The 116,889-nt window shown below is 50.6% G+C and overlaps 18 protein-coding genes and 1 pseudogene across 41 annotated transcripts; 12 read left to right on the top strand and 7 right to left on the bottom strand.

The window, feature by feature from the left end:
* Positions 1 to 9,186: 9,186 nt before the first annotated feature.
* On the top strand, positions 9,187 to 13,019 carry meiob (meiosis specific with OB-fold). 2 transcript variants are annotated; one of them, XM_037464394.2, is made up of 14 exons: positions 9,187 to 9,299; positions 9,618 to 9,713; positions 9,821 to 9,878; positions 10,048 to 10,179; positions 10,369 to 10,441; positions 10,590 to 10,776; positions 11,004 to 11,104; positions 11,302 to 11,354; positions 11,539 to 11,634; positions 11,774 to 11,866; positions 12,063 to 12,207; positions 12,350 to 12,536; positions 12,640 to 12,726; positions 12,812 to 13,019. In XM_037464394.2, the coding sequence occupies exons 2-14, from the start codon at positions 9,657 to 9,659 to the stop codon at positions 12,923 to 12,925; spliced, it is 1,383 nt and encodes a 460-aa protein (XP_037320291.2). In that variant the 5' UTR covers positions 9,187 to 9,299; positions 9,618 to 9,656; the 3' UTR covers positions 12,926 to 13,019. The 2 variants fall into 2 exon arrangements, with proteins under 2 accessions (XP_037320291.2, XP_037320290.2); XM_037464393.2 differs by having other exon boundaries at positions 10,581 to 10,776; positions 12,812 to 13,018.
* A 419-nt stretch (positions 13,020 to 13,438) lies between these two features.
* Positions 13,439 to 16,024, top strand: mlst8 (MTOR associated protein, LST8 homolog (S. cerevisiae)). 3 transcript variants are annotated; one of them, XM_037464396.2, is made up of 9 exons: positions 13,439 to 13,566; positions 13,816 to 13,949; positions 14,142 to 14,190; positions 14,279 to 14,441; positions 14,518 to 14,593; positions 14,665 to 14,817; positions 14,915 to 15,039; positions 15,143 to 15,306; positions 15,526 to 16,024. In XM_037464396.2, exons 1-9 carry the CDS (start codon positions 13,506 to 13,508, stop codon positions 15,642 to 15,644), a joined length of 1,044 nt encoding a protein of 347 aa, XP_037320293.1. In that variant the 5' UTR covers positions 13,439 to 13,505; the 3' UTR covers positions 15,645 to 16,024. The 3 variants fall into 3 exon arrangements, with proteins under 3 accessions (XP_037320293.1, XP_037320292.1, XP_037320294.1); XM_037464395.2 differs by having other exon boundaries at positions 14,139 to 14,190; positions 15,526 to 16,023; XM_037464397.2 differs by having other exon boundaries at positions 13,538 to 13,669; positions 14,139 to 14,190; positions 15,526 to 16,023.
* A 187-nt stretch (positions 16,025 to 16,211) lies between these two features.
* Positions 16,212 to 18,569, bottom strand: bricd5 (BRICHOS domain containing 5). Its single transcript, XM_037464398.2, has 5 exons — positions 18,065 to 18,569; positions 17,849 to 17,998; positions 17,673 to 17,774; positions 16,882 to 17,032; positions 16,212 to 16,599 (listed from the first exon to the last, which is right to left on the bottom strand). Exons 1-5 carry the CDS (start codon positions 18,308 to 18,310, stop codon positions 16,505 to 16,507), a joined length of 744 nt encoding a protein of 247 aa, XP_037320295.2. The 5' UTR covers positions 18,311 to 18,569; the 3' UTR covers positions 16,212 to 16,504.
* A 207-nt stretch (positions 18,570 to 18,776) lies between these two features.
* Positions 18,777 to 20,694, bottom strand: pgp (phosphoglycolate phosphatase). Its single transcript, XM_037464650.2, has 2 exons — positions 19,778 to 20,694; positions 18,777 to 19,579 (listed from the first exon to the last, which is right to left on the bottom strand). Exons 1-2 carry the CDS (start codon positions 20,370 to 20,372, stop codon positions 19,254 to 19,256), a joined length of 921 nt encoding a protein of 306 aa, XP_037320547.2. The 5' UTR covers positions 20,373 to 20,694; the 3' UTR covers positions 18,777 to 19,253.
* A 590-nt stretch (positions 20,695 to 21,284) lies between these two features.
* On the bottom strand, positions 21,285 to 23,325 carry zdhhc4 (zinc finger DHHC-type palmitoyltransferase 4). The gene is made up of 7 exons (XM_037464648.2): positions 23,162 to 23,325; positions 22,757 to 22,886; positions 22,576 to 22,649; positions 22,285 to 22,463; positions 22,066 to 22,191; positions 21,732 to 21,976; positions 21,285 to 21,643 (listed from the first exon to the last, which is right to left on the bottom strand). The coding sequence occupies exons 2-7, from the start codon at positions 22,877 to 22,879 to the stop codon at positions 21,356 to 21,358; spliced, it is 1,035 nt and encodes a 344-aa protein (XP_037320545.1). The 5' UTR covers positions 22,880 to 22,886; positions 23,162 to 23,325; the 3' UTR covers positions 21,285 to 21,355.
* On the top strand, positions 22,815 to 46,508 carry grid2ipb (glutamate receptor, ionotropic, delta 2 (Grid2) interacting protein, b). 7 transcript variants are annotated; one of them, XM_037464643.2, is made up of 27 exons: positions 22,815 to 22,945; positions 23,531 to 23,624; positions 23,750 to 23,884; positions 25,818 to 26,071; positions 26,145 to 26,474; positions 26,580 to 26,734; positions 30,864 to 31,142; positions 31,408 to 31,493; positions 32,451 to 32,520; positions 33,089 to 33,397; positions 33,950 to 34,101; positions 34,460 to 34,594; positions 35,022 to 35,107; positions 35,275 to 35,425; positions 35,796 to 36,082; positions 36,338 to 36,382; positions 36,805 to 37,512; positions 38,009 to 38,161; positions 38,279 to 38,366; positions 38,734 to 38,823; positions 43,868 to 44,064; positions 44,137 to 44,292; positions 44,379 to 44,465; positions 44,539 to 44,668; positions 44,764 to 44,882; positions 45,023 to 45,187; positions 45,546 to 46,508. In XM_037464643.2, exons 4-27 carry the CDS (start codon positions 25,826 to 25,828, stop codon positions 45,615 to 45,617), a joined length of 4,296 nt encoding a protein of 1,431 aa, XP_037320540.2. In that variant the 5' UTR covers positions 22,815 to 22,945; positions 23,531 to 23,624; positions 23,750 to 23,884; positions 25,818 to 25,825; the 3' UTR covers positions 45,618 to 46,508. The 7 variants fall into 7 exon arrangements, with proteins under 7 accessions (XP_037320540.2, XP_062415988.1, XP_037320537.2 ...); XM_062560004.1 differs by having other exon boundaries at positions 22,835 to 22,913; XM_037464640.2 differs by lacking the exons at positions 22,815 to 22,945; positions 23,531 to 23,624; positions 23,750 to 23,884 and adding an exon at positions 24,810 to 25,222.
* A 509-nt stretch (positions 46,509 to 47,017) lies between these two features.
* arhgap17a (Rho GTPase activating protein 17a) lies at positions 47,018 to 59,530 on the bottom strand. 2 transcript variants are annotated; one of them, XM_037464646.2, is made up of 21 exons: positions 58,944 to 59,530; positions 56,363 to 56,402; positions 54,736 to 54,840; positions 54,537 to 54,569; positions 54,114 to 54,190; positions 53,654 to 53,765; positions 53,353 to 53,429; positions 53,134 to 53,251; positions 52,751 to 52,819; positions 52,596 to 52,677; positions 51,853 to 51,980; positions 51,209 to 51,320; positions 51,011 to 51,092; positions 50,841 to 50,921; positions 50,626 to 50,739; positions 50,422 to 50,513; positions 50,054 to 50,201; positions 49,685 to 49,927; positions 49,477 to 49,616; positions 48,905 to 49,396; positions 47,018 to 47,775 (listed from the first exon to the last, which is right to left on the bottom strand). In XM_037464646.2, exons 1-21 carry the CDS (start codon positions 58,994 to 58,996, stop codon positions 47,654 to 47,656), a joined length of 2,520 nt encoding a protein of 839 aa, XP_037320543.2. In that variant the 5' UTR covers positions 58,997 to 59,530; the 3' UTR covers positions 47,018 to 47,653. The 2 variants fall into 2 exon arrangements, with proteins under 2 accessions (XP_037320543.2, XP_037320544.2); XM_037464647.2 differs by lacking the exon at positions 54,537 to 54,569.
* Positions 59,531 to 60,809: 1,279 nt separating this feature from the next.
* Positions 60,810 to 64,312, top strand: lcmt1 (leucine carboxyl methyltransferase 1). The gene is made up of 11 exons (XM_037463848.2): positions 60,810 to 61,207; positions 61,489 to 61,580; positions 61,704 to 61,825; positions 61,961 to 62,037; positions 62,477 to 62,538; positions 62,629 to 62,731; positions 62,819 to 62,939; positions 63,055 to 63,156; positions 63,251 to 63,342; positions 63,606 to 63,703; positions 63,810 to 64,312. Exons 1-11 carry the CDS (start codon positions 61,122 to 61,124, stop codon positions 63,830 to 63,832), a joined length of 978 nt encoding a protein of 325 aa, XP_037319745.2. The 5' UTR covers positions 60,810 to 61,121; the 3' UTR covers positions 63,833 to 64,312.
* A 384-nt stretch (positions 64,313 to 64,696) lies between these two features.
* Positions 64,697 to 66,806, top strand: LOC119212959 (aquaporin-8-like; annotated as a pseudogene).
* Positions 66,807 to 67,751: 945 nt separating this feature from the next.
* Positions 67,752 to 69,162, top strand: LOC119212957 (aquaporin-8-like). Its single transcript, XM_062560037.1, has 5 exons — positions 67,752 to 68,100; positions 68,186 to 68,312; positions 68,391 to 68,605; positions 68,840 to 68,974; positions 69,052 to 69,162. Exons 1-5 carry the CDS (start codon positions 67,841 to 67,843, stop codon positions 69,092 to 69,094), a joined length of 780 nt encoding a protein of 259 aa, XP_062416021.1. The 5' UTR covers positions 67,752 to 67,840; the 3' UTR covers positions 69,095 to 69,162.
* A 140-nt stretch (positions 69,163 to 69,302) lies between these two features.
* hbae5 (hemoglobin, alpha embryonic 5) lies at positions 69,303 to 70,194 on the bottom strand. Its single transcript, XM_037463851.2, has 3 exons — positions 70,036 to 70,194; positions 69,636 to 69,843; positions 69,303 to 69,523 (listed from the first exon to the last, which is right to left on the bottom strand). Exons 1-3 carry the CDS (start codon positions 70,128 to 70,130, stop codon positions 69,395 to 69,397), a joined length of 432 nt encoding a protein of 143 aa, XP_037319748.2. The 5' UTR covers positions 70,131 to 70,194; the 3' UTR covers positions 69,303 to 69,394.
* A 1,443-nt stretch (positions 70,195 to 71,637) lies between these two features.
* Positions 71,638 to 73,260, bottom strand: hbae4 (hemoglobin alpha embryonic-4). Its single transcript, XM_037464590.2, has 3 exons — positions 72,851 to 73,260; positions 72,214 to 72,418; positions 71,638 to 71,841 (listed from the first exon to the last, which is right to left on the bottom strand). Exons 1-3 carry the CDS (start codon positions 72,940 to 72,942, stop codon positions 71,713 to 71,715), a joined length of 426 nt encoding a protein of 141 aa, XP_037320487.1. The 5' UTR covers positions 72,943 to 73,260; the 3' UTR covers positions 71,638 to 71,712.
* Positions 73,261 to 75,608: 2,348 nt separating this feature from the next.
* hid1b (HID1 domain containing b) lies at positions 75,609 to 83,607 on the top strand. Its single transcript, XM_037464594.2, has 19 exons — positions 75,609 to 76,120; positions 77,034 to 77,183; positions 77,701 to 77,871; positions 78,718 to 78,840; positions 79,911 to 80,020; positions 80,121 to 80,237; positions 80,315 to 80,549; positions 80,630 to 80,686; positions 80,770 to 80,910; positions 81,111 to 81,201; positions 81,381 to 81,532; positions 81,669 to 81,747; positions 81,822 to 81,986; positions 82,064 to 82,285; positions 82,444 to 82,565; positions 82,652 to 82,735; positions 82,827 to 82,918; positions 83,017 to 83,175; positions 83,276 to 83,607. Exons 1-19 carry the CDS (start codon positions 76,055 to 76,057, stop codon positions 83,337 to 83,339), a joined length of 2,400 nt encoding a protein of 799 aa, XP_037320491.2. The 5' UTR covers positions 75,609 to 76,054; the 3' UTR covers positions 83,340 to 83,607.
* A 54-nt stretch (positions 83,608 to 83,661) lies between these two features.
* Positions 83,662 to 87,478, bottom strand: LOC119212436 (proton channel OTOP3-like). Its single transcript, XM_037462813.2, has 7 exons — positions 86,579 to 87,478; positions 86,360 to 86,496; positions 86,060 to 86,118; positions 85,825 to 85,979; positions 84,970 to 85,655; positions 84,738 to 84,902; positions 83,662 to 84,650 (listed from the first exon to the last, which is right to left on the bottom strand). The coding sequence occupies exons 1-7, from the start codon at positions 86,943 to 86,945 to the stop codon at positions 84,480 to 84,482; spliced, it is 1,740 nt and encodes a 579-aa protein (XP_037318710.2). The 5' UTR covers positions 86,946 to 87,478; the 3' UTR covers positions 83,662 to 84,479.
* A 300-nt stretch (positions 87,479 to 87,778) lies between these two features.
* ush1gb (Usher syndrome 1Gb (autosomal recessive)) lies at positions 87,779 to 93,195 on the top strand. The gene is made up of 4 exons (XM_037462812.2): positions 87,779 to 88,074; positions 90,970 to 91,417; positions 91,597 to 92,444; positions 92,665 to 93,195. The coding sequence occupies exons 1-3, from the start codon at positions 87,911 to 87,913 to the stop codon at positions 92,440 to 92,442; spliced, it is 1,458 nt and encodes a 485-aa protein (XP_037318709.2). The 5' UTR covers positions 87,779 to 87,910; the 3' UTR covers positions 92,443 to 92,444; positions 92,665 to 93,195.
* A 525-nt stretch (positions 93,196 to 93,720) lies between these two features.
* Positions 93,721 to 97,145, top strand: fads6 (fatty acid desaturase 6). Of its 2 annotated transcripts, none has more exons than XM_037464478.2 (7): positions 93,721 to 93,863; positions 94,006 to 94,287; positions 95,061 to 95,227; positions 95,658 to 95,838; positions 95,951 to 96,138; positions 96,556 to 96,735; positions 96,819 to 97,145. In XM_037464478.2, the coding sequence occupies exons 2-7, from the start codon at positions 94,064 to 94,066 to the stop codon at positions 97,109 to 97,111; spliced, it is 1,233 nt and encodes a 410-aa protein (XP_037320375.2). In that variant the 5' UTR covers positions 93,721 to 93,863; positions 94,006 to 94,063; the 3' UTR covers positions 97,112 to 97,145. The 2 variants fall into 2 exon arrangements, with proteins under 2 accessions (XP_037320375.2, XP_037320376.2); XM_037464479.2 differs by having other exon boundaries at positions 93,722 to 93,863; positions 94,006 to 94,271; positions 96,819 to 97,034.
* Positions 97,146 to 98,215: 1,070 nt separating this feature from the next.
* Positions 98,216 to 103,358, top strand: trim16 (tripartite motif containing 16). The gene is made up of 6 exons (XM_037464602.2): positions 98,216 to 98,922; positions 100,723 to 100,818; positions 101,327 to 101,560; positions 101,738 to 101,909; positions 102,237 to 102,332; positions 102,454 to 103,358. The coding sequence occupies exons 1-6, from the start codon at positions 98,347 to 98,349 to the stop codon at positions 103,062 to 103,064; spliced, it is 1,785 nt and encodes a 594-aa protein (XP_037320499.2). The 5' UTR covers positions 98,216 to 98,346; the 3' UTR covers positions 103,065 to 103,358.
* A 429-nt stretch (positions 103,359 to 103,787) lies between these two features.
* tvp23b (trans-golgi network vesicle protein 23 homolog B (S. cerevisiae)) lies at positions 103,788 to 106,612 on the top strand. Its single transcript, XM_037464569.2, has 7 exons — positions 103,788 to 103,907; positions 104,637 to 104,710; positions 104,954 to 105,098; positions 105,184 to 105,273; positions 105,414 to 105,539; positions 105,821 to 105,949; positions 106,037 to 106,612. Exons 1-7 carry the CDS (start codon positions 103,824 to 103,826, stop codon positions 106,061 to 106,063), a joined length of 675 nt encoding a protein of 224 aa, XP_037320466.1. The 5' UTR covers positions 103,788 to 103,823; the 3' UTR covers positions 106,064 to 106,612.
* Positions 106,613 to 107,397: 785 nt separating this feature from the next.
* Positions 107,398 to 114,750, top strand: exoc7 (exocyst complex component 7). 13 transcript variants are annotated; one of them, XM_037464044.2, is made up of 22 exons: positions 107,398 to 107,590; positions 107,719 to 107,784; positions 108,268 to 108,452; positions 108,528 to 108,633; positions 108,861 to 109,083; positions 109,208 to 109,375; positions 109,552 to 109,563; positions 110,491 to 110,583; positions 111,503 to 111,571; positions 111,718 to 111,863; positions 112,085 to 112,237; positions 112,317 to 112,415; positions 112,521 to 112,583; positions 112,674 to 112,740; positions 113,254 to 113,292; positions 113,402 to 113,467; positions 113,541 to 113,661; positions 113,762 to 113,857; positions 113,962 to 114,025; positions 114,106 to 114,147; positions 114,237 to 114,370; positions 114,501 to 114,750. In XM_037464044.2, the coding sequence occupies exons 1-22, from the start codon at positions 107,531 to 107,533 to the stop codon at positions 114,601 to 114,603; spliced, it is 2,175 nt and encodes a 724-aa protein (XP_037319941.1). In that variant the 5' UTR covers positions 107,398 to 107,530; the 3' UTR covers positions 114,604 to 114,750. The 13 variants fall into 13 exon arrangements, with proteins under 13 accessions (XP_037319941.1, XP_037319943.1, XP_037319947.1 ...); XM_037464046.2 differs by lacking the exon at positions 109,552 to 109,563; XM_037464050.2 differs by lacking the exon at positions 111,503 to 111,571.
* Positions 114,751 to 116,889: the final 2,139 nt, after the last annotated feature.

Raw genomic sequence — 116,889 nt, 5'->3', positions numbered from 1 at the left:
CCCTCCCCCACCCGACCCATTAATATTGCATTCTCAACCGCAGGGAGATGGTCCCGATCAATAGGTGCCTGTTTAGTTTATGGGGGGGGGGGGTTTATGTGCCGATACGTACGGTGTCCCGCTGTCACTGTGATTTACCTCCGGGTCGAACTCGGGCCGCTGCCACACATCTGTAGGATGGAACCTTCTAAACCTTCTAAACATCTGTAATCAATGCAGGAAACACACACAGCTTCCATCCACAACATCTCTGTGCTTCTTTAGGTTGAGAAGATGAATTCAGACTGTAGACTCCCAACTACCGTGAGCTTAATGGAACATCAGAGGAGGTAAGATGAGCCAGATGTTATCACCTAATAAACAGAGTTAAAGGAGGCTGGAAGCCAACAGGCCGCTCCTTCATGTTCCTCTCATCCACCAGATGACTGACTCAGGTTCAGTCTGCAGAACAGACCTTCATCCAGAGGTCCCGAGGAAAGTAATCAGTGACCCTTCCGGAGGGGGTCACGTGTCCTCGCTGGGGAGTGTGGGAGCCGAATGTCGCGGCTTAAAATAAAAGGTCTCAAGTCCCACAAAGGGAGAAGCGGGTCGCCCTCCTCCTCCTCCTTCCACCACCCACACGGCATCCACTCTCACTCCCCAAGTGACCAAGGCAACTGGTCCCTGCTGCGCTCCACCACTCGAGGAGGTCAGCTTCGGGCCCTCTGGTGTGGCCAGAGGTCAGAGGTCAGAGAGCATTCCCCCCACCGGGGTCCTCTGTGGTCATTTGAGCCCGGTCTGCGGAGGTTTATTCTCAGCCAGGAGCCACCGCGTAAAGGACTCCTTCTACAAACGTGCTTCTGATGCTGCCTCCAACACTTGTTTGAATCAAGTGGTTGAACTTTGTCCTCTGGCCCGTGATTGGTTCAGTGCGAGGCCTTCTGTGCTCCGAGCGGTGAGGATTTCCTCTCTGATTAGCAGATGAAGGAACACTAGGAACACGTCTTGCGTCTGAAAGGCCTCCTGATGGAGGGCGATCGACCCCCACCATGTGCCCAGCAGAGCCACTTCCTCGTTCATCATTCCGGGGGGAGAAGGGGGTGGAGAAAGAGCAGAAGGGCCGATGAGCAGACTCCATGTTGTCTTTTCACATAAACAAAGGAAGCTGAGTTAATAACACAAAGCACAGCTGACAACTGGCCCTCAGGGAGGGTCATTAACACCTAATGAAGGTGACCCCACAGCGGGTGTCTATGGATGACCTTTGACCCTTAAAGTGCACGTCAAACTCCAGAAACAGGCACATTTTTAGATGGGAGATGCTGTTATACGTGTCATTGATGCCATAGATGGGTTCTGCAAATAGTTGTGTCACATAATAAAATAAATATAAATATGTTCTGAGCGATGTCAAAATTTGGGAAAAATAATGTTTATTTTAGATATATTAATTTACTTATTTATACGTATTTTAGGGCTTTAATTAACGTTAAACTGATGGGATTGTAGGAATTTATAAAAAAATGACATATTTGAATAATGATGATTAAATTTAACGTTAAAGAAGTCAGTAAAACTTTCTTGGCGCAGGTGCTTCTGCAAATGTGAAACTCTTTGAAGTATGCAAAGCGACCCCCCCCCGTCCCTCCCCACCAGACGAGGTCTTAGTCAAAACTCAATGTGCAGGCTGAACGAGTCCCCCCCCCCACATGGCCTTTGTTGTTCTGCACCAAAAAGGTAAATTAGAAGCCCTTCCACACAACAGATGTGTGTGTGTGGGGGGGGGGGGGGGGAGGTCTCCTCCTGTACAGTCTGTCTCCGGTCCTTTCTCAAGGACACCATGGTCTTCCATCCGCTCGGTGGGGGGGGGTCCAAACGGAAGACGTGGCGTTGCTTTTCTTCCTCTGTTGAGTCGTGACCTTGAAGCGAATCCCAGCTACTATAAACGGTCTCCCCGTGGTCCCTGAACGCCACTGGTGCATTCAGGGCAAGCGCAACCCGTCGGCATGAGAGGAGATCATCCAGCTTTACGGTGCATCCTGTCCACAGAAGACAGCGTCCTCTTCCTGTCCCCTGCAGCGAGCGTGCAGTTAATCCCCTCTCTGGAGTCAGAGATGGGAACCAGATCACATCTCATCCCTGGGGGGGCCACAGATCATTATTTAATATCAGAGCGCTTTGCTCAGAGGCCACGAGGAGCTCAGAGATTTATGGCCAGTGTTCAATGAGAAGCATGCCCCCCCCCCACGAGCACAACCTCCAGTAACAGTCACAAGCTGGGACAGAAAAGACACACGGAGACAGAGAAGAGAGACACGTTTGGGACAAACGGGGTGATTAGAAGGAGACTGAGGGGGGACTGGTCCTCACACACAGGTTACCTGTCACACCTGGAACCAATGAAAATAAGAGAGATAAGAGAGGACGGTGTCTTCCAGCCGTAACGTCCTCACACTGTCCTCTCCGGAGGAACGAGACAGACAAGGATGGGACAAAGAGAACAGCTGAGGCCAGTTGTATCATCTATGGTCAAAGCAGAGGGCTTCACGTCATGATGTGATTGTGACTCACAATGAACCAAAGCAGTGATCGTTTTAAACTAACAAATAAAACACCAGACCCTGAATTTGACGTTTCAATAAATATGTGGTGTCAACAAATTCCTCACTGAGACAAACGGGGCTCAAGAATTAAGAGTCACAGTGCTCATTAATGTCAAATACAGCATTTAATCCAGTTTGGTCCAAAAGAAGGTTCCAGAATGAAGTCACTTCAGTGCCCAGTGTGCACTTTCTACCCTTTATTTGGGTTATTATATCTACATTTACATATATATCAGGTACCTCATAACTGTGAACATAGGAGTCGTTTTAGTATTTCAGTATTTCAATATACATATACTGTATATTCAATATAATAACCGTTAGAATTGAGCTCCACCTTTGAATAAGAAACCGTGGAAGGAGCCTTTGATGAATCCCTCCCAGCTCAAGTTAATCCATTGGCCCCGTGCAGGCCACCATGACGCCCCCCCCCCCCCCCCCCCCCCCCCCTGACACTAACACACAGGTAACAGAGTACGTCGTAACCCGCTCACGGAGGCGTGATCACTGGGGGGTACAGGTAATACCATATTGATGGAGCAACAATCACCAGGATGCTGGGGGGGGGGGGGGGGGGGGGGGCGTTCCATGCAGTGCGTCCATGTGTGTCTGAGTTAATGCATCTTTTTACAGCACACATGTATCTCTGTGTGTGACACTAAAGGAAATCAATCCATTGTTCTTATCAGCAGGAAGGACTCCCTCTTTACCTTTAAATCAGCTGAACAAGCAGCGCATTGACCTGCAGGAGGAGCCGCTTTTACATCACACATTACATCACACATTACATTACATTACATCACACATTACATTACATTACATCACACATTACATTACATCACACATTACATTACATCACAGATTACATTACATCACACATTACATTACATCACACATTACATTACATCACACATTACATTACATTACATCACACATTACATTACATCACACATTACATTACATTACACATTACATTACATCACACATTACATTACATTACATTACATCACACATTACATTACATTACATTACATCACACATTACATTACATTACATCACACATTACATTACATCACAGATTACATTACATCACAGATTACATTACATCACACATTACATTACATTACATCACACATTACATTACATTACATTACATCACACATTACATTACATTACATCACACATTACATTACATCACAGATTACATTACATCACAGATTACATTACATCACACATTACATTACATTACATCACACATTACATTACATCACACATTACATTACATCACACATTACATTACATCACACATTACATTACATTACATCACACATTACATTACATCACACATTACATTACATTACACATTACATTACATTACATCACACATTACATTACATTACATTACATCACACATTACATTACATTACATTACATCACACATTACATTACATTACATCACACATTACATTACATCACAGATTACATTACATCACAGATTACATTACATCACACATTACATTACATTACATCACACATTACATTACATTACATCACACATTACATTACATCACACATTACATTACATTACATTACATCACACATTACATTACATCACACATTACATTACATTACATCACACATTACATTACATCACACATTACATTACATTACATCACACATTACATTACATTACATCACACATTACATTACATCACACATTACATTACATCACATTACATTACATCACAGATTACATTACATCACACATTACATTACATCACACATTACATTACATTACATCACATTACATTACATCACACATTACATTACATCACACATTACATTACATTACATCACACATTACATTACATTACATCACACATTACATCACACATTACATTACATTACATCACATTACATTACATCACAGATTACATTACATCACACATTACATTACATCACACATTACATTACATTACATCACATTACATTACATCACACATTACATTACATCACACATTACATTACATTACATCACACATTACATTACATGTCATTTAGCTGACGCTTTTATCCAAAGCGACGTACAATAAGTGCATTTCCACATAGAGATACAAACTCAGAAGAACAAGTAACAAGAAAGTACATTTTCTGTAAATAAGCAGTTTCAAAACATGTTAAAGAAAAGTGTCATTATAAGTACAATTTAAGTGCTGCCATTTGTTTGCTAGTGTCGATCTTTCCTTTTATGTGACAACGTGCAGCTGTTGTTGTGTGATGAGCTCCCTCAGTGTGACCCACAAACCCCACTGTGCCCATGCCTTACTGAGCCGGGGGGGGGGGGGGGGTCACGGCCCGGTCTGCCCACCCAGGAAGTACCGCCCCCCCTCCCCCCGACACACCACACTTTCACTGCCAACTGCTCCCCCCTTGTGTTCATCCACCCTGTTGTTCTCTCAATGCGCCTCGACATTCACCCTAACAGACAAGGGGCAGTACGGCCATTAAGGGGGGGGCTCTGAGGGAGAAACTCTAAGGTGGTCTGAGGGGGGGGGGCAGTGTTTCTAAATAAAAGCAGCGTTTGAGTCAGTAACTAAATAGAAGTCTCACATCCCTGCTTCTGCGTTAGTAGGTAGAGTTCCTTCCTATTCATTCACTCATTCATTCACTCATTCATTCACTCATTCAGCTGAGCGTGACATACTGGCTTCATGCTCTCATTCTAATCAACGTCCTCCCCTCCCCACACATCTCCCTGTGTGTTCCTCCTCTCCACCACAGTCCCTGTCTCTCTGGTGTCTTGTCCTCCCTCCCGGTCTGTGCCGGTCTGGACACGCTAATACGCTGCAGCACATGAGGGGGGGTTGTGGGGGGGGGGGCCTGTAATTGGTTCCATTCCTTTTTATTAAACCCACAGCCATGCTGTTATTAGTGCTGCTTTGTAACAGCATGATGTCTTCCATATGTGGCGTTAGGAGCATCCCATGAAGGGGGGAGCGGGGGAGACGGGGGAGACGCAGCGTTTACCTGCTAACGGGGGAGCAGAGGGTTCACTCAGTCATCTGATGGACGGGTGAAGCCCAGTGAAACACTCGATGGGGACATTTGACCCAGAATATCTCCTTTACTACATGTCTATACTGGTCCTTATTGGCTGAGAGCTGCTCACATGACATCTGCTCCCAGGAATACACAGAAATGAAAATCAACCGAGAGTTCAGCGAAAAAATTTGTGGTATCCATTTTAATATTTATTTTCCTCTCTCACTTTTGCAGGAAGCCGCGTCCATCTTGAAAAGGTTTTAACAGGACGGATCATTTGTAGCATCTAAAGGATCTAAAGGCATCAACCAGAGATCCCTGAACCTTTACTCCATGAGAAATAACAACATCAATATTGATCTGGCTGTGCCTGTTGTACATGTTATGCACTTTAAATCATTCCGTAAACAGATTATAACTATGATAAAATGAAAAGACAGGAAGATAACTACTAAATATTCTCTTTCATAGTGTTTCCAATTGAGCAGAAAACCAGTGATCCTTCCAGCCAAGATGCAAATGATGATAAAGTGTCAACAATGTGCCTTCTTTACAACAAGCGCTTTACTCCATTCCACGTGTCTCCTATTCAGAGACAACGTTCCATTGTGAGTAAAAGCTGCATATGACGCTTCACGCACACACCACAACCTCATAAACAGGCTGATTCTGGTCCTGCTTGGTTCCACTTGGGGGCGACGCTGCAGAATAAAGGCTTCCATTGTTCCGTGGGACACACGCACGCACGAAAGCTTCTGTTTCATACATCACTGGGTAATAATTGAAGAAATGTGTCTCCCTCAATCGAGGACGAGAAAACCCCTTGAAAGACGTTTTGTCCAGAGGTCAAACGTTTGTGCGATGGGGCTCCCGAGCGGTGAGGACGTGGGGGGACGGACGGGGACAGCGGGACAGGCTTTGATGTCTCTGAAATACCGCCACAGTTAAGATGACGGATGGGGGGAAAACTTCTCTGGGTAGCATTAAATTGACATTGGCAGTATATCGGGTAGGGGTTTGGTCCAAGAGGATGAAAAAGTGGAATAATGTGAAGCTGCGAGTGGATACTTAAGGCTGCGCGGCACATGAAGACGTACGGCCTGCATGTCAAAGGGCAATCACTCACTTCTACTGAAATACCTCGCTGTTATTCATAAAATGTCTCCAACCGAACATCTTGTAATTCCATATTCAGATTGGAAACAGCTGACACGCCAGTTTCAGCAGAAAACCCTTTTCTTCCTGCTCCGCGGGACTTTGTCACAGGTTGCAGTTAGCATGAGTTAGCTTTACGTTAGCGCTTTAGCTTCAGCGATTAGCTCAAACTTACTTACATTGCATTCTAATGTTAGTGTAGAACAGCAATAAGCATATTTCAACAGCATCATAGTGAACGTCAACCCAAAGGTTGAAATTGAAATTGACATCTTTTTAATGCTAAAACCCGAGTAACGAACTGTTCCTTTGATCCCTTTGAGCAGAGCACCTTGTTTCAAATGAATGTGGGAGGTGCAAAGTTCAATAGTCCAGTATAATACTTTTAATGCTTCCTGTCTCTCGGGTAGGGACGATGTCCCCAGAGTCCTCCGTCCTTGCCCTCCCCTCAACGGGGTGACGTCACGCCACTGACTCTTTGTGAGCTTTTTCAACGCCTTGTTGTTGCAGCAGACGCAGCCGAGCGGCAGCTAACGGGCGGTTTAGTCCCACAGGTGGCAGGGAAATTACAGCGTGAGCTGCACACATTCTTGCAGTTTGGACGTCGTCCACTTCTGGGAGCCAATAAAGACCCAAAAGGCCGCTGCCAGCGAGTGCACAAAGCTAAAGTTGGACGTGGACGTTTGGGCCGAGCCAAGAGCTCGCCGCTCAGAACAATGTGTTTTAATGGTCAATGAAATAACGATTAGTTTCATTAGATCCTCGCAGGGTGTCACAGAACTATGAGGCTCATATATATATATAATATATGTACATACTGTCTATTTGTGTGCACGCATGCTTGCGTGCGAACTAAAAATCTTTTGATTCACCAGCCCAAACGCTAAAAAGTCACCGCCCACTTCCTGTGTTTCTTGGTGCGACGCATGTGGACGGAGTGTAAACACCAGTTGCCCAAATTAGATCAAACAATGAGGCGTCCCATGACGGACTTGTCTTTGTCTTTGTGTCTTCTCGCGTCCTGCACATGGCGTGCAGCTCCACCACACATCTCCTGTCTGAAGGTCAACAGTGGAGGAGGAAGCAGCCCATTCGGATTTTTGGGCTACTTTAAAAACAAGATCCGATATAAAAAAAAGAAACATTTTGAACATGATGAGGAAAGATTAAATAAGTCAGTATAATTTATCATATAATTATGTCTAAAAGAGACAGCTTAAGTATGTTTGAATGCCTAGTTTGATGCCTCTATTTCTAGAATACGTTTTATTATTCTAGTTTTAAAGGCAGCTTTCCTCAGAAGCAGCAATCGTGTTCACCACAAGACGTTGATTGATGCATCGGCAGCACAATATCAGTTGAGATGGCTGTGCAGGAGCTGGGTTTGCAGCCCTGCATGTACAGTTGTGTGAAAAAGGGTTTGCCGCCTTCCCGATTTCATGTTTGTGCGCAGGTACGTCCCCCTGCAGGTATGTCCCCCTGCAGGTACGTCCCCCTGCAGGTACGTCCCCCTGCAGGTACGTCCCCCTGCAGGTACGTCTTGATCAGAGGGGACAGACGAGACCTTATGACGCGGCTTATCACATAGAATTCAAACAGTTTGCTCAAACCACTTCAAAAGAACCACCAGACTATTGAGAGGAAGTATGATTGATGACCTGAGGCCATGAATTCATTATGGGTGAATCATTAAAGCGAGAGAACGTTTAACTTGATTTATCTGATGAAGCTTTACGGCGCTGTCGTGAGTAATGGACTCACAAACTGTAGTCAGGAGAAACTAATGAAATTAGAATTTGAAATTTTCTTTCATTTGAACAGCCAGGCACCGGTGCAAAAAGCAACAGGATTTCCTCTGCGTATGTTTAATCAGCTCACATTATACAACATTATACCAAGTCCATCAATACATTGATGGCACATTGCGCACCAGGCCGTCTGCAGGGGAGTCATTGCCCGTCTTGTTGGGGAGAGAAACGCCTTCATGGCGTCCATCGTATCCGTTAGTGATCAGGGACACATTTTGACCGTGATTTCAGATCAACAGACATGCTGCGGACCACGGGATGGCTTACCATGGGACGCCTTTCACAGCAGGATGAGTCACATAGTGTGAATGTATGATTACAGCCTCCAGTCATTGGGCCCATCGGTGATTCAGCTTGTATGTATTGTATTGTCCAGCGCTGTTTCATGTTTGTTTAGCTGCACGGGTGTTGACTGAACTGAATGTGGGTTGAAATTAGGTAAATATTGGTTGAATGCGGGTCTCATTACATTAAAAAACTGGTGGAGATGCAATGATGTGAAGGTTTAATTACAGCAGAGTCACATTCTAATGTTTAAATACCAAGGGTACATTTCATATACAGTAGATCACTTTTCTTTGGAGTGGTTGTTGTTTCTCCGACTGCATGTGAAGGCACCACGTCATACGTCATACGTCGCGCGCGCGCACTCTGTTCATGGTCGCGTGCTACAGTTTTCCCGCGATAGACGTAACAAACTGAGGGAAAGCAGGTAACTCAATTAGTTTAAATTAATTTAAACAGAAAGTGTATTAATTAGTCATTTTAATTTGATTTATTTAATTTCCCACCAGTTATCAGGTGTGATAACAGTTAGAAAGTCAGCTAACGTTAGCTAAAATGAACATTATCCTGGGTTCACTATCAACCCTAGCGTTAACTAACCATTAACATTAATGCTAACACCTTAGCTTACCTAACATTACAGAACTGTTTACTGTTTCCACTATTATATAACCTGGATATATAATCTGCAAAAACGTTGTATGCGGGTGGAATTAAACTATTAACGTTCTGCCTCTCTGGACAGAGTTTAACTGCTGTGTGTCGGCTTTAAGTTTGAATAAAAATGGCTGCTCAGACCTACATCTCCATCTCTGAGCTCCACCCCAACTTCTCCCACCCGGTGAGTGCAGGTTGTCCTTATTCCCGTAAAACAAAATGAATGTATGGATTGTATGTATTTGCACCGCTTTGAGCTGAACAAACTGCTGCCATTGCCGTCTTTTGCAGAGAGTGGCAGGCATCGTTATTGGGAAAACTGATGTCAAAAGCTTTCCTGACAGAAAAAGTAAGTATCTTTTTACATTTGTCCAGCTATCAAGTTATTGTCAATGACACATCCTCTTTACAGCATTGCGTCTTGTGCACCAGCCCCCTCTCCTGGAGAAGAGATGTATCCACACACAGCCTTCGGGCTGTAATGCAACATTAACCAAATCCATACATCTAAATTTCAGATATTGGCGTCGACAGATTCACGTTTAGCTTCACCGTCAAGGACTCACCTGACTTCTTCATCAATGTGTCGGCCTGGGGAAACGATGGATACATCAATGGGCTCTCCAACAGCTTCAGCACTGGAGACTGTGGTGAGAATATTGAGGGTATAATACTCATCAATATTAATATCAGTAGCACAAAGTAAAGCTTTGGTCGCTTTGTGATGTATTTCTTTACTCGCAGAATGAAAATAAAGCTTCCCTACATGTAGCAATAGAAAAGAAGAAGTTATTTTTAATAATGTTCAAAGACTTTAAGTTCTGTCTCTTATTTTCCAGTTATCATTGAAAACCCTTTAGTCACCAACAAAGACCCAGAAAAAGGGGAAAGATACTGTCCCACAACACCAAGGTAATTAACACTTGATCTGTAGATAAACTATTCACGCTCATCCTGTGGTGCTTTTATACAGCCGAAGGGTGTTATGCTGTGTACGATATGATATATCTGAATGGTCTGATGGTGAAAGTGATGGTGTCTGCTGTGTCAGCCTCTACAGGCTGCTGGTGTCCGAGGCTCATTCCCAGGTGTGTCTGTGTGCCGACATGGGGACCATTGACCGGCTGCTGCCACTGATCCACCTGCCAGTGAAGGACTCGCGTGATTTCTACTCCCTGGCAGACATTGTGGCCAACGGGCAGACGCTGGATGGCACAGTGATAAATATACTGGCTGCAGTGAAGTCGGTACGGTGACAATATGCTCATTTTAGATAAACTGAGCCTCGCTTGGAAAATGGACAAAATCAGTCTACATGACAAGTATAGCGTACAATACAGCTTTAAATATTACAATTGCACAGATAATGAAGACTGAGCAAGTGTGGATGCAAAAAAAGAACAATTTTTCAGGTTTCTACAGGAAGGGAAGAGAGCGGGTGAGAAACTCGAGATGATTCTGTTTACGTTTTCAGATTGGAGAGCCGAAGCAGTTCACCACGTCTGACAGGCGCCAAGGCCAGCGGCTGGAAGTGAAGCTCTTTGATGACTCCGTCTCTTCCTTCCCTCTTGTCTGGTGCGTTATGCTGTTTCATTCCTTTGGAAAATGAATAAAGATGAATTGCTTTTGTGTGATACTTCATCCTTTCGCCCTTTGGCTCCCTGCTGTGTTCTTTATGTCACTTTGAGTCATGAAACTTTAGATTAACCTGCTGAACTCCATGTGTGTTTGATTTTCACTGAGTACCTCCTTGACCTCTACTTCACTCACAGCTGGGATAGAGAAGCCATTCAGCTTGTGCAAACGTTGATACCCAGGGAGACTGGTAGGTAACATCTGCTGCTCGTTTTCAGCCACAAAATAAACCTTGATTTGACTTTTATACCCGGCGGTCACGTCCCGTTACCCCGCCGTACCGGAGAGAATCACCGAGGTGCACATCTGAGACCTGACTGTGTTTACATTCGAGATGGCTTACTGTTGTTTTAACTTTTCCTCCCTACTCAAAGTGCTCTTCATATCAGATGCAAAGATCAGCTTTGACAGCTTTCGCAGCGGCATGACGGCAACCGTTAACTCGAAAACCATAATCACCGTCAATCCTGGTGAGATATCACAGTGTAATATATAGCTCTATGCTCAGTTAATCAAAGAACAAGGCTTTAACCACGCTGTAGAGTGTTAGGTGGGGGGGAGGGAGGGTATCATCTAACTGCTGTGCAAGTCATTCATCCATTCCCTCAGACACCAGGGAGGCCAGTCTGCTGTTCAGCTACGCTAAAGAAGTGTCTGAGTCTGGCGCCCTGGATCAAGATGAGAAGCCAGAAGACGTGCCTGGTAGCTCATAGTGACCAACTCGCCTCGCTGCGTCTTCAATGTGAAACTAAGGCGACAGTTTCCTACATGTTGGACTTTTCTTTCTCTCCTTTCTATTTCCATTATGATGTGACTTGTGCTGTACCTCCTGGTGGTGAATCATCTGACGCCTGTGTGCGATGACGTGCACAATGTGCCGCTGCCTTTGTCTCCGCAGTGGACTCCATCACCGACGTGTACACGGTGAACCAGCTGAAGCAGAAGGCCCAGGAGAACCGCGAGGCTTTCTTCGGCATCACATACAGCTTCGTCTCCAGGCTGGACCTCGACTCTTCTGTTTCCAAAGTGATCAAAGCGCGCTGGTAAGTTCACACCAGCATGTAGAGCTGCAGGATCTCTTAAATCTTTGCTGCTTTCATGGTTTTTCGCCTCGCTGCAATTGGTTGAGCGGTACAACGTAAGTTAGTTTATCTTCTCCTCGCGATGTCTCCCTCGTCGTCTCAGCTCCAGGTGCAAGTTCCTGGTGACTGAGGACGCTCAGAGCTGCAGCAACGCGTCGTGTCCGGGGAGGGATCAGGCTCTTCTCGCCGCCACAGGCTTTGACCTGCTGGTGGACTTCACGGACCACACCGGCACCCTGCAGGCCTGCTGCCTCAGGAGCCCAGTAGCCGAAAAGACTCTGGGCTGTACGGTGAGGATCATCTCAAAGGACGAGCAGGATTCAGCCTCGACTCCTGAAATGATTATAAACATAAGACTAACGCTACGGCCTTTTCCCGTTCCATCTGTTACAGACGGAAGAGTTCACCCGTCTGACCGATGACGAGCGGACTGTGATGAAGTGGAAATTTCTTTTGGAGAGATGCAAAATATACGTGAAGGTATCGAGGCTTTTTAAAGATTCGCCGCATGCGTGTCGCTGTGAAATCAATTCATAAGCTGAGAGATTCTTATGACACGTTGCAGATAGTCCCCTCCCCCAAACAGAGGTCTGGGACCAGAGGGGTGCTTCTGGACTGCTCCCTGGCCGACCCAGGAGAGGTGAAGCAGCACATGTCGGCCCTGCTGCAGCGGCCGTGATCACGGCACAGAGACCGGGCCGCTTCCTGCTGCGTGCTCTGTATTATTTATTTATTTATTTATTTGAACCTGTTTACATATTTATATATATGTTGTCATGACTGCTTTTTATAACCGTTCAATAAACCTAACTTATATGTTTACTTTGTCACGTGTGTAAAGTGTCAAAACACCATTCTTTTCACAATTCATTTTCTAAATAAATGTTGTAATAGAGTTACTGTTGTCACATTCGCACATGTGCATTTTGACTAAATCATTATTTCATTGGAGCACAGTCTTGTTCTGTCGATATAGATTCACTGCATTTGAAAAAGGTTTTTCTCAGATATCCATTTTGCACAAATACACCATGTATAAACATGATTGGTGTTGGTACTGGTATTTATTTAACCAATAAGAGGATCATACTGGGTCATTTCCAATAGAACAACCAACTACTGTATGTTGTAAATAGTTGGATCAATAAGTTGAAATATTAAACCTTTAAGGCTGAGCTGCGTTTTTTCCTTCTGTGATAAAATCAGGGAGGGAGGGGGGTTAATTGCTGGTTATCAAAGCGGAACGTTTGGCTCTTCGTATGTTGCCCCGGGACACTTTAGGGAGACGTACGGATTTTACCGTCAACACAACACCTCCAGGTAAACTAAACTTGTCGGATCTATTCTCTTAGCCCATCGATACTGTCCAACACAACATCCTCCAGGGGCAAATCTCTACAGCTACATCTCGCAGCCTTTGAAGGTGAAACCTAAGCTAAGCTAGCAGCCTGTTTGGACCTTGAATAGCTAGCCCGCTATGCTAACGCTAGCCTTACGTACAGCTTGTGTCACATTTACTAAACAATGGTCCCCGTTGAAGCCGTGTCTCACGTCCCTTCTCTCGGCCAGGAGTCATGAACGTGAACCAGGGGACGGTGGGCAGCGACCCGGTCATTTTGGCCACGGCGGGATACGACCACACGGTCCGGTTCTGGCAGGCCCACAGCGGGATCTGCACCAGGACGGTGCAGCACCAGGACTCTGTATCCCTACTCTCCCTGTGGGAAGGCTGGACAGCAGCTATTCAATGGAGCTGACCAGCTCACAGTCACATTGTGATATTCTACTTTGTCGTATGTGAAATTTAATTTAAATTCAATTTGTTCAAGTCGACTAATTCGAGCTTTAAAAAACCCACCCCAGCAGTCCACTTCCTTAGCTTTGGCGTCCAGCAGGTAAACTCTCTGGAGGTCACACCTGACAGGAGTATGATTGCAGCTGCAGGTTGGTTCCTAGGGTCTCAAGTTCCACCTGGAACCTCACGGCCGACTTCAGCCCTTCGTCTCACGGCCCGTCCCGCTCTGCTCTTCAGGTTACCAGCACATCCGCATGTACGACCTGAACTCCAACAACCCCAACCCGGTGATCAACTACGACGGCGTCAGCAAGAACATCACGTCTGTGGGCTTCCACGAAGACGGCCGCTGGATGTACACGGGGGGGGAGGACTGCATGGCTCGCATATGGGACCTCAGGTACGGCGGCGCAGCTCGCGGGCGCTGACCCGTTTTCGCTCTGCGCTCAGCGGCCCTAACTCCCACCCCCTCGCAGGTCCAGGAACCTGCAGTGTCAGAGGATATTCCAGGTCAACGCTCCCATCAACTGCGTGTGCCTGCATCCCAACCAGGTGAGACGTGCGTCCTCTGCTGCCACTGTCGACCTGTTCGTTGTGGCGCTCATGGTGGCGGGTGTTCCCAGGCGGAGCTGATTGTTGGAGACCAGAGTGGAGTGATCCACATCTGGGACCTGAAGACGGACCACAACGAGCAGCTGATTCCCGAGCCGGAGGTCTCGGTCAACTCCGTTCACATCGATGCAGACGCCAGTTACATGGCGGCGGTCAACAGCTCGGTCAGTTGTCGCGGCGTCTGAAGGAGGAGGGGGGGGGGGGGGGGAGGGGTCCCAAGTCCCCCACAGCCTCATGGTTCTGTCCTTCTGTCCTTCGCAGGGAAACTGCTACGTGTGGAACCTGGCGGGGGGGATCGGCGACGAGGTGACTCAGCTCATCCCCAAGACGAAGATCCCCGCACACAAGCGCTACTCCCTCCGCTGCAAGTTCAGCCCCGACTCCACGTGAGTGCCCCCCCCCTTACACCCCCCCCGCACGCTGCACATCTCTCTCTCTCTCTCTCTCTCTCTCTCTCTCTCGATGACACGCGGCTGTTGCGCTCTGCAGGCTGTTGGCCACCTGCTCGGCGGACCAGACCTGCAAGATCTGGAGGACGTCCAACTTCTCGCTGATGACGGAGCTGAGCATCAAGAGTAACAATCCCGGAGAGACGTCCAGGGGCTGGATGTGGGACTGCGCCTTCTCCGGAGACTCCCAGTACATCGTCACGGGTCAGTGCGTGAGCCCTGGTGAAATGGGCCGTCGTTGCTCCATTGCGATGTCAATGTACCTGCATCATAAGCCATTCTTCACTGATTGGGTTATGATGATGCACTCGATCCCGCACGTGCAGAGCGTTACCTTGAACTGGCTTTTGGTGTTATGTGCAATAACACAACTTGAACGCTTTGAATTTGGGGGTTCCGACTCTCCTCCTCTCGCGTCCGCAGCCTCCTCGGACAACCTGGCCCGCCTGTGGTGTGTGGAGACGGGGGAGATCAAGAGGGAGTACAGCGGCCACCAGAAGGCCGTGGTGTGTCTGGCCTTCAACGACAGCGTGCTGGGCTGAAGGACGAGGACGGAGAAGCAGGGGACGCGCTGGAAGTTGGGCCTGAACGGGGGAATTCTGAGACCCGTTTGAGCGTCCCGATGGATCTCAGTGCTCTCATGCAGCAAGGCCCAAACTCAGCAGTCTGCACCAAATGTTCTTGGTGGTTGGTGAGAACTTCTGGACCAACAGTGTAGGTGTTGGAGAGTGGGATTGTAACATGTTCGCCTTCTTTACTGAACTTAGTTTTTTAACTTCACCCCTCTGTGCACAAAAGGAGGTCCTTTTCCACTCTTCCTACCGTATTTATTGAATCTAAAGGACCAGACGTTTCACTTTAACTCTGCTTCACCTCATGTGGGATGTAATGCTAAAGTTAAGTTGTGCTACTCAGTGATCACATGTTGAAAGGAACTATGTACAGAAAAGGATTCTGTAGTAAATACGTTGTTCAAAAAAGTGAGTTTTGTCTTTTTTCAGTCGAATGAAGAAAAATTAGCCACAAATACACAAGCTGTTTATTTCAGATTAAAATAAATCATATGATGCGACTTGAAACGGTTACATGTGATCATACAGATGCAGTGGGTTACAGGAAATACAATTAGTTAAAAAAAGGGGGGGGGGGGTCTTTGTTGAGTGATCGGCTGAGAGGTGACTACACGTGAATATAACTCTCTCCTCTGGGGGGGGGGGGGCTGCTCCACTCGGCGCCACAAAGGAAACCGCCAAAGCCTTCTCTCTCTCTCGCTCTCTCGCTCTCTCTCTCTCTCTCTCTCTCTCTCTCTCTCTCTCTCTCGCTCTCTCGTGAAGGGAGCTTAAAGGACGACGTTGTTTCCCAGGTGTTGGGCTGAGAGGAGGAGGAGGAGGAGGAGGAGGAGTCACTCGGGCAGGTAGTAGAAGCACACGGACACGCAGATGTCGCTGGGAAAGCAGATGTCGATGCAGAAGTAGACCAGCCTCTGTCTCCCTGCACCTGAACACAACACGCACACACTGTGAAATGCACCAGCAGTACCAAGAGGTTCATTTCAAGGTGTCCAAACCGTAGACTGGTACCGTATAAACACTCCCACCTTGCAGTCAGGTGTTCATGATTAATCGGTAGCATGCGTCACGTTGGTTCTTTGTCCCAGGAGCTGCTTTTTAAAGCTCCGTGTGAAGGACAATGGATCCAGAACCTCTGGAGCGTGACATGACTGCACACTACTCGGATAACGTCTTAATCTCATTGTGTCCACATTGCGATTGTTCTCACCTTCCACCCTCCTCGTCCAGTGGACGGAGCTGTCCCGGCACAGAGCCTGCAGCGCCCCCCCCAGCGTGGACGCGTCCACCCGACCGGCCGCCAGCACCCCGAGGAACTCCGTCTGCCTCCGGGTCTCATTCCCAGACAGCTGGATGGAACTCTGCCGAGGACACGAGAGGGGACACAGAGGGGACACAGAGGGGACACGGCGAGGTGGAACAACGTGAGGAACCATCTGGAGATGCCTGCAGAGGACATTCGGGCCCAGTGGGCCCCTCCTGTGGCTCGCCTTACCAACCAGTCTGTCTCTCCAAGAGGACCATTGTGCTGCAGGATAGAGGGAAGGACCCCTTCTCCACCCGGGGGGGGGGGGGGGGCCCTTCCCTCCCACCGCAGATCAGTGAGGATCTGTATGAAAGAGACTCCGCTAACTGGGGGGGGGGGGCGGTGCTACTGACTGACCGACCAATGCACCAGGCTGTAAGAAGCCCTCACAGAGTTGCCTTTGTGCCCTCGCCATGTAGCCCCCTGTAAGAAGAGCCCAGGCATGCTGGAGGAGGGAGGGAGGGGGGGGCGTTCGGGGGGGGGGATCAGATGTGCTGAGGAATTCAGCCGGGGAGGCGGCGGGGGGGGGGGGGGGGGGGGGACACTGTACACCCTACGAGCTACCAGCTCACACATTAGAGTTGAAACAGGGCAAACGTTGTTATCCGCCCCCCCCCCCCCCCTTCATCCTCACTAAGTCTCGCGTATCCCGGACCCTGCGAGGGGGAACCGCTGCGTGTGCGGGGGCCGGTTACCTTGGGCTCGGCGAGCAGGGCGTGCGCGTTGTGGTAGTCGTCGGGCTCCATCCTGCGCAGGAAGCAGCTCCCCTGCCCCGCGGGCTTGTAGCATATCAGGCCCTGCAACACAAGCGGGACACGGTCAGAGCCCCCCCCCCCAACGGGACCGCCAGTCACACCCGACCCGCACGCACGTGTTTGACGTCGAAGAGCACGGTGGACGTCTGGTTTGCCGGCGAGGTCACAGAAAAGGTCACCAGGTGGTTCCGCGGGTCCACGACGGCCGACTGGTCGATCAGAGCGCCGGACGGGTCGGGGGCCGTGATCCGGACGATCTGCAGGGACTGCACAGGCGGCGCCATGAGAGCAGCTCGGGGGTCACGGCGCGGGGCCGCGAGCCGCCAACGTACCTCAGAGCGAGGCCCGGGAGGTCCCAGGTGACCCGTCCACCACAGCGCGGCGACCACCAGGAGCAGAGCGGCCGCCAGGCCCGCCCAGAAGGCCTTGTGGGGGAAGGGGCACGCAGCGGGGCCCCCGTCCTGAGCAGGGGTTTCCACACGTGAGCAGCGGCAGCAGCAGGCTGAATGGCACACGCGTGTCCTCGCTCCGCTTCCCGCGCTGCGCTCGTCCTCCAAACGCTTCCAGCACGCCGCCATGGCTCCTCACGCGCTCCGCACCCTTCTGGTAGCTAGCGGCATGGAGCTGTGGTCATGACTGAGAGGCGACACACCTGGGCAGCTTCTCTTTGTGCCTGCAGCCCCCCCTGCGCCCCCCCCCCCCCCCTCCTCCTGTGGTCCCGCTCCCAAACCAGTCACAGGTTGCCAAACTCAATTTCCGAGGTCTCGTCTTCCTGCAACTTCCCCCTTTCTTTTTGTCTAATGTGACTTGTTAAGAATGTCAAAGGACACACACACACACACACACACACACACACACACACACACACACACACACACACACACACAGAAGAGAGGAATTGACCCCCCCTCTCCCTCCCAGGACAATGGACAAAGAGGGTGAGGCGGGTGCAGCCTGTCGTCGGCTGAGGGGTGATAGGCGCACGCAGCCGACGACAGACCAAGGTGACTTTGAGGGGGGGGGGGGGGTCCAGCCACAGAGCGCACTTAGGAAAAAGATAGCAGCGGGTTTATTTTGATCTTTTTTTATTCAGCATTGCTTTTAGTGATGCAGTCAAGAGAATAAAGACGAGACGTACATCAATAAAACATCAGTTCAGTGACCTTTGGCCTCCATCTATAGACCACACACACACACACACACACACTCTGTGTGCTCATTTCCTCCCTGAGCTTGTGATGTCTGTGATTGCACCAGACAGCACAAGCAAGTTCCCACTTCCCCAAAAAGGAACACACAACTAAATTAAATTATTAATTAATTAATTTATGTCAAATAATCAGGTTTTAATGTTAGTAAGTTAAATAATGGAGTCTTTCTCTATGGCTGATCTGCTGTGACTTAGTTTTAAAGAGTCGATTAGTTATTTCAACGTGACAAAAATATATATATATATATATATATTCCCTTCTAGAAGAGTAGGATCATGTGACACGGTGTCCAGAGCCGGGGTCTGAAGCTTCAGCCCTGCAGGGCCGGGAGCAGGTCGGCGACGCTCTCCACGTAATAATCCGGCACCATCCTCTGCCTCTCGGCGCAGCCGCTGCGCTGATGGGCCTCGGCGTCCGCCACGGTGCTGACCCCCGTGAGGGTGAGCAGGGTCTTCAGGCCGCAGTTGGAGCCCAGCACGATGTCCGTGTCCAGCCGGTCGCCCACCATCAGGCAGCGGTCGGCCTCCACGCCGAACCGGGACGCCACGCAGTCAAACATGAAGCGGCTGGGCTTGCCCACCGTCTGGGCCTGGCGCTGCGCCGCCATCTCCACGGCGTCCAGCAGGCAACCTGTGCCTGGCGGGAGGAGGAGGCAGGGAGGGGGCACGAGGTTAGGAGATCTTTTAAGAAGCCATTTTTATTGCCAAGTATTATTTTACACACATGGGGGGGTGTTAGACACTTGGACATGCGGTTTCACCCGGGCTTATTCCTACAAAGGTGAGTGCCATTTCCCGCTATGACCCCTCTAACTTCCGGTCAGGTGCTCCCTACCTGGGACGGCCTTGCCCCCCTCCAGGGGCAGCCTGGAGTCCCGGTTGGTTCCCACGAACAGGCAGGCCGGCCGGGCCAGGTACTGCATGGCCCGGTTCACCTTCATGAAGCTGAAGTGCTGGTCGAACCCCACCAGCACCGCCTTCACGTCGGGGTCCAGGGGCACGTTGGCCCAGTCGCTCGGCTTCCCGGTGACGTGGTCCGGTCCCACGCCGGTCTGCCGGATGCCCACCGCCTCCAGCTCCCGCGCCATCGCGTCGCTCCCGATCAGGTACACCTTGCCCTGCACCTGGCACACCGTCTTCAGGTAGGCGGCGGAGCAGTACGCCGTGCTGAACACCTCGTCCTCCCGGGCGTCGAAGCCCAGCGCGGTCATCTTCTCCGCGTACATCTTCCTGGTCTTGGTGCTGTTGTTGGTGACGAAGAAGACCTTCTTGCCCTTCTTCTTGAGCAGGTTGATGACCTGCGGGGCGCCGGGCACGGCCGTCTCCCCGCGCCAGATCACCCCGTCGCAGTCGAACAGGACGCTGTCCACCGAGTCCAGCACCTCTCCCACGAGCGCGCCGCTCAGCCGCGCGCACTTGGACCCGGACATCGGTGACGTCAGGTCAAAACGCAACGACCCGGGAATTGGACTATCCGCCGTTACGTCACTGACGTCGGTTACCGCGAAGCGCTGTCAGTGAAGGTCCGGTTCCGCTGCTCCGTTAAAGCAGAGTGACTCCGCCGCAGATAAAGCTCCGACCTTCCGTTGGTGCGTCGGTTCACTTCCGCGCCGCCTTAAAGGGACAGAGGCCCACCGGGGGACGGGTTCGTGTGTCTCAAGTCGTATGTTAACAGCACGCGGGAAGCGCAGGTACAGCCCCACCAGGTGAGATTCTGCCACAGACCCGGCTCACTACCCGTGTTTGTCTTTAAAAAGTGAACCAAAAGTACCGCGCGGGTATCACGCAGCACGCTGTTCCTTTAAGACGCACCGCGCTGTGAATGGATCCGGTCCGGTCTACGTCCAAGACAAACCCCCGGGTCCAGTCTACATCCAAGACAAACCCCCGGGTCCAGTCTACATCCAAGACAAACCCCCGGGTCCAGTCTACATCCGGGACGTGGTGAAACCTCCCACCCTGCACACTGTGACTAGTTAGTATCTTTATGGTAGAAATGCACGTATTTTAAGTCACTCTGGATAAATGACATGTAATAATAATGTAATAGCTACAACCCCCATGAGTCGTGGGATCCAAAAGTGTTCTGCTCCCACCGTAGCCCTCGTTGACCTCCTGGCTCCCCAATTTCATTTTCATGGAAATTATTTAAATCCAAGTAATTAAAATATTTCAATGCTCCATACAAATATATTAAAATGACCAAAGCTGATGCTGTACTGAAAAGCCCAATGGCAGAACTTAACAGACAACTTTATCCAACAAAGACCACCTTTGTGTTCGCTGCCATTTGCACACCTTTCCAACATGTGAAACTTTATCAACTCCAGAGCCCATAAAAATAAAAAAATCACACTTTATTGATCCAGTTAACAGCAGTTTTCCGACAGTAGATGCTGCAGTGACTTCTTCTTCAGCTGAGTTTCTTCTGCCCAGGTTTCGGGGGGAAGAGAATCTCCTGCAGGTTTCGCAGCGGTCCCTTGCTGTAGTAGTTTCTTTCCGAGTGGTCCGGCGCCGGGTCGGCTGCTGCGTCGGGATGGCAGTGCCGACACGTGTAGCCTCGACTTTTGTACCACTCATTGGAGGTCTGGTTGACCAGAGCCAGGTAGAAATGGAAAAGGGCGTAACCCGCCAGGAGGAAGAAGACGAAAGCCAGAAACCCCAGCATGAAGACGATTCGGGGGAAGGTCAGAAACAGATGCTGGAGAAAAAAAAAATATATATATATGTTTCAGGTCCATATGGGAAATGATCATTGCTGCTGCATCCCAGCTGCGGGGGGGTCTCACCTGCACAGCAAACAGGGCCCCCGCTGGCTGTTGCTCGCCCGCCTCGTCGACATAACTGGCCCTCAGGAGCCCCGACCGCAGCACGGCGTGAAACAGCATGTCTCCCGTCAGCACGGCGACGTCGCCCGCCGCGGCGCACACGCTGAAGAGGTAGAGCAGGAAGTAGCGCGTGTTCTGAGCGCCGATGCAGTTGTTCACCCAGACGCAGTGGTGGTCGAAGCGTTGGACGCACCTGTTGCAGACCCCTGAGACACAGACGGCGGTTTTTACGGTGAGCACAGACACGCATGTTCCACGGTACACGTGTAACGCCCTTTGCCATCCTTTTGCTCACTGCAGTGTTTGGAGCGAGCCGGTTTGATGAGCTGGCAGGTTTCACAAGAGACTCCCGGGTGAAACAGCCTCCTGTCGTAAGGGTAGAGGCTCAGCTGGCCAGAGAGCTTCTTCTTCGTCACTGTGCCTGCCAGAGGGGAGAGTGCATGAGCGATGACTGCAGCGGCTCATATAATATGTTCTAACAATAAGCACATGTGAATGAAGCTCAAACACTAACCCGGATCCCTCTTGACGCAGAGGTAGAAGAAGACGCTCTGGAGGACCAGCAGGACGTACGGCACAGACAGATGGGTCAGAGTGGTGTCCATCTCCCTGCAGAAGCCAAACACCTCGTAGGTGAACTCTGCATACACGGCCCCCTCCAGCAGGATGTGCAGATAGATGAACATGTTGTTCCTGCAGTTAGAAGCACATGAAAGACACTGACGCATTTAAAAGTACCGCATTGGGCTGCATGCATTGTGACAACGTCTGAGATGGAGCATTTCTGGGGGAAAACCCGGATCACCTTTGATGGAACAGCCGGTGCAGGGTCCTTTGGGTCAAGCTTTGGAGCCATCTCGGCGTTATTGGTGCCACTACCTGGGATGAGAATTGTGAGCATTTTAAACAAGTGCAGCGCACGCGTTTTCTTTGCACAGCGCCGCGGCGCGTCCGTGTGTGGAAGTGCAGTTAAACTCCACGCTTACCTGGCCCACAGAGTTGTAGAGGAGACTAAACGGGGTCTGCTGCTGGCCCGAGTATTTGCAAACTAAGAGTATGCACGTGAGCACCACCGCGACGTACACCGCGAACAGGGTGAGGAAATCCATCGCTCACCTGGCGTCGGAACAACATCAACAACAGGTGTTTTCTACTGCAAAACGCCCCACGTACAGGTGGGAAACTCAACAAGAAGCTGCAGCCGTGTCACTATTCACTTCCGGTGTTTGTTTAAACGCGACGACGAAGACTTTTGAATTTAAAAAAACGTAGCCTTCTACCCCTCGGACACACGTTTTTACGTTAGCATGCTAACGTAGCTAACGTAGCCTACGTGAGCTCGCGACCTACGCTCGCTTCCTTTACGCCCTGAATGTAACGTAGCCGCTTACCTTCCTCTACAGGTAACATGTAGCGGCCTATCGCGCGCACGTAGCATAGTTAGCTGTTATTGTCGCGCCGTGGCCGCCAGCGTTGCTTTAGGGGCTCTGTACGTTAGCTACTTCCTTAGCATCGGTGTAACGTTAGCTTACGTTCCAAGCTAACCGTTAAAGGGGCGGGTCCAGCCTGATGACGCGGGGGGGCGGGGGGGGTGTCATGACGGCCTTTCCCCTGAGGAAGCTTACCTTTCCACACTTATACACACTTGTAACTATATTGAGTATAATTCATATATTCACCTTGACAGCCCGAGGTGTCCAGTCTCCTTTGTGTTTTATCAGAAATCCTATTTTTTAGAAGCCACACATTTGTCTCCGTAGGCTTTACTCTGTGTACGAATACATGAGAGCAACAGAGGAGGCGTCTCTGCTGGAATGAACATCATCACATGATGTTTTGCGGTGGATGCAAGAGGTCAGTTTATCACCTGCAAAGATCCCAACATTTACCCCAAGTCAGACCTAAAATCAAGACTCCCCCAGTTTCCAGCCCTTGGGCCCCTGCACATCATCACCTGAGTTTGGTTTCCTGTGTGGCAGCACACAGCAGCGAGGCTGCACAGGACACCTGTTGGATCTGGTTGCCGACGTGGCGCAACACTCATGTTACAGCTGGCAGAGAGGGGAGCGCCACTCAGGAGCTCTGCAGGGGCTTCATGGAGGCTGTCTGAACAGGTACAAGATGTGTGTGTGATATCCATTTGACACTTTCCTTACGTTGGACATGTCAGTCACACGGCATAACGTGTATTTGCAGTTTCAGGAGAGGTTCAGAAGGGTTTCTAAATAATCTAGTAATGCTAACGTTCTCATTATATAAATAGAGAGATTATTTTAAAAGGCTGAGACTCTGGCTTCAAAGTGTCATCCTTCTGTCTCTCATCTTCTCACACGTGAGTAACTGTTGTGTCAGAAGAAGAGAGTCTGATGGGATTCAGCAGGGTCTGAAACAGCCGTTTGTGATTAACTATTTAGTTGGTGCCGGACTGGCTGTTCCTTATTGATTTAGGACAGTTTGTGCTCAAGTAATCTAGATATCCCCTCAGTAATCTGCTTCAATTGAATGTAATTTAACATTCTTTATTATATCTCCTCCTTTACATAATCGCCCTTTTTTGCAAGAAGGGAAGAAACTTAAGAAAAGCGCGCAGTTGTTACAGTTATTTGAGCCATTGCTGTTATGGATCCATACGACAGCTTCAAGAAACGTTTCTACTGCTTTTATGAAGTGTTATGAAGTACAATAATAGTTACAACATTGAGGCACAATGATTTTCTATGTTACATAAATCCCGTCTAATAATAATAATAATAATAATAATACATGTGGTATGCACAGGTCAGTGCGGCTCCACGTTATGGGGCGTGTCTTCAATGATCGGATCGGAGCATATGTTCCTCCCGTGTTAATGGGGGGGGGGGGGTAAAGGAGCGCTGAAGATCCAGCTCATAATCCTAATCCCACCGGCTGAGGTCTCAGATTGCCCCCCCCCCCCCCCCCCCCCCCCACACTGCTTCTCACGTCTCACCCCGGCACCCGCCAGGCGTTTTGGCACCGACGCAGAGCGATTCTGGGACAGCAGCGGCCCCTCGGAGAGAGAGACGCCCAGCCCAGAGCGGAGGAGGGAAAAGAATGGTGTATTTATAGAAAAACCAGGCCTTGCAAAACCCTTTTTGGAGAAGGAATCATTAAGGAGCCGAGGTGCCCGGGTGCATGCGTCCCAGTTCTCTGATTAACACTGCGAGCGCGAGGAGGCACCGGGGCTGAGATGCAGCTCTGACTCCTCACAGAGAGAGCGCCTCGCTGCGGGTTCAGGGTGGACAAATGGGGGGGGGGGGGGGGGGGCGATGGTTTCACTTTGACATTGGCTGGGTCCTCGTCCTTTTGACACAGCACATCTGAGAAGACGCGTTTGACATCTGGGCCGCTAGTCGAGATGAAGAAGTTTTTGCAAAACCAAAAGGGGCGATACTCTCTCCGCCGCGGCTCTCGCTGTCCGTCCAAAGATTTCTGTAAGTGTCCTCGGCTCGGTCCAGTGTGTGAATGTGTGCGCTGTGGCGCACCGTTGGATCCCACAGGGTTTTATACTTTATCATGTTTATTGTGTCTCATTTGGATCCCATGTGGTTGTTTTGTGGTGGCACTTTGCATCTCCTACCTGCTGAGAAATGAGGGCCAGTGGGGGGGGGCTCTCTGTTGCGTCGCCTCCATTCAACAGAGAAAAAAGAAATCAGCTGGAGGAACTTTTGTCTCTGAAGCTAATTAAGGTCACAATCTCTGCCTGGGTTTGATTGGCTGCCTTAGCGTTGGCGAACCAGGTCAGGGACCGCTGGGTGTGTCACGGTTCAGGGGGGGGGGGGGGGGGTTACACTCGGTAGCACATCTTGAGACACTGGATAGAGCAGCAGGGAGCAGAGGAGGCTTAGAACCGGAGGCGCACACGATTGTTTGATCCAAAGGTTTCTTCCTGCGATGTCGGTAGCCGGTGAGTGTTCTTGTGACTCCATGAACACGTCGTTCATCACATCATCTCAGAACCGCGAGTTTACGTGTCGGCTCTCTCCCTCCCTCCTCACCCATCGTGTCCCGTCCTCTCGTCCCCTCAAGTCCTCAGCATGCCGTCGTCCAACCAGGCCTGGCCCGATGAGTTCGGCTTCCAGCTGGGGGGCAACGGGCCCAGCTACATCCTGTCCGTGGAGGAGGGCAGCAGCGCCCACCTGGCGGGGCTGCAGGCCGGGGATCAGGTCCTGGAGCTCGAGGGCCACAACGTGTCCACGCTGCCCCCCCAAGCCGTCGTGGCCATCGCGCAGACTCAGAAGAACATCCCCCCCAGCATCGGAGTGGTGTCCCGCATTCAGCAGGTCTTCCTTCCAGCTTGTACTTCCTCACTGATCCGGTCTGAACAAAGAGCGTAACATCTGTCCTGCGTTGCAGATGGACATCATACCCGGGCCGGACGGGCGCTTTGGCTTCACCATCGTGGGGGACTGCCCCCTGCTGGTGGAGGACTGCTCGCCCTGCTCCCCGGCCGGCCGCGAGGGCCTGAGAGCCGGCGACTACGTCATGGAGGTCGACGGCGTCCCCGTCCGGCAGCACGAGGCGGCCGCGGCGATGATCAAGGCCTCCCAGGGGAGGACGCTGCGCCTGGGGGTGCTGTGTCTCGGGCCGAGGCAGAAACGCAGCCTCAGCGTCGAGGACAGTCAGACGGGGGCGGAGGGAGCGCCGCTGGACCGGAAACACAAAGCGCTGGAGTTCAACGCCAGGGTACGTTTGGATGGAATGTGATGCCGTATGAGCCCTGCGTAAAGCCACCAGGGCCCAGATGCTTGTCCCCCCCCCCTCTAACGTCTCCGTACCCATTGCCGACAGGTTGACCAGGTTTTGGGCGAGGAACCTGAAGTGAAGGAGAAGCTCTTCACCGCGCTGAAGCAGTACGCGGCCGAGAAGCGGGTCGAGTGGCTCGCCGCGGTCCTGCCCGACATCCTCGCCAGCGACGACCACCGCCAGCTCATCTCCAGCATCCGGTAAGGTCCAGCTGATCAGCTGATGTCCCGCTGTGTGACCTCGGGGTTTGGAAGCCGTCTGAGACGCATTCAACGTGACCCCGGCCTAAGGGTGATATACTAGAGGACCCCCCCCCCCCCTGATGTCGCTTTAAGGGTTGTCACTAAACACACATTTCATGGGCCTGAGATGAGGATTGTCACTGTGAGCCCATCTCACCGCGTAGGGGGGGTTGGGGGGGGGGGGGGGGGCACAGACCGATTTAGTACTCGCTTTGTGAAAAACATCTTTATTTCCGCCGGCCTTCATCTGCACTCCATTAAAATGTGTTTCCACGAGCCGGGCCGGCGCCAGGAAGCCAACAGAGTCCATGTGGTCGCCTCTGCGCCAAAATGAGCAGAACCCTTTTTCCCCAAGTCCCCCGGCGGTTGGTCCACAGATTGAGCCAATGGGACGCTTTTCTTCTTCTTCTTCTCCTACTACGCTGGCCGGCGTCCACCACTACACCAGCGAACCCTCGCCGCCGCTATTAATAGGACCGGAGCCTGTGGGGACGCGGCGTCACCTGACAGCACGGGAGGAGGCGTGACGACCCGCTCATGAATAATTCAAACCTTGTATTTGTTCAATTAAGGACCAGTAAGAATAATATTAATCCGCCCCCCCTTACCCCCCCCCCTCTCTCTCTCTTTCCATCTCCCTGGGGGGGGATTGTGTTTTCATCTGATGGATTTTCTTCTCGTCATTCTGCTCTCTCTCTCTCTCTCTCTCCCCCCCCCTCCCTCTCGGTGTGGTTACAGTTTCCAATGACGCTCCCTAAAAAAACAGCCTCTCGCCCCGATAGAGGCAGCTCTGAAGTTTAGGCGTGTGTCCGCCGTCCCGCCATCACATGGTGCGACTTGGTCTGTAGTTGAGGTATGACTGACGGCTGGAGGCGATGAACTGCCTGGGGTGAGTGGACCTTTTCCTCTTGACTTGTGTCGGACCATCGGTGCACAGTGTAGTGGGTGTTTGAGGCAGTTTGATACAGAACTGGTGATGTCTGACGTTCTCCGCTGCAGGAGAGCCACATGAGGAGGAATCTCCATCCTCATGTCGCTTTCCTGCAGCTTTAGGTCCATGATTCAGGAAGTGGAGGGACGGGGGATGTGATGCAACCCCACCCGAATGGACGCAGCTGGTCGTAACACAGAGAGTCAGCAGGTCGATGCTCTGCTTTTAGGATGTAATCCCCCCCCCCCCCCCCCCACGTCTTTGTGCGTGCTTCTGAGCTGAATGTTGACTGAACAGATAAAAATATGCTGTTTGTGTGTCCTGGATCCAGCAGGCGCATTCGAGCTTGTGTGAACCAAAGCCTCTGTGACATCTCCATTGTTACGCGGCGTTGGTTCGAGTCCTCTGGTGGACGAGTGATCAAAGGATGCTGCTGAGAGAGAATCATCACCAATCACCACATGCATTGATCTGCGCCTGATGACCCTGCTGCTTCAGTGGTGCTGCTAATGAGTCACTGCAGATGGGATGGCTTCGTTATTTTGAGATATTCAATGCAACGAGGGCTTTGTAGAACTATAATACTCAGTTGAACCCATTGCGGTATCATTATTCTGGGAGTCGACCTGGGGGAGATGGTTTGAGAGGCTCTGTCGGTACATTTAAGGTCATTGTGCGTCGTGTGTGGCTGTTTATAGGATCCGATATTGTGATGATGTGGTGATTCCACTGCTGGTTAACACCTGGCGTGTGTTAGGACACATCACAGCATCGCCAGCCAACATCTGGACAGATGGAACCAGGTCTCCGCTGTGTAGCTTCATTCTTCCCTTTGAGAAATCTGTCCCTTCCTCCCTGTGTGCTTCCTCCTTCCTTCGCCACTTCAGATAATTATAGATCTCTGTTCTTGGTAAATGAGGCCACATCAGAGCGCTCGTTTTGTTCACCAGAGTTGACGAGGAAAACTTTGTGCGATGGGGAGGCTGCTCCAACGGACGCTTTGACACTGTGAGGCGCATGAACGTGTGACTTTATGAAAGGGTAATAGTTACACACACATGTATCTCGGAGGCTGAGACGTATTGTCAGTGTGATATGTGACAAAGAGCAGGAAGCAGGGAGAACACACGCAGTGGGCTGCTCTACTTACGTCACTACCGACATGTATTTATACCTCGGGAGCATAAACACCCTCCATGTGATCACAAGTACAGGATGAAACCTTCACAGTGACCTTCAACCAGAGGTCACTCTATTTGCTTTTATGAAGAGGAAAAGAGGAATTTGATGTCATTTTAATCTTTGACTCCTCGAGGGCTAAAACTTGGATTATCGGTTAAAAGTCCTTTAATGTTGTTTACTCATGATGACATCACTGAGTAATTATAAACGAGTGGGTTTTAACACGTTGAACAGGTTGTTGCTGTGAATAGATCCAAACTGTGACCCGTGTTTACGCTCCTGAAGAGAGGAGAGCCCACGGTACCACACACTGGTACCACACACACCGGTACCACACACCAGTACCACAGTGTACTTAGTGATGCCACCACTAGAGGGCCCAGAAACGTGTGGAGAACATATTGGGCCGGTTTGATGTTTCATGTCATTGGAGGAACGGACCCTCTTTGTCTCACCTGAGTTCTTTCATCACAGACCAGCCGCCCATCGTCTGTGGTTCTGTTAAGACGCTTCTCATAAGAACACAAGAGATTAGTTTAAAAAACATTAGTGATCAATAAATCATCTTTTCATAAAATAGATCCACATGTAAGTGAGACTAAATACATTTTGATCCGAGTGTGCATAAGCAAACGGAAACTTTCATCTCTCCATCTTTCTGTGCTATAAATGTGTCCTAATTGCTTTATTTAGCTGTCAAAATAGTTTTTCTGCTGCATAATTAGCGTCCTGAGGACATGTGAAGTGGAAGCGGCTAATTGCTCCGTCTGAACACCAACAGAAGCCCTTATGAGGAGCTGTGTTTGATATGAATGCTTCTGTGATTTAACAATGAACCAGTTCAGCTTCCCTTCCTTTAGGCGCAATGTGGGAAGCGTGTGTAGTTGGATGAGAAGATCAATACCATTCTATATTTTATATAATGCTCAGCGAAACCCAAAAGGCCAAAGATACCCGAGATGGTTTAGTTTAAATATGTTAAAAATATGTTCTGTCAAAAACATTCTGGAATTGAGATTCCATGATTTGAGCCCTTTTAAGATTTTACTAAAAACTACTCAATCACCACAAAGAACTTGATTCCAAGTCCAGCAAATGAAATCCAGCGTGCATTTAATAAGTCCCCCACGTGGGGGGGGGGGGGCGTGGACGTTGCGGTTGAAAACAACAGTGAGAGGAAAACAAGTGTCGTCCCACCCACACGGAGACAGCGTTTCATTCAAGTGATCAGGGACACCCACACGCAGGCTTCAATAAGTGGACCTGTGAGCACACAGAAACCCCGACATGTGACCAACTCCTCCTCCTCCTCCTCCTCCTCCTCCTCCTCCTCCTCCAGGGAGTCAGTCCGCAGCCAGAACACATCGCCATTGGGTTGTAAAGGATAAAGACGGAAGGAGAGAGTTTGACTCCTTTTGTTTCCTCCTACCCAGAGTTAAATAAGAGTCTGCAAACAGGCAGAGAGAGAGAGAGAGAGAGAGAGAGAGAGAGAGAGAGACCGCCTGCCCGCCCCCGCTAACCCCCCCCTCCTCCTCCCCCCCCCCCCCCTCCTCCTCCCTGCATCGTGCCTCTCGCTGCTGCAGTGAGGCTCCGGAGATGTTTCCTCCTCGCGCTGCTCAGAGGACGATCCTCTGTCTCTGTGGCTGAACGCGAGGTCACCTGCGCTTCTTCTCTTTGTCTCCGTCACTGGAGGGAGGAGGGGGAGGAGGAGGGGGGGGGGGGGGACAGGACAGACCCCTCGCCCACCCAGCAGAAGCTTTCACTCCTTTGAGTCTGGATGGCGGGAGCCTGTTGAATAGCTGCGCCGTGGAGACGAGGACGGTGCCGGATGGAGGTGGATCCGTGACCCGTCCCCGTTGTCTCCGTCCTCTCTGGGGCGAGTCTCTCGTGGACTAAAAAGTGACACCGACCACCTCTTCTTTTCCCCTTTTTTTTTAAAATTTATTTTTTATTCCCACTCGCCATGTTCGCCAGAATCTTCATTCCCAAGAAGCACCGGCAGCGCTTCGACGACGCCGTGTCCCAGAACGTCATCAACCGCCTCCGCCGCAGCAAGAGCATCAGCGAGCCGCACGGCCGCGTGCGCCGCAGCCGCAGCGAGGACCACTCGGACCGCCGCCACGGGTCCAAGCGGGCCAGCTCGGTGCCCAGAGACGGGGAGCCGGGGGGGCGGCCGGAGGCGGAGAGAGACCGGGGCCCGAGTAAGTCCGTCCCTGGGGTACCCGCGCACCCCCCCATCGGACCCAACCAGAGGTGAGGGCGCCCCTTTCAGACGCGCTGTTTACGTTGCACCTGTACACCTGTGATGGGTTATTCATAGGGTTAGGGATGGGGGGGGGCTTCAAAGACGAGGACAGTGTGTCCCTTTTCCTCGCTCCTCGTCTCCTCCTTCTCTCCTTTAGAGAATTCAAGCTTTGAGAGGGATTCAAATGTAATGTGTATTTATGTATATATGTATGTATATATATAATGATATAATCCTTATGTCATTGTGGGCTGTTCTTCTCTCGTCCCTCAGGATCATCCGTGTGTACCGGGGGAAGAAGAACTTTGGCTTCACGCTGCGAGGCCACGCCCCCGTCTGCATCGACTCCGTCATCTCCGGTACCTTCCCTCATGGACCTCGTTTAGTTCATCTGATGTCCACCAACAACCGCCCCAGATATGATGGCAGATGGCATCAAATAAAGATTTTTTTTAGGCTCCAACCAGCAGCTGGTTAGCTTAGCATAAAGCCTAGCAGCAGGTATTTAAGGTTGTATCTTCCTAAGAGGATTTTTAAAGCATCTGGAGTTGATTCCACAGAGAGTTGCATCAGAAGGTGACAGGTCGAGGCCCTGCAGCTCCATTAGTTTGTGGGATCAAACTTTCTGCTTTTCACCAGAGGCACTACTGCTGCAAAATATAAGAAATCTGTCGACTTTAAAGCTTTCGCACTTTAGTTACTTCCATTTAGTTTATTTATTTCCAGCCGTCAAGAGTTTTGATTTAATTGAATTAACTGTTATTGCCTCCTCAAACTAAAGTAGCAGACGAGAACGTCTGTGAAGTTGCTGTTGAGGGAATTTGCCAGATCCCCTGGTGCTGAGGGAGGCGCGTGTGTGTGTGTGTGTGTGATGATGATGATGATGATGAACGCACGGTTCCCGCCCACCACCATCTCCCCCCACGGCGTGCTGCAGAGAGAACTGACTCAGAGCGCCTCGTGGAGGTTGGTATGGAGATGGTGGGGGTGGAAGGCACGTCTCTGCATCCCAACCGCCTCGTGGCCCGTGAGCGTGCGCTCACGCGGTTACCACACGGAGACTTTGGGGGGGGGGGGCAACGCGTCCATGTGAGGTGGGGAGGGGAGGGGGGGGCACACGAGGAGGCGATGATGGACGGCGTCCTCACGTAAGGAGGATTTAGCGTGCAGATCATCTCGCCTCCTGAGGGGCTTTGTTGGGTGTCAGATTGACAGCATCACGTTAGTCACCCCCCCCCCCCCCCCCCCCCCCCCCCGCCGTCTGTTCAGCGCCGTGATCCGTCACTCTGACTCTCTGCCTTCTCTGTCTCCCTCAGATAGCCCTGCTGAGGAATGTGGACTGAAAGTAGGCCACCGCATCCTCTTCCTCAATGGACTGGACATGAGGTTGGTTTGTTTCCTTCACAGAGAATCCATCTGCTGCCTTTCAAACCCTCTCTTTCACCCTGCCAGGTCATTTTTATTTTGGTAATAGTTCCCCTTCAGTCGTTGCTTCTGAGCTTTATTACGGCCGCTTTCAGGTGATGCACTTGTTCACGTTGTGGATGAGAAGATGAGAAGATCTAACTCTCGACTCCCATCAAGCTCTTTATTTTTCTTCTACCTCTGAACGCCACCGCGTCCTCCTTTAACTCGGCCTGTGTGTAGGTTTGAACCTACACAGCCTGTAAACCTCTCCCGTGGGAGGTGCCGCTGTGTGTGGACTTGTTGACCTCCTGACCTTCTGCCCCGGGAGGCTCCTGAGAGCCGCCGTGGGAGCGCGTACAGCAAACACGCCGCGTCCCGGCCCGAGTGTGAAGGAGCTCACAGAGATGTTCAGCAGGAGGAGGCCATCAAAACAAAGCACACGACGCGTTCACTCAGCATCGTGCGGTTGTTCATTAAAACACGGAAGGATTCCTTGTCAACACAGCATCTCATTTTTCAAGAGGATCATTAACTTCTCCCTCTGCAGGAACTGTTCCCATGAGAAGGTGGTGTCCATGCTGCAGGGCAGCGGGGCCATGCCCACCCTGGTGGTGGAGGAGGGTCCATCGGATCACTCCTCGGACCAAAACGACCCGGAGGACTCTCCCAGCCTGGCCCCCGCGGCGGTGCCGCGCTCCAGGTCCCCGGCCCTCAGCTCCCTGCAGTGGGTGGCAGAGATCCTTCCGCCCAGCATCAAGGTCCACGGGCGGACCTTCAGCCAGCAGCTGGAGCACCTGCTGACCATCCAGGAGCGCTACGCCGTCTGCAAGTCCCTGGAGACCTTCTTCCAGCACAGGTCAGTGGGAGACAGGGAAGCATGGGGGGGGGGGGGGGGGGGGGCGGGGGCGCGTGAGGGCTGAGAAGCCAAGATTCTAGTAAAAGTCTTTCTTAAAAATAGGCAGAGGGCCTCCGGGGAACATCAGTGCGTTCGGGTGACGGCTCCAAATGGGAGGAAATGAAAATAATGACACCTAAAGGCTCCATTTCAGCATTTCTCCAAACCAGCTACCTTAAATACACAGAGATTTAGCCGTTGCCTGGGAAACTGTGTCTCTGTGTTGCTGAGGATGCTCCCAATGCGGGAAAAAGACAGGGACGGAAACAATGTTGGTGACAGGCGGGCGAGAGAAAAGCAGTGGAACAAACGCCCCCCCCCCCCCCATCACGCACTGATGGCCCCCGGAAGCCTCGAGCCTCGGAGACTAGTGCCTCCCGCATTAGTGACGCAGACGTCAGCAAATTACGAACGGAGCCCTGCAGCACAGAGCGTGACCCCCGGAGGCGTGACTGACGTCCCCGTTACCCCCCCCCCCCCCCCACTGTTGCATAACGCGTTGTGTCCCCGCAGGAACGTGGACACTCTGATCGTGGACGTGTTTCCCGTGTTGGACACTCCGGCCAAACAGCTGATCTGGCAGTTCATCTACCAGCTGCTGACGTACGAGGAGCAGGAGCGCTGCCGCGGCAAGCTGTCGCGCTTCCTGGGGTTCAAGAGCAGCGGTGAGCCCCCCCCCCCCCCAAAAAAAAACACACAGCGAGCGATAAGCTGCTGCTGGTTTGCTTCATTGCTTCCATCGCTGCATCATGACTGAAGCAGGTCTGATGAAAGTGGAAACCAAGCATCAGCCCCCCCCCCCCCCCCCTGTGTTGATGTAGTGGGAGGCTGTTGCTTTGTAATTAACACGGGCCCAAAGGAGCAGCTGTGCATGATCTCTCTCTCTGTGTGTGTGTGTGTGTGTGTGTGTGTGTGTGTGTGTGTGTGTGTGTGTGTGTGTGTGTGTGTGTGTGTGTGTGTGTGTGTGTGTGTGTGTGTGTGTGTGTGTGTGTGTGTGTGTGTGTGTGTGTGTGTGTGTTGCAGGCGTCTCGGAGCCTGACGGCGGGCCGGAGCTCCACCGGCGGAGCAGCTCGGTGCGCGTGACGGGCTCGTCGTACCGCGGCTGCGTCCGGGAGAGAAGCTCCGACGACTGCATCATCGGGACTCACCTGGGGATGGGTACGAGGGCCATTCAACCTGTGGCAGTCAGTGCTGTGTCCCCCCCCCCCCCTTCAGTAATAATGAAGCCCTTGTACTGAGCTGCTAAATGAGCAGCACTCTGTACTGTTCCTGCTCCCATGAGCCGCTCAGAGCTCCGTAACGAGGTCCGTCTGCTCCCAGGTGCGATGTGTGTAAGAGAGCTCAGCTAAGCCTTACCTGTGAGAACGTACGCCACCATGCGTCCATGCATTACCTCCGTGTCTCAGCTGTGCTTCCGATAATGTCCCCGACATTTATTTATTTGTGTTCTCCAGCGCATTTCATCCCCCGGGTCTCGTGGCCCGTGTCTCTTGTTCCTCTCTGCTTCATCCTCTCCTGTCCCGGGCCGGGGGTGGATGGAAGGAGGAGGCTCATGTGTCCCTCTTCGTGCCTTGTTGTGCTGTAGGAATTCATGTGGATGAATCTGGGAGCCCGGAGGAGAGACAGTCGGGAGACGGGACCTCCTTCCCCGAGTCCCCCGACCTCAGTCACGTACGTACACCTGCAGCCGCTTCGTCCCCGCCCTCGGGCCTCGCATCCCTTTGAAGCTCTGCCGCCGTTCGAATCGGACCGCAAATGATCCCTTTAAAAGGCGGCAGCCCTTCAAAGCGCACGTGTGGGCGGCGTGCTAATCAGCTGATCATGCCTCCGCCCCGTAGATGACGGGCGTGTACACGGAGCTGGAGAACGTGTACGCCAGGAAGAGCGCGTCGCCGCTGCAGCGCGGCTCCTCGGCGGAGCCGGAGGGCCCGGGTCAGACCGAGGCCTACGGGCGCTCTCTCTCCCCCCTCACCCTCCCCCCCCTCACAGGTACTCTGTGGTCGGACGCACACACAACTGCACAGACACACACTCTGAACCCCCAGCGCTCACACGCTCACATGCGTCAGCGATGTTCACGTCTCATGCAGCTTGAATGAACTCATTCTCAGTGTTTGTATCACTGACACAACGTGAACGCGGCGTGAGAACCGCTGAACTTCTCCCACTGCTGCAACTCATTCCAATTTGACAATCTAAATATGTGCATTAGTGTTTGAGCTCGTTGTTGCCATGGTAACCTCTCGGGTGAAAGGCTCCCCAAGGCAACGACGGGTCACGCTCAGGAGCAAATAGAAGTCACCTAAAGGCTCTCATCTTCATCGTCATCATTCCATCCTCCTCCTCCTCTTCCTCACAGGGAGTCGTAAATCGGGCCTGTCGCTGTCCTGGAAGGAGCCCCTCCCCACCCCCGTGTACGAGATCCACCACCAGAGCAGCGTGGACTCCAACCCCTACGTCAGCCTGGAGAGCCCCCCCCCGTCCCCTCAGCACTCGGACGGCGGCCCCAGCACGCTCACCCGCCGCAAGAAGCTGTTCACCTTCTCCCGCCCGCCGCGCAGCCGCGACACGGACAAGTTCCTGGACGCGCTGAGCGAGCAGCTGGGCCACCGCGTCACGCTGGTGGATGAGAACGACTACGAGGAGGTGAGGAAGAGCCGCCTCCCACTAGTGGGTCTGAATGTCTCATTTAATATCATTCCGCCACCAAACCCCACATGAACTGTGGGAGGGACTTCCTGTTGCTCAAAGTCCTTTTTGAATAGAATTGCGAGATGTGATTGTGATTGTGTCATCTCGGAGACAATCCTGCTGTTGTGTATTTGTGTCAAATCAAGTAATACCGTTGTAGCGTTAGCAGCTCTAATGGACGATACGATGAACACTTTGTCACATGAACAGATATATCACGGTGGTTGTCATGGTTTCAGAAGAAGAGGGGTGCCTGTAAGTAAAACATGACACTCGGTCTAATTTAAGTTAAGTGTTTCATTTAAAGCTGCTGGCTGACACAGAAACCATCAAACACACAGCGTCACTCTGGCAGATTGTCGTCTGAAATGTGGAGGCCGCATTTCTGCAGAAATAATGCTAAGAGTCTTTTGGTATTTTACAGGTAACTTCACATTCTTAGCTTGGCTTTCTTGTTCCATAAATAGATTGGTTTGGTGACATTTAAGTGCATGCTTTTATTTAATTGTGTCATCTTTTATGACTCTTCTGCCCCATTAGCAGGTAAAATGGAAGCAGATCCAGTTTGATAAGCAAGATAAACATCAGCTGCATCCCGCTCCATTTACTGATTTGCAATAGATTTCGTTGACTGGGGAGTCGTACTGACGTTCTTCTCCCCCCCCCGCCCCCCCCAGATGAGTTTCCAGGAGGACCAGGACTCGGGCTTCCAGCCTCGCCGGCTCAGCAGCGGCAGCAGCGAGGACCAGAGCAGCGAGGCCTCCTCTCCCTCCTACTCCTCGGAGTCCGAACCCATCCCGCCGCCTCCCACCCAGAGCCCCCCGCCGCCCCCGCCTTTCCAGGCTCTGATACCGCCCCCCGTTCAGTTCACGGACCCCCTGCCGCCAGTCCGCTTCTCCCCTGAGCACGTCCCCCGCAGCCGCATGCCCTTCCAGCCCCAACACCCCATCATCCCTCCTCCCCCGCCGCCTCCCAGGACCATTCTGTCCAGCCGCTGCGCCGCGAACCAAGGCCCCCCCACGAGGGGCGAGGCAGAGCAAACCCCCCACCGCTATCAGACCACCCGCCTGTCCCACGGCCACAACCCCCCGGGTTCCGGCACCCTGCGCTCCGCCCAGCCGTCCCGGCCCTGCTACCTCCCCCGGCAGCTCAGCCAGCCGCAGCCCCTCCTGCAGCCCTCCCCCCAGCCCTCCCCCCAGCAGCTGAGACCCAGCCAGCTGGTCCTGCAGAGACACCACCAGCTCCACCACCAACACAGCTACCAGGGCCCGCTGCCCCCCTCCCTCCGGGATCACGGCTCGTCCACGTGTCAGAGCCAAGGCCCCCCGGCCTCTCACTCCACCCTCCCCAGTCACACCAAGACCTACGATGACCCCCCCCAGCAGGTAAATGCATGCACAGCACAGCGCCTAGCAACAGTGTGGCAAGGCTCGATGACGTATGTGGCCCCACATGATGTGTGTACGCCAGCTACACACTGCAGCTACACACTGCAGCTACACACTGCAGCTACACACTGCAGCTACTGCATCTACACACTGCATCTACACACTGCAGCTACACACTGCAGCTACTGCATCTACACACTGCATCTACACACTGCATCTACACACTGCATCTACACACTGCATCTACACACTGCAGCTACACACTGCAGCTACTGCATCTACACACTGCGTCTACACACTGCGTCTACACACTGTGTCTACACACTGCAGCTATACACTGCATCTACACACTGTGTGATGTCACCTCTCTGTCCAATGGGAGGCTTTGTAGGCTTTGTTTTGGGGAGATGATCGTGGTGCGACACAGTCTCCTGGTGAAGTTGTGAGCTGTTGTTTTGGTCTTGTGGACTAACATGAAATGTAACTCTCCAAGGCACTGCCTCCTCCGCCTCCACCCCTTCCTCCACCCTGTGACCCGCCTCCGCTGCCCAAGCCGGGCAACCAGGCCTCGGACACCACCCACATGAGTGTGAAGAGGCTGCGCTGGGAGCAGGTGGAGAACTCTGAGGGGACGATATGGGGCCAGGTGAGTCCACGTAATCACATATTGATGACATGTAATCAATGGACGGGGGAAAGGGTGTAAGAAATGAACACATCAAGGAGATGGTCCTGACCTCCACTCCTTCTTCTCCATGTGCAGCTGGGAGAGGACTCCGACTGTGACAAGCTCACTGACATGGTGAAGTACTTGGACCTCGATCTGCACTTTGGGACTCAGCGGCAACCCAGTAAGTCCTCGCGTCCCGTCCCACACGTCATGTCCTCGTCTACGTGCTGCTCCGCGTCCTCCCATGAGACATGTGTGCGTCATCTATTGACATCCCCTGTTGTGTTTGTACCTTCACAGTTGTGCTGAGCTGCTGCATTCACCTGTTCATCCAATCACTCTCCACCAGGCACCATAACCCCCCCCCCTCAACCCCCCCCTGTGTTCACAGAGATCAGTAATAACACAGCTCTGCCAGGAAACACATTTATCTATTGTACACAATGTGCAGAGCTGTGTTGTAAGTCCATCTACCTGTGTGTGTGTGTGTGTGTGTGGACCCCCGGTGCCTGGAGAACACGTCCTCACACTGTTGTTAATATTATTAGTCTCCCCTCCAGAGGCGGCCTTCCTGCCAGAGAACTTTAAAAAGAAGGACGTGGTGGAGATTCTGTCTCACAAGAAAGCCTACAACGCGTGTAAGTACCACGAGGGTCCGGCGGGTCACACCTGAGCGCCTCCCGACCCGCTCAAGCCTCAACATGCAGGACACTGACAGAGAGCTTTAGTCTCCATGAAGGAGCGGGCGGCTGGATGACGTGAGCTTAAGTCAGAGTGAAGGCATCCAACAACAAGTCTCAGCCAATCAGAGCGAGGCTTCGGTTACAAACACTATGCAATTTGCAGATGAGCATCTCTGACTTAATAAACCAACCTGAAGAAGAAGAAAACGTGTCAATAACCATTCAGACTAGCACGCTGTTATCAGGCTTAATTTATCCTCTTTCTTTTCATCCAACTATTTTGAGGATATTTCAATCACGGCTGGTTATCTTTAATAAGCGCTCTTATTTTGAAAAAAAAAAAAAACCTAGTCAGTTACTATGATTCGCTGATTCTTTGATTGCAGATACTTGAGGTAGGTGGTTAGGAGCACTCCCAGCATGCACTGGGGCAATGCATTCATTTTGATGATGTTCTACATTATGCTGCACAATGTTTCCACACGTTTCCTTTGTGTTACTTGGATGTGAAGCTGCTGCACGAGACATGAAGCTTCCACCTGAACGAGCGTAACGAGCAGCGAGCTCAGTCCTTCCTCTTTCTGCTGTTAATGATTAAATAACATTTCACTGACTCCACTCCGTCAAATGAAATGCCAAATTCCATTTGTAACAGTCAGGCACTTACAGTCGAGTTCAGGTGTTTTTGGTCTTATTATATAAAGGTATATTTTGTTGCATATTGTTTTTGATATTTTTGTATATTTCTCATGTTTAAGTGTAGTTAACTCTTCAGATCTTCATAGCCTGCATGTTCTCATCTAAAATGATATTTATTATTAACACTCTTTCATCATGAACCCTGGAAAGAGAGACATTTGTATCTGTAAATGAATGAATGAATGTATCGTGATCCAGCTGTGAGTAATCCTGTACTCTGTATCTGGTCCTGGTTGTGTTGCTTCTTCTGGCGATTAAGAGAATAAATGTCCGTGCTCTCATGATGAAAATGTGTCTTCACTCGGTGATGCAAAAACAACAGGTTCCCCTTAATGATTCTGAATGATTCACAAACCTCTTCACGGTTATTAGAGTCCAGGCTCTCCTCACACGTCCATAGGATGGATGATGCAATGACAGCTCGTTTGAACATGAATCAAAGTGTGGGAACGTTGTGACGCACGATGTAGAACAGAAGAACACATGGAGTGACTCCTGTGTTGTTCCGTTGCATCATTGCCCCAATGCATGCTGGGTAGCTTCGCATCGCACCTTTAAATAACCGCATCACATGATCGACGCTCATAAGTGCTGCTGTACTCACTTTACCTTCATTTATAAGTAAGAATGTACAGAAATAACAGCTCTGCTCGTTTAAGCTTTTTTTCAAAATAAGAGCGCTTAACATGGATGATCTTTATCTGTAAACTGAGCTCAGACGCAACAAAATGAGCTGGAAGAGAATTCAAATGATTACATTTAACCTCATTACAGCATGTAGCCTACATTACCTGAGTCCAAGAGTACCGCTGATACACTATATTAGATTATATATACATATATATATACATATATATATATATATATATATATATATATATATATATATATATATATATATATATATATATATATTAGGGCCGGGACTCTATTAAAAATATTAATCTAATTAATTAGAGGCTTTGTAATTAATTAATCGAAATTAATCGCATTAATTGCATAAATATTTGACCTGAGAACAGTGAGAAGTCATTTTTTTCACATGGATTTTAATTTTTGTTCAACCAATTCCAGCAGACAAGTATAGAAATAGCATATTTAGAAATATAGTACTTTCAGAAATTCCGGTAGCTTATAGGTAAGTAGACCTTCTGTAAACTATGTTTTTTTTAAGTAGACCAATACTTTCAAGTACATTCAGAACATTGGTTATTTTTTCAGATGTGGACTTAGTTACCCTGGTCCTTAAACCAGTCATCTGGTGCAGGGTGGGTTGGGTGTGGGTCCTTGTACGTCCACGCTAGCTGCTAATTGTGTTGCGTTGAGGTGATACTTGAGGCTCGATGTGAATTCCTTGTTGCACAGCTTGCACACAACCACGCTCTTATCGACGCTTCCATCCGTGTGTTTATTATAATAAGATTTCCCATTCACGGGGCCACCCGACACGGTCTCGTCAGCTTCTTCGTTCATGTTCACTGTGGTTTGTTGTTGTCTGAAGTCATGGACGCTAGTTGGTGCACCAGTATAATCGGTCCGCCCGAAACTCATCCAGTGAGAAACGTTCCGCGGTGCAAAAAATAAGTGTAAAAATGCGTAAAACATGTTTAATGTGTTATTTTATGTGTAATTAATTAATCTTAATTCACATTGTAATGAATTCATCGTAATTAACGCACTAAAGTCCCGGCCCTGATTTTAAATTAAACAAACAGTGACACTGAATCATCGTGAGTTCTGGTGTCTCTAGTGGAATCAAAGCTGACCATCCACATTTGGGATTTGATTCTCTCTCGTGTTTATTTCTTCCGGGATTTATTCTCCACTCAGCTGAGGAGGACCCTCAGACTGGTTTAGCTCCATAGGGAATTTTTTACCTATTATTCCAAAAAAATCTTTTCTGTGACATTTTTTGACCCTACATATTTTAAAAGGCACAAGTGAGTTGAATTTGAATGTAACGGAGAATTGGAGGGTGGATGCACTAAAAAGGGTAAACAAATCTACACCCTGTGCCAGACTGTCAGTTTAAGGTTGTCCACAGGATGCCCTGAAGTAGACAAACATGTGATTGTCTTGAAAGTTAAGTTTCATGTCAGTGTGACCACTGAATGAGACACATCTGCTCATCTTTACTTCTCTCCCGTCAAAAAGGTGGAACCCTATAGGCTACGTAGCATGGCTAATAAGTGCTAAAAGGCTAAAGCAAAGCAATTAACATCAAATTCAATTCATCAGCAAAAGATTCTTCATCATTCTTGACAATGCCATCATAACTCGAAACTAAAATGGTACGACTTGTGACTCGACTTGGGACTTGCTTTGTCTTTGACTCGACTCGGGACTCGGGCAATGACTTGAGACTTGCTTGTGACTTGCCTAACAGTGACTTGTTCCCACCTCTGGTGGCTACGTAGCATGGCTAATAAGTGCTAAAGGCTAAAGCAATTAACATCAAATTCAATTCAGTAGCAAAAGATTCTTCATCATTCTTGACGATGCCATCATAACTCAAGTGAACGCGCCGTGTGTTTCTGCATAACCCCTAGGGTTCACTTCTCAGAAACAACCGTGGGGACAATGCCCCCACTACTACCTCCGCGGCAGTGTGCTCAAGACTTGGCACGAGCGGGATTTGAACCCACTGGCGGTGCGCACAGAGGCTTCTGGGCTCTAGCTTGCACCCCTACACTACCAGTCCTGGTCACATTTTGGCAACTTTGATTCTCCTATTTAACCTTGAGCATGTGAGTTAAACCTCAAAAATCTTTTTAAATGCTTTTTCCTCATCTGGGCTTGAACCCACAACCTTCAAGTGCAGTGCAGGGGCTTACGTCAGCAGCTCTTCCGCTGTACTACTTCACCACACACTAAACAACTCTTTGTTTGTTGTATTTAACCTTGAGACTGCTACTCAAACCTGAAGTAAAGCCAAAGGCTAAAACCCAAGACTGGGCTTGAACCCACAACCTTCAAATGCAGTGCAGGCTTGTGGCAGCAGCTCTTCCGCTGTGCTAATTCACCACACACTAACCAACCCTTTGTTTCTCCTATTTAACCTTGAGACTGCTACTCAAACCTCAAAACTCTTTCAAAGCAGAAGCGATGTCTGCATGAAAGGGGCATGAACCCACAACCTCAGACAGCAGGTTGGAGCCTGCAGCCATTCAGTTGTTCCCTTGTGCTATTCAAGCACATGCCTCACTGTGTCCGTTTTTCATATTAGACCTTGGGATTGTTTACTAAACCTCAAAACTGTTTCAAAGTTTACAGTTTGAAGCCCTGACTGCAACCAAACCCTCCTTCTGAGAGAGCAGGTTTGAACTGAGGATCCTCCACACTTCAGCCTTCCTGCTCTCTCCCTGCACTGTTCCACCACACACCTGTTGATGCTTTTGAATCCAACCTCAATGCTGTGATCCTTATTTCACTTTTTTCGACATGTGTGCTGATGCCCGCGTGTGAATTGAGAGGATCCATACCGACTCCCCTATGGAGCTAAACCAGTCTGAGGGTCCTCCTCAGCTGAGTGGAGAATAAATCCCGGAAGAAATAAACACGTTTGACACACGGCACCTTGAGGAGAGAGAATCAAATCCCAAATGTGGATCAGGAAGGTCAGCTTTGATTCCACTAGAGACACCAGAACTCACGATGATTCACAGTGTCACTGTTTGTTTAATTTAAAATTAGGGCCGGGACTTGAGCGCGTTAATTACGATTAATTCATTACAATGTGAATTAAGATGAATTAATTACACATAAAATAACACATTAAACATGTTTTACGCATTTTTACACTTATTTTTTGCACTGCGGAACGTTTCTCACTGGATGAGTTTCGGGGGGACCGATTATACTGGAGCACCAACTAGCGTCCATGACTTCAGACAACAACAAACCACAGTGAACATGAACGAAGAAGCTGACGAGACCGTGTCGGGTGGCCCCGTGAATGGGAAATCTTATTATAATAAACACACGGATGGAAGCGTCGATAAGAGCGTGGTTGTGTGCAAGCTGTGCAACAAGGAATTCACATCGAGCCTCAAGTATCACCTCAACGCAACACAACTAGCAGCTAGCGTGGACGTGGTTTTGCCTCTTTTTTTATGACGTCTTTTATTGTGATGACGGGGGCTGACCCTCTGTTGCTGCTACTACTGAGTGATCCTCATTTATTTTTGGTTCATTGAAATAATAATGGAGAGGGACACGTGGTCAGAGTGGGGGGGGGGGGGGGGTTGTCTGTCAGGAAGATCTGGATCCTCGTCACAAGCTAATTCCTCCCCCTCGGCAGCCATCCTCCTGGCCCACCTGAAGCTGTCGTCCGGCGAGCTGCGCCAGGTTCTGATGACCATGGCGACGGAGCGTCTGGAGGCGGCTCACATCAAGCAGCTGCTGCTCTACGCGCCGGACGACGAGGAGGTCGAGCGCTACGAGCGCTTCCAGCAGGACCCGGCCAAGCTGAGCGAGCCCGACCGCTTCATCTTCCAGGTACGGAGCCCCGGGGGGGCGGGGGCGGGGGGGGCGAGATAAACCGGTGCGTGACCAATGTGTCCGGCGCAGATGCTGATGGTGCCCGAGTACAAAACCCGCCTGCGGAGCCTCCACTTCAAGACCACCCTGCAGGAGAGGACGGAGGAGATGAAGGTCGCCTACGAGTGCATCTACAAGGCCTCCGTGGAGCTGAAGAGCAGCAAGAAGCTGGCCAAGATCCTGGAGGTGAAGGCCGGGGCGGCGGGGGGAGGGGGGGACGTGGGGGCCGGGCGTCTCACTGAGCTCACTGAGTCTGTCTGTCTGTCGCCCAGTTTGTGCTCGCCATGGGGAACTACCTGAACAACGGGCAGCCCAAGAGCCACAAGACCACCAGCTTCAAGATCAGCTTCCTGACCGAGGTACGCCCCCCCTCCCCCCCACGGCCCCCTCGTGTTTCCTCCCCCCCCTCATTCCTTCCTCTCTACCTCGCAGCTGAGCACCACCAAGACCGTGGACGGGAAGTCCACCTTCCTCCACATTCTGGCCAAGTCTCTGTGCCAACACTTCCCCGAGCTGCTCAACTTCTCCAGAGACCTGAGCACCGTGCCGCTGGCAGCCAAAGGTACCGCCCCCTTTGCCCCCCCCCCCCCCCCCCCCCCCCCCTCCAGCTGAACCGCTCCACAGGAACATACTGACGGCTGATATTTGTGTGCTCAGTGAACCAGCGGTCCGTCACGGCAGAGCTGAGTGACCTCGGCTCCACCATCCTGGACATCAGGAAGGCCTGTCTGAAGATCCCGCCCACCCCCGAGGACCACTTTGCCTCCGTGATGAGCGTACGCTAACCGCTCCTAGCATACAGCACACGCCACACGTCAAGTGTAATATCAGAAAATAACGCCAGCCTCATCGTGAGGAAGCTCCTTCACAGGTAGAAGCAGGCTGATGAGTTCTGATGACCCGTTGCCCCCCACAGAGCTTCCTGGAGAACAGCCACCCTGCCATCCAGTCTCTGGAGTCCCTGCAGACTCAGGCCATGGAGGAGTTCTGCAAGGTGGCCTCCTTCTTCGGGGAGGACGGACAGTCCGCCAACACGGAGACCTTCTTCGGCATCTTTGCAGAGTTCATGTGCAAGTTTGAGGTGAGCTGCTCCTGAACGTCACATCTACTCATACGTTAGTGTTTAGAGGAGTTGGGTCCCAGACTGGCAGCAGCCGCTAGGACCTCTTTATCTTCTTAATGGAGCATTATTCTATCTTCAACATTGTTGAGATACATTGTTATGACTCACTGTTTAATGATGAATGGAAAGGGAGAACATTTGTGTTATGACTTACTGCACGATGACGTTTCTATGACGTATGAAGCATGATGTATTTAATGAGCAGCTTACCGTGAATCCATCATGACGTTCATGTTTCTTATGACCTGCCAGCTGTAAATTAACTCAGTATAAAAATAAGTATAAATCACGTGACATTTTGTTTTTTGTCTTGCAGCGAGCTCTCACTGAGACCCAGACTGCAGAAAACCCCCGAAGTCCCAGGCTGTCCTCCCCCCTGGCCTGGTGAAGACCTTCTAAAGGCCTGGTGAAGACCTTCTAGAGGATCCATTCATCTGTAGATAACGAGTCAACAGGCACATTTACATCTTTAATACAAACGGCACAGCGATGCTAAAAGGTGATGAAACATTTTACCAGATCACCTGTTTAATATATGACAATATAAAGTTTATATTTTCTATCAGATCATATTTGAGAAGTGTAAAGATTGGGCGTAGATGTAGACAGTCTCCTAGAGGCAGGTGATCCACCAGTGTAGTTCAAGTTAGCGTGTAGTTAGCACGTAGTTAGCGTGCACAGAGATTTAGAAACCGACTTTTATAACTTCAAACAAATGGAGACCCGCAACAGATTTTATTCTTTGAATAATTCCAAATTTAGTGGTATTTAAATCCAACATCAAGTGTTTGTTGTCACAATTATCTCCGTAGTAGCTTCTGCTCGTTAATGTGTTCATAGAAGGACTCGTTAGCCATCTTACTGCTAACCAGTGAAGGTTCACACGAGGTCACAAGGTCACGCTCCTTTAAGGCCTCCAGTCCGGCGAGTGCTGGTCACATGACCCCGGAGGCCATCAGCATCATCATCATCATCATCATGGGGGTTCCTGGACATATTTATTTATTCCGATTTGTCGGGAAGATGATGGCGAGCTTGATGTTTCTACCCTCACGTCGTATTTGCTGCTTTTCTGGTCGTCATGGTGATCCGTTGCCTCCCCCAGCATGCAGCGTGTTGTAACTGTTGTTGGGGGGGGGGGGGGCGGCATTCAGCTCTTGTGTTTTCTTATTGACGTCTGAAGTGACCCATGTGAGTTCTCGCATGTTGTTAACGTGTAACGTGTGCAGCGGGCAGCATGCCCCTCCCTCAGTATTTAAGATTAAAGCAAAGTATCTTCTGTTGGTCTCCTGAGGGTTATTGACTCCTGTTCTAATTGTCCTCAGTGCTTTTTTTGATCTAGGAAGAAACATCTTGAAAGTGAAAACGCTCTTAAACATAAAACCCATTTAAATAGTTTCTTCATATACTTTATTTTCTTTGGAAAGGAGAACATACGACGTACAGGTCGTTGGAGCCTCAAACGCAGCGCTGTCACTTCCAGTTTAATGGCATGTGTTCAGCTTTGAGATACTAAGATAAGGCAGCGAGGTGGGGGGGGGGGGGCATCGAGGCCAGGAAGCAAAGACCTCCACAGAAAAGACTTCTAAAACATATTACCCCACATCACAAACAACGGGGGGGGGGGGGGTCACAGCCCTCAACTCAGTGGACCTGTTGACTCATTGGCCTCCGTGCAACATCTGTTCAAACAGCTGTTTTTCTGCTCAGGTAAGAATCGACCCCCCCCCCCCCCCCCCCCTGGCTGGGGAGCAAACAGAAATACTAACTACTGAGTGCTCAGGCTGGGGGGGGGGGGGGGGGGGGGCATTGCTTCTGCTACTTCTCCTCTGGAAGACTTCTCCTGCAGAGGGACACGTGTCCTTCCTCACCTCCCAGAAACACGCTTGTTGCCATGGCAACGTAAGTAATTGACGTCGTTACATTTAAAGTGTGGATTCGTCACGTTAAGCCACACGGAATGTTTTCAGATCGCTAAATAAATACAGTGAGGGAACCAAACACCCCCCCGCGAAGGAAACCCCTTTTCATTCCTCCTTCTAAGGCCATTAAGAAAATACAAAACACCAAATAGCCAATGAGTGGCCCCGGTCTGTGTGATGTCATCACGGCGTGTGATGTCATCATCAGTCACTGTGCAGTAAGATGACGCATCACGCGTCGTGTCTCATGAGCGCATCCGGCGCATGGGTGGGGGCCCGCCGGTAAACCGTAAACCGTGGGTAAAGGTTTGGAAGAGGGCTACCTGAGGGGGGGGGGATTAACCAATGAGCTGCTGTCATTTCTAAATCATTTGGTGCATAAATTAAAATGCATGGAAGCAGTTTGATTGACGTGCTGCACCATCACAGCCACCGTTTACCACCTTCCTGCAGGGGGGGGGGGGGGGTCCTTCCTGCAGCTGGACGCGTCATTGTCTCCACCTCATAGGACGGTGCTCTCAGTGTCCAGGTCACAGTCTTTGGGGGGGGGCGCCGCAGGCTGCAGGTCTCCAACGTACTCGGGGATCAGAGCTCGACTCGGTCCTTTGAGAGACATCGATGGGTCTGGAGGGGGGAGGAGGGGAGGAGGAGGGGGGGGGGGGGGGGGGGGGGGGGACAATGATCACAATCAGGTTCATACGATAAACTAAACAAGACTTTTATGTCAAAAGAACACAAAACATACAAAGGAATGTACCAGAAACATTGTGTGTGTGTGTGTTACTGTGTTACTGTGTGTGTTACTGTTACTGTGTGTGTTACTGTGTGTTACTGTGTGTGTGTGTGTTACTGTGTGTGTGTGTGTGTGTGTGTGTGTGTGTTACTGTGTTACTGTGTGTGTGTGTGTGTTACTGTGTGTTACTGTGTGTGTTACTGTGTGTGTGTGTGTTACTGTGTGTGTGTGTGTGTTACTGTGTGTGTGTGTGTATTACTGTGTGTGTGTGTGTGTGTGTGTGTGTGTGTTACTGTGTGTGTGTGTGTATTACTGTGTGTGTGTGTGTGTATTACTGTGTGTGTGTGTGTGTGTGTGTGTGTTACTGTGTGTGTGTGTGTATTACTGTGTGTGTGTGTGTATTACTGTGTGTGTGTGTGTGTGTGTGTGTTACTGTGTGTGTGTGTGTATTACTGTGTGTGTGTGTGTGTGTGTGTGGTTACACAAACATCCTCACGTGGAATGAACAGCTTCCATAATCACTGACATGTGGAGCTTTATAGAAAAACCTTTAAAGCCGTGTCATAGTTTCCAGAGCTTAAAGGGCAGCGGGGGCTCAGCGAGGGGGGGAGGGGGGGCTACTGAACAGCAGGTGGTGCTGTTTGACCAGCAGAGAAAAGGGGGAATGTACAGAGATCATTTTTAATGAGCTGATCTAATTCAATAAAAGAAAGAATCCACAGTAAAGTGTTTCATTGTAAGCGTAAAAAGTGCGTCATGAGAAATGTCTGTTTATTATTATTATATTATTATTATTATTATTACACCATTAAAATGACACTGTGATGATAAAGTGTCCAAAGCTATGAAAAAAGTTATTAAATAATAATCCATTCAAATGTCTTAAAGTCTCAGTGTGTCACAGAAAGAGAAGGAAGCTGTTCATCCTGCAGAGTAGAAGTTACAGAACAAAGTGACGATGTGAAGCCTCCCCTCATTGGGGGGGGGGGGGTTAATGGACCCCCCCAGCAGGGACCTCACCTGTGGTCCTGTGAGCACAGACGCCGTTGGAGTCACCGGCGGGCGAGGGGGGGTGGCGCGGCGGCGGCGGCATGCTGGGGCGGTTGCGAGGCTTGGGGACGGGCCGCGGCCGGGGGAGCGATCCCGCCTGGAAGGGGGAGGGGGGCAGAGGCGCCGCGTCCTGGGCGGGGGCCGGAGGCGGGGGGGTGTCCGGAGGGCTCGGGGTGCCGGGGGGCGAGGGGTCCGAGCTCCGACGGTCCCCGGCGGGCCGGCCAAGCGACGCGGGCTGCGAGGGGGGGCTGGCCTGAGACGGGGGCTCCGGGGGGGGGTGGCTGGGGGCTTGGATGGGGGTCTGGTTGCTGAAGTGGCGTCTGGGCGTGGCACACGGCTGTGAGGCGGGCGAGGTGGGGGAGGGGCCGGAGCGCCCCGCTCTGGGGGAGGGGCTGAGGTTCAGTGGCTGGCTGGGTGGGGGGTTCATCGGTTTGGGGGGGGGCGGAGCCTGCTTCTTGGTACCTGAAAAATAACAAGACGGGACACAAGTTACAAGCTGGTGGCTTTGCGACCACAGAGGGAGGGGCTGTCGTTAGCGTTACCTCTGTGCGGACTGGGCCCCGTGGGTCCGGCCCCGGGGCTCCCTGTGCCCAGCTGGCCCCCCCCCTGCCCCCCCCCTCCAGAGCCATTCCTCTGGAGCAGCGGGGTTTGGGCGGGCGCCGGGTCGCGTTGCTTTGGGGAACTAAAGAGACAAAGTGTCATCAGTAGGCTGCATCATACCAGGGGGGGGGGGGGGGGGGGGGGCCTTACCTGAGCTCCTCCATGTGCTGGGCTAGAAGCTGCTGAGCGGGCGCAGCCAGGCTCTGGGAAGCGTCGGCGCCTGAACCCCCCGGCTGGGTCTGCGGCGGGGGCTCGGCTGAGTGCTGGGCGACCTGCCCCCCCGGAGCCTCCACGGGGGGCAAAGGGGGCTGGAAGGCAGGCGACGTGTGCTGCTTTCTACCTGAGGTGTTACTGCCCCGACGGAGCGTGTGGTCCGAGTGCTTGTTGGGGGTGCTGGGGGTGTTGGGGGGGGAGAACCACAAAGCTTTGATCATCAAATGGAGAAAAGGATCAAAAAGGCTGAACTACTTGAAGGGTGGCGTTGTGGGAGGAGCCTGTGGAGCGACTCCGCCTCCTCACCTATCCCTGCGCGGCGCGTCGCTCTCCGGCCCGACCACGCTGCCGGGCCGCTTCCTCTCCACGGCGCCGCACTCGTGGTCCAGGTGGTTGTTGTGGCTGGAGGGCGGCGCCGGCATCGCAAACATGCCGGACACGTTGAACTCCACGTCTGTGAGGGGGGGGGGGGGAGGAGGGGGGGGGGAAGAGGGGCAGCGTGAAGTCAGCGTGAAGTCGACTCTCTACAATACGAGTTGTCATCCAATCAGAGCACGGCTCCCCAAAAATGGGGCGTGGCTGGATCTGTTTGTGTAGTTTAAAGTGTTTGAATCCCTGGTGTGAAATGGGCCTCGACGGGTCAGAACTAGAACCCAGGAGAGCAGTGGGTTTACCGTCGGGGAAGAACCAGTCGGCATGCTGGATGATGGGCTCCACGATGGCCACCACGTGCACCGAGGTCGCTGCAGCCATCTCCGCCAGACTCCTGGTCACACACACACCAGCAGAAAGGACTTAATTTCCAACCAGGACTCTGCTTTGCTCTGGTTGTGCTGCCTTAGCTCCCCCCCCCCCCTCACCCCCCTGCCCCCCCTCACCCCTCGGTCTTGGCCCACATCAGGTTGGGTCCCAGGACGATGGCCAAGTTGCTGGGGGTCATTTTGTTCACCTCGCTGTCCTGAGCCAGCTTGGCCAGGAACTTCACCAGGTACCTGCAGGCGGACGGGGGGGGTGGGGGAGGGGGGGGGGTGGGGGGGTCAGTGAGCTGCGAGGGAACCAGAGAAAGCTTCTCGTGGAGGCTGCAGCCACCGACCTCAGGTTGGCCTTGTTGCTCTTTGGTAGACTGTCACACACGACCCACAGCGCCTGCAGCCTCTTGTCTGGGTCGGACACGCTGCAGAGACACAAACATTCCTACGGTCACTCCCCCCCCAACGGATGGGTCCGCTCAACGCGGCCAGGTAATAATGCTGAGAGGCTCGCCTGGACGCCTGGAGCCAGTCATCGTAGAGCTGGTACGTCATCAGAGGTTCAGGCAGCTCCCTCAGGTAGGACTTCAAAGCCCCTGGAAGCAGAACCCAAACAAACCCAAACAAACAGCAGAACCTTCAGAAAAACACAACACGGTTCTGAGAAATACTGACATCTAAAAGATAAACGAGAGAATAAGGGGAAGCGTACCGGCGACGGCGTGGGGGTCGGAGTAGAACTCCTCCAGCTGGGAGGTGGAGCAGTCCAGCGCCGCTTTGAGCTTCTTCAGCTTGGACGCCCCGGCTGCGATTCTGAGGAGACCCTAAAACACACGAGGACACACAAGGAGACCAGTCACATGGCAGGCAAACAAAGACACACACACGGGATCTCTCTGCATGCTACACAAGTACAGATAAAGTCTGCACAACCCCCCCCCCCCCCAGCTGCACCTCAAAGCACACACAGTGTTTACTCTGACGCACAAAGGCCATCTTCACACCATAATGACACAGGCTGGAGCCACCAGGGAATGAACTAGTGTACACACACACACACACACACACACACACACACACACACACACACACACACACACACACACACACACACACACACACACACACACACACACACACACACACACACACAGGGGGGGGGGGGGGGGGGGGGGGGGGGGGGGACCAGCCACGCGTGACACTCGCTGTCAATCATTCCGCCAATCACAGCCACGGCTCCATGTGACTTTTAACGAGCTGCGCCGGCACTTTGTTTCGAGAGAGACCAGACGGATGCGAGATAACGAGGCCCCTCCCCGGGTCTCCGGGAGGCGTCGGCCCGCCGGCAGCGCTCACCTCTTCCTTCATGCCAGTCTCCAGCAGCATCATGACGCAGGCCTCGATGGGCAGAGCGATCTCCCTCCCGCTCCTCTTCAGGTGCTCCTCCAGCGCCGTGCCGAAGGCGGGCTTCTCCGTCCACGAGTCTGACAACGAGGGAGCCGGGTTAGAGCCAAGAACGAAGCTGCTGAGATGCCTGGTGGACTTTGTTGCTGCTCTAGATGACAGATATGTGGGTCAAATGCTCTCCCTGAGGCAAGTTCCTAACCAATAACCCCCCCCCCCCCCCCACAGACCCCCTCCCCCACATGGGGCCGTCAAATAGTAACCACATGCTCCTCGTCAGCAGGAGCGACTTCAACCCTCTTCTGTGTGTGTGTGTGTGTGAGAGAACAGGGAGGAGGGGGAAAGCCTGCATAACCCAGGTGGGTGTGATGTGAGAAGTGGCGCGGGGAGGTGGGGGTGTTTGTGCGTCATCACCACATGCTGAGAGACCAGGCTCTTGTAGTTTGGACCACATGTGTTTAACGTTGCACAAACCAACACAGTGAAGGAGATCCGTGGGCTCCAGTGGGGAAGCTGAGAGCCTTATTCTCCCAGCTCCTAGCAACCCCCCCCCCCCCCTCCACCTCCACCTCCACAACAGGAACAGGTTTGTTTAAGAGGGCTCCAAACAACCCAGGCAGAGACAAACACGGGGACGAGGTGCCTTCCTCAGGGACGTCCATATGACGCTGCGTGTTGGTCTGCATGCAGCGTACCTTGCTGAGCTCGGATGCTTGGAAGAACGCTCTCCAGAACGCTGAGGGACCTTCTGTGGTAATCAGCCTGGGCTTCCAAGAGCTGCACAAAGGGAGACGAGCGGAGTAAGTGAATGGCGAGGCTGTGCTGTCACCCGATGAAACGCCGGACTCACCGTTACGAAGTAGCGGGCGTAGTCCCCTTCTCTGGAGAAGAAACTGTACATGTCTGCCGCCAGCTGGTCCTGGGTGAGGAAGGAACCCAAACTCAGCGACTGAAACACAATCCTAGTACGCTCACGATAACACAATCACTGGGGTGAGACGTGTGAGGTCAGTGAACTCCCCGCCGCTGGGAGGGAACACGGGGCGGACGGCGATCCAGTTCAAAGACGCTGACGCAGCGTTTTCTGTGTGACGGCAGACTGGGGTCAAAGGGCCTGAGGGTCCTGGTTGCCGTGGTTATTTGTCTCCCAGTTTAATGGGTCCTGATGGCAGTTGTGTGAACTCTACCCTACCATGTGACCGGACATCATTATAAAGCATCAATGCGGCGTACCTTGCAAAGCTCCACCTTGTTCATGGCCTCGTCCATCTCCTCCTTGAGAAGGTCAGCCTTGGCCGTCAGTGCTTGAGTGTTTGTTCCTGAGATTATTGACTTGGTTGCCTGCAACCATCTGAGTTTGGAAGACAAAGAGAACGTAGGGAAACGCAAATGAGAATGCATGAACACGGGTCTGATGCATCAGCTGACACATGAAGCCGTGGACGGACGGACCTTGCTCTGGCAGAATCATAGTCCAGCACCAATTTGGCCAGATGTTTCCTCTGCCTGAGGATGTTGGGAATGTCCAGCTAGAAAACAGCAGTAAAGTGGGATGAGCAGAAGTTACCTGGATGACTGTCTCCTGATCAGCCTTCTAATGAGTAATAATAGCTACACTGTATTCATTAACTACGTTTGTAAAGGTTGACTTCATCCTGGTGTGATGATGACTAGAACCTTGACACTCAAAGGTCAGACATCTTCACATTTAGCCCAAAGCAAGGCCAATGGTCCGCGTGGACCTGTGTGGTACCTCGGCTAGCTGGCTGAGAGGATCCAGAACATCCTTCTCTATCTGCAGCTCATGTTGCATCAGCTCGGCTGCCAGGCGGCTCTCTGCCTCGCCGCACACTTCCATCATCTTCCTGTCCCCACACACACACACACACACACAGAGGAAGCAAAGGGTTAAAAGTCCCAACACTGTCTTTTTTTTATGCCCAATTCATTCGGTCAAGGCCATCGGTTGAAGGAGTGACATCCTGTGTGATGATGAGCAGACAGATCTGCTCCCACTCAGCCATCGTCATCACTTGAAAGCAACGAAAACAGCAACAACAGACGGAGCGTCCTCCCCACCGAGTGCGTTTCCCTCAGCGCCCCCCCCCCCCGCCTGAGACGCACGGCCTCACATTTCACGCTCTCTGCGCCGCATCTGCTCCGTTAGCAACAGTTGCCGAGGAGGAGCTATGGTTTTCGGCAGCAGGACTCACCCGATCAAGGAGTCTTCTCCCAGTTGGTTTCCGCCCTCCACCATGGCCTGGGACAGGCCGGTCAGGGGGAGCTTTTTCTGTGTGCAGAGGATGCAGAGCGTGAACTTTCACTGTGACGTTAAGCACAACCAGCTTCACTGTGGCGCGCCATCAGATGGAAACATGGGGTTCGCATTGAGCAGCAACTTCAGGAAGAGGAAGAGGAAAATACAGGAGCTGAAGGGATTTTAGAGGCCAACTGGGGAAGTGAGACATCCATCAAACGACGACGCGGGAGCTTTTCTTTTCTTTTACATGTTTACATCTGTGCAAAACATTTATGCAACATCCTGTTTTCACCCCCAAAGGTCAAAGTGTCATGCAGAGCGAGAAAGAGGAAAGATGTCTGAATGGGAAACGCAGCGACTGGAGGTAACTTTTTACCTGACCGTTTCCTGTATACAGGCGTGGTACCGACTGTGGTGTTTTGGGTGGTGGGGGTAGAAAAAAACAAAAGACAGGTCATGGACTGGGGGCCTACTGAAAACAGCTCGTGTGAGGCCACAAAACACAAATGAGGTGATTACACATCCTGTGGAAATGATCTGGTCAGCTGCAGATATGATCATCACATGTGTCTCACGTGTCTCTTCTCGGCCTCGGCGCCGATGTGTCCCTGCAGACAGGACACCATCCTCTTGTGCGTGTTGTGGGACACCACGCGCACCAGCTCCATGCGCCGCTCAATCTGTGCGGAGGACAGCAGAAGCAGGTTCGGACCTTCAGGAGACACCTTCTACACACGGTTTAATGTAGCGGGTGGAAAATGGGGAACGCCGTTTGTACACGGAAACACACGCCGCGTCCGCACTGCGTCACACGAGATCAGGTTCCCTGCAGACGGTGGGGGGGGGGGGGGGTCAAAGTTCATGCATGATTGATGTGGCTCGTTCCCGTGGGACAATGCTGGAATGTCATCTTAGAAACACATGACTCATCGGAGGTGTCTCTATAGCAACGGCTTTATAGAAAGCCCCCTTCAGATCACACAGGCGTGCTCCTGTCGGCCGGCCCAACGACACCGACCCATCTGCGCCTTTTAGCCGCACTAGAATACCGCCATTGAGGAGGGTGGCTGCTATTCAAGGCTGAAGGACAGAGGCCGACTGACACGGGCCGAGGCAGAGAAGGGCCTTCAGAGACCGAGAGCAGGTCGCACGCAGCTTCCTGAACGCGACACATGTGTCTCCGCTTCATGCTGCTTCGGGGTTTCTTTTTTAGATTTAAAAAAAAAAGGAAAGGAGGAGTCTAAAAAGGAACAAACGTGTACTGAAGAGTCGGGACAAAATGTTCCATATTAAAGTGGGAGCGGAGTAGAAATGGAAGGAGAAAAATGCCCGAGAGGATCGACCAGAATGCCAGACAATCGAGTTCCCAAAACAGAACAGAGTGGGAGCTCAGGAATCCCTCGGCCGATACCGGCTTTCCGAACGTCGCCCCCCCCCCCCCCCCCGCCGGCATTCCTGACCTGTGGTGCCCCCCGGCATTCCCTAAACAGCTGGCTCAAGCATAAACTCTCCAAACGTACTGGTGGACGTTTGAGCAGCTTTCTCCTTCCTCTCTTTGTCTTTAAAAATCATTTTAAAAAAGAATACGGAGTCCAGGAGTCTGTGATGAGGTCAACACGCCCACGATGCGTCATAGAGCAGGGAATCCCCACACAGAGGTACACCGGGGGGGGGGGGTCCTGAGAGAGGATGTTAAACAAGTACAGAGGGAACAGAAATAACCCAACATGACGCACTGGGTGGGGCCATGGGGGACGGTGGACAGTGATAAGGCCTCAGGGTCGGCTGAAGAACCGTTGCCCTCATAATGAGACACAAGAAGTGTTGTGTGTCTACGAGGAATAACACGAATGAACGGGTGTCCTTCTGCGGGGGGTTGTTTTCAGTGACACCTCCCTGGTCTCCATCGCCCGTCTCGGCTGAGCAGCCACTGATTTGTCCCACTGTCCTGAAGACATTTTACCAGAGATCCTCCCAACAGCTTTAAACATTATGTAACCAACTTCTATACGTATAGATACATATATGTATCTATACGTATAGATACATATATGTATCTATACGTATAGATACATATATGTATCTATACGTATAGATACATACAAGTGATACATATATGTATATGTATGCGGAAACTTGCATACGTGAAGCCTTGGTGAGCACATGGACTGGGCGCTGGGTGCAGTGGGATCAATGATTTACCTGTAAGAGGTCATCGCTGAGGACTTCTGTCTTCTCCGCTCTGTGGGAACAGACATCACAGGTTAGATAAGCAGGTCGACACCGTGTGCAGTCACTGACCAAACATCAGCTCGACCAATGAACACCCCCCCCCCCCTTAACGCCCACGCTCAGCCCTGAAATAGTGACACGTCTTAAAGTGGGGATCCAGTGCAAGGGGGGTCTCTTTAGCCCCCAGTTCTTTGAGGTCGTCAGGCCTATTAATAGCAAACCAATAGCTGGACCTGCAGAGGTCAGATAGATTATTCACTTAAAGGGAGAAGGCTGGGAAACCTGCTGCTGATGGACAGCCGGGTGGAGGCTGTGGACCAGCGGTCTGGACTCGTTTGGTTTGGAACGGACGCCGTGGCCTCTGTGGAGCAGATTATACAGCAAGAAGAGCTCAATGTTCTGTGTGGAGAACGCAGATCCTCTGATGCTGCTCGGCTGCTACCAGGCCTTAAGGAACCCCTCCGTGCCCACAGCCTGGGCCCTCCTCCAAAGAGCTGCTCCATGAACCATAGTAACCTCGTCACAGCTGCACAGAGCGGGGAGCAGGGATGGTAGTAGGGGGAGGGGGGGGTTTCCTAAAGACTCGTGGAGGTGCCCAATAACACAAAGACACACACAATACAAAGCACACCATGATGGGACCCACGGTGCAGTCTACATGTCCCGTCACCACTATCGGCTTGTGAAGATGATTCAGCGGGTACACAGGTGTGTACCTGGGAAACGGAGAAACATTCACCAGACTCTCACTATGTGACATTTGCGCTTATGTAACCGGGTTGTAACTCAATGATCAGGACTCACGAGCGCAATAAAAGCAACGCTTGTGTGCACCAACAACCCAAAAGAGCCCCGTGTCACAGGGGCAGAAAAAAGAAGGGAAAAAAAGGCTGTGAGGACAAGCAACAACAAACAAAACAATTGTTTTGCCGACATCAGCTGACCCCTGTGGGTGGTGGTGGTGGTGGTGGTGGGGGGGGGGAAGCGGCCTTTAGAGAGAGAGATAGAAAGTGTTTCACCGTGTTCTGCATGTGACTTCTTACCACTACATCACAACGGTAACCATGGCGATCTGCCTTTAAAGTGGAAGTAAGTGAACACCGCGGCCGTGAGCACAATAGAGCGGCTGTTAGTGGCCACGCTGAGGGGGGGGGGGGGGGGTGGGGGGTAATGGACACCGGGATCAGACTGACTCAGCTCGTTGGCGGTGACGAGGCCGATAAGCAGACGTCAGCCGGGTCACCGCGTCCATCATCTCGTCCCAATCGTCCACCTCAAAGATCTGGGAGGACGGTTTCTAGGCAGCGTTTTGTGGGTTTACCTGTGTTTGTCTGAGGTCTACCACTAAGGCCCCCTCCTCTCCACTGCCCCCCCCCCCCCCCCCCCGTGGGAGAACCTGGGCCACACACTGATGATCAAACTGCCGGGGGGGGGGGGGGGGGGGGGCAAGGAGTTCAAAAGATAGTGAACTCAAAAGCTTCCACAAAGACACTACAGTCCTTGTTAGGGTTCCTTGCATGAGTCACACGTCTCTCCTGTTCTACAGGAGACTCCTGCACGTCTCTGGGAGGCCGTTTCCTGTTTGCAGAAGACGAAGGAGAGACTTCCTCCGCTGGACACGGTGTTCTGCATCGTGCACAATCACAGGAACCCGGGGGGGTGGGGGGGGGCCTTCACCATCCCAACTTTCACGGACGCACGAGTATGTGACGGGTCACTGGCTCAGTGCGCGGGGGTCGACCCTCGAAAGAGCGAGCAGCCGCCTGTTTTCTGCATCACACACAACAGGAAGTCAGGAGCGTTCCAGCTGAGCCGCCGAAGCAGACGTTTCTTCTAAAAGTTTCTTCCTCTGATGAAGAAACTAAAAGGCCCCTGTGCCCCTTTTCCCTCATTTTCTCCCAGCAGCCCCTTCTTCTCTCTAACGTGTTGCCTTTAAAGTCGAATATGAAACGCAGCAGAAGAAGAAATGTCTGCAGTTTAATCTGGTAGCGACCACCCTGGGGGGCCAAACACCGGTGGCCCCCCATTTACACACACACACACAGAACGCCGGTGATGGGGACATCCTCTGGCGTGTCACACCCACCTGTCCACACGAGGACAGGCATTAATCTACTTTATATGTTTGGATGTTGGATGTTGGGTTGAAGCCGAGCGCCTCTGGTTCCACAGATGGAGGAGGCTCATCCTTCCACTGTCTCAGCGGGGAGGTAAAGTGGAGAGTATGCCCCCCCATCATCATCATCATCATCACCCCCCCATAGATTGGTGCATCCCACATGTGGACCCAAGTTTACTTGGCAGTGAGGAAACATCTGGTCCAGACAGCAGCTTGCACACATCCAGGATTAAGCAATTAAAAAGCAACTCGTGCGCTCATTCACTCACTCATCCATTCACTCACTCACTCATCCATTCACTCACTCACTCATCCATTAGGAGAGTGTCGTCACAGTGTCTCTGCAGCACAGCGGATTAGTGTAATCAACTTGATTCCCTTTCTTCAGCCTCGTAACGGTGCGTCACAACGTTAGGAGACTTTGATACTTGCCTCCCGACGGTTTGGTTGGCGAGCTGTTTCATCCGGTTAAACTGCTTCTTCATTTTCGCTTCGAAGCTCGGGTTTGTCCCGAAGTGTCCCCGGTCCTCTTGAGTGTCCCGAGCGGTCTCTAGTGACACGGGAATCCAGCGGGAGCCATTGAGCCCCAAAGCCAATTAAAAGTAGTGTGTAGCCTCGCTAGCTCCGATGCTAGCCTTTCCCCAAAGTGGAAAATCGAGAGGAAAGTTCCCGTCGGGGGGGGGGCGGCATGTTCCGTGAGGCTCCTCGTTTTTACGTGCGTTTCCGTGCGTGAGGAGTCCCGCCGTGAGTTAAACGCGTCACTAAACGCGTCGGTAAAACCTCGAGAAACTTTCCCCTCCAGCAGCGGCTTCTCATGGCTCCTCTGCCGCCGCTAAAGCTAATGAGCTAACGAGCTAACGCTAGTGCTGCCGAGCCCGACGGTCCGTCCGCCGCTTTCTCCCGGAGAGGAGAGCCGGGAGCGGGGGAGGAGTGAACAGCAGCAGCGGCTCACCTCCGTCCCTGCCAGCACACACACACAGAAGAAGAAGAAGGAGGAGGAGGAGGAGGAGGTGCCGCAGCATCCTCCGGGCAGCACCTCCCCCGCCTGGACACCGACAGGAGAAACACACAATAATAATAATAATAATAATAATGATAACTGTACTACAATAACTGAAAGTGAATAATACTTATAAAAGTAAAGGTGAAAAAGTGAATAAAAACTTTACAGGATTATGTTGTTGTTTTTTGTTCTGCATACAGAGAAGTACGGTAGTAGGGACATTGCATTTTGGAGAAAAACATCAAATCTCTAAATTGGGTGGGAACTTTGTTGCATTGCTAGAATTTCTTTAAAGTATATCATGCATTCAAATGAAAAAAACTTTGAAGAGAATAGAAGGAGTCTGATTTCTATTACAGTATACGCTGTGGTCTCCAGTGAAAGCTAATTAGCCTGTTCCCGCTAAAATGTACATTTCAAGCCCACATCCTTTCTGTTGTAAGGCTCAACCGGCCCTAATGGCATGAAACCCAAGTAACTTGAGTGAGGCTTTACCCGGAGGCCAAATGCACTGTATGCTCCTGCCAGATCGAAGATATGGATCCTTACACTTTGGGTTTGCCAACTTCCCATCAGGGATAGAAATATCAATATTTCTATGGGAAGTGGGAACACCGCAGCTGCACGCGTTTTGTGTACAGCCACGCCGTGCAGCACCGCCTGCAGCACATTTCACATCGTATACGCCAGTAACATTCTGCACATGGCCTTTCAGAGCCTTCAGAGTCTTTAGGAATACCTCGCCGCAGGCTTTGCAGCTGGATGGTTCTTCATTATGTGAGTGACAAGAGATGTCCTCGTGAGGTGGGCCTTGTGTCTGCACGGTTTCCACACACAGTTTGTGAGGAAATGAGTGGCTTTGAATTCTATATTTCACAAGGGACTGGAAGAATGTCGTGCCCCCCACCCCCTTTGTTAATCCCTCTTTTTCCACCTCCTCACTGTCGTGTTCAGAGCAGATGGAAGTGGAATTGGTTGCCACATTTCCCTCGTTTCATTTTCCGTCTATTTAGCACATTTTAATTTGTCTAAATTGTGTACATGGCTTGGGACACCTTCTACCATAGTGATAAAGAGCAGTAAACTACCCTGGTTTCTATCTAAAACCACATTCAGACACATCGTGATCTTGATAAAGTTTCTCTGAAACGCCAGTTGTCTGTTTATTGGCAGGTTTATTGACATTGTTTGTCTAACACGAGGAGCACCAAGAGCAGAAGGCAGGTTTAATTCATCCATGTGCACATTGAGAACTTCTGCGCTGATACTTTTAATCTGAAAAGGTCCAACCGGAAATGTCTGTCATGTTAGACGGAAGTGCTCGTACGTCTTCTATCAGCGTGTTGTTATTACCGTTAGCAGGCGACATCTCAGAACCTCGTCAAGTACCGCTCGTTTTCTTCCTACTGGCTCTTGGTTTCCTCTACACAATCATCCGGGACACCCGACCCGGCTCCCCCTTCCATCGTTCCTCTTTTCCCGCTTCGTTAAATACCCCCTCACCGCCGGACTGGAGTTAGCCTGTTAGCTTAGTGTCAGCTAGCCGGTGCAATGTGGACCACATAACGCAGTAACGTTACGTCACGATAAGGGTCATTGCGTCACTCATGGCCGCTCGGCATCCCTTCACGGACACGGACACCGCCGACGAGGCCGTGAGGGCCACCTGTGACGATGCAACCATTTGCAAAAGGTGAGACGGTTACTGCTGATGACGCAATGCTCAGTGATGCTACAGGTCACCTGCTGCCGTTACTTAACGCAATGTTACCAGATTACGACAGACAACGACTGACCACACACACACAGCGACGTGGCTCTTACTAATAAAAGCAACATGCATTGTCATATGTTGTGTTGAGCTGCCCACATGTCCTCACTGAGACATGAATGGATTCACTTGGACATAGATGTCAGATCAGTGGAGGTGCGCGTAGATCCCTCCTTATTTAACTCCTCCTCACGTTGTTCAAGGTTTGCTTCCAGTAAAGGCTACTGGAAGGACCCCTACATCCAGTACTTCGTGAGATCAGTCGGGGAGCGGAAGGCCCCCGAAATCAACCGAGGTGAGCAAATCCGTCTCTTCTTCCACACGCGTCCGCCTGTCCATTAAATGAAGACATTTCTAAGCTGCTCTATGAGTCCCAGGTGTGTGTTTATTAGCTTACTTTACTGTCTTATGATCACAGGTTACTATGCACGCGTTCAAGGAGTTCACCATCTCCTGGATGCATTCATAAGGAAAGCAGAGTGTGAATGTCAAGTCATCAACCTGGGGGCCGGACTGGACACCACGTTCTGGAGACTCAAGGTTTGCAACATTACATTCCGGACCAAATGGGAACTATTCTGATGTGGCTTCTAATCGTGTGTGTGTGTGTGTGTGTGTGTGTGTGTGTGTGTGTGTGTGTGTGTGTGTGTGTGTGTGTGTGTGTGTGCACTATAGGATAAGAACCTCATGCCACGGAAGTTCTTTGAAGTTGACTTTCCAACCGTCGTGGCTCGGAAGATACACAACATCAAGTAAGGCGACCATGCAATGGTTCTATTTATCATAACTGTTATCTGGTTATTATGGTTGAACTTTGTGTGACTACATGAGCATCACGAGGAAAATAAAATCCGATTTGAACCTTTTAAATAGTTTGTATGACTGTCATCGTGAGGACGAACATCAAGAGGGACAAATGTTTGACTGTGGCTTTGCGGCTGCACTTGGGGGTTGAGATCTGTAGAGGGAGGCAGAGCAGCTCCTACCAAAAGATCAGTGTCACTGTGTGTTTGTACTGTATGACATCCATGAAGGTATTTCATTCATTTGAATAATGTATACCTCTATTATATGGAAATATAACTACCGGTATTCAGACTAAGCTGTTTATAAGTGTGTGTGTGTACTCTGCAGTAAGTGCATTATTAATGAAATGACTACAATCACTATGAACTATTTCCTCTTGACTAGGACAAAGCTGCCGCTGTCCAAACCTCTCATCGAAACCCACTCAACAGATTCCTTACTACTTGGTACCGAGCTAAACTTTCATTGAATGAGTTTACTTTAGGTGTGAAGACGTGTTCCGGATCTGCTCACAGTGCTCCGTTGTGTCCTCCCAGATGCCCACAGCCTCGACTCGGACCGGTACTGCATCATCGGGGCGGACCTCCGGGACGTCTCCAGTCTGGACGACAAACTGAAGAAGTTCCAGCTGAATCCAGAGTGCGTGAAGACGTGGTTCCTTCCTCTGGACGTTCTGCCTCCCTCTAGTCACCCTATAGTTTATATTGCTGCTGGTCTCGCTCCCAGATTACCTACGTTGCTCCTGTCGGAGTGTGTGCTGGTCTACATGACGCCCTCCCAGTCCTCCAACGTGGTCCGCTGGGCTGCGGAGACCTTCCACACCGCCATGTTCATCAACTACGAACAGGTACAGGCGGAGAATGACGACGAATAAGCATCTATTCAGAGCTACTGGGGTGTAACATGACCTGCGTGGCCTGACCGAAGCTTCCGTCCCCTCCACGCGGCCCGTGTTTGTCCAGGTGAACATGGGCGATCGCTTCGGCCAGGTGATGGTGGAGAACCTTCAGCGTCGCCAGTGCAGCTTGGCAGGAGTGGAGGCGTGTCGCTCTCTGGACTCTCAGGTGCGCCTTCCACACCCGAGACACGGAGAGAGGATGATGATGTGTTCGGGGGCTTGGTGAGCCTGAGGATCAGCCGTGTGCTTGTGATGTGCAGAAGGAGCGTTTCCTGAAGACGGGCTGGGAGCACGCGGACGCTCTGGACATGATGGCGGTGTACAGTAGGCTGCCCCACGCCGACATGGAAAGGTAACGCACAGGTGGAATATGATATGCATGACTGCCCTTAACGTGTTGGTTCTGTAGTCCAGGACCTGTTGTGCTCTTGTGTAAAATGTGATTAAACCTGTGATATTAACTTGGCGAGTGGAAGAAGTGAGAAGTGAGATGTTTCACCCCAGGGTTCTATTTTAGGACCTTTTATTATTCAGTTTGTCTGCAGTAGGTGTGACATTCACAAGTACGCTGGTGCACTTAAACTCACCTCCTGATGAAATACTAATTTGTTGTAGAATTGAGAGTCTGGAGTTCCTGGATGAGAAGGAGCTGCTGCAACAACTGCTGCAGCACTACAGCATCTGCTGGGCCTCCAAAGACAAGCTCAACCTGGGTAATGCTCACCTTGTGACACGCGTCTGGCCTATTTCCTTTGTGTCTCTAGTGTGACTTTGTGTCATATTTGCACCCGTCTAAAGGGCCGCGCTCTCGTTCCTCAGGTCTGTCACAGTTGGCCTTTTGAGGGTGAAACTCCAGCGATGGACGTGCTGCACACTCGTCAACGCCATCAAAGTCCATCGAAGATGGGCCTGTGAAGAAGAAGTTGGTGGTGGGGGGGAGGAGCTTCCTGTGTTACCTCACGATGCGATGAGTACCTGGAGGCTTCGTGCTGCACGTCGGCACCGAGGAACCAACCACGAGTTGGTCTTCGTTCATTCGCTTACAGACAATTTGCACTTAAACAGAAATATGATTTCAAAGTCTGTTTTACTGTTTTTTTTATGTGCCGCTCCTTTTTTTACACAGCGCTCACACATGCATGTGATAGAGCTGGTTTAAAACTGGACAAAACTACTGCTTCATTTACATTTACCCATCAATGTGTGATATTATTATTAAGCCTGGTTTTCAACCAGCAAAGAGGACAAAGTGTGTAATAGATTACATTCAATGATCGATGTGCAGGAGGAGTTGAATAAAAATCTTCATTTTGGTGACCTTGTCAGGAGGGACGAGCTGTTTGTGAAGGAGATCACGGCCACCTTACAGGACGTTACTTTAGGTCCAAGTCCTGCACACTAAAAAGCACTCATGATGATGCTGCTCTTCTACTTGATGAAGGGAGACAGACTTTTATGTGTAACATAACGTCAATGTCACGTCTTTAATTTAAGTCCCAGTAGTGATACCCCCACCTCTCAAACATGTATCACTGCCCCCAAAATATCAACATTACAGGTTTGTTTTTCTCATCATTGCGTCGACAGAGAATCATTGATTATATAATGTGTTAAATCACCGCTCCTATCGCTCCACGACACCACACTTACCGTTTTATGAGCTTCTCCTGATAGCCGAACACAACAAACAATGGCCGGGGGGGGGGGTGTGGCATCGCCGGGGGGGAGACCTGCCCACGTCCTCTGATGGACCACCCCGAGGACGGCTCACAGAGGGACCAACAAGTGTCCTGAGGGGGGAGGGGGGGGCTTTCTCACGGCAGCATGTCAGGAGCAGCGGCGAAGACGGAGGTCGCTGAGGGGGGGGCGCAAGGCCTCGCCGGCGGGGAGAGGGGCCTCTTTGAGAAGTACGTGCAGCCCTGCCTGGCCGAGCTGGTTGGGACCGGCCTGCTGGTGTTGGTGGGGTGCTCCTCGGTCATTGGGAACGAGGGGGGGGGGGGTCGTCCAGCCGGCCGCGGCACACGGGCTGGCGTTGGCGGTGCTGATCGTGATGTTTGGGCCAATAAGGTAAATATATAATAAATGAATCCTGTTGTTTTTACATCTGTAAAAGACACTAAATTGTATTGAATGTTTGTGAGAGGAAACAATGTTTTTAATGTGATTGATTACAACGAGTTATTTATATATATATATATATAATTAATTATATTTCTATGTAGAAAGACGGATGCGTGTGGTGTTCTGTTCCGTTTGAGCTCGCGACCCGTTTGGGGGGTAAAGTTCATCCTGTTTATTGCAGCGGGGGCCACTTGAACCCGGCGGTGTCTCTGTGCGTCTACCTGTGTGGGGGGGCGGAGCTCACGCTGCTGCTGCCCTACGTGCTGACGCAGCTCGCCGGAGCCGTGGTCGGCGCCGGTTTGACCAAGGTGACGGGAACGATTGAACAAAGAATGAAATCAAGTCAAAACATGGGAGATAATAAAGGGTTAAATATGAATAAAATACAACTGAGTGTTTACTCCAAATAATGCATTGATTACTTTTTATGTAACAGCTGTAAATAAAGCTGAGTCTGCTAGAAAATGGATGTAAAAGGTTTATCTCATATATTCGTTCTTTGTCTCAGGCCATGTTCCCCCATGAAGTGTACAACGCGTCCCACGGAGGAGCCTTCAACGTGGCCAACAAAGACCTGGGGGCCACCACCCTGGCTGAGGCCCTGATGACCCTGTTCCTCACCATGGTGGTGGCCATGGGGGCCGTCAACAGCCAGACCCGATCTCCGTGGGTCCCTTTCTGCGTCGGCCTCACCGTGGCCGCCAACATATTTGCAGGGTAAGAGCCTCAGAGGAGGATATCTATGAAGAGATGTCTACATACAGAGATGTACATCTCATGGAGGCCTACAGCTTCCAGGATGAAGCAAACGTCCGTATCTTCTGTGAACCTTCTGTGTGGTTCTGTGCGTCAGGGGCTCCTTGTCCGGGGCCTGCATGAACCCCGCCCGAGCCTTCGGCCCCGCTGTGGTGGCAAACCACTGGAGCCACCACTGGATCTACTGGGTCGGCCCGGCGTGCGGCGCGCTGCTCGCCGTCGTCTTCATCAGGTATTTGAAGCGGTCCTTCTCCACCGCTGCTCTTTAACCGCCTTTCTGGAAGCATTGAACTGATGAGACTTGGAGGCAGCGTGGTGCTCTTTGTGGCCACTGGTGGCGCTGTTGAGCGATGGCTTTTTACGCGGGCTTCACGTCCCACTAAAAGCCCTGAAGAAGAAGTCCGCCCCTAGGTGTTTTACCACGTGTTAGTCGTTAAACATCAGTGGGCGGAGCCAAATCATTCTTCTTGTATCATTAATGGAGGGAACAAAGTTGGCTTCCCTCTTTATTTGAGGTGCACACCTCTTTCTTTTCCACTGGACTTCAGCCTGACCTCCTGTATCTAAATTACAGCCTGACCTCGATCCTCTAGTTTTAATTCACTCCAGCTATCATGTAACCTCTCAACCATCTGGAGATATTGGGTCAATGATCTGTGGCGGACAGACAGAATCACGTTGTGTGTCTTTGTGGTTGTTTTGCATCGTTTTATTTGCATCTTGCGTCTTGTTGTTTTGTGACTGTGACTCTTTGCAGGTAGAATCGTATCAAACCCACTTTAATCTCTTGTCTTGCAGGTTGCTGTTTGGGAACAAGAAGACTCGAATAGTGTTTAAGTGAATGTGTCTTTTATCAAAGAGGACTTGATGACACAACAATTAAACTGCAATATTATAAATTGTTGGTAAAATGTGCACACGTGTATTTGGTGATAATTGTTGGCTCCTTTTCAATAAAATATGTGTATTTCTGGACTCAATAGTGTTTGATTATAAGGTTAATTCTCACTTGGACTTTTCATGCTTGATGACTTCTGGAACCCGTCCAGAGACATTTGATTTGACATTTCACACATTTCACACATATGGTCTCACTCTGCGTTACCTATTAACAGTTCTTCCACACTTGTTTTGGGGGTTAAAGTTCTCAATGGAAAACTAAACTATGGTCCAAGAACACGCTGCTAGATTAGAATCATAAATTGGTGTCCTCAGATCCACTGAAACAGCAGTAATGAGTACTTCAGATACTCAAGTGAAGTACTATGTGTGTATGGAATGTATTCCACCGGAAATAAAAAAGTGTTAAAAGCAAGTATTTAAGCTAAAATGCAGAAATGGTGTCTGATCATTATCATGTTATACGGTTATTATTGCTGGTGTAATAATGTGCAAGTAGCCGATTACTGTTGTTTGAGGTGGTAACGTTTGGCTACTTAATAACAGGAACAATATGAATTAAAATAATCAATAAAAGGCAGTTTGCTTTAAAGTTGCAAAAAATGTATCAAAGGAATTTTAAAGGCAAATAAATAGAAGCGTTTCTTAATTTTTATAGAAAGGACTGACAAGAAGGACACTAAATAGTAACACATGAGATAAAGGAGAAATACCTGCGGACTGTTATTTGCTTTGATGGTTGTGCGTGTAAAGTCCATGAAGCTGGATATTGTGGGTCGGTATCAGACACTATCTGAACACATTATCGATTTGTTTCCATGAGTCCACAGTCCAAGGCTCATTTCACAGCTCTGCATCACCTGCCGCGTCTCCGTCTGGGCAGGTGTCCAGGGGCTGAGGGCGGGGTGTCGTGTTGATGGATTGGTGGCTGTTGCTTTACGACTAGTGATGCAACCCCGGCTCGGCGTGCCAGCGGCCGGGATGAAGGTACTTAACCCCGCGTGCCGGCTCCGGTGCAGCGGGGAGGCGACTTGTGGCGAGCTGTTAACGGCACAACTCCACACGAAGCGGCGATGGGAGTCGAGAACCTGGAGGTGGAGGACGCGGACTCGGCCCTAATGGAGAAGGGCAGGAAGCCCCCCGCGCCCAGACCTCCCAACAGATACGAGGCCCTGTTCCAGCCCTGCCTGGCCGAGGTGGTGGGCACCATGTTCTTCGTCTTCGTCGGCTGCGTGTCCGTCATCGAGAACGTGCCGGCGGCGGGGCGGCTGCAGCCGGCGCTGGTGCACGGGCTGGCCGTGGCCGTGATGGTGGCTGTCATGGATAACATCAGGTAAAGGTGCGAGGAAGAGTCCCGGCGTGGCCGTAACGTGACGTCAGCACTTCACTGCTGCTTTCCTCCCCCCCCCCCCCCTTAGCGGCTCCCATTTCAACCCTCCCTTCACCGTCGCCATCTACCTGTGCGGGGGCATGGAGCTGATGATGGTGGGGCCCTACCTGGTCAGCCAGCTGATTGGAGGAGTGCTGGGAGCTGGCATGGCCAAGGTCAGTTCGGCGTGAGATCGAGTGAATGGCGCGCGAGGTTCGATCCAAAGAGTCCCATCGTGAATGCGCACGTTGCAGATGATGACCCCCACGGAGCGCTACCTCAACGCCACCGGGGCGGCGTTTGACATCCTCCAGTCCCACAGCCAGCTGTCCGGAGCCCTCTTCGGGGAGGTGGCCATGACCTGCTTGGTCACCATGGTGGTGCTGCTGGTGGCGGTCAACGGCAAGACGAAGACGCCGCTGGCCCCGTTCCTGGTGGGCTGCACCGTCATCATCAACGTCCTGGCAGGGTGAGATAATAGGGCGGCGGCGGCGGGTTATCTGTCCCTGCACTCCAAATAATGTGCATCATCATTTGTTTCTTCTGAAAAATGTCTTTATTTGAAGCAATTGCGGAGCATTTTAATAGATGATTTGTTTTTTTATTGATGTATTATATTGGACTTTATTCATATTTGTATCTTTTGACTTGTAAAGTGAGAGCAAAGCAGAGAGACATGTTGCGTTTCTCCCTGTCGGGGCAGGGGTGACGTGTCAGGAACCTGTCTGAACCCGGCCAGGGCTTTTGGTCCAGCTGTGATGACCAACTACTGGTCCTACCACTGGGTGTACTGGGTGGGGCCCATCGGGGGAGGTCTGCTGGCCGCCGCGCTGCTCAGGTGAGGGAAGACAGGTGTGACGAAAAGAATGAAATGAATGAACAGCAGTCCGACTCTGAATGTGTCTCTTCTTTCAGGCTCGTTCTGGGTGATGATAAAATACGAGTCGTGATGAAATGAAAGAGCCTCCAGTGTGTGTGTGTGTGTGTGTGTTTATTGTGTGAACCCGTAAGAGCTGTGTGATCTGTGTGCATTTGTCATCATATGAAATAAAAACCACACATCGTGTCTGTTTCGTCCCTCTGTGTAAAAGCCACCTCAGCGGTTGTGTGAGTCGTGTGTGACGTAACGCCACATTTAACGGGAGGCACAAGGAAACACAGGAGAACCCGTTTTGGACATGCACTTTATTCCAAGACTGCTTTAACCACGAGCTACACGTGTGACTGAGTGGCGGAGCGCATTCCTCGCTGCAGCAGCTCAGCGGTACCTCTCTGACAGAGCCAGAGACACGCCGCAGAAGAACTTGTCCATGGCCACGTGGGCCTCGGGGGTGAAGTCCTTCGGGTACAGCGTGGCGATCACCACCAGGATGCAGTGGGACAGGATCTGCGGACGGCAAGTCGGCATTTTACATTCGACTTTTCTCCTCACTGTCACACCCCCCCCCCCCTCCTGCCCCCCCCCCCCCCCCCCGCAGCGCGAGTACAGGCCGTCTCACCTTGAAGTTGGCGGGGTCCACCCTCAGCTGGAAGGCGTGCTGCTCGCTGAGCTCCAGGAGACCTGCGGTCAGGTCGTCGATCTTGCTCACGGCCAGAGCGACTCCTCCCATCACGTTCTTCCCGTGGTTCTTCACGGAGGCGGAGTTGGCGCTCAGGTCGCTCCAGTGGGAGAAGTAGGTCTTCGTCTGCGGGTAGACGATGAGCATCCTGCGGAGGGGGAGAGGCCGCTTGGTTTACAGGTATATTCATCTAAACATTGATCTACAGCCACCTGCCTCACACTTTAGTGCTCTACCCGTTTTAATCATTTCGATACACAAATGAATATGACATGACTAGAACAAAGAGTTCAAAATGATCAAATATCCTCCACCTGAAACTTGAAGAAGTGACACTCACCTGTACAGAGCTTCGGCCCCAATGACGTCCGCGCCCTTGGAGACCTTGGCCCACACGGCCTTGACGGTCGCCTTGTCTTTCTCGGTCAAACTCATCTTGGTTCTCAGCTTCTAACTGACGACGATGTCTGGAGCTCTGCTTAAATCCCGTCTCGCGGAGGGACACACCCATGGCCCCCGATGCCAAGGCGCGTCCCCCAGGGGCATATCGGACCCTTCCTCCCCGTCTGATAGAACCGTCGGTGGCCTGGTGCCAGCCGGGGGGGGGGTTTATCAGCTGTCTGCATCGTGGGCGTCAGTTGGCAAAATTGTTTTATACCACAATTTAATCAACCTGGGCATTTGGGGTTTATATTTCAGTTTAATTTGAAGTTTATGTTCATCATTATTTACAAAAACGTATTTTAATAAATGGTTCTCGACCATATCTAATAACAGTCACGTGGTGCAATTTAATTTAACTTCCAAAAAAAATACAATTATGAATTATATATGAGTATTATTCTAATTTCAATTTCAGCCGTTAACGTTTTTCTATGTAATTATTTTATTTGGCATTATTACTTTTTTTACGATTTGACTTGCTCTCGCGGGGAGGAAATTACGTTTTTCACCGTTATTTTGTTCATTAAAAATATGAAGTGTGGCATCGGTGCCAGGGATGGATCGGTGTTGGATCGAGATAATACCAGACTGGTTTGAGAGATAACACAGTGGCGACATTTGAAATGAAGCCTAATAAAACAAATACAGTTAGAATGTATCATCAGAATATACATTATGGCATTATCCCCATTTAAGTTTGTTTCCGTATCATATCTACACAACTCCAATAATATACATATAAATATGTATAAATAATTTAGCTATTATTCATTAGCGAATATTATTTTAAAAATCGAAATGATGGAAAGATTAAATAATGTATCTCTGCTGTTTCATAAATACGAATCTATTTAAGTGATTAACTCTTTTCCCTGAACGTCACTGACGTTTGCGTGCCCATATTTCTTGACAAATACATTCTGAAGGTATCTCTGGAAACATTTAGTCCAAATTGACTTAACTGACCTTGGTAAATCTGCAATTTTATGATTTTCCAAAATTCCAAATAATTAGCTGAAAATACAAGGACAAACACATTTCTGAAATACAAAAATGAGAAAAGCTTACTTTTTTTAATTTGCTGAAAATAAAGAAATGAGAAAACATAGCCATTGATTTTGTCATTGACAGGTTGCTGCTTCTTCGTCCCTAAACGTTTCTTACGTTCATTGGTTGCAAAGATCTATAAATGCATTGGCAGAATTGCCAAAATCGAGGTTAATTGGGTTCAAGCCGGTGGATGACGTCACGATGACTCATAATGTGCGTCATTGGCACGAGGTGTAATTGACTAAATTAAATGCGGTACCATGTTCATTAGAAATGGAACAGGGCCATGATTACACCATGAAGGGACACGTTGAAATGGCTGCACCGAGAAGGGAGAATTTATACATTTCCTACATTTTATTTTGGATGCCTTTTAAAATATGCAGCATCACATTGTTTATGAAAAATGGGGAAAAATCAACTCTTCATATGCAAACACGGCAGGAAAGGAGTTCATTGCACATTTTATTACAAAATATTGCATTCAAACAACTACACAAAAATAAATATTCCCGGTCCTTCGTCATCTGTACTTCTCGGCGAGCACGGCCGCGAACGCCGACAGGTATTTATCCATCGCCGCGTGCGCATCCGGAGTGAAGTCCTCCCCCATGTGACACGCCAGGCTCACGAGCATACAGTGTGAGAAGAGCTGCGGAGAAGGTGGGGGCTCGTTAGTGACAACAGGCTGGATGCTGATTGTTTCAATTAAAATCAGGAAAACGTATCCTCAAAGGTGTGAAACCATATTTATGTCCACAGCACGTGTGAAACCAAACGAGCTGTGGGTAGAAATGTGACGTCACGTTTGTTTTTAAGATGGTGATGACGTCATTCTGATCCGATGCGGACTTGAGTGACGTCACTTTGCTGTATACGCAAGTTGAGCACTTTGCTACTTTGTTACAAATCAGAGCGAAAATCCTTTTTTTTACTACGCTACAATGATTAAAAGCGTTAATTAGTGGCTGCAATATCGATGTAGAGTATTGTCCGTACTGTGTAGGTGGGGGGGGGGGGGCACCTTGAAGTTGGTCGGGTCTATCCGCAGCTGGTAGGCGTGCAGCGTCTGCAGAGGAGCCAGCGTGACGGTCAGCTGGTCGATGTCTTTGGCCCCCTCTGCTATCGCCAGCACGATCTTCTTCCCGTGAGAGAGCAGGTGGGGGGAGCGGGGGCTGATGTCCAGGTGGGAGAAGTAGGTCTTGGTCCCGGGGAAGGAGGCGAACATCCTGCGGAGGGATTGGGGAGCTCAGTCAGCGGGGTCGCGAGGGGTGAAACACAGGAAACACCGAAGAACAAGACATGAGCATCTCTCTTCTCCTTCTTCTTCCTCATCGTCATCATCAGCATCGTTGTTGAACGTTCCACGCGGATCACGTGATGATTCATTATTTATGTGTTATAGACAGACCAACAGTCAATATACATAGATGATACACCGACAAGTGGCAATAAACCCTAAATCATTTAGTTACACGTGTTTAGTCCCTCACGAGAGAGCTTTGAAAGGCAGCAGTTATGAAGTCATGATTAGAGCCAAGAAGAATATAAAAATTCCTCTTGGCGGAAGGTGGGCAGCAGTCCATCCTGAATGTCCATCAATCTGATGTCTCCACATGACTACTAGTACTACTAATACATGCATGCATGGACGAACCCACCTGAGCAGCGCGTCTGCTCCAATGTCGTCTGCCACAGAGATCAACCCTTCCCATATTTCCGCTATTAGGTCTTTCTGCCTCTTGGAGAGCATCGCTGTGCAGACAGCTCACAGCTGGAGATCCAGAGCCAGAGACGACTTAACGACGCAGGTCGGGTTCACAGCGCGAGACAAACGCCTGCGTAAAATCAACCATTATTTCCGGGTTCCGTGCGCGTGGAGAAGACGTGGCGTGGTGGTGGAGTAGTCAGGGTTGTGTTTGTTTCCCTGCTGTGTGTTATCGGCCAGCAGACAGGGCAGGGTGGGGGCTATCTGCTGCTCCACCCGCGTCATTTGGAGACTTCTCCCATCACACCGATGCCCTCAAAGTGCACCTGCTGGTAGAAGGTGGAAGTGCAGCATCCGCTCCGGGGCTGCAATAAAAGGAGCAACCGATTATCTTTAGCTTCTTATTTAGAGCTCCAACTCTCACACATGCGGCCTCTAGACCATGACAAGTAAAGATCCTATCAAATGACTGCGGTGCAGGAGGCTTTTCAGATATCTGTTATCTGCATCTGCAGCTGCTGGGCAGGAGACGGTGGGGCGTGAGGGGAGAAGCTCTACAGCGTGTTTTATTCATGCATTGAGTGGTGAGTCAGTCTGCTTTAAAGCAGCAGCAGGTGCTAATGTGTGTGTTTCTATATTCATCAGTATTGAGCTTATTTCCCCCCCCAAATGTTACAATTTATTGTGTTATCACACGTCATGCTGTAAGAAAATAGAGTGACAGGCAGGATAATTACGACCCCCCCCCCTCCCTCCAAGCCAACGTGATTATTAATATTAACACTGAGTAGATCGAGCTTGTCAAGTTTAGTATGATTAAAGTTCACACAGGAAATGCTTGATGTAATAACATTCAGCCTTATTTTATTTGCTGCATTTCAAGCCCTTCCGTGTCAGCTGACTCTCATAAAGGCTGACTCAGCATTAAAAGAAGAGGGCAAAAATGCACCGTCATGCTTTCTGTTCCACTGTGATAGGCTGAAAAGGGCTTTGATAACAGAATGAACATTTTTCAATTCATGATTCTGTGAATTCTGTTTGGACCCTTTGTGATACTGACTGATCATCATGTCCACCATGGACCTGCAGGTAGAACTCAGTACAGGTACAATCTCAGCATCACTCTGCAAGTTACTGACACCAGCTTTACTAAACTACCGTCCATTCACGCAGACTCACCGGGCAACACTTATTCAACATAATGCATAATGCATGTAAAAGTTTTTTAACCACAATAAACAATGTTTATTTTTCACATTTTAAACTAATACAACCCTTTTAAAATATTACTTTGTTGATTATAATACCTCCCTTACTCCACAAGGTGGAGTCACGAGGTCAGATAGATGGGGTCATACTTCTGCTGCTCCCTCGTATCCTTTAACTCACTCGTGTTAACATCAAACCTCAAAATAAATGGCATATTGCGTTGTAGTTTAGTGTATTTGAGTTTGATTTATGGATTTGAGTATGGTGCTAGAAGAATTTATTTTCCCCAAAAAAGTAATTACAGCTAATCATTTAAAAATATTTTGTTAAACATAACTTTATCATAAGATGAAATGAAGTTGTGAGTTCGAGCCTCACCTGGAACACTGAGGTTATTTGATATTTGTTTGATTGTCAGTGCATCACTTTTTGAACGAGGACCTGCTGAAGAGGTACAAACCATAGACACATTAGCATAGATTAATCCATATGGATCAAGGTCACAGCATCACTGTGTGTCCGGTTTGTCTGTGTTGAGTGACGCCTTCATTTTACTTCCACTAAGACGGAGACACAAGACGATCCAGACCCAAAACCTGGCCTCAGGAAACCTCTGGATTTAACCTCATATTTTTCGACCTAATATTTCTTCCATGAAAATTCTAGACACAACATATTTTGACAATTAAAAAAAACATTTGTAAAAATAACAAGAACTTTTTTTTCAATATATTTTTTGACTTTCAATGACATTTTTACATGTTTTTACTTTTTTATCAAAATATTTTCCAACCTAATATTTGTTTTTGCTTTTTTCCCTTTAATGCCTAAAAAAAACATTTTTCAACATATATTAATATTCTTTTATTTTTCTTTCCATGACATTTTTCCACTTTACAACTTTTGACTTCATTTTCAAAATATTTTTGACCTAATATTTTTCCATGACATTTCTAGACACAACACATTTTGACAGTTTATTAAAAACATTTTTCAAAATGGCATATTTTGACTTTATTTTAAAAAACATCATTTTCATGATTTTTTTTATTTACTTTACATATCTAGACTTTTTCCAAAATATTTGCTATATATTACAATTTTTTTCTCCATTACATTTCTTTTTAAAAACATTTTTCGGCCTTACATAATTTTGACTTTTTTTCAAAATATTTTTTTACCCACCGGATCCATTGAACGTATACGGCTTTTTTACTTTGATGGCAATGATATTATTTAAAAAAATGAAAGAATAAAAATGAAATAAGGGAAGGCAGAGACTTTTGTTTGCCGAATATCCTTTTTTGGATAATTCTAAAAAAAACTGAGGCCAAACCCTCAGTCCACAAACCAATGATATGACGTCACCATGACAACGTCCTTTCTGTCCTTACACCTGCCTGAATAATTGATTCTGAATGAACGACGCGAAGGAAAGCGCGTCATGTGCGTTGGGATCCCGGAAGTAGAGGTCTGGATCCTGCTTGGTTTAAGGATGCGTTTAAGAGCCGTCGGATTAATTAAGTTCTCTTGAGCAGAATTAGAACATAACAAAGACTATTATGTAAAACCTTGTTGTCTAGTTCATTTTTGCAGAAACGGTGACATTGTTCGACTTTGATAAAAACAACAATAACAACTGCATACAGTTTCCTGATAATTTGCAGAATAAATCTTTTCAACATTTACATTTCTCACTTGTTTTCTTTACGGCTGCTGCAACAAAAAACAGCCACACGTTTTATGTGTACCCCAATCAAAAAAAAATAACCACAACAACACAACAAATAATCTCCTCCACACCCCGCTGACGTGCGCTCTCTTTGAAACTGGGATTTCCGATGCGCCCCTGAAGGCGGCAGAGCGCAGCGCCGTGCGCGCTGGATGAGGGAGATTATCCTCCTCGTCAGCACGCACCCTGCGACCCGCGGCCGCTCCACGACGCCAAATGGGGAACGCCGACACCAAACTGCACTTCAGGAAGGCGGTGATTCAACTCACGACCAAAACGCAGGTGGGTGGCTCGCGTGCGCGCGGCTCGCGTGCGCGCGGTAGTTTTTTTTTTAATGGAGCCCGTGGAGATAAAGTTGGGGCAACAGATGGTGGCCTGATGGTGCTCAGGGGACAAGAAGCGAAAAGGAGGACGAGCACCACCCCCGCAGGCAGCCGCTGCAGGACCTCCACCTGAGACGCTCCCTCATGGAGCACATTTATCTCCACCAGTTGGTCCTTTGGAGCCCATCGGCTGGTTTAAACAACGTTTCGTATTCCTGTTAACGTTTGATTAGTGTCCCTTCAGACACGTTTACCTGCCAGGTGGATTTAAGGTGGAGCAACGAGTCGCTGCCCGTTTCTGCACAAAACAAAACGATCCATTGGACACTTTGAAATAAAGATTTAATCCTGTTTATGCAATATTTACTTAAATATATTTATTGTCTTTTTTTTTCTTTTTACGTAACAAGCTATTCCAAAATTTCCCAAAGGGTATTTCCCACAATCTACGATTTTAGCACACGAATGGAGGATTACAGTCATTTGGAATAAAAGCTGATACACACATGACTAAGATGTGTGTTTAAGAACAAGTCAAACAGGCCTCATAGTCGTTGAACACCTCGTAGTGTATTTGGTTGCTTAGATCTTTGTGGTCAGTTAATATTTCTTTGTAGACATTTTATCTCTTACCTGTTTTTGGTGATTTTATGTTTGTTTTTGTATTAATTTCAGCGACTTTGAATATTATTCATTTTTTCTTTGTAGCTGTTTTGAATTGACCTTTTGTAGGTGGAGGTCAGGGCATGTTGGGCCTTCCTGCTAGGTGACCGGTTCAGTAGTCCCTCCATGATGATGTGTGCGGAAACCCCCCCTGCTCTGCTCTTGTGGATGTATTTTCATATATACGAGCTGTGCCCCCCCCCCTGCAGCCCGTAGAACCCTCAGACGATGCCTTCTGGGATCAGTTCTGGGCCGACACCTCCACCACCGTCCAGGACGTCTTTGCCCTGGTGCCGGCCGCTGAGATCCGAGCCGTCAGAGAGGAGTCTCCATCCAACCTGGCAACCCTCTGCTACAAGGTGATCTGCATTCACAAGAGAGGGGGGGGGGCTTCTGTGGTGTGTCGGTGCGTCCTGGAGACATTCTCAGTCGGAGGAATGTTCCCACACTTTAAACATCACACGTCTCCGAGCTTGTAAAGGTCAAAGGTCATCGGAGGACAAGAACTGAAGCAGCAGCAGCAGAGACCTGAGATTCCACATTTCTTGCGTGAAGGAACCGATTTGTTGTTGAGATAAAGAAGCTGCTTCCGTATCAAATGTTGTCTTTTTCTTTGCTCAGAAGGACTTTCACGTTCTGCTCGTGGCAGGAAACGAACAAACAGAAACATTTAGCAACAAAAAAACCAGCAAACAAACATCCAAACAGCTCAATGTAGCAGTAGAACTTCCATCCAGGCGCTTCAATCGCTACCCGTCCTCCTACCTTCAATGTCACTTTCTTTCATTGAGTCCCTCAGAAGTAACATTTAGGAGACAAAAGGGATTATGTGTCTTTAATGAGTCTGATGTACCCCCCCCCCCCCCCCACCCCCAGGCCGTGGAGCGCCTGGTCCAGGCCGCCGGCTGCGGCTGCCCGTCGGAGCGAGAGCGGCAGGTGGTGCTGAACTGCAGCCGCCTGCTCACGCGCGTCCTGCCCTACATCTTCGAGGACGCCGACTGGAGAGGCTTCTTCTGGTCCACGGTGCCGGGGGCCGGGGCCTCCGGGGTACGACGCAGGGGACGGGAAGTAGTGCGGCAGAACCGTTGTGGCTATGAAGCCACATCGCGGAATGTCTCAGTTTGTTCATTCCGAGTCGTGTGTGTCTCCTGAGCTACGTTCACGTTTGGAGGCAACAATTAACAATTAAGTCATTTAAAGAGATATTTCAGTGCTATTTCAAATTTTAAAACGTTTTTATTCCGACTTTATGAACCAAGGTGTATTTTTTTGTGACGTATGTGCGACTTCTAAAACTCCATTTCAAACATGGACGATGACATGTGGCCGTTATCTACTTCCTGTCCAGAGAGCTGGGAATAACCACGAGTGACATTAAGGTCAAACCACAAAACAGCTGTCGGCTCTGCAGAATTCTGTGGATTTTAAGGCCCTTTTGAGCTTAGCGGCGGTGATCCTCCTCCTCAGCGGATAGAAGTGATGCTGATTCCCCCCCCCCCCCCCGGCTCTCTGGTTACCTGCTGGCCGTTGGGGCCCACGGGGGGGAAACACTGCCCATATTGTCCTGACCAGCGGTTGGATTAAGGACGGATTGGATGTCTCCTGATTAAAGGTTCATTCAGTTTGACCGAAGAAGAGAAACCGCTGAACTCGGCATTTTGATTTAAAGCGAACTCGATGCAAACAGGGCGTGGACACAATAACAGAAACATCTGTAATAACCAGGGTAAATCTTACATTTAATTGCACCGTGGACCATTGTGTTCATCGTTCGGTAAACGCAGGCCGTTAGCTTAGCATAGCACAAAGACTGGAAGCGGAGGGAAACCGCTAGCCTGTCAACTAAAACCGGCTTAAGTCCTTCGTCCACTAACTCGTCCTTTTGTCCTCCAGCGATTGGACGAAGACGGCGATGAAGACGATGCTCGGCCGCTGGCTGAGTCGCTGCTGTTAGCCATCGCCGACCTGCTCTTCTGCCCGGACTTCACGGCTCAGAGCCACAGGAAGGGCGGCCCGGTGAGTCCACGCACGTCGGGTTAGGCCTTGTTGTCCCACAATGCAGCTGGAGCACATGAGGTCATGTGACCGTGGTGCAGTTTCTTCATAGCCTAGCATGAAGAGATGACCTCATATCATCAGTAAATGAACCGAGTCGACACCGCTGAGGGGCGACTGTGGGGAGCAGGTCGTCTTCCAGAGGGTTGTTGGTTCGACCCCAGACTGCATGTCCATGTGTCCTTGGGCATGGCACTCAACCCCAGCATTCTGAATGGGTGTGAATGGTTGTGAATGATGTCATGAAGGGTTAAAGCGCTTCGAGTGGTCAGAAGACTAGCAAAGCAGTCCATTTACGGTTTAACAACGTCTGTTATTTATTCCCTGTGGCGCGGTCGGCACGTCTCAGCGCCGTCATCTCCTCCTCAGGCGGCAGCTCGAGTTAACGAGTAACTCCACGAGGTGGAGAAGTGGCCGTGTTTGTCAACTGGGCTGAGGTGGCCACGTCTCTGTCCCTGAGCAAACACCTCGTGCTGCAGAGGAAAGCGGCCGCCTGTGGCCTCTGAGGCGTGCAGCGTGTGAATGGAAACGATTTCAGCTTCCACTTCCTGGGGGGGGGGGGTAAAGGGTTGTTTCCCACGAGCTGAGAGAGAAGACACCCCCCTCCCCCCCAGGAGACGCTCCTGGTTGGTTTTGGTGGCACGGCGCCCTTTGCTGTCAGCGGCAGCACCTCGTCAGATCTATTCGTGACTCGTGGGTGCTGAGGTGTCACGCTGTCAGCATGGTCCAATCACACGGGGGGAAGTGGGTGTGAACACATGAGCATTTGGCTCACATTAATGTAGAAGAAGTCAATACGCCTGTCTGATAAATATCACAATTCACAAGAGAACTTTACAATACTGTTGTTTGATTTGGATGGCGATATTTATTCAGTGAACTGCATCAGTGCCCTTTAAAACCCATTTCTTTGCTATTTTGAATTCCTTCAGAAAATACTACGAAAGAACAATCCGATTTTAATTTTCACTTGTTCTGTCATTTATTCATTTGATGAATTTCTCGTCGCCGTGACAACACGTCTCTCTCAGGACTCGGCTGCTGAGGACATCGGCTCCATAGACAGCTGCGAGTACATCTGGGAGGCCGGGGTCGGCTTCGCCCAGTCGCCTCCTCTCAACTACGTGCACGACCTCAACAGGTTAGTCAGTGGGATTTCAAAATAAAAGAAGATTTTCAAGAGATGTCGGTGGTCTGTGGACTTCACGTCGCGTCGCTCCGTCTTTTGGTCTGTTGCTCAGGACGGAGCTGCTGAAGCTGCTGCTCACCTGTCTGTCCGAGGCCATGTACCTCCCTCCGTCCTCAGAGAGGCGGAGCCTCAATCCCTGGGTGTCCTTCTTCTGCTCCTCGGAGAACAGGTAGCGCAAACACACGGTGCCCTCGGATCACCTTCATTCAGTCGTCACCTCTCACGCTGACCTTTCACCCCTGCCAGACACGCCTTGCCTCTGTTCACCTCCCTGCTCAACGTCGTGTGCGCCTACGACCCCGTCGGCTACGGCATCCCGTACAACCACCTGCTGTTCTCCGACCAGCGGGAGCAGCTGGTGGAGCAGGCGGTGCAGATCCTCATCGTCAGCCTGGAGCACGAGGGCGGGTCGGCCGCCAGCGCCGCCCTCCGGGCCCTGGACTCCTGCGGCTCCCCCCCCTCCGCCGCCGAGGAGCAGGAGGTGAGAGCGAGTTCATGGTCACCAGGAACGCCGCGGCGCTCAGTCAGCGTTTTTAAAGTCCCCTTTTGTCTATTCTTCAGCCCGCCGGGCCTGATAACCTCTTTGTGAATTATCTCTCCAGGATTCACAGAGAAGAGGTGAAGTAAAGCGGAACCATCTAGCATTGAATGCAGGACGTAGCTGTAGGACTTTAAAGTGTGTTTTATGTTTGGGTCATCAGGACTTGAGCTTCATCCTGAAAGGTCTGGCTCGGTTGATGAACAACCCTCTGGTCCAGACCTACCTGCCTCATTCTGTCAAGAAGATCCAGTTCCACCAGGAGCTGCTGATTCTCTTCTGGAAGTTCTGTGACTTCAACAAGGTGTGGAGATGAAGCTGAAGGCATCCTCTCTCCAGCTCTCTAATAGCTTCCGTGTTAGCAACATTCTGCTGTAGCTTAGCAGCGATGTCCGTGGAGGTTACCAGAAGCTAAACTTGCTAACTTTGATTACCATTAAAATGGTAAAAAGACGTGGGATATGAAGACCTGAAGTGCTCCGTTGTGTCCTCCTGTGCTTTTAGAAGTTCCTGTTCTTCGTGCTGAAGAGCAGCGACGTGCTGGACGTGCTGGTTCCCATCCTCTTCAGCCTGAACGACGCCAGAGCAGATCAGTGTGAGTGGCGCCTCGTGTGAGTGGCGCCTCGTGTGAGCGGCGCCTCGTGTGAGCGGCGCCTCGTGTGAGCGGCGCCTCGTGTGAGCGGCGCCTCGTGTGAGCGGCGCCTCGTGTGAGCGGCGCCTCGTGTGAGCGGCGCCTCGTGGGGAACCGTTGTTGAAACGCTTTGCTCTGCGCAGCTCGCGTGGGCCTCATGCACATCGGCGTCTTCATCCTGCTGCTGCTGAGCGGCGAGAGGAACTTCGGCGTGCGTCTGAACAAGCCGTACGCTCTCCGGGTCCCGATGGACATCGCCGTCTTCACGGGGACACACGCCGACCTGCTGGTTCTGGTGAAGTCACGTGTTGTGTCTTTGAAACCCCGGAAAGAAAAGATTGGACTTGTGATGTTTCCCTGTAGATATCTCCGCCTGCCTTGTTGTATGAGCTCCATGTCAGCAGAGCTCCTAACGTTCCCTTTGTGTGTAGATCTTCCATAAGATCATCACGGGTGGACACCATCGGCTGCAGCCGCTGTTCGACTGCCTGCTCACCATCATAGTGAACAGTGAGTACCAGGGGCGCCACGTCGCCCTCTGCTGGTCAAAGAGGGTTTTAAAGACTCTGTTTCTCGCCCTCCAGTTTCTCCTTATCTGAAGAGCCTGTCCATGTTGGCGGCCAACAAGCTGCTCCACCTCCTGGAAGCCTTCTCCACGCCCTGGTTCCTCTTCTCCTCCCCCCAGAACCACCACCTGGTCTTCTTCCTGCTTGAGGTCTTCAACAACATCATCCAGTACCAGTTTGATGGTGAGGACGTTGAAAGAACAGCCTGCGAGGTATGACGAAGAGTCCCGGGCCTCCTCCAACTGAACTCTGCCTCACAGGTAACTGCAACCTGGTGTACGCCATCATCAGGAAGCGCAACGTCTTCCACCAGCTGGCCAACCTGCCATCGGACGAGGCCTCCATCCAGAGGGCCCTGCAGAGGAAGAAGAAGCCCGGAGTCTCCAGGAGCAACTCCGCAGAGGCCGAGCCCGCCGACGAGTCCCCGGCTGCTGTCCCCGCCGGGCCCGGAACCCTCAAAGCCAGCTTAGAGGCCACTCCAGGTACGGGTCCCCGTGCACTGAAGATCTGCTCACTCTCACGTGAGCTCGGGCCATTGGTTGCGGGGCGGACCAAGCACACGGTCAGAACTCCACTCCACACAAAATGGAGCCACCTCTGCCCTCATGCGTTGAAGAAGCAGTTCTGTCGCGTCCCTCAGGTATCGATAAGATCACCGAGAAGTCCCAGGTGAGCTTGGACGGAACCATGATCACTGTGCCCGGCCCGGACTCCGCCCAGACCGCCGGCGACGCGGAGTCCGTCCTGGAGGGGGTCTACGAGGTAAAAACCAGCCCTCAGGTCCGCCTCGCTCTCCACGTCCGTCTGCGTTTAAAGTGACAGCCCCCCCCCCCCCTTTGTTTTGAAAGGTCTGCCCCGCGCAGTCGCAGGCGGCGAGGAGCCGCTCGTCCAGCGTGTCGTCGTCAGCAGCCTGGAGCGCCACCACGGACTGGGTGAGTAGAAGTCCTCTCTGCTGCATGTCCTCCCCTCTGCGTTCACTCTGCGTCCCCATGTCCATCCTCCCATCGCTGCTCCTGTCCCCAGGTGTCCTCCTGGAAGTCCAAGCTCCCTCTGCAGACCATCATGCGGCTGCTGCAGGTGCTGGTCCCTCAGGTGGAGAAGATTTGCATCGACAAGTGAGAAATGATAACCTTGTGAGACCAAATAAAGTAGTTCAGGACCCACAGCTTGAATCACCCGGATGAACTCTTGTTGTTGTTCATCTTGTCTTCAGGGGTTTGACGGACGAGTCGGAGATCCTGAAGTTCCTTCAGCACGGTACGCTGGTCGGCCTGCTGCCCGTCCCTCATCCCATACTCATCAGGAAGTACCAAGCCAACGCCGGCACGGCCATGTGGTTCCGCACCTACATGTGGGGCGTCATCTACTTACGGTGAACGAGCCCCCGTTTTATCCTCTGAACACTAACATTGAAACGGTTGTTTTCAATAACTGAACCTTTTGTGTTCCCTCTCTGACTCTTGTTGCCGTAGCAACGTGGACCCGCCCATCTGGTACGACACGGACATCCGTCTCTTCGAGATCCAGAGGATTTAGAAGGCGCCCGGTTGACTCTTCACGAACTTTTCCGAAATGTGTCAAAGCACTTTGTTTCACATACAACTTGTATTATAAGCAATGCCAAATGGTTATTAAATATGACATAATCATGAAAGGTGATGCTTATTGAACATTAATTTATTGAACATTTTCTTTATAGAGCAGAAGCAAAATGTTGTTGAAACAGGAAAGGGTCAAACAAAATATTCTTGTATGTTGAAACACAGCTTTTAATTGACCATTAATGGACCTTAGACTAGATGTACAGATTTTTATAGGGTTTTGTCGTTGTCTTTGTTCTTTGAAACCAGAAGTGACACAAAAGGTCACATCTAATTACAGCTAAATGCTGAATAAGAAATGTGAATGCAAACAAAATGTTGGAATTAGTGGGACTCTGAAAATGTGAAAGAGTTGAGCTGTAAGAAGGAAACGGATATTTCTTGCACCTGTCAATCAGTGTTCAGCCCCGCCCTAAAGCATCCCCTGCTTTATGGTCTGTTTGACTCTAAATGGACCATCATTCGCTAAATGAACATCATGCTGCATTGATGAAGACTTGAAACTAGAGACTGAGACCATAAACTCATGTTTACAATGTTTACTGAGGGAATAAATCAAGAGAGAAGTAGAGTCATTTCCTCATAGACGTCTATGGGAGCAGAGGAGTCGCCCCCTGCTGGTCACTACACAGAAGTAGAGTCATTTCCTCATAGACGTCTATGGGAGCAGAGGAGTCGCCCCCTGCTGGTCACTACACAGAAGTAGTCATTTCCTCATAGACGTCTATGGGAGCAGAGGAGTCGCCCCCTGCTGGTCACTACACAGAAGTAGAGTCATTTCCTCATAGACGTCTATGGAAGCAGAGGAGTCGCCCCCTGCTGGTCACTACACAGAAGTAGAGTCATTTCCTCATAGACGTCTATGGAAGCAGAGGAGTCGCCCCCTGCTGGTCACTACACAGAAGTAGTCATTTCCTCATAGACGTCTATGGGAGCAGAGGAGTCGCCCCCTGCTGGTCACTACACAGAAGTAGTCATTTCCTCTTCCTCTTTCCTCCTCTTACTCTATTAACCACATTGTTTCTAAAATGTTTTCCCCCCTGAATCTCTTGACATCTTCAGCATCTTTCAGGCCTCACGCAGCGATCAGCAGCTCCATCAAAGCTCCCACCGAGTGCATCCGGTAGAAGACGCCAAGCGGCTGACCCAAGTTCACCAGAACGAACCACGGCGAGAAGCCGAAGAACTGCTTCCCGAGTCCGTTCTCAAACTGAGGGTGGACTCCGAAGGCGGGGATGACCCACAGCTGCAGGGAGGGGGGGGGGCCACGGGTTACACAAGGGGGGAAAGAAGCTTGTAATGCTGCATGAGTCACATGATAAACACACATTACCATGACGTTAGACAGGATGAGGAAAGCACAGATCTCTTGTATCGCTCTTTTGGTCCAAGGGGTTTTCCCATCATGCTCTATGGCAGCATGTGGCGCGGCGCCATCCAGCAGTGAAATATTCGTTGTCTTCTCCTCTTTCGTTGGCGCTGCAACCTTCTTCTTAAGCTGCGGGGAAAAACATTTTTAATGACGGAGCTCCAGCTGACCGGAGGCTCCGGGGACCTGCGCGTACCTGGAACATGTCCCTCCGCCGCCGCCCCTTCTTCTTGGCCAGCGGGCTCGGGTGCCTGTGGAGGCCCTCGATGATGAAGATGTTCTGCAAGATGAGCTCCAGGAGGCTGAGGACGGAGTAGGACAGGTCGAGGCTCCCGATTGGCCCGTCGGTCCCCACCGCCAGGGCTGCCACCAGGGAGAAGTAGGACAGGGCGAGCTGGCCCAGGGCCGCCGCCACCAGCAGCGTGACGTCCAGGCTGCGGGTGGGGTTGTGCCCGCCCTCCTCCGCCCTCCTCTCCAGCCGGTGGACCAGCACCCCCGCCAGGCAGCACAGCGACATGACGGGCATGACGGCCAGGTGGTAGCCGTAGAAGATGAGGAAGGCGGTGGGGCGGAGCCGCTGCTGGCCCACCCACACCTGGTAGAGGACGAACACGGCCACGCCCGCCGCCAGCACCAGGGCGCCGGACGCCAGGCCGTAGACGACGCCGCCCTGGTACACCACCTTCAGGGTCAGCTTCTGGGCGGCGTGGTGCGGGTGGGCCGGGTTCACGCTGCGCCCAACGTTGTTCCACATGACGTAGACAACGCAGGCGGCCATCAGGTAGAACTCCATGTTGAAGGGGTAGAGGATCTCGATGCCCTTCCGGAAGGCGTAGCAGGCTGAGCTCGCGGCGCAAGGACAGAGCGTCGAGTTCAGGACCCCTGGAGGCGGAGAACAAATGAACTAGACATCATTAGGTATTTTTAAATATGTAAATGAGGTGTTAAATATGTGCTCCTTTTCATGTATTTCTAGAACATGAATTGGACTATTGAGTGGATAGATGGTCACTGACGGTCAGTCTTTCTTGTACCTGTGAGGTTTAACTACCTTCTACATCCGAGTTTTCTGCTTCAGAGGAGGTTGTGTTGCTGAAACTAAGCCCGTCTTGTTTCTCCAACTCGATCTCCTGGTGGATGGAGTCCTCCGTCACGGCGTTGAGCCACAGCAGCAGGTCAGCGGAGAGGATCAGCATCAAGCCGGACCTGCAGCACGGATAGAGGAACCGCCATCAACCCACGGAAACCCCCTCATGAGTGAAACATCAAAGACGTGTGAGATGCACCTGGTGATGATCTTGTGTCTGTGGATGCAGTCTTTGGAGTGAAACCACAGCAAGAACGACTGCAAAAGCAAAGTTAACAGCCATCCAATAATAATATACAGTATTTTATAACCTCAACATGACGAGGAACAAAACGTGTGAAACGAGCCAACAGAGATGAATCACTACATGAGAAACTTCTGCAGAGAATTTTCTATTTTAATGCTTTTGATTTATCAAATAACTTAAGGTCTTCATCTTCATGGCGAGGTCTTTGTGTGAGCTCCTTACGAGCGGAGCAGAGGAGGTGAACGGGATTACCTGCAGCCCGAGGAAAGGCGCCTCGATGAAGGGAGAGAGCACCGTAGCAGTGGGCTTACACCCCCTGGTGCTGATCAGGTAGCCCCCCCTGAAGACGCACAGCAGCAGGCTGAAGGCGGCGAACAGCATCAGGGCCACTGGACCGGGGCAGAGGGACACACATCGGTTCGATGTCCAGAGAGCACCTCTGACCTCTAGTGAGGAAACACGAGGGCTTACCCGTCACCACCATCCCCCCGGCGTGGTGGTCTTTGTGCGGGCTGATGCCGGCCTGTTTCCGGGCCCACAGCAGGTACCACAGCATCCAGATCAAGCTGACCCCCATCAGCAGCAGCAGGAAGACCTGGGACTCCTGGTGCCTCAGGGCCTCGGGGTTGAAGGCCTGGCCGGCCACCAGGGCCGTGCCCAGCAGCACCACGTTCAGACCCAGCAGACCGGAGATCAGATGCCTCCCTCTGGGGGCCCAGACCTGACCTGGCTCCAGACCCGGGTCCTGGATCGGATGGTCCCAACCCTGGACGGGCTCCACACCTACGGGCGTCGCCCCAGAGGAATCCGCGTCCGTGGCTCCAGGTTCTGGGTTCATATTTAGTTCCTTCAAAAGTCTCTAAATCCTCCTTCGTCTCTTTGTGGTTTCCATTCAGTCTGCAGAGTTTCTCTCTCTCGCCGCTCTCTGTGAAACATGTCGAGGATTACGTCACCCTGTTCTGAGTAATCCGCTCCGCCTCCTCATGCCTGTACAGGTGTGGTGCACCGACACACCTTGCAGGGAAACACAGGTCTTTTTGCTCTCCACGGTGACTTTGTTTCACACGCTCCTTGTTCACCCAAATGACCCGAGAACTTGTCCTGAGTGGGATAGGAAGTCTCCATTTTATCAGCTGGCTCTGGGCCTTGTCACTGTGCACACAACCTGCAGGAACTGACTTCTAAACGTAATCGCTGTGGAGCCCTAAGTGGTTCTAAATAGTCCAACATGTTTGCATGGCTAAAACAAATGTACTTCATTATCACAACCTGGTCTTTGGAAAGAATGTTGCTTTGATTTTTTCATTTTTGTATGTGCTGTTTCTTATAGGCTGTGAATTTCTTACTATATGTGTGTATTCAGTTCTGTTCTTTTCTATTGTACTTGAATCTATTTGGTGGTCTGATCCCCTCAAGGATAACATTGTATTATATTCCACTTTATTTGTTTTCTTGAAGGAAGACACACAACTCGTATGCTCTTATTTTATTTTTTATATTTTAATAGTTTTACATTTGACTGATAATGACAGAACTTTTAAAAAATGTAATCCTCATTCATTTTCGTGTTCCATTGGCCTACACTGTAAAAGGGGGCGGGACTAGTCGTCACAGACCCCGCCCCTGCCTGACAGCCAGCACGCAGCGTGTTCGTCTCCTAGCAACCAGCCTGCCAGCCCCGCTCCGTGCCTCTCCCGGCCGTCCGGACCCGCCGCGTCCCGGTCTAAAACGTTTGCCCGAACACCGAGGCGGACCCTCCAGAACCTCCATGGCACCGAACGGAGAGTGAGCCGGGCCGCCGCCATGGACGACCGGTACCACCGGGCGGCCCGGGACGGCTACCTGGACGCGCTGCGGGAAGCCTCACGGAAGGAGCTGAACGCCCCGGATGAGGACGGGATGACGCCGACCCTGTGGGCCGCGTACCACGGGAACCTGGAGGCGCTGCGGCTCATCGTGGGCCGAGGGTGAGTCCAAGCACCCTCCCGTCCTCCGGTAACCGAATCACCGGGGAGTTTAATTACAGCTTCACGTTTTGACCCGTTATTACTTTTATTTTATCATATAATCGGATAGAATCTCTTGTTTTATTGTTTTAATTTATATTCCATTATTTTGACAGTTATGCAAATAATTGTAATTTAAAGATGTGTATTACTTCAACCAAAAAAAGAAGAAATGTATGTATATTTATAAAATATATTTTTGTATTGAAAACCTTTAGCAAAGCAAACTAACCACGTCTGAATCCATTTTTCTGATAACAGAGAATGACAACAATAATATAATAGAAGGAGGCCTGTGGTAATACAATTGAATGACTCTAAACTCTTTGGTATTGTATATTACACCTTAGTGGTCAGCTAATATGCATGGATGATAAAAAGGGCCCATCATCGCTGTAATGTAATCAGTGCTGCTGCAGATTAAATGCATTTTAACTGCCTACTTAAGGTCATTCTCAGCACAGATGACATGATAACTTAGCGGACAAAGCAGCGGGTGGAGGTCAGTATGTCATGATGCTGCATGCTGACAGGTTTATGGGAAGCAGTAAAATGGTAGTTGTGTTGGATGCTGCAGGGTAAAGGTCACCGTGATGGATGTCCCTGGAGGGCGCAGAGTGGATGAAGCTAAGACTATCACAGCAAAAGGTCACAAGGGACTGAATGGAAGAAGGTTCACATTATGGCCTCTTTTAGTGTCTTTGTTTGAGTGACTTTCAGGATTTCATTGCTTTTTTATTTTTATGTATAGTGCTGCTAATATTTCCCTACAAAACCTTTTCTTTACTGAGATCAAGGCAATCTTTGAATGTCTCCAAATAATTTAAATTAGTAATTATGTGCTTGAACAATACGTAAACGACTATTAAGTCTTGATGATCAACATGGGCAAATGAGCAAGCTTTGCCAAAGCTAAAAAGATTATAAGCAATCATATACCAGTAGCAACCTCTGGTTCTTTAAGGTGAGGTCAAAGCTCCATGAGGTAAAGCTGTATTCTGTGTAGTGACCAGCAGGGGGCGACTCCTCTGCTCCCATAGACGTCTATGAGGAAATGACTCTACTTCTCTCTTGATTTATTCCCTCAATAAACATTGTAAACATGAGTTTATGGTCTCAGTCTCTAGTTTCAAGTCTTCTTCAATGCAGCATGATGTTCATTTAGTGAATGATGGTCCATTTTGAGTCAAACAGACCATAAAGCAGGGATGCTTTAGGGCGGGGCTACACGCTGATTGACAGGTCTCCACCAGAGATATATATATATATATATATATATATATATATATATATGGAATCCCGAATATGGTCACTTCTTGTTCATTTCCTCATAGATCTCTATTAAACCAGGAGAGTCGCCCCCTGAAGGATGTTAGAGAGAATGCAGCTTTAAGACTCTTCAGAGTTGGCTTGAGTTTTCTACGAGTTGTCTATAAGTTGTCTATGAGTTTTCTTTGAGTTGCTATGAGTTGTCTACGAGTTGTCCATGAGTTGTCTACGAGTTGTCTACGAGTTGTCTATAAGTTGTCTACGAGTTTTCTATGAGTTGCTATGAGTTGTCTACGAGTTGTCCATGAGTTGTCTACGAGTTGTCTATAAGTTGTCTACGAGTTGTCTATAAGTTGTCTACGAGTTTTCTATGAGTTGCTATGAGTTGTCTACGAGTTGACAGGGGCATGAATAAAAGCTGCACTGAGCATAGAAATGAACCTGCTTCTTGCTCTGATGTCAGAGGAGACCTGTGGTGTTTCTCTCCAGGCAGGAAATCTGGGTTCCTGGTGACCGCGCGGTGACAGTGTACCTGGGTGTCTGCAGAAAAAAGGCTCTGGGGTGTGTAGGATGAATAATGCAGAGCCACCTCAGTCATGTTTAACCTGCAGCGTTTCAATTATTGATTGGCGCTCCGCAGCGGCGCCCCGGGGCCTGGTGGGCGGAGCCTGAACAGGAAGAGGAGGGACGCGACATCATAAGTCACATAAAGCCCACAAAGTGTGTGGTTGGTCCTGTTATTGCTTGCATGGCATTGTGGGTAGTGCTTTTCTGATATCATGTTAATATTCTAAGATATAATTTCAGTTTACTTTACTAACTTGCAACTGCAAGCAGACGGGGCTTTTTCAGCTTATAATACTAATAAAAAACTGCAATTTCACACATGCTGCACTGTAAATTTACCATCCTGTCAATAAGAAATTAACTTTCTAACTTTCTTCTTAACTTTTCAATTCAGTTATATACAGTATCATCATCGTTCATTTAGCCTGTAAAAGGTCAAATGGAAATTGAAAGAAAATTGAAAGTGTTTTGTCCGATCAACAAGGTGAAAAGATATTACAAGCTAATATAAGAATAAAACAGTTTTTAGTAGACCAGGTGCTGCACGAGTAGTTTGAAGCGCTTTGTTCGATGTCTCTCAGAACCCTAAAGCGTGAAGGGAAAACAACGTTATGGGATATGGATCAAAATAACCAGATGTTACATTCCTCACTCAAGTGACACTGACCTGGTTCTCTCTGCACAGGAGGTCAACTGACCGAGCTGCCGGTTATGTGAGTCGCCCTACTTCTTAAATCCAGTCGGAGTGTAAGAGGATCAGGGAAGTGAGGTTAAGTTTCTCAGTGAACCTGGTTTAAGTGTGCAGATCTCTGAGGGATAAAGATGACAACGTCCAAAAGGCCAAACTCAAAACTGTCCACAAATCAACAGGGGTCACATGTGTCGCTCTGTGACCTGGCGACGTCAGCATTCAATTATTTGGTCCATTTTAAACCTTGTTCGCTCCTCTCAGATTAGTAACAGGAGTCTCAATGCATGGGTGAATCCGGTGATGTTAACATGCAGAATCTCGTCTTCCAGGGGCGACCCGGACAGGTGTGACATCTGGGGGAACACGCCGCTTCACCTGGCAGCTGCCAATGGCCACCACAACTGCCTGTCCTTCCTGGTGGCTTTCGGTGCCAACGTGTGGTGTCTGGACAACGACTACCACACGCCGCTGGACATGTCCGCCACCAAGGGACACATGGACTGCGTCCGCTACCTGGACTCCATCGCCGCCAAGCAGAACACCCTCAACCCAAAGCTGGTGGGAAAGCTCAAGGACCGAGCCTTCCGCGCCGCGGAGCGCCGGATCAAAGACTGCGCCAAGCTGCAGAGGAAGCACCGCGAACACATGGAGAGGAAGTTTGCGAAGGAGTCGGCGGCGTTGGACAACTTGGACGCCATCAGCTTCTCCAGCTACACCAGCGGCAGCACGCTGAGTCGCAAGTTCAACACGGTCACCTCCAACATGCCATACTCGCAGGTAACTGCTCTTTTACTTATAGCTACTATTTCTATGGAGCACCATGTTTTTGGTGACATATTTTGGGGGCTAACCAGCCAGTTGCTCAATGTATGAAATCGTGATGCTTCAGTGGACAGCAGTGCAGCGTCTACCCATTGTCTCTTCCGATCCTTGATGTGTGTGTGTACTCCCCTCAGGCCACCCTGCACTCCACAGCCAAGGGCAAGGCCAAGATACAGAAGAAGCTGGAGAAGAAGAAGCAGGTCGATGGAACGTTCAAGATCTACGAGGACGGGAGGAAAAGCGTGCGCTCGCTGTCCGGCCTGCAGCTCGGCAACGACGTCCTATTCCTCAAACGGGGCACGTACGCCAATCCGAAGGAGCGACCGCGCCTCGACATCCGCGACATGTTCCACCACGACGGCGGCGCAGAGGACAACGCCGACGACGACGACGCAGAGGACCCCGTCTCCCGTGCCATGAGCGACCCGGGCCTCCACGAGGCTGCGTACTCGGAGATCAGCGCCGACTCCGGGCGCGATTCCCTGTTCACCCGACCCGGGCTCGGCACCATGGTGTTCAGGAGGAACTACTTGAGCGGAGGCGTGTTCGGTACCCGAGGAGCGGACGAAGGGAGCGTAGTGGGGAGCGAACCTGTGGGCCGGGCACCTAACGTTCGTCTCGGGGGACATCCGTCCCGGAGCTTGCCCAGCTTTGACGAGGACAGCATCGGCAGCGCCTTAAGCCTGCAGGAGAGGAACCTTCAGGAGTTGCCCTGGGAGGAGACGGATGTCGGCTTGGACGAGGACTTTGAGCCGGAGAATAGTCCTCTGGAAACCTTCCTGGCCTCTCAAAGCCTCGGCGAGTTTATGACCGTCTTCAGGAGGGAGAAGATAGACCTGGAGGCTCTGCTGCTTTGTTCGGATCAGGACCTCGCCAGCATTCACATCCCTTTGGGCCCCAGGAAGAAACTTCTGGAGGCTTGCAAGAGACGTCTGGACACCATAGACGAGCCAGAGGCCATTGGAGACACCGAGCTCTGAAGGTCAGTGTGGAGAAAGCCGCTTACATGTCTGTCCACTGTCTGTCACAATAGACCTTTGTTGTCCCTCATAAGCTGCTGTTTCCCTTAAATGATCCTTCCGTGAGGTTCTTCAGCAGGCCTCGGCTCATCGGCTGAATTACGCCATCTAGTGGCAACCTGAGATATAACGAGCAGCCTGACAGAATAAACTCATACGTATGTTGTCTTCATTCATTAAAAGGAAGTGCTGGTACCAACCCGCAGTACACTCAGCGACCGGAACCTACGCAGAAAACACGCAGTGAACATTTCACAGGAAGGTTTTTGCCACAATGAATCTCAGCCTCACTTGTTGTTGCATACTGTAATAAATGATTAATGTATTGACTCTTTGAATACTGTTTATTATTTATTTCCCCATTGTACATCTGTCTGACTTTGTCATTCCACTCAACGCACATACACAATGGGGACTGTATATTAATGTGTGAACAGCCACGCACTGACTGCTCTGCACACACTGTCAGTCAGAACAACGTGGTGTTACTGCGAGGTCAGGTACACGTGAGCAAGATAACGCCGTTATCTCGCTTGTGGTTTTACTGAAGGTCCATCTGTCTGCACACTACGACAAGCATGAATGTTCCTTTTGGTAAAAAACAACAACCTGTTTTTGTATTTGAAGACGTACCCACAACAACCGTTCTTAGTATCTTTTGTTATAATAAAATTGATGTTGACGTAACCAGCAATTGTGTCTTTCTCTGGGCCAGTAAGGTGACCGCAGATTAGTGCTTGTATGATTAAAAAAACACCAGCTCAAGTCTGTGAGGGGGGTGGGGGGAGGGTCTGGTTGTTCTCATCTGTCCGCTGTCTTTTAGGGTGAAAACACACACACACACACACTGTTTATGTGTTAAAGAGCACACTGCAATCTGCCTGGCCCAAAGCCCAGAACAGGCCTCTCTGCAGAAGACAACCGACACCACAATTGTACATATAGTAAATATACTGTATGTATATATCTATCTATGTATCTATGTATCTATATATATATCTATCTATATATATTTATCTATGTATCTATCTATATATCTATATATCTGTATATCTATCTGTGTATCTTGATCCTTCTTCCTCTGAACCTCTGCCTCAGTGAAGAATCTGCTGCTGTTGATTCGCCTCCTTTCTTTCCTCCCCTCATTTCCCAGGACACTTGCCAAGGTTACAGGGCCGGGTGGGGGGGGGGGGGTGTGAGGGGAGGGGAGGCTATCACAATGAAACACAAGAGGGTGAGCGACTTGCAGAATGCATGAGACACCAGAGACGAGGGACCGGTGGACTCTGAGCGCAGCAGCTGCCTGAAGCAGAGGATTTCCAGGGCGCGCTTTCCATCGCTGGGTCTCCTGCAGCCAAAGTCAGCTGACCGAGGAAGCCAGAGTAAGAGCGCTGAGGAGCTAGAGGAGGAGGAGGAGGAGGTGCTCCAGGCGGGCTAGGGGCTGGCGCCGCCTCACAGTGCTTTTTTGTGTGTGGCCAATGAGGGCTTTCGTAATGCAAACTGTGACCTGTGGACTCTGCTCAGGGTGCCGGCAGGAAGCGCCGAGGATCAGACTCCGTCTGCCTGGAGCCGCCTGAGCAGCATGCAGGACGTGCCGGAGGAGTGGAGGGAGGAGAGAGGAGGAGACAGGAGGACGCGGGGCCCGGAGGGGAGGCAGGAGAAGGGCGACGAGTCGCTGATGATGGAGCTGACGAGGCTGGTGCAGGAGGCGGTGAGGGGGAGCAGCTGGTGGGAGAGGAGGGGCATCGACTGCAGCATCCTGGCAGCAGCTTTCCTCTGTTTGCCACCTGGTGAGACACAAGTCAGGTGATGCTTTGGAGTTGTCTAACTTCCTGAGACAGAAACGTAGATAACAACAGATAAGAAAATACTCATAAATTGATATGTTGATTGTTATGTTCTGTCACTGACATACACTTGTGTCTGCAAATAATTTCATTTATGCATAATATATATATATATATATACATGATATCGCTTCTACAATGCAGTTAGAGAATAATCTCGCGATCAATAGTCGGTGTGTTACTTATTGTTTATCTGCACTGTGGCACTGGGTCACTGAACCAGCACCAGAACCTAGTGGTTCACTGGAGCTCACAGGTTCAGGTTCAGGTTCAGGCTCGTAATCGAGAACCTGGGATCTCTGCGGCCCTTCTGCATAATTTGTGAGTTTTCCTCACAGCGTTTGTAGTCTGAGGCTTAATTTGGTCCCGGGGTGCAGCCGGAGGAGGCGTCGGTCATCGGCCGTCACACAGCTTGTGACTTATCACCTCGAAATAGTCCGGTTTGAAACAGGAGGTGCAGGAGATGACACGGAGAGCCTTGTGCTGCATTGTGGTCCAAAAAGGTCCCATTCATTCACCCGCACGTTGATCCACATTTCACCATTTATAATGTTCATCTAAAGCAGAACTTCAAATGAGTAAAAGACTAAAATGCAACACTTCACCGCACAATGCAATAAAAAACACGTGAAGGCATGTTACCGTTTGTGAGCGTTCGATCGAGTGATCGGAGCTGAATACAAAGAAAAGGTAGGAATCAAGCCCACGATGAGCCCTGTGATTGGTCCACAGCCTTCCTGCTGCTGGGCTCCTCGCGGGTTGCGTGCTTTGCGGCGGGCATGCTGCTGATGGGCGTGGCCCACGCCGTCATCACCTTCAAAGGGACGCATCTGGCCAGCCACGGCGCGCTGAGCGAGTCGCAGGCCTGGGGCAACTTCTGGGCCGTCTTCTTCATCGAGGTGAGAAAAAAACAAAAAAAAAGATGGCCGACGTCTTCACGTTAACAACCGCCATCTCTTGATAGAAGACGATTTAGATCAAGGCCACATTTTGTCATTAATCACTGAAATAAAATACCGTTAACAGCATCCAATCAGAGCCTCCGCTCCTCCCTCCACGTTGCTTTTACCTCACTAGCACTACACACATACAGTATATATATATATATTTAACCAGTGTGATGACATTTAATGACCCCTCGGCTAAAATAAACCCCGTCAGTTCACCGTTGACCCAGCGGACGTCCTCTTCACATCCTGCTCTTTGCCCTCGTGCTGCTTATCGAAAACAAACAACAAGCCCACAATAAAACCAGGAAGTTGTGCGTTGTTGGTCATGTGCTTCATCGGCGTCCTGCTGTCCCCGCCTGCCCCCCCGCGTCCTCCTCAGGTCTGCGGCTCCTTCTCGGCGCGGGCCGGCGTCCAAGGCCACATCAAGATGCACCACGCTCACACCAACGTGGTGGGCCTGGGCGACTCCAGCGTGTGGAAGGTGCCCTGCCTGCCGCGCTCCGTCTACCTGTTCGTGGCCCCCCTGTTCGTCCCCGTCATCACGCCGCTCGTCGCGCTCGGTGAGAGGCGCCCCGGGGGGGGGGGAGCTTGTTTTTTGTTTTTTTTTCGCCCTCTGATGGCTGCTACCGGGCCTCGCCGTGGCTCCATGTTCTGCTGTGGTCTGTCTTGCAGCTCACCTCAGAGGACACCCTGCGGCCCTGGTGGTCCGCACCGTGCTGATGGTGGCGCTGGGCCTGTACTCGCAGTACTGGCTGCTGATCCACTTGTCCGGCTTCCTGTCGCCGCTCAGCGCCCTGCTCTGCATGCTGGCGTGCAGAGCCATGTTCTCCGTGCCCTACATCCACGTCAACATCTTCCAGGTGAGGAGCAGCTGCAGCAGGGCTGGGGGCCTGCTGAGGGGCCCCAGGGGCCAGCGGCATGCTGACACGTGTCACAATGGTTAGCGGGTTCGGTTTGGGGTTATAGAGACACAGAGACTATCAGCATTGTGGTCTCAAAGAGGTGCATTGTGGGACATAAAAGGAATAATTCATGCGCGCTGTTTCCCAGACGGAGTCTGCAGCTCATTGTTCATTGTTCTGATCAAAGTGTGTGAAGGTGGATTAGAGAGTTCTAACAGGGGAAGGAATGTTTTCTTCTCTCTGGGGGGTTGCTATGGAAACGTGATGACTTAACGTCCCCCGTGTGCTTCTATCCGAGGACAACCTGGTGTAACCTTTGTGTACCTCTACTCGTTCCATGTCTATTCATACAACATGTGTACATTTAACCGGCAGCACATCGGCCTCCACATGTTCGCTCCGACCCGCCGGCCCAAGAGGATCTACCAGATGACCCACGGCGTCCTGAACCTGCCGCGCAACGCGCTGCTGGACTGGATGTTCGGACACTCGCTCATCAACTGCCACGTGGAGCACCACCTCTTCCCCTTCCTGTCCGACAACATGTGCCTGAAAGTACGTCTCGAAGCCCACAAACCGCACGCTGTGTGCGTGTAATTCAAAATAACGTCCCAAGTGACCTCGATTCTGCTCTGCAGGTGAAGCCCCTGGTGTCCAAATACCTGATGGAGAAGCAGCTTCCATACCAGGAGGACGGCTACCTGTCCCGCCTCACCATGTTCTTCCACAAGTACCAGGAGCTGATGGTGTTTGCTCCGCCCATCACGGAGCTGGTGGGGGTGCAGTGACCACGGGGATCGGGGGGTGGATCGCTGGTCTGGGGTCTGTCTCACAGAGACACCTCAGCAGGTCACGATATAAACATTATACTGTAAGCACGTGTTCCTCTGCGGTGTGTTTAATAAAGCTTTTCTACAATGTTAAAATTTAAATAAAATAGTTGTTTACTGGAGAAATATGTTGTGGTGGATTTATTTTTTTATTGGTTAAGACGAGTCACCTCTATAATGTGTTACTGTGCACACACACACACACACACACACACACACACACACACACACACAGACCGTGTCTCATGTTACTCTCAGCTAAACCAGATTGTTTGTAAAGTGTCGTCAGTGAAACATTCCGTTCTGTGTTGATTAACATCTGATGTGCTTCATGATGTTGGTCCCTGTAGTTGTTGTTGTTGTGTCTCAGCTCAGAGGCTCATTCTTGACCTTAGTTACAGTTCACAAACAACGTTGAGGTGTCTCAGTGTGTTTTTATCACTTAGAATAAACCTGAACATGAATTAACGAGGTTTTAATCCCCTTGATGGTCACATTTAAACTGCAAAGAGCCTCCTTTGCCAGCAGGGGGCGCACTGAACTCACCTCATGAAGCCACATTAACCTTTTTACATTATTCATTTTGTACCATGTGACTAATACTCCATTTGATCCATGGCTGATATAAAAGTATTGATCAGTGATCACCTGTAACTGATAAATGACACAGCTGCTTCTACTTTTTACAAATGTATCTTCTTCTTGAGTATTTGTTTTGGAGTATTTTCGTTGATGGTCATGGACGTGGAAGCGTTTGGTTTTATAAGTGAATTGATTTCATTAACGATTGCACAAATATATAATTCACTCAAAAAAGATTAAATCACGAACCAAATGAAAAAAGGAGGGAGTAGCCCGGTCTCTGATTGGCCGAACACGCATGTGATTAATCACATGACCACGTGAGGCACTGTGTGAATAGTTCATGCGTCACCTGGTATCACCGCCTGCAGGTTTTCTTTTTCTATCTTGATGACTCACTAAATATTTACATTTCCACCGGTTTTCCCTCCTGGACTTTGATCTCTTCTGATCAATGATGTGAGAAACGAAGTGGGGGGGTGGCGTGGGGGGGGAACGCAACTCTACACCGCCCTGCTGCTCATTCGGGCTCCACCCAACTGCTTCTTTCTCCAACAAGGAGGGGGTGTGTGTGTGTGTGTGTGTGTGTGTGTGTGTGTGTGTGTGTGTGTGTGTGTGTGGAAGGGGGCGGAGAGCTCTTTCTGACTGTGGCCCTCACCACATCCTCGCTGGGTGTGGCTCTGAAGCCTCTCCAGCGAACCAGGAACTGCAGCGAGTCGCTGGCTGTTCACAGAGAGGAGGTCACACCGGAGACATGGCCGACGCAGAAGGAGCCCCCGCCCCCCCCCAGCAGCAGGCTGCCTCAGGTGTGCAGAGCGAGGACAACTCTGCTTCAGGCCCCGGGAGCATGAAGAGCCCCGACAAGCCCCAAACAGCCGGGGGCCCCGAACACAACGGGCCAGGGGCCGTGATCGGGGGCGAAGAGGAGCAGGACCCCAAGGGGGCCGAGGAGACCCAAGTCCAGGATGACCCGATGGAGTCTGAGGACCCGGAGAAGCCCGAGGAGGAGCCTCAGGAGCCCCTGGGCCCCGACGACGTGGTGTGTGACTCGTGCATCGAGAGCCCCCGCAAGGCCCTCAAGTCCTGCCTCACCTGCCTGGTGTCCTACTGCGAGGCCCACCTGCGGCCCCACCTGGAGAAGCCCAAGTTCCAGAACCACCGGCTGGTGGAGCCGCTCAGGGACATCGAGAGGCGGACCTGCGAGAGCCACCGGTGGCCCCTGGAGCTCTTCTGCTGCGCTGACGAATGCTGCGTGTGTCAGGACTGTGTGACGGAGGAGCACCGGGGCCACAACACGGCCCCCGTGACCGAGGCCCGGCGCCGCATAGAGGCGAGTGCTGCTTTCGTCTTTTAAAAGTGCATCTTCAGACAGTAGGTGTCATATCTTCTGATCGGGTTGTTAACCAATGATGCAGCTGTGTACCTTCAGCATCACCCTCAACTGACTTTTAGCTGCTAAAAGTAACAATAATTAAGTATAAAACCTTCTCATTCCTTTTAATGGAGAGTTAATTAAATCATTTGGTGTAAATGATTAATGATTCTGCATAGTGATTATTATGATCTGTAGTTGCAGCAGGATCTGAACAACAAGTGAGGAACATTCTCAGATTACGCTGCTTCTTCTGTTTCTTATTGATTTTTCATGTGGGAAAAGTCCATTAGAGACAAATGCTTCAGACTGAGGAATTAAAAGGGTTTTTCAACATCCAAAGAACAAACTCTTACAGCACAGCTACTCCTTGAATCTTACCCACAATGCTTCTCTCCCGTGCCGTGGAGCAGATAGAAGTAGGCTCGTCTGGCCCACAGGCCTTCACAGATGTGACCTTCAGCACCAGAGCTCGAAATGAATCCCAGTTGTTCTCACTTCACAAAGCGGCTCTAAAACCCGCTCAGCCGCCATCATTTGGTTCCGCTGCTCGGGGCCCCTGGGGGTCGACTCCTCTGCTCCAGATTCCTGCAGAGAGGTGTAGCTTCTGGCCTCCACCTGTTGTTTGCAGCGTGTCCCTGATAAACCTCAAAGTGCTCCACCGGACGTTCCATCACGTCTCCTGGCGTCTGCTGCACATTCTACCAAAGCGGAGATCAGCTTCCAGCCTCCCATCACTTCCCTTTTAATGAGTTTCATTCCGCTCAGGACAGAAAACATGGAGGCAATACAGTGAAAAATGTCCCAGAACTGCACCCGGAAACAATGACTCACTCACTATTTAACCCTCGAACGTCTCCTCAAGGAATCCCACAAACAAACAGTTTGAAAACTTTACGTTTCTCAAATGGCGATGAAACGACGTGGTCCAAGTGTTAAACCCAGGTAAGGCGTTGTGATGGACGCAGCGTCTCTGGGGGAGGGTTAGGGTTCCATGGAGGCGTCAGCTGCTCCGTGATATGAGACAACTGACACCAGGCTGCTGTGGGCCGTCATGGGACATGTTAGCGTTGCCACAGCGCTACATCCCCCCCTCCGCCCCCCCGGGTGACCCATCCGCGCCGGTGGATGCTATGCAGGTTTAGCATTGAGCTTCAGCATGAAACTGTGCACCAGAGCAGAACCTGTCGGGGCACATTCAGATCTGATGATTATTCAAATCCGACACCACACCTACTGCTGTATAGGTATGAGTGCAGGTGGGTGCAGGTATGTAGGAGGTATGTAGACATCACGTTTCTAGACTAAGAAAACGTTTTAGTGGGAGGCAATTTAGTAAAGTAATTGTAGACTTTGTTGTAAATATCAAACGATCACCTGCAAGTGTTTTAAATATTACAATTTGTACGAGGGAATAAACAACAACATAAGTTTGTGAAAAGCAGGAAATCCTCTTTTCTCCATTTTCTCAAGCTGACATCCCTCACATCACAGGCTGCCTTTCAGCTGAAGGGTGTTTATACAATAATTAGTATTGGTCCGTACAAAACTTTTACAAGAATTAGGCCCATAAGACGAGAGGTCTGATCACTGTCTCAAGAGAAGGATTCTTCCCTTAGAAAAGAATTCTCCTGAAGTACAGGGAGCCGCCTCAACCTGCCCGAGGGATTCAAAACATGTCAGAGGGTACGATGAGGTGGTTGACCCCCCCTCCACACACACCTAATCACATGCTCTGTTGTCTCCTCGCCTCCACAGAAGGAGCTGAGGGAGAAGCAGGGCGAGATGGCGAGGACGGTGACGGCGGGAGAGACCGCCATCAGCAAACTTCAGCTCAACACGGTGTCCATCGAGGTAAACGGGCCGAGTGACGCGCCACGTCATCCTTTGTGTTTGGCTTTCTGGTTCGACTTGTTTACGCGCTGTGACACCCTTCACCCTTAGTCACCTTTGACCTTTAACAACCCCCCCCCCTCCCCCATTTGGCTCAGAGAAAGCTGTGGTGCACCAATAGAAATAAAGAGGAACAGGGAACTCTCTTCTTTGACTAGCGCTCAAGAATAGGCGATTATTGTTGGTTGCCACGGTGACCACACACGTCCACGGGGGCTCCTGGAGTTTCCCTAAACCTGAAATCCCATCGGTTTGTTGGGTCACATGTTTGTGGGTTGCTAGGCGCTCCAGCTGTGTGTCGTCCATGACGTGTCCCCCTCCGTCAGACAACAGCTGGCAGCAGCTGCTTGTGGGCCGGAGGGCAGTCGGTGGGGATGTGACGTCACCATGGTTACCCGACTGTGTCCTCTCTCGGAATGTGAAGAATGTAAAAAACGCTCAGTCCACCCGGTGTGGATCCGTCCCACAGCTCTCAGTGACGGAGGTGCGGGAGGGGATCGAGAGCCAGTTCGAGGCGCTGCAGGCGGTGGTGGAGCGGGCGAAGCGAGAGGTGACGGAGATCCTGGAGGGCGAGGAGAAGCAGGCGCTGAAGCAGGCCGAGGGCATCCGGGTCCACCTGGAGCAGAGGTGCTCGGAGCTGAAGAAGACCCAGGGGCAGATGGAGAAGCTCTCCAAGCACAAGAACGACGTGGACTTCCTACAGGTAAGACCACCGGACCAGAACCGGGACCAGGACTTCCAAGATCCTCACGTTGTCATCCCGCATCTCTTAATTATTGTGTAGAACAGTGAGAACAAAGTAAGACAGGGACCAAACTGTAAATGAACTGCATGAATAACTAATCATGTGTTATTACTCATGCTCATGTCTGTCCCACAGGAGTACTCGCAGTGGAAGAAGGAGTCCTCGGACATCTCCCTGCCGAGCGTCTCCATCGGCCTGACGGACCGCCTCAAGTCCTTCAGCCGCGTGATCAGGGACTCCACGGAGGAGCTGTGCGCCATGCTGGTGTCTTCTTACATAGAGAAGGTCAAGGAGACGTGCAAGAACGGTGAGGGAAAGCCCCCCTGCAGCTGGGACAGGACACCCGGGTGTGTGCCAGGACACGTGGTGGACACACTTTTACACAGTCAGCCTCTGCATGTCCAACCCAGTTTGCCCCCCCCCCCCCTTTACTTCCTGAAAGCCACAAATAATGTTTAAAGGATTTGAGAAACTGACAAAAAATGAGTTAATTTTGAACTGAGAGAACGAACAATAAAGTGACTCTGGATCAAACTAAAACAGGTCAGAAGCTACTGAGGAGGCACCTGAACCTGTTCACCTGTGGGTCACACCTCCTCATGACTCACCTCCTCATTCCGTGTTTCTGTTGCAGACAAAATGGGAATAAAGACGACTGTTCACGAGCTGGTTGCCAGGAAGCATCACATGACTTTACCCAACCCAGTGACACGCGCAGACTTCCTCAAATGTGAGTGGTTGCTTCTTCATATTTGAATAAGTATTTGTCATCATTGTATCCGACCCGATGGAAAGAGAACAAACAACTAAAGCAACGTGTTGCACGCACCCCCCCCCCCCCCCCCCCCCAGATGGCGCCAACGTGAGCTTCGACGCCGACAGCGCTCACAAGTTCCTGAGGCTGACGGAGGAAAACCGCAAGGTGACCAACACCACGCCGTGGCAGCACCCGTACCCCGACGTCCCCGAGCGCTTCGGGAGCTGGCGCCAGGTGCTGGCCGCCGAGAGCTTCTACCTGGGGCGCCACTACTTCGAGGTGGACATCAGCGGCGAGGGCACGCACGTGGGCGTGACCTACAAGAGCATCGACCGCAAGGGCGGCGAGAGCCGCAGCTGCATCACGGGCAACGACTTCTCCTGGTGCGTCCAGTGGAACGGGCGCGCCTTCTCCGCCTGGCACAGCGGCGTGGAGGCCCCGCTCGCCGCCGAGAAGTTCACGCGCGTCGGGGTCTACGTGGACTACGCCGGGGGCCGGCTGGCCTTCTACGGCGTGGACGAGGCCCTGACGCTCATCCACGAGTACCGGGCGGAGTTCCTGGAGCCGCTGTACCCGGCGTTCTGGCTGTCCAAGAAGGAGAACGTCGTGGCCCTGGTGGCGCCCGGCGAGCCGCTGCGCCTCAAGAGCCCCTCGCCTCCCACCTCGCCCAAAGCCATGGCTTCCAAACCCGCAGCGGAGCCGTGATTCAAAGTCCGGCCTCCCTGCATCAACCCCACGGTGCGCCCACTGGGGACTAAAGAGTTTCCTCCCGGTGATGCGGACACAATGGATGGTGTTCTCGTGTTTTCAGCTGTTTATTGTACATCTGATGTAAAGAATGTGATGAATTGTGAGTGTATAACGTGTGTACATTTGGGCCCAAGCCATATTTATAAACCTGCTTTGGGACTTCTGCTACTTTTCATCCCACTGTGAATTTCCGAGGAGTATTTTCTGAATGCGAATAAAAATGTGTATTTTCATTTGCAAAATAGTGTCTGTTTTGTTTTTAAGTCAAGCTTCACCACGGCATCAAATCAAGAGGCTCGACTGCATATCAGATGGGATCCTTTAGGTCTCTGTTTAGGCCACACACACATTGGGTGGATGAGCCTGAAGGCAATTTTTGGCTGTAAATGACAGTAAAATACCGTAATATTTACTAACTTACGTAATATAAACTGCAAACTAAAGATTGTTGACTATTTATGTGCAATGCCCCCAGTGACGTGAATAAATTCATGTGGTAACTTGGAATTTAACTTTCTTCATCTTTGGAAGAAAAATTAAAAACAGATCTTTTATTAAATGATTTATAGTTACAAAAACGTATCGATGTGATGCAAATATGTAAACACAATAGTTGTGAGAAGTGATATGTAATAAGCATACAACGCAAATACTCCAAATCAAAGTGTAAACGTCCGTCGTGACGTAACAACAGACGTGGCACGCTGTGGTCACATGACCCCCGTGGTCGATGACGCGGTTCCAGCTGAGCATGCAAGGAAGCGGAGAGCCTGCTTACGCCTCAACATGCTAACGGACGTAAGTGACACATTTTGAAGGCCTGTCTTTTATCCGCCAAGTAAATAGGTCAAACGGTAAAGCAGCTTCCTCGAAAAAGGCAAAAGACAACAAATAGGTCCACCGTCCCCTGAGGTGGACATCTCTCAAGCTGGCTAACGTTAATGCTGTCGGTAGCTAGCACGCTAGCATTAGTATTGTTTCCACAAAGCTAACGTTAACGTAGCTTCCCATTTCCAAAAAAAAAACAGTAGTAAAGAATTCTTCTGATGAACATCTGCGCACGTGTTTATTCTCGGCTTTCATTCAAACCGCCTCGCTTACAGCCAGCTATCGTTAGCAAGTAGCTTTAGTGTTTCACTGACAGCCAATGCTAGGCTAAGTTAGCTCGTTGTTCAATTATTAACTAACGTTACATCACTAATTAAGCGTATGGCACTCGTCTATTGATCGACAGTGACAACCCTGCTGAACAACACAACCTCACACTTATCTTATAATGTTAACGGTGTGTATAGCTGTATTAAAGTTATATTGAAGCAAGCATATTAGTACGTTAGCATTTAACAGTTGCACCCTGTGACGAAAGTTGTGTCGTTAGCACTAATATGACGCTCATGAACTCCTCAAATACTTGGCTACACTTGAATTTTACTGATGACAAAGTCTAACTGAAGTCTGTAATACAGATCAAACTATTTGTAGGGTGTAGTCTCTGAGGGTATCGCTGCTTCCTTATTGATCCCTCAGGATACCAACGATGAAGACGTGTCTCTGTTCGACGCAGAGGAGGATGCTGGGAAAAAGTCAAAGAAGAGCATCAAGTGAGTCGACTATTTGTTCTTCCAATGTGATCATCTGCTTCCTTTCTGAGTCATATATATAACATCATTTAGATTATTCACTCCAGTAAAAGTACTAGCTGTGAAAATACGCCGTGGTCCTGCTTTCATCAGCAGATCGTAATAATAATAATGATGATAATAACGATTGGTCAGCATGCAGTAATAATCATATGATACAAACTTCTCAACACCTCGTTAAACAGATTTTAAATGTGTTTCCAGGCATCCGCTGGCCTCCTTCTTCCACCTCTTCTTCAGAGTCAGTGCTGTCCTCGTGTATCTGCTGTGTGGGATTTTCAGTAGCAGTTTCATCGCCTGCATGGTCACAATCATCCTGCTGCTCTCCTGTGACTTCTGGACAGTAAAAGTGTGTTTCTTTTCTCTCTGCTAGACGAAAGGAATTCTTTTTACGACGCCGGCGTTACGCTAACATGGAATCTGTGTGTTTACAGAACATCACCGGGAGGTTGATGGTGGGTCTGAGGTGGTGGAACCAGGTGGACGACGATGGACGCAGCCACTGGGTGTTTGAGGCCAGGAAGGTAATTTGCCTGCTTTTCTCTCCCATGACTCCGACCTCTTGTACTGCGTGGAGTTCCAAAAAGGAGCTGTTCACTGTTCACAGGCCTTATAGTTTTTGCAGATGTCCTAACTGTCTGAATATCCGGTGGGGGGGTTTCAGGGTGCTGGGAAGCAACAAGCGTCAGATTCTGAGTCTCGAATCTTCTGGATCGGGCTGATTGTTTGTCCGGTCCTCTGGGTCGTCTTTGCCTTCAGCACTCTGTTTTCCCTCAAGATCAAGTGGGTGGTAAGTCCTCAACTTTAAAGAGTCAAACTGGGGTTATGCTGCTAAAAGAGCAGAAAGAAGTAGGTTATGTATTTAAGTTCTCTTTTCCTCTTTCTTATGTAGAACCTATATTGTAAAACTACACACAGATCAGTTCTGTTGCTGTGGGGGTTATTAAAACCTACAGAGAAGTGGGATGTAGAAAAGAACCCTGGATATGGTTATTGGCGGTTTTGGTCTTTTTCGTGATATTTATTGATTGTAATTGAACTATCTGACTGACTGACTGGTGTTCTGCTCAGCCGGTGGTCATCATGGGCGTCGTGCTGCAAGGAGCCAACCTCTACGGCTACGTGCGCTGTAAAGTGGGAGGCAAGACCAGCTTGAAGAACATGGCCACCAATTATTTTGGACGACAGTTCCTGAAGCAGGTGACTCTCGTTCCGAGTGAAACGCGCCCAGTAGTCAGGTGATTTGTTGTCTCACGGATCTCAACGTGTTGTGTTCTTCGTCCACAGGCGATGTCTAAAGAAGAGGAATCGTAGAGGGCAACTCCGCGATTTTAACACGTTTCGCATTATTCTTAATGCTATTATATATTATTTTAGTGAGTTAATATATATAGAGAAATCCTTTTTCCACAATAACATAAACTTATCTGTTGTTGTTATTTTTGGGTTGTTTTTCCTGTGTGACTCAGTGGAGAGCCTTTGTTTTCCAAAGAGACGTCCAGGAGCTGTTTCCAATAACTGCAGCGCAGCAATAAAACCCTCAGAAGTCGACTGATACTTTAGCGTAAATGCACGAGTGAAAAAGAGTGTAATGGCTTAAAAAGTTATGCTGACTGTAGTAGGACGTGTTGTGTAGCCCCACTGCTCCCCAAAGTATCTCACTAAGTTTCTCTGCTTCTTTACTTTAATTATTACTAAAGGAAAAAAATGTTTCTTGAAGGTGTGTGTGCAAACATTTTTGTTTGTATTAAAGAACAGGTTGTAGTTTGTGTAAAATGTTCCATGAGCTTGTAAATATGTACGTAAAAGAATCTGTGGCACATCTTGTTTTTGTGCAAATACATTTGTAACATTTTTGCTGAACAGTGTGGTAGTTTTTATTTAAATCGTTCTTATCATTATTGTTTTTATGTTATTCTCTGTACAACTTGAGAGAGCAAAGTACGAGCAAAAGCTGATGAGTTTTCTTCCTTAGCAAACTCGGAGAATTGCTTTTAGTTATTGCTTTTTGTTAATGTCCTGACTTGTTCTCTTAACAGTAGAACATTATTTAAAAAACCTACACAATTAATTATGTGAGCAAAACAAGAAAAGGAATATTTTTACAAAGATAACTTTACAAACCTGCTGGATGGACATGAACACTTTTAATAAACTTTCAATGTGAATCCAAATGTCATAACATTGAGCTGATTGTAATATTGTACAACAGTATTTAGTAAAGGACTATAGCGCCCCCCAACGGTTCCTTTATGTCATTACTGTAGTGTGCTCGCAAAAGGTTGTAAAAACAAACACGCAATTTAAAACGCATTGTACGGATTAGTTTAGAAATCGCTGGTTTTAAAAACTTAATTTTACTTTTACTGCAAACATGGAGTCAATTTTGTTCCAAAACAGTCCAAACATCAGCAGACCGGAAGAGAAACCACAAACACCGGAACTTCTCCCTTTCAAATTAAATACCCAAATAGTTTTGCGTATCAAAAACTCGATTCAATCGGCAAATTATATCCAAAGTAACGTGGTTGCAACATGGCGATGATTAAAAATGACTGCGGGGGGAAAGAACGATCAACTTTATCATCCTGATTTCCATTCAGTTAAATTACGGAACGCAAATTCGTAAGCCGTACTTTGAAATCCTAACCGGAAACCATTCGTCCTGCCATTAGGCTTTGCTTCGTTGCATTTAAGCTAGCTCTCCACAATAGTAGCGGGGGGGTCTTCGTTGTTGACACTTTGACGCCCTAAACCGTCGGTGCTGATCCCGTCGACGGGATGATTCCCACCGAGGATGCGTCCGCCAGGAAGCGGGAGATCGAGGAGAAGCTGAAGCAGGTCAGTCCTCGCTGGAGAGGAAGGAAGCTTCACGAAGCTTCACGAAGCTTCACGAACGAGCCGCCAGGGCTTCACGACTCAAATAATATAACCAATAAAACATTAAAATGTCTCTCCCCGCGTTACAGGAACAAGAGACGCTGTCATTCATCCGGGAAAACCTGGAGAAGAGTGATCAGCAGACCAAGGGCATGGTGACGTCATGCACACGTTGAAATATTCCTTAGTCTCTGATCTAGTGCATATATTACACACACACACACGCACACACACACACACACACACACACACACACACACACACACCTTTATCTCTCCTCCAGTTTTGCGACCACTGAGAAATCATTCACCCTTTCACCTGCATCAATTCACTGATGACAGGCTGCCATGCAAAGGGCCGCCTGTCATCACAACTACTAAAATACTAACACTACCTACATCCAGGTGTATATGTATATGTATATACACACACACATATCGTATATATGATGGTGATCATACAGGGACCTGGAGACCTGGTGAGATGTGGTTTGGTTGAAGAAAAGATGTAAAACCTCATCAATCATTAATTTCTATCAGTCCTGCAATTAAAACCCCAAAGTAACACAATCCTACGATGATTAGGTATGAGACGACCTTCTGAGCGCCCTCGGGGGGCTTGTTGTTGGACCCCCACAGGTCTCCATCCTGTCGTCGTTCGAGAGTCGCCTGATGCAGCTGGAGAACTCCATCATCCCGGTCCACAAGCAGACGGAGAACCTTCAGCGTCTGCAGGAGAATGTGGACAAGACCCTGTCGTGCATGGACCATGTCATCAGCTACTACCACGTGGCCAAGGACACGGACCGGATCATCAGGGAGGGGTGAGAGGTCGCCGGGGTGAAGGACTTTGGTCACGTGGAGAAAAACGTCGTGATTTACCGCTTGTTCTGTGTCAGGCCGACGGGCCGGCTGGACGAGTATCTCGCCTGCATCGCAAAGATTCAGAAAGCGGTGGAATACTTCCAGGACAACAACCCCGACAGCCCCGAGCTCAACACCGTGGTAACGTCTAGTCGTCTATGTCCTCTCACTTGTCTTATTGCTGGGAGGGACATGATGGATGGTGTTTTAAACCAGCCTTCGTTTAGCGGTGCTGCTAGGTGGAGCTAGGCTAACTGTTTCCTTTGGCTTCCTTTCTTTAAGCTAAGCTAACAAGCTGCTAGCTCCATCTGCAGCAGACATACTCGGTATCAAGAACTATTGATTCATCTGTCGTCTCTTCCCTGCAGAAAGCGCGCTTTGAGAAGGGCAAAGAGCTTCTGGAGGCGGAGTTCCGCAGCCTTCTGACCCGCTACAGTAAACCCGTCCCCCCCATTCTCATCCTGGACGCCATCAGCGTGGACGAGGAGCTGGAGGTGCAGGATGACGTGGTGCTGGAGCACCTCCCAGAGGCCGTGCTGCAGGACATCATCTGCATCGCCGGCTGGCTGGTGGAGTACGGACGCAACCAGGGTGCGCCCTAACTCCTTCCCTCCTTCGTCTCCTTCTCCGACGCGAGGATGTTGATTACAGTTTATTATTCATTATTATTAGAACGGAGTTTCAAAGAGCTCCGTGCTCTCTTCTCTTCCTGCAGACTTCATGAACGTCTACTTCCAGATCCGCTCCAACCAGCTGGATCGCTCCATCAAAGGCCTGAAGGACCACTTCCGCAAGACCAGCGCCTCCTCCGGCGTCCTCTACTCGCCCGCCGTCCAGACCAAGCGCAAGGACACGCCCACCAAGAAGGCTCCCAAGAGACCAGGTGAGCCGCCCGCCGCCCGTCTCCCGGGACGGACCCTCGCCCACCGGCCCCACCCTGCGTGTCTTCAGCACAGCAGCGCACCTGTCCTCTCAGAGAGCGGGACCGCAGCGCCACCCTGTGACCTGCACTAACCCTTCCTCCTTTCCTCTCTCATAACCCCCATCTTGTGACGCCAGTCTACATCCCAGGTAAATCTCCTGCGTGGTCCCGATGGCGGCGTGACGCCTCTGTTGCCGTTGGTTACGCTTTTAGCACGGCGAGCGGCGTGGGGACGACGGGATGGGTTTCAATAAGCCAATAACACGCTTAATAAAGCGTGTTATTACAGTTTCTTACTCTTACACTAAGCAGGGGGGGGCAGTGAAGTATTTAGCCTGGTGACCTGGTGCGTGACCTCTGCCGGTCTCTTGGAGGTTCCACCTCTGACCCGGCAGCACACTTACAGAGTGAGAAGCAGGAGCCTTTGGTGATGAAGTGCTGAAGTGTGTCTTCATGTCACTGACTGCTTTAAGTGACCCTCGTGCTACTAAGCAACCAACTGAGGCCCACCAGGATGTCACCATAACACACTCAGTGGATCATTTAGACCCAGCTCTGAGGATAATACCACAAAAAGATGGGTTTTATTGCTTTAGTTTCAATACTTTCAACATTCTTTGAAGAGACGCCACTTTTATTTCATTGTCATTAACAACCAGCTGTTGTTCACAATGTTAAATGTCATCACTTCTATTGTCTATCACTTGTAATGTGATGATGTCAATAGAGTGTGTGTGTGTGTGTGTGTGTGTGTGGGGGGAGGGGGGGGGGTCAATGTGAACGTTGATAGTGTTACTTGTGAAGTCTTCTTCTGACCTAACCTGTGTGCTCTGCTCCTACATGACCCGGGTCACGAGGGTTCTCCTGACGTAGCTCTAGTTGCTCCTCCCGGTGTGTAGCTGTGGTGAAAGCCCCCCCCCCCCCCTGCTGGCTCGGTGGTGGCGGTGGTGTCTCCATGTTTTCTCACTTCCTAGCTCTCCCTTTCTTCTTTCTCACTCGTCCTCTTGGCCACCTGGACCTCCTCCTCCTCCTCCTCCTCCTCCTCTTCTGGACTCTGTCTCTGTTTCTGGGACCAGGGACCATTCGCAAGGCTCAGAACCTTCTGAAACAGTACTCACAGCATGGGCTGGATGGGAAAAAGGGGGGCTCTAACCTCACTCCTTTGGAAGGTAACGCACCTCCTCTCGCTCCTCCTCCTCCTCCTCCTCACCACCTCACAGCAGCTTGGAGACGCTCCTCATGCGATAAACGAAGCCACATAAAAGCATCACAGCAGCATATTTATCTGATCTTTAGATTCTAACGGACCTATTGCAGCGATTCCCCTTTTCATATAGACACAAAAAAGAATTCCTTCAACTTATTGTCAGGGAAAATTCTATTGAGGTAAAAAAATACAAAATTTATCAATACCTTTTAATATTGTGTATTGATTTATTGATTTAAGTACAATGTAGTGACTTTCCTCCCATTAGAGACGATGAGGATCTTTTTGTTTTGTGATTATTTAAAGCGTTAGAAGTGGGGTTCTAGTGAGGCACTGACCCCCCCTCCCCCCCCGACCTGTTTGTGTTAATGTGGGACTGATGTTTCTAACGTTTAGTCCAGATTCCACAAAGTCAATGAAATAACAAAGAAATGAAGGGAACGAGGGGAGAATCTTGTGATGAACATCATTATGTGTCACAGAACGTCTTCAGTAGAACCCGAGTGTGAGAAGAACCTCGAAGAGGGACAAGAAGCTTCGGAGCAGAATCCAAAGCTGCTGCGACGTTTTTCCACAATGCTCCTCTAACGTAGACACACACACACACACACACACACACACACACACACATACACACACACACACTCACACACACACACACATACACACACACACACACACACACACACACACACACACGCTCCTCCCCCCGTCTCGGCTTCAGTGGGTGTCCCCTGCTGGGTGCTTGGTGGTGGTCAGTGCAGATGTTCAGGTGCCCCCCCCCCCCCTCCTCCTTCCTCCTCCTAATGACCTAGTCAGGACCCCTGGTGGTCTGACTCGGTCCATGTCCCCCCCCCCCTCCCCCCCCTCCACCATCCCAGGTCACGATCACGACCCGCGGGTCAAACATCCCTCTGACGTTCTGAGCGAGAAGCACGGGGCCGCCTCAGGTGAGTGACGGGGGCCACGAGGGCAGAGAGGAGGAACATTCCCATCAGAGCAGACCTTTAGCACATGAATACCATGACATCCGACCCCCCCCCCTCCCACTCTGAATACTGGACGAGTCGTCTGACCCCCCCTGCGGTCCCCTCAGGGAAGGACGACGTGCTGGACGTGGAGATCGACTCCTACATCCACTCGATCAGCGCCTTCGTGAAGCTGGCCCAGAGCGAGTACGCCCTGCTGGCCGAGATCATCCCCGAGCACCACCAGAAGAAGACCTTCGACTCGCTCATTCAGGTCAGAGGCCCCCGGCTCGCTGAAGGTCAAAGGTCGAGGCTTGCTGACCGTCACCTGTAGATATCGGCTGATCCTGATGCTTAATACTCTGCTGCTAAATGTGACGGGAAGCGTTGGATCACTCATGGTTGGATCATATTTAGACTGAGAAGGACGTAGAGACCTGTCAATCACAGTAAGCCCCGAACATGTGGCGTGATCTGCTTCCTGTCTGTCCACAGGAGGCTCTGGACAACCTGATGCTGGAGGGGGACAACATCGTGTCTGCAGCTCGCAGAGCCATAATGCGCCACGACTACTCTGCCGTGCTCACCATCTTCCCCATCCTGCGGCACCTGAAGATGAACAAGGCCGAGTTTGACTCCACGCTGCAGGTCCGATGGTCTTCAGGAGGACGACCATCAGCACCTTCTTGGACTCGGCTGGGATGAACTGTGTGTTTTGTTGTTTCAGGGCACGGCGGCGAGCACCAAGAACAAGCTGCCCACCCTCATCACCTCCATGGAAACCATCGGAGCCAAAGCTCTGGAGGAGTTTGCAGACAGCATCAAGGTGGAGACACTCGACCCCCCCACTCCTCCCCCCCCTCCCCCCCCACCCATTCATTCATTGCCTCAGCAGGCAGGTGCTGAAGTCGCTCTCTGTCTCCGTCCACAGAACGATCCGGACAAAGAGTACAACATGCCCAAGGACGGAACGGTCCACGAGCTGACCAGCAACGTGAGTCACCCGCCGTCTCCATGGAAACGGCGCTCTGTGTGATGCGTAAGCTACAGCGGTGCTCATCTCTCACCCCTCAAACCCCCCCAGGCCATTCTGTTCCTGCAACAGCTGCTGGACTTCCACGAGACGGCCGGAGCCATGCTGGCCTCACAGGGTACGTCCCCGTGACCTTTGACCTTTGCTAGCTGGTTACTTGTGTCCTTTCAGTTCACTTGACTGGCAGCAAATGAATAACCTTAATAACGCATTGATCTGCCCCCCCCAGGGCTTCAGTTAAAATATGGATCCGGTTTACAAAAAGCTGTAAGCTGTAAATAAATTCATCTTAAAATTTGTAAAATAACAAAACAACAACAAATCGATTTATTAACCATTACTCAGAGATAAAGAAAATGATCTTATATTAAATATTATATTTGAGTTGTATGCTTTGCTCGTTCTGCACCTCCCTTTCTCCTTCTGGCCTCCTTTCTCCTCACATTCAGCTCCCAGAGAGGTTTGGATTCCTTGTGAATGTCTCCTTGTTTCCTTTCCTTCCCTCTCGTCTCCTCGCCGATGACTCGTTGCTTACTCTGCACTAACAAAATCTCTTCTAACCTTTTATCACTTTTTGTTTTGCACTTGTGCCTCTTTCCTTCTCTCTTGTGCCTCGCCGGGGCCCTTTTAGTTCTGGGGGACACTTACAATATCCCCTTAGACCCCCGAGGTAAGACCCGGGCCCCCCGCTGAGGGTCTCACGCGCTTCCTGTGATGAGCACGTTGATCCCACGAGGAAGCGCTCTGTCTTTTTTAACACGCCGCGTTTTCCCCCGCAGAGACGAGTTCATCCGCCAGCAGCTACACCTCCGAGTTCAACAAGCGCCTCCTCAGCACCTACATCTGTGAGTGGAGGAGAGACTCCCCCCCCCCAGCCGAAGCGCTCTGCTGTCTGTAACGCTCCTGTGCTCCTCTCAGGCAAAGTGCTGGGGAACCTGCAGCTGAACCTGCTCAGCAAATCCAAGGTGTACGAGGACTCGGCCCTCAGCGCCATCTTCCTCCACAACAACTACAACTACACCCTGAAGTCGCTGGAGAAGTACGCGCTTCTCCTCCTTTCTATTAGCTGGTGTGGAGACCAAGATGAGGTCATGATGATGTCATAACAACATGGCGCTCTAACCCGTGGCGGTGCTCAGGTCCGAGCTGATCCAGCTGGTGACGGTGACCCAGAAGAAGGCGGAGAGCTCGTACCGGGAGCTGATCGAGCAGCAGATCCAGATGTACCAGAACAGGTGAGTCCACGCCCCCCCCCCCAAGGCCACGCCCCCCCCCAAGGCCACCTCCGGGTGGGTTCGCTGCGCGTCCCGCTGACCCCGTGTGTTTGACCCCGTCACAGCTGGCTGAAGGTCACCGAGCACCTGACCAACAGGAACATGCCCGTCTTCCAACCCGGCGCCAAGGTCAGGACTTCATCCTGGGGGGGTGGGGGGGGGGGTTTATCATCTGTAAGTTTAATAACAAAAGTCTCTCCGTCCTCCAGCTGAAGGACAAAGAGCGGCAGGTGATAAAAGACAAGTTCAAGGTGAGGGCTGGATGTTTTTATGAGGATGTGTCTCTGGGGGGGGGGGGCGGGGGGGTGAGAGGACAAACTGCTGAGCCGTGTGTCCTCAGGGCTTCAACGAGGGGCTGGAGGAGCTGTGTAAGATCCAGAAGGGCTGGGCCATCCCCGACAAGGAGCAGCGCGACTTCATCCGCCAGGCCCAGAGGAGGGTGGTGTCCGAGGCCTACAGGGCCTTTCTGCACAGGTGAGAAGGGAGGGGGGCGACGCCTCCTTCTTCAGACATGCTTTATTACTTTACCTTTATTTGGTCGATACAGTGTGTGTAGCTATATGAAACTTCATGATCTCATAACCTTCCTTCCCACGTCTCCTAGATGCGCCAACATCTCCTTCACCAAGAACCCTGAGAAGTACCACAAGTATCGGCCCGAGGAGGTGGAGGAGATGATCGAGAAGCTGTTTGACACGTCGGCCTGAGGAGGTGGAGGAGATGATGATGATGACCACCTTCCTCTTCACACTACTCTGTGATGAATGTTTTGTACAAAGATATGAACTGTATTTATGTAATTCTGCTGCTCTGATTCTCCAGCATTCAGAAAATAATAAAGGACTTTGAATCGGTTTTGTTTTAATGATTTAAAATGATAAACACCGAAAAGAGACAGAACACATTTACGTTTAATGATCTTTTCTCCACCAAAACATCTGTGAGCAGAACGGTGCGCGATCGCTACGGCAACCCGACCTCAACACGCCCAGGTAGTGTTTCCATGGTGATAAGGACGTCCCTTTGCTGCTCAAGGCGTCACAGAACAGGACGTTGAGATCGTGTATCAGATGCAGCAGAGAATGAAATTTAAGTCATTTGAGTCCAGTGTGTCAAACGGTGGAAGACGTTGTTCCTCCTGTTCAGCAGCAGATGGCAGCAGAGGCCCAATGAAGCAGAACTACACCCCCCAGTGGGAGCTCCACCCGCCTCTGGTGTCAGCATCCACCCATCACGTAGACTCCAGCACCCACCAGGTAACATTTGTTATTAAATGTGACACTTACAGCTGGCCTATTTTCCTATGATTATAGTTATTATGTTGTCACTATCGAAAAATGGCCTGAAAATTACAATCGTTTAACGCTTTAATTTATTTTGGTGCAATATATCGCACCAGAAGTAGTGACCCTGGTGACATGAACTGAGTGCATGCTGGACACAGCGTGTCCCCCGCGTGTCCCCTGCGTGTCCCCCGCGTGTCCCCCGCGTGTCCCCTGCGTGTCCCCCGCGTGTCCCCCGCGTGTCCCCTGCGTGTCCCCCGAGTGTCCCCCGCGGCGGGGAGGTGGTCTGACTTCTCAGTGCGACCTCATGGTGGAGGTCCCCCCCCCTCGCTGATGGTCCCACACTTTATAAATAGTGTGTGTGTGTCCAGTGGGTGACGTCAGCGCTCTGGGAGAACGAGTGTTTCATTAGAAACCGGTACCATTAAAAGCTGCTGGCCCGCTCTGGTTCTGGCTCTCACGTCTCCTCCTCCCACACTTTTATGAGGCCAGTTGTGATCCTGAATCGATGCAGGAAACGGAGCTGGAGGAGTCAGGGGTGGGGGCCGGGGGGCCGGGGGGGGGGGCGTCGGTGATCGTTGGTGGCCCCTCCGACTCGAGGCCCGGCCCGGCGTGAAGCTTCTCTACATCGTCTCTCACAGGTAATCTGTCAAATGTGGGGACGAAGGTAGAAATGTTCTGCAGCTTCTGATCGCTGATATCGATGTATACTGCTGGAGCGCAGCAGCAATCCGGCGCCGCGCCGGCTCTCGGGGACGAGGTCAGAGGTCACCAGCCTCCAGGCGCGCAGGTGCTTCGGAGAGAACCACAGCCACGCGAGCCGCGTGTGGTTTGCAGCGTCTCTCCGGTCCTTCTGGGACTCATCCGATCCCCTGGTTTGGATGAGAGGAATCCTGAGGAGCCCAAACGCTCCCCGTTAGACAAGCTGAAACTCAAGGACCTTCAGCCGACGCTCTGGTTACACAGAGCCACGTCGAGATGATCCAGAGGAGGCCGGCGCACGCGACTCGGGTTCCTGCTGAAAAACACGACCGACCACAAACGTTCCGTCCCGACTTGGTATGCCTCATGATGTCACATTTTCCCCTCGATTTGATCGTCTCCAGGTTCACAAACGGTAGCGGGGGGAGAGGGGGGGGGTTGCTGCCTGCTCCTCTTGAAAATACAGAAATCCATCAGCGTCGCCTTTTAATGGAGGAATAATCCTTCTCATCCGACTCCGGCGGCGCTTTGATTCAGCCCAAATGTCACAGCTTCTCCATCCAGAGCCGGGGGCCCTTTCCTTCCAGCATCTTGGATGATGCAACAGTGGAGCCTCCTCGGGGAGCAGCAGGAGCTGCTCCGTCCACACCGGTTCATCTCAGAGGAAGCTTTGAACCCAAAGTCCTCTCCGAGTGGAGGAAAGGACCAGCTAATGTTAGCGCGCTAACTAGCCAGCCGCGTGATGAGAGATGCTACGCGCTGGTTAGCGAGGATCTAGAGAAGAGAGAGGAAAGGAGGAGAAGGCATTAATAATATTTTAATTTGTGGTGTAGACTAAGTCACAAACGGCCTCAGAATTTAAGGCTGGATCCTTCTTTAAGCCTTATTTTTCGACGTGAATGTAAGCATTAAAGTGGTGATGTAATCTGGTGGAGCTCCACCTCGTTGTGTCCTCCACCCATCCAGCGTGTCTCTGGATACGGAGCTCGTCCCGTGGGGATCGAGTCT

This window comes from Pungitius pungitius, chromosome 21, assembly GCF_949316345.1.
Source record: "Pungitius pungitius chromosome 21, fPunPun2.1, whole genome shotgun sequence".
Taxonomy (NCBI): domain Eukaryota; kingdom Metazoa; phylum Chordata; class Actinopteri; order Perciformes; family Gasterosteidae; genus Pungitius; species Pungitius pungitius.
This window is presented reverse-complemented; position numbering and strand designations above follow the sequence as displayed.

Excerpts from the sequence above, each read along its gene's own strand:
- meiob (XM_037464393.2), top strand. The coding sequence starts at position 9,657 with ATGGCTGCTCAGACCTACATCTCCATCTCTGAGCTCCACCCCAACTTC. Across the intron at positions 10,442-10,580 it reads TACTGTCCCACAACACCAAG|CCTCTACAGGCTGCTGGTGT; the intron begins GTAATTAACACT and ends CTGCTGTGTCAG. Across the intron at positions 12,727-12,811 it reads GATGCAAAATATACGTGAAG|ATAGTCCCCTCCCCCAAACA; the intron begins GTATCGAGGCTT and ends GACACGTTGCAG.
- mlst8 (XM_037464395.2), top strand. The coding sequence starts at position 13,506 with ATGTTGCCCCGGGACACTTTAGGGAGACGTACGGATTTTACCGTCAAC. Across the intron at positions 15,040-15,142 it reads AAGTTCAGCCCCGACTCCAC|GCTGTTGGCCACCTGCTCGG; the intron begins GTGAGTGCCCCC and ends TGCGCTCTGCAG. Across the intron at positions 15,307-15,525 it reads CTCCCAGTACATCGTCACGG|CCTCCTCGGACAACCTGGCC; the intron begins GTCAGTGCGTGA and ends TCGCGTCCGCAG.
- bricd5 (XM_037464398.2), bottom strand. The coding sequence starts at position 18,310 with ATGGCGGCGTGCTGGAAGCGTTTGGAGGACGAGCGCAGCGCGGGAAGC. Across the intron at positions 17,775-17,848 it reads TGCTCTTCGACGTCAAACAC|GGCCTGATATGCTACAAGCC; the intron begins GTGCGTGCGGGT and ends CTTGTGTTGCAG. Across the intron at positions 17,033-17,672 it reads CCCTGCTCGCCGAGCCCAAG|AGTTCCATCCAGCTGTCTGG; the intron begins GTAACCGGCCCC and ends TGTCCTCGGCAG.
- pgp (XM_037464650.2), bottom strand. The coding sequence starts at position 20,372 with ATGTCCGGGTCCAAGTGCGCGCGGCTGAGCGGCGCGCTCGTGGGAGAG. Across the intron at positions 19,580-19,777 it reads GGGGGGCAAGGCCGTCCCAG|GCACAGGTTGCCTGCTGGAC; the intron begins GTAGGGAGCACC and ends TCCTCCCGCCAG.
- zdhhc4 (XM_037464648.2), bottom strand. The coding sequence starts at position 22,879 with ATGGATTTCCTCACCCTGTTCGCGGTGTACGTCGCGGTGGTGCTCACG. Across the intron at positions 22,650-22,756 it reads TCTACAACTCTGTGGGCCAG|GTAGTGGCACCAATAACGCC; the intron begins GTAAGCGTGGAG and ends TTCTCATCCCAG. Across the intron at positions 21,977-22,065 it reads GGCTCGCTCCAAACACTGCA|GGGTCTGCAACAGGTGCGTC; the intron begins GTGAGCAAAAGG and ends TCTGTGTCTCAG.
- grid2ipb (XM_037464640.2), top strand. The coding sequence starts at position 25,147 with ATGAAGAAGTTTTTGCAAAACCAAAAGGGGCGATACTCTCTCCGCCGC. Across the intron at positions 26,072-26,144 it reads TGGTGTCCCGCATTCAGCAG|ATGGACATCATACCCGGGCC; the intron begins GTCTTCCTTCCA and ends CCTGCGTTGCAG. Across the intron at positions 33,398-33,949 it reads GAGACCTTCTTCCAGCACAG|GAACGTGGACACTCTGATCG; the intron begins GTCAGTGGGAGA and ends GTGTCCCCGCAG.
- arhgap17a (XM_037464646.2), bottom strand. The coding sequence starts at position 58,996 with ATGAAGAAGCAGTTTAACCGGATGAAACAGCTCGCCAACCAAACCGTC. Across the intron at positions 53,252-53,352 it reads TATGATTCTGCCAGAGCAAG|ATGGTTGCAGGCAACCAAGT; the intron begins GTCCGTCCGTCC and ends TTCCAAACTCAG. Across the intron at positions 52,678-52,750 it reads ACGCCCGCTACTTCGTAACG|CTCTTGGAAGCCCAGGCTGA; the intron begins GTGAGTCCGGCG and ends CCCTTTGTGCAG.
- lcmt1 (XM_037463848.2), top strand. The coding sequence starts at position 61,122 with ATGGCCGCTCGGCATCCCTTCACGGACACGGACACCGCCGACGAGGCC. Across the intron at positions 61,826-61,960 it reads CCACGTTCTGGAGACTCAAG|GATAAGAACCTCATGCCACG; the intron begins GTTTGCAACATT and ends TGTGCACTATAG. Across the intron at positions 62,038-62,476 it reads CGGAAGATACACAACATCAA|GACAAAGCTGCCGCTGTCCA; the intron begins GTAAGGCGACCA and ends CCTCTTGACTAG.
- LOC119212957 (XM_062560037.1), top strand. The coding sequence starts at position 67,841 with ATGGGAGTCGAGAACCTGGAGGTGGAGGACGCGGACTCGGCCCTAATG. Across the intron at positions 68,313-68,390 it reads TGGGAGCTGGCATGGCCAAG|ATGATGACCCCCACGGAGCG; the intron begins GTCAGTTCGGCG and ends CGCACGTTGCAG. Across the intron at positions 68,975-69,051 it reads CTGGCCGCCGCGCTGCTCAG|GCTCGTTCTGGGTGATGATA; the intron begins GTGAGGGAAGAC and ends CTCTTCTTTCAG.
- hbae5 (XM_037463851.2), bottom strand. The coding sequence starts at position 70,130 with ATGAGTTTGACCGAGAAAGACAAGGCGACCGTCAAGGCCGTGTGGGCC. Across the intron at positions 69,844-70,035 it reads GGGGCCGAAGCTCTGTACAG|GATGCTCATCGTCTACCCGC; the intron begins GTGAGTGTCACT and ends CCCCCTCCGCAG. Across the intron at positions 69,524-69,635 it reads TGGACCCCGCCAACTTCAAG|ATCCTGTCCCACTGCATCCT; the intron begins GTGAGACGGCCT and ends TGCCGTCCGCAG.
- hbae4 (XM_037464590.2), bottom strand. The coding sequence starts at position 72,942 with ATGCTCTCCAAGAGGCAGAAAGACCTAATAGCGGAAATATGGGAAGGG. Across the intron at positions 72,419-72,850 it reads GGAGCAGACGCGCTGCTCAG|GATGTTCGCCTCCTTCCCCG; the intron begins GTGGGTTCGTCC and ends ATCCCTCCGCAG. Across the intron at positions 71,842-72,213 it reads TAGACCCGACCAACTTCAAG|CTCTTCTCACACTGTATGCT; the intron begins GTGCCCCCCCCC and ends CCTTCTCCGCAG.
- hid1b (XM_037464594.2), top strand. The coding sequence starts at position 76,055 with ATGGGGAACGCCGACACCAAACTGCACTTCAGGAAGGCGGTGATTCAA. Across the intron at positions 80,687-80,769 it reads CCAGGATTCACAGAGAAGAG|GACTTGAGCTTCATCCTGAA; the intron begins GTGAAGTAAAGC and ends TTGGGTCATCAG. Across the intron at positions 82,566-82,651 it reads TCCTGGAGGGGGTCTACGAG|GTCTGCCCCGCGCAGTCGCA; the intron begins GTAAAAACCAGC and ends TTGTTTTGAAAG.
- LOC119212436 (XM_037462813.2), bottom strand. The coding sequence starts at position 86,945 with ATGAACCCAGAACCTGGAGCCACGGACGCGGATTCCTCTGGGGCGACG. Across the intron at positions 86,497-86,578 it reads CGGGGGGATGGTGGTGACGG|TGGCCCTGATGCTGTTCGCC; the intron begins GTAAGCCCTCGT and ends GCCCCGGTCCAG. Across the intron at positions 85,980-86,059 it reads AGACACAAGATCATCACCAG|GTCCGGCTTGATGCTGATCC; the intron begins GTGCATCTCACA and ends TCCGTGCTGCAG.
- ush1gb (XM_037462812.2), top strand. The coding sequence starts at position 87,911 with ATGGACGACCGGTACCACCGGGCGGCCCGGGACGGCTACCTGGACGCG. Across the intron at positions 88,075-90,969 it reads CGGCTCATCGTGGGCCGAGG|GGGCGACCCGGACAGGTGTG; the intron begins GTGAGTCCAAGC and ends CTCGTCTTCCAG. Across the intron at positions 91,418-91,596 it reads CCAACATGCCATACTCGCAG|GCCACCCTGCACTCCACAGC; the intron begins GTAACTGCTCTT and ends TACTCCCCTCAG.
- fads6 (XM_037464478.2), top strand. The coding sequence starts at position 94,064 with ATGCAGGACGTGCCGGAGGAGTGGAGGGAGGAGAGAGGAGGAGACAGG. Across the intron at positions 94,288-95,060 it reads CCTGGTGAGACACAAGTCAG|CCTTCCTGCTGCTGGGCTCC; the intron begins GTGATGCTTTGG and ends ATTGGTCCACAG. Across the intron at positions 95,228-95,657 it reads GGGCCGTCTTCTTCATCGAG|GTCTGCGGCTCCTTCTCGGC; the intron begins GTGAGAAAAAAA and ends CGTCCTCCTCAG.
- trim16 (XM_037464602.2), top strand. The coding sequence starts at position 98,347 with ATGGCCGACGCAGAAGGAGCCCCCGCCCCCCCCCAGCAGCAGGCTGCC. Across the intron at positions 101,561-101,737 it reads ACGACGTGGACTTCCTACAG|GAGTACTCGCAGTGGAAGAA; the intron begins GTAAGACCACCG and ends TCTGTCCCACAG. Across the intron at positions 102,333-102,453 it reads ACGCGCAGACTTCCTCAAAT|ATGGCGCCAACGTGAGCTTC; the intron begins GTGAGTGGTTGC and ends CCCCCCCCCCAG.
- tvp23b (XM_037464569.2), top strand. The coding sequence starts at position 103,824 with ATGACCCCCGTGGTCGATGACGCGGTTCCAGCTGAGCATGCAAGGAAG. Across the intron at positions 105,099-105,183 it reads GTGACTTCTGGACAGTAAAA|AACATCACCGGGAGGTTGAT; the intron begins GTGTGTTTCTTT and ends GTGTGTTTACAG. Across the intron at positions 105,540-105,820 it reads CCCTCAAGATCAAGTGGGTG|CCGGTGGTCATCATGGGCGT; the intron begins GTAAGTCCTCAA and ends TGTTCTGCTCAG.
- exoc7 (XM_037464058.2), top strand. The coding sequence starts at position 107,531 with ATGATTCCCACCGAGGATGCGTCCGCCAGGAAGCGGGAGATCGAGGAG. Across the intron at positions 107,785-108,267 it reads ATCAGCAGACCAAGGGCATG|GTCTCCATCCTGTCGTCGTT; the intron begins GTGACGTCATGC and ends GGACCCCCACAG. Across the intron at positions 112,416-112,520 it reads AGTTTGCAGACAGCATCAAG|AACGATCCGGACAAAGAGTA; the intron begins GTGGAGACACTC and ends CTCCGTCCACAG.